Genomic DNA, 144,179 nt, shown 5'->3' on the forward strand with positions numbered 1-144,179 from the left:
CTTTCCTCTTTTGGAAAATGAAGGGATTGAACTAGATAACTGCTATCAGCTCTAGATAGATGATTCCACGACCTGGAACATCTCCCAAAGTGGTTGTTCCCATTCTGCACTTCCCTTCTGTCCCTTAAAGGAAGGGAACAAGCATTAATTAGGTGCCTATGTGCCAGACACTGTGCTGTTTTATAAATATTATCTCATTTGAGCCTCATAACAATCATGTGAGGTAGGTGCTATTCTTGTCCCCATTTGACAGCTGATGTACATAGATGTTAAGTGACTTGTTTAGGTTCAAACTGATGGAGGAGGCTAAAAGGGTTAACAGATAACTTATCAACTGTAGCTAAAAGGGGTTAACAGATAACCTAAGATTTGATCAATATTAGCTAAAAGGGTTAACAGAGAAACTAAGGTTTGTGTTCTTACAGTAACCAAGATCGTTCATCCCTATCAGCCGATACTATCAACAGAGACAGTAACCACGGACAATTAACCATTAATAGCCATTAATATTCCTAAATGACAGGACACCTAAAAACAAGATCTTAAAGTAAAGAGATATCATAAACCCAGAGACCCTCTGGTCTTTATGAACATGCACAGAAAACACCAAATGTATCCTTAGATTCACCTTATGACATTTAACCCCCCCAAAACATACCCTAATGAAAAAGGTACCCCACTTTGGAGGAGGTCTTAGGACCCCAGGAAGTACAAAATAGGATTTGAATCTCCCATGTACCTCCTTAAGGAGATTAAGAAAATGAGGAGATAACCTATTTTTTCTCACTATAAATAAAACCATTTCCCTCTCCCTATTTGAGACACTTTTCTCCTTGGTCATCACAGTCTGATAATAAAACTTGGGAAACTGAGTCACTGAGTCTTGTAATTCTTTGGGACACCTCATGATCAATTTGATCAATTAAATTCATCCCTGCTTCAAAACAGCTAGTAAGTATATGGTCAGATTTGAATTCAGGTCTTCCTGACTCGGAGTCAGCTATGCCTTGCAGCTGCCTTTTGGCTAAAGGGTCAATAAGCTCAATTACCAGGCTGTCCAGAACTGATCACCGAGCTCTCACCTCTGTCTTTCCCCTTTGTCACCCCCTCCCAACATTCCCCTACTCCCTGTCCCCTGATCCCTATTGTTCTCATTCTCCATCATGGACGGCAGGCAAGATACAATTATCATAAAGGAAGCTGTTCAACAGAATAGGCTTTTTATGAAGTTATGTTTGTTCGCCCAGGCACATTGGAATCTTTCAATTTTATCATCCTCCTGAGATTGTATCTATTTCCTTCCCATTTCGAGAGGCAGCTGTTGATCTCTGTTATAATGGCCTGGTGATTTCTAACAAGCTCCTCGCCCTTCCACTGATGGCCCCTCTCAATCACATACCTGAACAAGCAAGACTTGATTTTCCCTCTTTTTGATTATCATTATTTTCCCACTTAGTAAACAGAACCATCCCCCCTCTTTCCACGATCCAGGCTCTCTTTGACTTAACCCTTCTGAGGCCAACCAAGAAGACTGGTTAGAGTTTCCTGTGCCAGCTGCCTGGATTTATCAAGAATGGCAATAATGTGCACATACAGCATAGGCTCTATCACTTCTCTCAGGCTGGGTATGTGTATGGAACTCCAGCATTTCTAAGCTAGAAGTTTCATTTTGGCAAGACCAGATTGGGAAGGTTGATGTAGTCAATTGTTTGGAGGAACGGATTGGAAAAATCCAAATGCCAGTCACCTTGTTAAGTGGGCAGAGCTGCTTGTAGAGGAGCCCAACTGAGCTGCCCTCAGCAGAAGTCCAAGTCTGTCTCATCAGCTCAGCTATCTCCATCTACACAGTGATCAATATTCTCCCCAGACATTCATACACCCCTAAACTGAATTCATGAGCATGGATGAGGCTTCCCCAAAGTTCGCCTTTGCACTTCTAAAGGGTAAAATGGGTGTTGTAAAGCAAATTCCTAAATGCAAACCAGGTTTCAAGGGGAGTGCTTGACCTACTTAAGAGAAACTGTTTTCAAGGACTTGATAAGCCCTAAGCTAGGAAACAGGAGACCTGGGTTCTCATTCCAATTAACAAGTCTCCCTGGACCTCTGTTTCCTTAGTATGCTATCACACTGGCCCTCCCAACCTCACAGACTTGTTGTGGGGAATTACATATGATAATGGACATGAAGTAATCTTTCCCAAAGCACTTCTTGCCTAGTCTAATGACCAGATAAAAATGACTTGGATTTAGAATATCAAAGCTCCAACCTGGGCAATCCTGGCCTCGCGAGCAATTACATTATTTGTATTGAATTGCTTCCATGGTCAGGACTGCCCAGGTTGGTGCCTAGATATTCTAATTCCAAATCATTTTTATTTGGCCATTAGACTAAAGATACTCAGCTTTGTTCAAATTACTGTACATGCTTGCGTTCACTCAACAAGCACTCACCAAGTATCTGTTTTGTGCCAGGCACAGTGTGCTAGGTATCAGGGATTCAAAGATAAAAAAATATTGAGGCTCATTCTCTTGGCCCCCAGGTATTTGAGGTGGGAAGAGAAGTAGACAATGTATACTAAGTAACACTGTTTCTTATAAAATGTTAATGAAATGTGGACTTTTCCTAGTTTTCCTCCTTGCCCCATCTCCCATCCCCTAAGGCAATTAGTCCAAATAAAGAAAGCTTTCCTTCTGCCAACTCATATTGGCATTTTAGAGAATTGTCTGGGTCACTTGGATATTGAGTGATTTGTGTAAGGTCACACAGTCAGTGTTATCAAAGGGAAAACTTGAACCCAGGACTTTCCGACTCTGAGGTTGGCTCTCAATTTACTCTATCTACAACACAGCACAGTGCCTGGCACATAGTAGGTGCTTATGATTTTTTTGGATAGATTGGCACCCATACTGCCTTGGGCTATAGGTGAAAAATAATCTACTCCTAAGTCAGGTAGAATTGTTGGGGTCTCCAGAGAGTGGAAAGTTATCCAAGAGCTGGGGGAGCCTTTTATTAGAGTGTGGGGTCCCCATTTTGTTGTACAAACTCTATGAATCACAAATCAACTAATCAGCGTTGATTCCCCTACTATCCTCCCAGCCTTTTTCATTCTGTAGAAGACATGTTGGATTCTATTTCTTACAACACTTGATAGTGTTAAGGGCTAAAATTCTAGCTAGTCTGTCTAAAATATCTAATGAGTGATCGCCAATAAATTATAAGCTTTAGCAAGAATTAGACTTTTAAGCATTTATTAAGGAGAATAAGAATTTGGTAAAGAGAGAGAAAGGCCTAGATTCCTATCTATTAAAGGGAGAGCACATTTCTAGCTCCGCTCTCCACCAGAGTCCTCAGGAAAGAGAGCGAGAGCGAGCGCCAGTCTCCTCCTTCCTCCTCCCACTAGCTGGCATCACTTCCTGATGCCAAAGAAAAGACTCCTGGTCTTGCCCTCAAAGACCTTCACTTCATGGGCAGAACTCTTCTACAGTAAGTCTCCAGCAGGTGGCGTCATTCCAATCATTACAGTTCCCCCACTTTGTTTCCTCAAGAAACGGTACGTTTCCTTGATGAAACAATAGTGAAACAGTCTTATTGATTGGGGGAAATTTTCAAGTCTAAATTTTTACTTTAACAGTGCATGGATCAATAGTTTTCCTAAGTGGTTTCCTTGTTTTAGGTCTCTCCTCTCAAATTTATCCTCCACACTCCTGCCAAAGTGATTTTCCTTGAGCTCTGACCATGTCCTACCCATATTGAGGCAGCTGCTGGTGCAACAGATAGCGCTTACGGGCCTAAGAGTCAGGAAGAGCTGAGTTCAAACTCAACTTCAGATCCTTATTAGCTTTGTAACCCTGGGCAAGTCACTTAACCTCAGTTTACTCAACTGTAAAATGGGAGAGATAATAGCACCTACCTCATAGGCTTTCTGTGAATATTAAATGAGATCATATTTGTAATAAGCACTTAGCATAGTGCCTGACACTTAGGAGTTGCTATATAAATGCCTATTCTCTTCCTCTTATTCCTCCCTCCCCTACTCAATTAACTCTAGTGGCTCCCTATTACCTATGGGATAAAGAATAAACACCTCTGTTTAGCCTTTAGAGCCTTTCACAAGCTGGTCCCAAACCTATCTTTCCAGTTTTCTTGGTTATTAATCCCTGTCCTACACTCTGCAATCCAGCCAAACTGGCTTCTCTCTCTCTGTTTGTTCTTCACATATGATACTCCCTCTGCCATCTCCATGCCTCTGCATTGGCCATCCCCAATGCCTGGAATGTAGTCCTTTCTCATCTTTACCTCATAGAATCCCTCTCTTCCTTCAACATTTAGCTCAAGCCCCACCTTCTTCATGAAGCCTTTCCTGATCCTGCTCAACTACATATGCCTTCACCCAAACACCTTGTCTTTATATGCATTTATCCTCTTTATACTTAATCTGTATATATTTGTAGGTGTACTTGTCTCCCCGCCTTACACTATAAACCCCTCAAGAGAGAAGACTGTTTCGTTCTTTGTATTTGGATCCCTACCACCTAGCACAATACCTGGCACATAGTAGGCACTTAAAGAATATTTGTTGATTGAATGACTGATTGACCAGATAAACACTGAAGTCACTTGTTACAGCCCTCCCAGACAGCCTCGTGGTCAGACAGGACACTGGAATTGGGATGCTGTGATCAGGTTTAAGTCATTTGCTTTGACTCCACTTAACTGCCCTTTCTTCTGATCCTACCTCCATTTCTGCCCATGCCAGACTGTCAAGTGATACTTGGCAAGTACTTTTTTTCTAAACCTCCCACACTCCAGAGCCTCCTCACGTAGAGTTTGTCCTGAGGGGCATCACAATGCTACAGGCTCACATATAATCTTCTAGGAAATGTGATAAGAAAGAATTTCCCCCATGAAGGAAGACTTCTCACTCAGCATGGGCAATGAAACTGACAATACCTTCTCTATAATTCTAAAATCCCAGAACCTGGTGGAGTCAGAAAAGGAAACCTAGACTTTGGTCCTAGTCAGTCAGAGCTGTCCTTAGTGTCTGGTGAGTTAGGGCAAACTGCTTAAGGGACAGGACTTTGGGAAGGAAGGGCTCTTGTTTGTGGGCAGATACTCAAGGAAGCAGTTCTCAGAGAAGATAGCTCTACTTTTCCAGTAATGCTAAAACAAGCCTGAGGCTCAAGGAGAATCATCTCCAAAGCTGAACTATTCCCTCCAAGCCTTCTCTGCTTCCTAACTACCCTGCAACTGTCCAGGGAACCACCATCCTCCCAGGCACCCACCTAGGTGTCACCCTCTTTCACTCTTCATATTCAATCTCTTTGTCAAGTCTTACCATTTCTATCTTCATAACATCTCTCCTATAAGCCCCTTTCTCTCCTCTGATATTTCTACCACTGTGGTACAGGTCCATATCATCTCTCTTTTTTTTTTTTAGTGAGGCAATTGGGGTTAAGTGACTTGCCCAGGGTCACACAGCTAGTAAGTGTTAAGTGTCTGAAGCTGGATTTGAACTCAGGTACTCCTGATTCCAGGGCCAGTGCTCTATCCACCGCACCACCTAGCCGCCCCTCGTATCATCTCAATCTTAGACTATTTCAATAACCTGCCAGTTGGTCTTCCTATATCAAGCCCTCCCCATTTCTGGTCCATCCTACACTCAGATGTCAAAATGACCTTGCTAAAATGCTGGTCTGACAGTAGCTCCCTATCACTTCTTTTTTTTTTTTTAAGTGAGGCAATTGGGGTTAAGTGACTTGCCCAGGGTCACACAGCTAGTTAAGTATTAAGTGTCTGAGGCCGGATTTGAACTCAGGTACTCCTGACTCCAGGGACAGTGCTCTATCCACTGCACCATCTAGCTGCCCCTCCCTATCACTTCTAGGGCCAAAAATAAAATCCTCTGTTTGACTTTTAAATCCCTTCACAACATAGCTCCTTCTTCCTTTCCAATCTTCTTACAACATTCCTCCCTCCATGTATTTTTGGATCCAGTGACACCTGCCTTCTTGCTGCTCTTTCCATATAAACATTCCATCTCTGTAATTTGTGTCTTTTCACTGGATGTCCCTCATGCCTGTGTCTTCTCACTTGTCACTTCTGTTTACTGGCCTCTCTGGCTTCCTTCAAAACTCATTTCAAATCCTACCTTCTGTGTGAAGCTTTTCCTGGTCTCCTCTCCCCATTAGCCCCATTGCTAGTGTCTTTCTGTAGATTACATTCTCTCTACACTGTTTTTATCTTGTATGGACATAATCATTTACAAGTTGTCTGCCACATAAAAATGAACTCCTTGAGGACAGAGATTGTTGTGGCCTTTCGTTGGATTCTCAAGGCTTAGCACATTGCTTGGCACATAGTAAGTGCTTAATAAATGCTTGTTGACTGACCACATTTCTATGAATCTATGGCTTCAGAGTAATTTACCCTATCCAATGAGTCCAAAGCAATATTCTCAGCCTAGCCAAAGGGTGGCCAGGGTGACGATCATACTGTGCTTTGAATTTTAGCATTGAGGGAAACGGATCTGTTTTTCAAAGTTACTCTTATCTTTTAAGAGGAAGAAGTAAGGCTATGCATCAAGGGTATATGCATACATGCCCCCTCCCTGTCTTACCCCAAGTGAGCACTGTTGTGGCAGCCCATGCTTCTTTTTGCAAGGCAGGGTGAGAAATTGGACCAAGCCAAGCGGAGTAGCTCTGTTTGCTAGAGGGAGATTGATTTTGTCTCATTCCAGGCTGTTTCAGGCTGGGCAGGCAGAACGGGTTTAGAAATAGCTGACAGTCAGGGGCTCATAAATGTTATTGCTGGAAGGGGCCTTAGAGAACTTCTAGTCCCACCCACCCCCTTATTTTATAGAAGAGGAAATTATATTCTAGAGAGAGGAAATGACTTGCCCGAGGACACAAAATGTGTTAGTGAGAGGACTAGAACTCCAATCTCTTAATTCCCAGTTCAGTTCCCTCTCCATTGCACTGTGAGCCCACCCCTAGCCCCAGATTTTGTGGTCAATAAATGACCTTCCTTTAACCCCACCAACCACTGGTGGTCCATCAGGGATGACTTTTCTTCCCTATCCCTATCCCAACAATCAGCTCTCAAATACAACATCAAATTTACCTTCTCTCCCACCAGTTCTCTTGTGAAGTTACTTCCTCTCAACCATAAAATGGTCTTATCCCTTCTACTCTCAAGATGTCATGACAGGTCCATTATACCTGTCAGTCACTACCTAGAGCTAAAAACTCCCTTCCCACAACCATACTTCTCAGAGCCTTGCCTGCAATTGCAGCTCCTGTATCATCCCTCTGCCCTTCAGCCTAGTCAGATGTTGCCAGATTCCCTGCCACATTTAGAGAACTAGGTTATTCAAACTCCACTAGAGCCAAGAAGGGGTGACCAGGGTTTTGACCAGTATACCAAATTTAAAGGACACTGACAACTCTTGCATTTCTTTAGCAATTAGCATCAATCGAATTTAGCACCTAGTTAGCAAGAATAACTAGTGAACTAGGTGGGCCCAGGCTCATCTTTTGGCATACCCAAGGGCCCAGGGGCTCCCTTTATTTTTCCTTGTCTCCTAATTCTTTCACTGAGCTTGGAGTTTACTAAAACACCCATCCAATAAACTTGCCAGCCATGCCTCTCCCCACCTCAACTTGTGAATTTAAAAAAATGAATTAGTGAAAATGTTGACTAGGGTAAGCACTTCCCCAACCTGTCCTTCATGCTAGCCTACCCAGCAGCAGGCCTACAAGAGGGTCTCTGTCAGCCCTTCCAAAGGGTTATTGTCCTAAACCCCTCCTCAATTAAGTGTGCTTCAAGCCTTCTTGCAAGCCACCATTTACAATTCCCCTCCCCTTTTGCAGCATCCCTTTATGTGTTGTCTTCCTCCATTAGAATGTAAGATTTTTGAGGACAGGAAATCTCTTAGAATTTCTTGTAGTTCTATCCCTACTGCTTAGTACAGCACCTGTTATATACAGGAAGGACTAATAAATGATTTTTCATTTGTTCATTGGTCCATCCATTCATTCACAGTTGAATTTCTTTCATGATGTAAAGTCTTGCAGGATCCCAAGCACCCGTTGTCATCATGGTATGATACAGTAGGGAGATCACCAGATTGGGAGTAAGGAGGTCAAAGGGTCAGTTTCTGCCTTTGACACCCACTAGCCCTGTCACTTTGGGCAAGTTTCTTTAGCCTCTGTCTTCATCTGTAGAATGAGATTAAAAGACCTTACTACTTAACTCAAAGAATTGTTGGTAAGGAGAGTGTTTTCGCAAAGTGTGAAGCCCTGTATCAATGTAAGTTTTTATCCTTATTATCTGGGACCGCAAATGGAAACATCAAAGGTATAAAAGAGAAGGCTGTCTACTTGCTAAGCCCAGAACGTAACTCCAGATTCCTTGAGAGAGGGGGAGGAAAGGGAGGCTACTTACTACTGACAGGATCATAGACTAGAGCTGGGATATTAGTGATCATCTAGTCCAGCTCCTTCATTTCACAGGTAAGGAAACTGAGGCCCACAGAGGTTAAGTGACTTGCCCAAGGTCACATGGATACTATGAAAGTGAAGATCAGGTTCCCTCATTCCAAGTCCAGCATTCTTTCCAGCTTACCATGCATCCCTTAATGCGCATTCACTCCTTTACTATTTGCCTTCTCCCAAAGTGAAAGACAATATTGTGGTTGACAGAGGCTTTAAAAATCTTGAATTTTGCAAGTATCTGTATTGTGTTTTTTTCTAAAAACACAATTTCTGTTATTTATATGTGAATTTAAGAGGCAGTATGGCACTCTGGATAGAGGCCAAGTCTTAGGAGGGAGTATATGGGTTCAAGTCCTGCTGATGACACATAGTGACTAATGGGATCATGGGCAAAGTCACACTAGTCCTCGTTCTCAGTGTCCAAGGTAATTCTATTAAGTGAAAGTAAGTTACAGAGAGTTGGAGGAGGAATCTTTATACCCAGGAGTTTCCCACTCTGTTGAAACTCACAAATCCAGACTCAAATCAAACAAACAAAAATTGTCAATATAGACATAGGAAGGAAACGAAGACTGCATATATTAACTTGGCATAATATAGTAAGGAGTTTGCCTTATCCTCCCTGACATCCCTGAGGTCCCCAGAGGGTGGGAATTATTAAATCAATGTCATAAATAGGGAAATGAGGCAGCAGGAGATTCTCTCGGACAGGAGGCTAGGCTGTGTTTTATTCCTTGCCTGAGCTAAGGCTAGTTCCTAGCTTCCCTATAATGATACTTTCTTCCTGGGTACAGAGGTTCAAAACTAAAGTTAAATTGGCCAATTAAGTTTTAGATCTAACAAGATATTACAACATTGAGAATAAGAGTTTGCAGATAGCTTCATGCCCTAGGCCAGTAACAACTCCTAGTGTATAGGTAGCACCAAAAAAACACTGATCGTATGACTTCTCCTGCCCATGAAGCATAGGCACAGAATCTTGGGACAGACCTTGCCATACACAGAATTATGAAGCAAGCAAACTCAGTTTGAGAGAGAAAAATACTGAGGCTAGCATTAGATGATATGGGTAAATCTCTTTGCTCTGATGCTTATTAGCTATGTGACTAAATCATTTTACTATCTATGCCCCCATTTCCCCTTCTGTCAAATGAGCATAATTATAGTCTATCGTATCCCACTAACCTGTCCCACAGTGTTGTGAAGGAAGCAGTTTGCTGTTCATAAAGTAAAGGTTATTATGATCCCATACTCTCCATCTACCCTTTCCGTGACCTTTTCCTTTTCAGCAAATCATTGCCTGCTACTTATAGGCCCTGAACAGCCCCACCCTGCTATTGAGTTCTAGTATAATCCAAAATGATAAATTAATTCATAACAGGAGTGTTTCTGTTCTTCCTCCAAGACGTAGCTGAAATTCAACTATTTAGAAATTCATCCCTCTGGGTTTTTAACCACTGGCTCTCCAAGGGAAGGAGAGGAAGAAGTGTGCTCAAAACACAATTTTAAGTGTAAGCTGAATTACTAACACTTTCTTAAGTCTAGACAATCAACAAAACAATCAAGCTCTGATTTGTAGCTTTTGCCCATTTCCAAAGTGTAAATGCTCACACTGGAAAACTAACAAATGGCTCCTGATCAAGTTGGCCCCAATCTAGCCCTGGTTAAGGACCTGTGTCCTCTTTTAAAATGCAGTTATCACCATACCTGGGTAGGCAGATTATGAAAGATTTCTAGGCAGTGGCCTGAAAATCTCACAATGTAGGCAGCTGCCCAGTCTCCCCACATGGCAGACTAGCCCAGGTAGGCCAAGAGCAGGCTACCAAACATTCCTGATGACCCAGGAAACTCATTGCACATACCTATGCTTTCAGCACAGGTAAGTCGGGGATAAGTAATTGGGTCTTTCATCCTTGACTCCATGTGTAGCAGGAGCAGTGGTCTCAGGATACTGAGACCTGAACCAACACCCTTTCAGGTGATGGTTATAAAGGAACTTAATGATGATGCATTTGGGTAAGAGAGAAGGTGCAGCTGTTGAAAGCCCCAGGAATCACTCATGGTCAATTTGAAACCATCTGGTCTGGGTCCTCCCCAGTTGGAATGTTGATTCGCCATGCAGAGCCCTTTACACTTCCAACAACAGCCTTCTTAGCCCTCTTTAGGCAAGATATAATCAGACTTAATGATCCTGGTGCCATGGTGATGGCAGCTAGGGAAAGGAGGAGAAAAGAGAGAGCAAATGTTTTCTCTTTTTCCCCCCTTATTCACATCATCTTGGATGTCTACATTTCCTTCTCTCCTTGGGATGCAAGAAGCAGAAACAAGTGATGGATAAAGATCCCTACATTCTAGAAATATGTCACTGCATCATAGGTGATGGGGGCCACTCAACTCAATGAAAAATAGGAACACCATCCCACTGGGTCATTCAATTGGTCACTGGGTAAGACCCCCAAAAAAGGAATCAGAAAATAGCTAATTTCAGTTGTTCTATTCTTCTTTTCTAAAATTGACCATTCAGAAAGTGGTATCAAAGATAGCCCAGGCCATATGGGCTAGAAACAGAGAAATTCTCTCTCCCCAGTAAACTTCAAAATGGAACTCCACCCATCCATCCACCTACAGCAGACATGGATAGCCAAGTCAGGTTTGCCCAGGACTTCTAAGGATTGAAGGCAGAGAACCCAGAGGTGCTGAGCCCAGAAGAGAAAGCAGGAGCAGGCAGGGGACAGACGCCTAGAGTGAAGGTGAAAGCAAATTGCTTCCAGGTACATTTATTGGAACCATTGGTTAAGCGTGAATATTGGTCGCTTCCCCCACCCTTTTCCAGCCCTATTGGTGAGTCTGGACCAGGAATACAAGGGGGTTAAATTTCCTTTGTTTTTTTTTTTCCATTATAGACAACATTATTAAAAAAAATAAACTTTACAATAATACATTTCGTTCATCTTTTGGGAATTTTTTTGTTGTTTTGTTTCTTAAAAAAAGGAAAGAAGGGGAGAAACCACACAGTATATGTATATGGGATGTATATATACATATATGTCCATAAAGGAGAGTTCACTATATACATACAGTCTATGTATTTCTTAGGAGGGGCTGGGGAAGAAGAAAAGAGAGAGAGGGAGAGAGAGTGTTAAACATGTATAGACTTATAACTGTAGCCTCTCCTGCTGCTCTCTGCTCCTCTCCCTAAAGGGAAACCCACCAGATGAACCAACTAGAAACAGAATAAGTACTTGCTTCACTCTGCTTTTTGAAACTCTCACCATGAAGGTGGATGTAAGGGCCCCACCCCCTTCCTTGAGACCAAAGCTTGTTTTGGTCCCCACTGCAGAAGTGCTGAGGAGGGCTGAGCCTCTAAGCCTGGGCACAGACATCCTTCTGTGAGCAATCACCATGAAGGAGCCAGTCTCAGAAGGTCTTTTCCCACCACTTACCCCTCCCTCCTCTCTCTCTCTCTCTCTCTCTCTCTCTCTCTCTCTCTCTCTCTCTCTCTCTCTCTCTCTCTCTCTCTCACACACACACACACACACACACACACACACACACACACACACACACACACACACACACACACCCCTCCTTCACAGATATCTGAAGGTATGAGAGTTGGGGGGGGAAGAGAAAAGAGGGGGAAAGAAAAGACGGTTCTTGAAGGCGCCATGAGGAAATGCTAAAGGCTGCTGAGCTGGTTCCCCTGGCGGCCACCAGCCTCAGTGGCCACAAACACACTGATGCCAGGCTGCTGAATTTGGTCCCATGGGCAAGTTCCAAAAGTAGAAATGTACGAGGAGCACATCTCCCTCAAGCCTCTTCCGGCCACAGCTTCCGGTCCTTCCAGAGTCAAGTGCTTCACGGAATCACCTTTGTCTCTTGTTTCCACAAAGGGAGGAAGAAAGGAAATGCTGAGAAAAATGCAAAGGGCATTCTGAGAGCCAACTGCCCTCCCCCACTGCCGGGGGCATCCAGTGCCAGCTCTCAGGCCAATCACCAGCTTTGTCTGTTTGCTTTAGAAAAAAATTCTCCAGAGCAGAAAGCTGAGAGGAGATGAGTTCAGAGACAAGGTGAATTTATTTTTTTTTTTTTTGCAAGGAATGTGTGTGTTGATGTGTGTGTCTGTGTCTGTACATATGTCTGTTTCCATTTTGTCAGGCAGGTTCTTGTGTGTGTGTCTGTGTGTCTGTGTCTGCGTGTGTCTGTGTCTGCGTGTGTCTGTGTCTGTGTCTGTGTCTGTGTCTGTGTCTGTGTCTGTGTGTGTTGTGTTTTGTAACTTTTGGAAATCTTCAGCTGCGGTCCTCCTGGTTGCCTACAATGCCAGCGTCAGCAATAGGAAGGTGACTGCAGTCAGAGTGATCACAGGTCTGGGCTGGCCATCCACTGAGTCAGGAGATCCCACAAAATTGGATCCTGGGACGATGTTCGTGGTGAGCTGTATGCATGAGACAGGAGGAGCCCAATACAGACAAGAAAAAACAAAAGTTAGTATGACTGCAGAGTTGACATGGCTTTTTCTTTAGTGATTCTGCTGGGGACAGGAGGAGATTGACCCTGGAAAGAAATGTGGCTTGGGGGAGGAGTGCCTGGGAAAGGAAGGGAAACAAATCTCAAGAATCCTGCCTGATCAGACCCTCCAAGTTCAGGCCCACAATTTCTCTGGACCACTTCATTCTTTAGACTCTGAATCTAGGTACCAACCTTGCTATCCTTAAGGGTAGGCAGGCAAGAATGCCACCTCCTGGCTTCTGTGGCACAATGGCCGCAAGAGGGCTATGGTGGTCCCTTAGTACTCAGTAGGCTTCCCCCACCCCCACCCCCCCCACCCCAGCAACATTTGGGCCAGGCGAAAAAGCATCTCCCTGGTCCTAGGTTTGAGTAAGGATAGTGGAAACTGGAAGATTATATTAGCATCTCCCCTAGACATCTTGAGGGGAGATGCTAATGTAAACCTATCTCCTTGAGCCCCACTTCCTTGGGTTCTACAGAAATATCTTTTTAAGCTTCTCTACCTGCTCAAATTTTTCACAAAGCCTTTCCCGATCACCCTAGGCCTCAATGAACTCTGCCCTTCCTCCAGCTTCATCTAACACCTCTGGTTTGTACCTCTCATTTTACAATTAGCACAGGCTACCCTGTACCTTAGGTGTGTGTTCCTTATTTCCACTCCCCACCAGACAGTAAGCTTCTTGAGGTTAATAATGCCTCTATTGCCTTTGCCGACAATAGACACTCATTAATTTAATAGTAAATTAACAAGCATTCATTCAGTATCTATTATATGGCAGATGCTGTGGTTGCCAAAAGTGATAGTTTCTCTCCTCAGAGAGCTTACATTTTATCAGGAGAGGAAACATGTACATAGATAGGTACTTGCAAAATAAATTCAAGATAAAACACAGGCTCTGGAGTCAGGAGGACCTGAGTTCAAATCCAGCCTCAGACACTTGACACTAGTTGTATGACCCTGGGCAAGTCACTTAACCCTCATTGCCCTGCAAAAAATAGTAATGATAATAATAAATTCAAGATAATTTGGAGGGGTGAAACAATTGGGGTTAAGTGACTTGCTCGAGGTCACACAGCTAGTAAGTGTCAAGTGTCTAAGGCTGGATTTGAACTCAGGTCCTCCTGACTCCAGAGCTGGTATTCTATCCACTGTACCACCTAGCTGCCCCAATCCGAGATAATTTTGAAGAGAAAGGCACTAGCAGCTGGGGAAATCAGGAAAGGCTTCATATAGAAGGTGGTTCTCGAGTTGAAAGGAGAAAAGGACTGTTTCTGGAATGGTCTCTCCCCTGAAGGGATGGCTTCAGGCCCTTGTGACCCCTTTCCTACAGTAGGTTCATAGAATTTGAAGCTAGAAAGGACCTTAAAGATAATCTATTTCTGCTCCCGCATTTTACAGATGGAAGGAGAATTTGGGCAACAGACAGGAGTCAGTAGAGACAAAATTTGAGCCTAGGTTCTCTGGGGCCAAATCTCATGATGTTTCCATTATGCTATGATGACTATCCCCTCACCTCTAGAGGTGGGCATCTCTCAGTCTTCCAGAGCAAACCTTTTTCTCCATGATTTCACTGATGGATAGAATAAGTCCCCCCCCCCAACTTAGAGTTGAAACTTTAGCACAGGCATAGTAGGGTGTGAAGCAGCCTGGGTTAGGTTGCTCCTAGATCCCTGGACCAACCTGACCCCATCTTCAGGTCTACTTCCTGCCAGCTACTTGTGGTTCCCCAGCTATCCCCCTTTCATCTGGTTCCCCCACCTCAACTCTCCTGCCTCCTTACCTCTGTGAAGCACATGCTCAGCTCTTTGGACTTGTTGAATTTCAGTCCCTGATCCTGTGGAAGAAAAGATACCCTATAAGAACTGAGTCACTAGGACCAAGACTTGTTTTGGTTTGGTTTGGTTTTGGGATTTTTTGGTGGGGCAATGAGGGTTAAATGACTTGCCCAGGGTCACACAGTTAGTAAGTGTCAAGTGTCTGAGGCTGGATTTGAACTCAGGTATTCCTGAATCCAGGGCCGGTGCTTCCACTGCACTACCTAGCTGCCCCCAGGACCAGGATTTGAGCAAAGACAATATTGGTGGACCTTCTGCCTGAGAGCTTCAGGGCTGTCATCACTTTTCCTAACATTTGGCGGTTCACAAAGCACTTTCATAAATGTTCTCTCACTTGAACCTCACCTCAACTGGCCAGATCCTCTCACCTCCATTTTAGAGATGAGCAAAGAGATACAACTAGTGTTTGAATCCCTGTCTCCTAAGGGTAGTCTCATATTTAGGCAGTTATATAATTAACAGAGTGCTGCACTTTGGGTTAGGAGGCCTGAGACACTAGCAGCGTCACCATGAGCAACTCATTTACCTTCTCAAGGATTAACCACTGTAACGATTGGAATGACACAACCTGCTGGAGACTTACTGTAGGAGGGCTCCTCCATGAGGAGAAGGTGCCTGAGGGCAAGACACATGGCTTTCCTTTGGAGTCAGGAAGTGAAGTTTGCTTGGGGGAGGAAGACGGGAGAGGCTGATGCTCTTGCTCTCTTTCATCAGGACTCTGGTTGAGAGTGGAGCTAGGAATGCTCTCTCCCTTTAATAGATAGATGAATCTAGGCCTTTCTCTCTCTCTTTACCAAATTCTTATTCTCCTTAATAAATGCTTAAAAGTCTAACTCTTGGGGCAGCTAGGTGGCACAGTGGATAGAGCACCGGCCCTGGAGTCAGGAGTGCCTGAGTTCAAATCCAGCCTCAGACACTTAACACTTACTAGCTGTGTGATCCTGGGCAAGTCACTTAACCCCAATTGCCTCACTAAAAAAAAAAAAGTCTAACTCTTGTTAAAGCTTATAGTTTATTGTCGACCACTCATTAGATATTTTAGACAGACTAGCTAGAATTTTAGCCCCTTACACCACCCATGAGATTAATTAATTGGAGGATTTTATATAGTGCCTGGCACACAGTAAACATTTAATAAATGCTTATCAAGTGGATAGTTTTTTCATCTATGAAATGGGAATAATAATGCTTATACTGCCTACCCCACAGAGTTAAGAACCTTCTTAGAGAACTATGTAAATGTGAGTTATTATTGCTATTATTTCCACTGTACAACATTATATTTTTGCCTCTAAGGGTAAAATTCACCTCCCCAGACCCCTCTTTACTCTTCTTTCCATACATGTTTGAGCTTTCCCCACTGCCATATGGCTACCTTCTTCTTCAGCAAATCTATCATCCACACTCACCATTTCTAAGAGGACTTTACAGAATACCTAGCCCCTTTCAATGGCTACAAAGGCTGATTCTCTTCTCCCCACTCCCATCCCACCTGACCCTGCTCCCTTCCTCATATCTGCAGGTAGGGAGTTGTCTCATCCAATTGTTTGGATAGGACCATGTGTTTTTCTTGGTGCTTAATATTTCCTCCTTTTATTTATACTATAATAAAGCACTAGAATTCTGAGGTCAGGGTTCAAAGGTTTCATCCCTGGATAGGCTAGTTAGCTTCAAGCTGCTTTATGTCCACAGACAACTATATATGTCCACCTCTTTATCCCAGCCAAATGTCTTAAACATGAGTGATATTAGTCACAAAGTATAGTGGAGAGCAAAGTGGTATAAGGGCTAAAAAAACCACAGATGTCTTAGTACAACCTCTCCTCACTGCTGGTTGTAATAAATCAAAGCATCTACCCTATCAAAAGCATTCATTTTGTGTAAAGAAGGAAAACTGGCATTTGTGTAAAGTACTTTGCAAATATTGTCTCATTTAAAACTCAAAAACCTTTGAGAAAGGTACTACAGGTAGCCTCATCTTACAGATGAGGAAACTGAGGCTTAGAAAGGTTAAGTGGTTTTCCTAGGATTATACTACTAGTAAGTTGTCAGAGGCAACATTTGAACTCAGATCTTCCAAATCCAACACTTTATCCATTACCCCATAATGCTTCTTCATAAAGTATGACATGTTATGCATGGTGAGTAAGGTGAAACAGCAGAAGAGTGGAAGCAACTCTATTCTATTGCTATCAATACCAGAAATCATAGGGAAGACTGAGAAATCACACCCAGACCACTGACCTAGCCGGAAGCACAGACCATGGACATTACAGGCAGGCTATAGCACAGGGCATCTGGACAGCTAAATAAGGTTCCCACCTATCCCTGAGAGACCCATACCCACAATGCAATGAGTGATGATGGTGGTAATGATGGTTCCTCTTAGTACCATGGGAACACAAGGGCATCTATCGAAGGCAGTAATATATTGATGTCAAGGCAATACAAAGAATTATCAGGTCTGATAATCTGGTCCTAGCTTCCCTACTCAACTTTTTTCCCCACAGTTTGAAGAAGCAGTTTAGGATAGGAAAGAGCACTGAACTAGGAGTTAGAAGAAAGTGGCAGAACCAGCCAAATTAGAACCCATTCTGTTGTATGACCTTGAATAAGTCTCTTCACCTCCAAGTGATCTCAAACATCTGTTCCAACAAGAGCTCTCTGTGTCTTAAGGGGGACCCAGACATCAAGCCTATTTTGGAAGGTCTACTGTCAGGTAAATCAGATTGCAACTCAAGGTGAACCCATGGAGAGAAGAACCAATGGAAGCCTTGCCATTACCAGGTCATCCAGGCTAAAGTCTCTGCCATCTCTCAGGCAGCAACTGAGCTGAGTGTATGTAAATGAAGCTTGAATTCTAATGTTCTTTGAATGGAGCCAAGCATGGGATTGAATTATGTTGGCAGGACTTGTTAATATCCTTCAAAAAATAGGAAGTGGAGGAAGGGAGGAAAGAGAAAATATTAAGAGACAGGAAAGGTGGAGATGGAAGAAGATGAATAGGGAAAAGAAGGATGGGAAAAGGTTATAAAAGAAGAGGGAAGGATGAAAGGAAGTAAAAGAGGAGGAAAGAGGAGTGAGGGAAAAAGAGTAGGATCAACACAAGATAAAGAAGAGAAAATTTTAATTATCTGACCCACACTGTCATAAAAACATTGATAATCCATACTGGCTCAGGCACACCCAGCCTAGGACTCCACCTCTCAACAGGAGAAACAAAGGACAGGTTGTGGATCTAGGTAAGCTAGGACCAGGTAACCAAATGGTTACCTGCCAATTTTACCTCTAAAGGTTAAGGATGTTCTCCTTCCCCCTTACTAGCCTGCTACAGATTCAAAATTTATCTGAACCATACTTCAACTACTGATGTTTCTAGGAACGAATTGATGGATGAAAAGGCATTTATGAAATGCCTGCCGTATGCTAAGCACTGTGCCAAATGGTGAGAATACAAAAGAGAAAAGGTCCCTAATCTTAAGGATCTTACATTCTAATTAAAGAAAACAACACAAAAATGGAGAATTCAACTTTGGGGTGGATGGAAAGGTCCAAGGCCTCCTTTGAATTCCACTATTAGGTCAATGGCAAAGCCTATGAATCGTTGGATGGTATTGGGATGTCAAATGACAGTGCCTGGGAGTCTTAATAAGAGAAGTAGAGCAGATAGCATGGGCCAGACCAGGTTAGGATGCAATGGGAGGTCAGATAATAAGGCCTGGTGGTTGTCTATATCGCTAGAACACCTCATCCAAAGAGTATGAACATCCATGCTGATCTTCCCAATCAGTGATCCCATGGTGGTGAGGTGGCCCAGGGTTTAGGAAAGGGGCAAAAGGAAAGCAAGTAGGAAGGTCATCTTGGCAGATCTTCCTGGTGGAATGTCTTCCTATATCTAGGCTGTGTCTTGAGAGAAGCAACAAAAACAAAGCAAGGGGGTAGGAGAGGTGGGTGGAATCAGACAGAACTAGATTCAAATTATGCTCTTGACACTTACTAGCAATATGCCACTGTTTGTATGACCTAAACTCTCTGAGCCTATATTTTCTTGTCTGAAAAAATGTTGTTCAGCCATTTTCAGTTTTGTCTGACTTCTCATAATCCTATTTGGGGTTTTCTTGGCAAACATACTGGAGTGGTTGGCCATTTCCTTCTCTAAATCATTTTACAGATGAGTAAACAGAGGTAAACAGGGTTAAGTGACTTGCCCAGGGTCACACAGCTAGTAAGTGTTTGAGATCAGATTTGAACTCAGGAAGATAAGTCTTCCTGACTCCAGGCTCAGAGCTCTAGCCACTATGCCACCTAGTTGCCTGTCATCTGAAAAATGAAGATAATAATACCTACAGTACCTTCCTCATGGAGCTGTTGTGAGGTTCAAACTGATGCATATAAAGTGATTTGCAAACGCTCAAGCACAATGCACATGTCAATAATTATGACCATTTATCCAGCCAATCAGGAGTAACAAGTCGTGTGTGTGTGTGTGTGTGTGTGTATGTGTGTGTGTGTGTGTGTGTGTGTGTGTGTGTGTGTGAAGCACTATTTCCTTTTAACTGTCCTAAAATGATCTCATTCAAGCTTCAAAAGAAAATCTGCTGTTACAATATTCTTGGGTTGGGTTAGTAATTTCATGTCCAACCTACTGACATCTTCTGTGGTCAATCCTCCCACCACCTTCTACCTTCCTATTTCTAAACTGAAGGGTCCTAATTACTGGAGTCTTTTCCTATTGCAGCCACTTGACCATCTCAGGGGGACTTCTCTGAGCCTTTTTCAGCTCTGCTCCAAACAATAAACTCTTCCCCTTTGCTGCTAAGCTCCTACAGGGCAAGAGTAATCACAATCAAAGGCTCCATCAATTCTTTCTCTAGTGGATAGCATTTTTCATCATAAGTACTTTAGAATTATCTTGGATTATTGAATTTATCAGAATAGCTAAGTCATTCACAGTTGATTATCATACATATTGCTGTTACTATATACAATGTTCTCCTGGTTCTGCTCACTTCACTTTGCATCTGTTCATGTAAAACTTCACATTTTTCTGAAATTATTCTGCTCATCATTCCTTATAGCACAATCATATATTGTGGTATGATCTTTAAGATGAGGGAGTCGTCATTCTGCCCTGGCTAGATCTCATTTGAAATATTATGTTGAATTCCTTAATGTCTCATCGTAGGAAGGCCATGGATAACTTGGAGAGTGTAAAGTAACCAAGATAGTGAATGGGGTTCAATTTGTACTTTATGGAATTGCTTGAGGGGACTGGAAGGTTTAATCTGGAAAAGGGAATAGAGGAATGTAAGGATTGCCTTTGATTACTGTGAAGGCTGTCCTGTAGAAGGATTAGATACATTTGATTTGATACTAAAAAGACCAAGAGCAATAGTTGAAAGGTGCAAAGATGTAAATTACATCTTGATTTAAAAAAAACTTACAAGAAATTAAAGCTATTTGAAAGTGGAGTGGATTGCCTTAAAAAGTCATGGGCTTGGGGCAGCTAGGTGGCACAGTGGATAAAGCATCGGCCCTGGATTCAGGAGGACCTGAGTTCAAATCTGGCCTCAGACACTTGACACTTACTAGCTATGTGACCCTGGGCAAGTCACTTAACCCCAATTGCCTCACCAAAAAAAAAAAAAAAGGCATGGGTTCCCCATGACCATTTGTTGAGCATGTTGTAGAGGAAAATCTTCTTCAATCCGGTGACCAGGACCTCCTTTCTATTCTCCAAATAAGACACCCCATCTCCTAACTGGGCATTTTCACTGGCTTTCCCTCATGCCTAGAATGCTCTCCCTCCTATTCTCTGCCTCCTGACTTCCCTGGCTTCCTTCAAGTCCCAGATAAAATCCCACCTTCTGCAAGAAGCCTTTCTCAGCTCTCCTTAATGCTAGAGTCTTCCCTCTAAGATCATCTGATTTTTCCTGTATATACCTTATTTGTATGTAGTTGTTTACATATTGTCTCCCTCATTATACAGTAAGCTCCTTGAGGGCACGGATCATCTTTTACCTTTCCTTGTCTCCACAGAACTTAATACAGTAGGTATTTAATAAATGCTTATTTACTGACCAAATCCTGTTTAGGTAAGGGTCAAAGTAGATGGCCACAGAAGTCCCTTTCAACTCTGAAATTCTATGATTCTGTAGATATGGAAATAATGTCACACCCAAAGTGTACTGCAGTATTTGATCTGACAACACACATACACATGCATGTGCACGTACACACTCACACACACACACACACACACACACACACAAGCTTCTTGGAAATCTCTCTTCTTTTTATTTCCATGACATTCCACAACCCTGCTTCTCCTTCTGTCCCTTTGATCGTTGCTATTCCCAGTCTCTTCTTCCTCTCTTGGCCCCTTAATTAAAACATTTCCCAAAGGTCTGTTCTTGACTCTCTTCTCTCCTATGTTTTCCTCTTTAGCAATCTCATTTACTGCCATTAGTAGAATGGAGTTAGGGGTTGGGATAGGAAGCAAATTCATGAGTCTTAAGTATCTCAGGCTTCAACAGAAGTAATTTGCAGGTGTCTAGTACAGGGAGTGGTGAAGAAAAAGAAATGAAAGAAAGAAAATAGATGCAAAATCCAAGCTTTCAGTTCTCTACACTGCTGGGGCCCATTGGTCTTAAAATACCAGAAACATTCTAAACAGGCCATCAAGGAGTTAGAGGTACTGGTCCCAACAACATGTTCCCCTTCCCACATAACAAAGCCCAACTTGATCTAGCACAGAGCAAGAATAGGGCAAAGGGTTAATCAATACCCTAAATAAACCACCTCAATGAATGGAGGAGAATCCCCTGTCTCGGGCTGCCTCTAGCTGCAGCAGGTTACCTCACTAGATGGACAGGCTGAGGGGGGAATACAGCAACTCTGAATTCCATCCCTGCTACTAACTAATCTATGTGACCCTGAACAAAGAATTTGCTGACAAGTCATCTAACCTCCCATCTAGCTATAATTTTCTGTTTCTAAAAGACTAAATCCTTTATAGAGATCTCAGCAAGGAAGCCCTAACCCTAGACTAAGAAACTTTCATCCTTACTCTGCATTACCTGCCTCCTCTCCCTACCCATAGTCCTTCTTTCATGGAAAGATGGGAACTAATTGGCAAGGTGGGGAGGAGTGGAATAAGGAAATGGAATCTTTAGAACATCTGTATATTTAGAATTGAAAGAAGTCAATGTAGCAAGGTGAGCAGGGCCCCCTGATTTGCTAGATGGGGCATCTGCCATGGAACTAACTTGTGCTCAGGGGAGGCATTCCAGGTCTGATCTCAGATCTGAGAAAATCACCTTTCCCCAATCCAATGTGCTTATCTTATAAGTAGCCAGTGCTACTTGGGGTTAGAAAGGGGTACTTGGAAGATGAGAAGGGAAATCACCCTCCTCAAAGTCCAAAGTTAACAAAGTTTGCACAGAGAGAGAAATCTCAAAAGTAAAGGGAGGAGTCATTTCCATGGCTTTCCTTATGGACTACAGGAGGAGGTGGGGGGACGGGGGCTCTCTCAGGGAGAGGGTCCATTCTCTCTGATTTTCATTCACCAATTATCTTTGGTACAAACTTCTTCCCCAGTCACTAAAGACCAATCAGAGTAGTTCACTATGTTGTCTCAACAAAGGGCTAGAACAAATGTTCTGGAAGGAACCAGAGCACTTGTCCGAATCCATGGGAAGGGCCCCAGCCCAGAAAACCAGAGGTCCCCCATCATTGCTGTTGCACAAAGAAGCAACAAAAAGCAGAATTTGGGGAAGTTGACCCTGTGGGCAGCTTTGCCTATTTGGTGACTCCTTTGTCCCCCAAATCCTCCCCCATTCCGCATAACCCAAATTTCTTTACTTCACTTTTCCACACTGCCTGAAATTCCAAAAATTAAAGTGTTATTTGGGTTAATGAGCCTCTGCTTTTAAAAATATTAATACTCCATGGGAGGGCTCAGAGGCTAGAATCAGTTATTAACACCTTGAAAGGATTCACATTAACTGCTGACTAAGATCCCAGGGGAATTGGGGTTGGGAGTTTGGGTGGAAATAGAATGGGAAGGGAAAGGAGTCTGTTTTGTAATGTAGAACACTTTAGGGAATAAGACAGGCTTGGGTACAGTATAGGGGAGTCAAACTCATGGCTAAATGAACAACCTGAGTATCAAGGTCCCTGAAGGGAGAGAGAAGCACCACACAGATTCAGAAAGTTGGGGATGGAAGGATGCCAAAGTCAAACTTCACCTAATTTTAAAATGGAACTGGCTGTAGCCCTGAAGTCAGGAAAGACTGAATCATAAGCAAAGACTTGGAGCTTAAAGAGATCTCAGAGGGCATCCTATCCAACTCCTTCCTAAGCAGAAATTCCCTCTACCATATCTCCAACTAGTGATTTTTCAGGCTCTATTCTCAATGACTTCAAGGGATAGAGACCATTCCTTTGGAGGAATGGGGAGATATTCTTCATTCTGGGCCTCAGTTTCCTTATCTATTCTATTGGACAAGATGAGCCCTAATGTCCCTTATATCTCAATCAATCAATAAACATTTATTAAACACCTATTGTGTGCCAGATCCTGTGATAAGCACACAAATTGTTTGGTCTAAGACCACCTGGGCCCCTACTCTCAGAAGCCATATTCAGGTCCAGCACTATTAGCATCAAAGTTCGACTACCCTGTATGTTAAATAGGCCTTTGTGGGATAGCCTATGAACCTACACTAGAGATAACAGTGTATGGAAAAATGAACTATAACTTCCCAACAACTGACTTACAAACTTTTGAAACACACCCTGTTCAAAGCTGGAGGCCACCCATACTCATTTTCATGATATTCATTCTGCTTGCTTATTTGGTTCCCCTGTCCAAAATCTTCTAGTTAAATCATCTTGCTTAGCCAAGTTGGCTAATGCCTCTTGTTGAGATTTCCGGAGGAGTGTGTATCTGGTAACAGATTCATTACAACACTGGGGAACATCAGCAGTGCAGGAGGGGGCTAGCTGGCTGCAGTCTCTGATGATTGGGAAGGCTACCGCCCTACTGTCCAATCAACCTATTTATAATTCTGCCAGGGACTTATTTGGCAACACAAAGGGTAAGAGCAGAAATCGATTGGGGTTTGGATCCAAGAAAAACAAAAGTAGCATCTGGTCAGGGATTCTCCCAGATTTAGGGAAGTTTGGAAAGGGGAGCAAGAATTCAAAAGCTTTAACTCGATTCAGAATTTGAGGGGCCCCAGATACTTGCATCCAGAAAGGTGATTGATGCAGGAAAGTTGTAAAAATTCCACTCGAACAGGAAGTGGAGAAGGTAAGAATAAGATGTGGTATGGGTTCCACCAGTTACCAAGAAGACAAAATGCAAGTGTGCACAACAAGCCAACTGGGAAATTAATTAAGAAGTCTGTTGTTGCTTCAATCATGTCCAACTCTTCATGACCCCATTTGGGGTTTTGTTGGAAAGGATACTGAAATGCTTTGCCATTTCCTTCTCCAGTTCATTTTACAGATGAGGAAACTGAGGCAAACAGTATTAAATGATTGCCCAGGATCACACAGCTAGTTAAGTGTCTGAGGCTGAATTTGAACTCAGGACCAGTGTTCTATCCACTGTGCCACCCAGCTGACTACTCTCTTAATTAGGAAGTCTAACCCTGAACAAAGTTACATTGAAAACATGCTCTTAACCCCATCCTTTAACTCCTAATCAGGGATCTTCTTTGTTCTAGGTGAGATTACTTTATAAGGGAGTCAGTGTGACTGGAAATTCAAATCCCAACTCTCCCAACACCATCTGTATGACCTTGGGCAAAGCAATACATCTCTTTAGGCCTTACTTTCCTCATCTGTAAAAATGAAGGTGTTCACCTCTTTCATTTCTCAGGCTTAAGAACTATGTCTTCTATATATTTGCTGCAGTAACAAGCCACTCTTTCATAAGGATTTAAGGTGAACCGACTCCCACAGATTCCTGTTCTATAGTGAATTGTTTCTTTCTGCTTTGCATCTTCTGCCCAGCCTACTTTCCCATTCAGACAACAAGCTGCCTCTCCCAAGATAAGCTCATCACTTCTTTTTTTTTTTCTTTTTCTGGGGCAATGAGGGTTAAATGACTTGACCAGGGTCACACAGCTAGTAAGTGTCAAATGTCTGAGGCCAGATTTGAACTTAGGTCCTCCTGAATCCAGGGCCAGTGCTTTATCCATTGTGCCACCTACCTGCCCCAAGCTCATCACTTCTAAATCCACCACCAAGCTATGCTACTAACTCCTTCAGCCTCCTCTCCACCTTTTTTTGAAGGACTGTAGAATAGCAAACTCCTCCCTATGCCTTCCTTTATAGAGAGGGTGGAAATCGTACTCAGCTCACTCTACTTTGCATCTGCTGCTCTGCCTAATTTCATCTCCATGGAACAAGATGCCCCCACAATGGTTACCCCTCTGGCATTCCATCCCTCCTCTTACCCCACCCCGCCCGTTTTTCTGTCTCCTTTTATGCATTGTCTCCACTTTTAGATTGTAAGCTCCTTGAGAGCAGGGACTGTCTTTTTATTAGTTTTATCTCTAGTAATTAGCACCTGGCACATAGTAGGTGCTTAATATATTGGTTTAGATTATTTTGGAGTGGGATACCAGGGATTCTCCAAGAATATCAATAAATAGAGCCAGAAAATTCAAAAAGATCCAGAGAATGAAACAACAACAACAGCTGGCATTTATGTAGTTCTTAGGGATTAAAAAATGTACGCTATCTCTCTTGAACCTTATGACAACCCTATGAGACAGGCATTTCAGAAATTACCATTCTTCCTTTACATATGAGGCAAATAAGGCTCAAAGACGCTGACTAATTTATCCATTATCACATAGCCAGTGAGATTCCAACCCAGACCCCTACCCCCCACCCCAGCATGGGAACCACTGAAACTAAAGAACCGCCCCCACCCCGTCCCAGAATGGAGCTTGACCTGGAAGGAAGATTAGGAGAAAGAGCTGACAATGTGACAATGTAAGCAAGTTTTCAAATAAGTCAACCAACCATGTTTAAACAGGTCCCTGAGACCCCAGGGCTAACTGAAAAGCCCAGAGAAAAGTAAATCTGAAATCTCTCCAGCCTTGTTTCAAAGTATCATATCCCTATTGTTTTTTTGGGGGGGAGGGGTGAGGCAATTGGGGTTAAGTGACTTGCCCAGGGTCACACAGCTAGTAAGTGTTAAGTGTCTGAGGGTGGATTTGAACTCAGGCCCTCCTGACTCCAGGACCGGTGCTCTATCTACTACACCACCTAGCTGCCATTCATCCACTCCTACATCACCTGGCCCATGTGATAGAAACAAATTTACCCCATTCCTTAGTCCATCCCCAAGATCCCAAGGTTTCTGCCATTCAAAGACTAGATAAAGAAGGGATAGGAAAATGAAGAAGCTGTCCCATCACCCAAGTCAGAGTCACAGCCAGGGACATGGGGGAAGTTTTTCTCATTCTTTTCCAAGCTTGAAATACCAGGAATCTACATGGGACCCCACAAACCACAGCAGAGAAAGCATATCCCACCATTGTTTTTTTCTGGCAGGAAAGTAGTGGAACTTCTAGACTCAGCTGTCAAATAAGAAAAAGGAAGACGGATTCTGCTCCCCACATACCCAAAATTAAATTGTTTTCTGGTGTGATCCCGCAACCACCAGCCTCATTTCTGAGCCCCAATCCAGGTGCCAGACAAATGGATCTGGACAGAGACATTCAGAGCCAGAAGAACCAGACATCTGAGGGGGAGCAGAGATGCAGGGGATGAGATGAGGACTTGGGGTAGGCAGCTTGATAAAATTTTAGTATCAAACTTTGGACATGAGCCACAGAACCTCTTTCTACTGCCATAGGCTTTTTGTAGTTCCAAAATGGTCAAGCCAAGAGGCACAGGTGGGCATGAGCAAGGCACATTCAGAAGACAATGAGTCCATTGAAAACAGAAGCTCTCTTCCACAAAGCCTTTTATTCCTGCAGAAAAGAAACTCAAAGAGTTGATCTGAAAGGCATTAAACCCCACTGTTGAAAGCCTCTCTCTTCTTCTATCCTCTGAGGGTGTCTGGGAGTTCACAATTGCCTGTGATCTGTCTATTGCCCATAGCAAGGTCACCAGAGGTCTCAAAGCCACCTCCAAAGATGGTGTTGTACAGACTTAGCCCCTATAACCTCAAGAATTAAATTAGCCACGCAAATAAAGAAGCCCCACCAGACCCAGAGTCCAGGAAGAAATCAGACTGAGAGAAGTATAGCTTTGAAAAGTACAAGAAATCTGAAGGAAAATAAAATTTTTAATTTGATATTTTATATATTTAATGCTAATAACTCATACCAGCTCTACTTTTTCAGATGATTGATGATCTCCATAATCAGAAGCACCATTGCTTTGACATTGATAGAGTTACAAGAAAAAATTTCCAGGTAAGAAAAAGGGTTTATTATGGCCTGATTTTTTTTTAACTTGAGAGACTAATGTAAATGCATTTTGGTGGAAAATTGTTATGTTCAATGATTGCATTAATTTGGGTACACCACCTTTTGGCTACTTAAGAGAAGACTGTCTAGCAGACAACTGACCTGCTATCTGTCTGGTAGAGAGAGAAAAGGAGCAAAAATCTGAACTTACTCAAGCATACCTGATCTAATTAGAAGCTGTCCCTTTTACTCAGCCTTAATAGCTGTGCTAACAACGGCTGTGTTTCCCCAGTAATGCCCTCCCCCACCCACCAAAAGGCAGCAGAACAAGAAGTGGTATACTGCCTGGGTGCTGACCATAGTCAAAATTAATCTCACTTTAAAAAAGGAGAGGAAGGGGGTAGCTAGGTGGCACAGTGGATAGAGCACTGGCCCTGGATTCAGGAGGACCTGAGTTCAAATCCAGCATCAGACTCTTAATACTTACTAGCTGTGTGACCCTGGGAAAGTCACAACTCCATTGCCTCACCAAAAAAAAAAAAAAAAAGGAGAGGAAGGAGGAGGGCGAGGGACTTTTGTTGCAAGGAACAGGTAAAAGAGAAAGAAAAGCACCAGCATGTTATTTCCCTTGACAAATTGTGGCATTCAACGCCTTCCAAAATTTGCCCCAATCCTACCTATTGACACCTAATCTCCTACCTAACCCAACAGACCTCTCTGCTTCTGTCAAGTTGGCCTCCACACCAACTCCCAAATATGCTACATTCCGTGACCTCTCTACAGCTTTGCTTAGGCTGTTCTCCTTGCCTGGGGAGGCAGGTCCTTTCTCTCCAAATTCTAACTATCCTTTCAAGGCCCAGTTCAACGTCCACCTCCTTCATATACCTGTGCCTGCTTTACACCACCCTAAACCTCAAGACCCAAATTATCCAAGCAAATAAAGATAAGCCCACCTGACCTAGAAAGAAAATCAGCTGCAGAGAAGTATGGCTTTGAAAAAATGTGAAATCTGAGGAAAACTATTTTTTTAATTTGATATTTTATACATTTAATGCTAATAATTCTACTTCTCGCCACTCCAATGAAACACTCTTCAGCCTCAAATTTTACCTCTCCTTTCTAGTGACTTCTTCCTAGCTCTTGTTGGGATTAATTACATATATTGCTTTGGATATCTATTGTGATGTGTGTGTGTGTGTGTGTGTGTGTGTGTGTGTGTGTGTGTGTGTTGTCTTCCCAACTGGATTATAAACTCCAGAGGAAAGGGGAAAGGAAGGGGACTGGGTCTTATATTTCTCATTATATTATATCTCATATTCCCTAGTGTCTAACACAGTGCAGGGTACAGAGTAGATACTTGATGAACACTTCTTTAGTATATGAACAAATGAATGAGTGGATGTATGGATGAATGATTGAATGAATGAATGAATGAATAAGTGAGTGATGAGAAAGCCAACTATCAGTCAGCTCTTCAGTGTCTCCAGGAGTGATCCAACGAGAAGTAGCACCTTCTTCCCTAAATTCCCACCTAGTCTTCCATTCTAACCCCTTGATCCCAAGAGGCTTCTCTTGATTCCCTAGGCCACCCCCTCCATATCTTGTAATGCTTTCACATAGGCTGGGCCACATCTCACCTGGATAGATGTACAGGTAGTGATGACACTAGTCCCCAGGCTGGTGCTGTCATTGAGATCATCTGGCAAGGATGGGGTCTTCTCCATCCTAGGAGACTGAGTAGCATGGAACAGAGGATTCTTGGGGGACACATTCACATCCGTTCCATTACCAAAGGCCTGGATGGCATTTCCTAAGAAGGGATATGGAGAAAGGGAGACAAAAAGATTCCAAGATCACAGTAACTACTTTACACCACCTCTCCCTCCTACCCCCCTACCCTCCACCCTCATGTGACAGCTCCAAAACTGGGGGGAAATTCCTCTAATGTCAACATCCCAAGACCTTTCTGCAAAAGTATCACTATTGTTAGTGGTATTTTGCTCTCTGGAGAGGCAGTAAAAAGAAAGAGAAAAACAAGGAAGGAGGAAAAGGATGGAAAGAAAAATGTATGGTGAAGAAATGGAAAGAAAGATAGAAGAAAGAAAAAATGGAGGTAATAAGGATAATAGAAGACAGAAAGAAAGATCTATAAGGAGAATAAAGAGAAATGTGACTGGCAAGCTGCTAGAGAGAACTGAAGAGAAATGGCAAATGAAATGGTGGGAAGATTGAAACCAGGAGGGGACTGATATCCTCTGACATCGGGGTTCAGCCGCCTCTGCATCTGTAGCACCACCAGACAGGAGGTGCTACTTCTGTTGCTATCTAAGATGGGGTGTTGGATGACTTTCAAGGAACATAGCTCTGATTCCATGACATAATGGACACACTAAATGGAAAAAACTACTGTGGACAGTGGCTTAGTGGAAAGAGTATCCCCAGGGGCTAAGTTAACAAAGAAGACTTGACTAGAGCCATCAGGCCACCTGAATGAGCAGATAACACAGTTTTAGGCCCCCAGAACATAAACCTCAAAAGACCCAACCCCAAAGTCCAGACCTGAAGAATCTGCAAAGACCCAGTATCTTTGGTATGAGCCAGATGCCCCCGTAGAGATGACCCATGCCGTGCTGTCAAGAGGAGGAACAAGGGCAGCCAAGAGATGACCAGGACCCTCCAGGGCCACAAGAACTTACTGAGACATGGGTTCTCTGTGAAGTCTTTCAGGAACTTTTCACACTCTTCCTCCATGTTTCCACTCCCTCGGCAACTACACCAAGGGGATACCACAATGCTGGTAGGGTTGGAGTCCACATAGTTTGGTGTCATATCAAACCCTGAGGAAACAGGGGAAGGTGGGGAGGAGGGAAGAGGAAGGTGAAGATGACAGCATATTTTTTCCCTTCTTCCCTCTCTTCCTAGGACCTCAGAATACCACATACCCTTGGGTAGACACAAGCTCTCTACCAGCATCATGATATTAATCTAGATGTCACAGTTTCCATTACCACTGGGGGAAATTGAGACATAAAGAGTCACATGCCTCCTCACTAATTTAAGGCAGAAAAGGAAACCCCAGAGTCCTGCTTTCTGAACATCAGGAAGCTTGCTTTCCCCTTCATTAGTGTAGTCATGTGACCCAGCTGACAGAGAGTTGGGCCTGGAGTCAAAAAGATCTGAGTTCGAGCAGCTAGGTGGTGCAGCGGATAAAGCACCGGTCCTGGATTCAGGAGGACCTGAGTTCAAATCTGGATTTAGACACTTGACACTTACTAGCTGTGTGACCTTGGGCAAGTCACTTAACCCTCATTGCCCCACAAAAAAAAAAGAAAAGAAAAAGAAAAAGATCTGAGTTCAAATTCTGATCTCAGGCACCTACTGACGATGAAACCCTGGCAACTCACTTCAACTCTGTCTGCCTCAGATTCCTCAATTGTAAGATGGGGATAACAACAGCACCTAGTTCCCAAAATTGTTGTGAGGATAAAATGAGATATTTGTAAAAAATGGTTAGCACAATTCCTGGCACATAGTAAGTGCTTAATAAGTACTTGTTTTCATTCCCTCCCCTATTTTAAACATCCTTCCTTTCCATCCACCCTTTTTCATAGTTCAAGTCCTACCTGCTGACCCCCCAACTTCAGTACCTCTTTAAGACCTCTGGCTATCCCAAGGGCAGCCAACCTACTCTACCACATAGGGGATCTGGTTCCAAGAATGTCCTCTGATTCCCACAATTAGCTACCACTGTATGAGTCTTCAGCAAGTCAACACACACCCATTGAATAGCAAACTCAACCTACAAGCAATTCTAAACCCTGCAAAGACTAGGAAAAGCAAAAAGGTCACCTTTACTCCAAGGAACATCAGTAGAGAGGCTTACCAATCATGCCTGCATAGGAGCCCAGACATGCCTGGTAGTTGTCTGAAGGGCAGCTGGTCGTTGTCTGGTAAGAGACACGACAATTGGCATGGAAGTCTGCCAACCGGGACCTGATGAGATGAAAAACAGGAGTGTGATTAGGCTGATTTTTTTCCTCCTCTTTTTTTTCTTCATCTGGTCCAGTGGAAAAAGTTCTCTTCTCCATACCTTCCAAGCAATGCAGGGTTAGGAGGTAAGGAGAAAAAAATGAGGAAGTGAAAGGGAGAAATAAGAGAGAATAATTTTATGCTCTCATGTTGTTCAGTGCTGTTTCATGCAGGGGTGTAAGTCTTGTGTCCCTACTAGATTGTAAGTTCCTTGAAAGCAGGAATCCTGCATTTGTATTTGCCTACCTACCTCGGTCTGTCAATAAACATTAATTAAGTGTCTAATGTGTGCCGCACACCGTGCTAAATGATGGGGATGCAAAAAGAGCCAAAAGACAGTCCCTGTCCTTAAGGATCTTACAATGTCATGGAATTGTGAAGAAAGCCCTAAAGTACTATAGAATATGAACTAGAAGTAGTAATAACATTTATCATTATATCCCCCCACTTCCAGCCCAACACAGTGTGGAACACAGATAATGCATGCAATAAAGTAGCACATTTGTAGCATTTAAATATATAGCATTCATTACATTATGAATTGTGAATGTAGAGCTGGAAGGGACTTTAGAGGCCTTCTGATCAATCTAATTTCCTCCTGTTACTAATAGAGAAACTGAGTTTCTGTGAGGTATAAAGTTAACTTGCTCAAATTCAGTGTCCTTCAATTTCAAAAAATCCAGAGCTCTTTGCCTTAACAGCATGCCACTCGTAGGGGAAGGCACGGGGAAAATGAATGGAAAAAAAAATGGAGAAGAGAAGGGAATAGAAAAGGAGAAGGGAAAGGGAAAAGGGAATGGGAGAGGAAAAAGAGGTATTGAGAAAGGGAAGGAGGAAAAGATATGGGAAGGAGCATAGAAAGTATTTGTTTTCTATAGTTCCTTCACTCCAAAACAAACTAATGCCCCAATAGACAAAAGAAAGAAGGAAGGAAGGAAGGTAGGAAGAAGGAAGGAAGAAGGAAGGAAGGAAGGAAGGAAGGAATGGGAAGGAAGGAAGGAAGGAAGGAAGGAAGAAGGAAAGAAGGAAGGAAGGAAGGAGGGAGAGGGGGACAGAGGGAAGGGAGAAAGGAAGGATAGAAGGAAGGAAGGAAAAAGCATTTATTAAGTACATTCTATGTGCCAGGACTGGGATTTTATAATATTATCTCATTTGATCTTCACCATAACCCTGAGAGGTAGGTACTATTATTATCCACATTTTACAGTTGAGAAAACTGAGACAGATAGGTTAAGTGACTTGTCTAGGGTCACACAACTAGTAAGTGCCTGAAAATGGATTAAAACTTCCTGACTCTGGGTCCAGGGCTCCATCCCCTGCAGCACTTAACTTCAGAAACAGCTAGGAAAAATTATTTGGGCCTAGCCTCTTCTCTATTCACCAGAGGGAGCTTGGGCAGGCCACTTTGACCATCAATTTCCCTATTTCTAAAATAAGGATAATACTTCCAACCCCATCTACCTCACAGAGATGTGTGAGGATTATGTGAGATCACCCTTTAGAGAGAGACAAATATAAAATATTCTTATTATCTATCAGTCTCTCCTTGCTTCAAATCTGGGCAACAACAGAGTCTAACCTAAGTAGAAATTTCTTTTCCTGTTCTAGTTGCCCAGGCCCGAATCACCTCACCCTAACTTTCAAAGCAATATCGTTAGTTCTGAGTAGGGGATACCAGTTGTTGAAAGAACACTAGACTTATAAGTAGGACAACTGGATTCAAATCCTGACACCAACACCTATTATCTCTGTGATCTGGGATCAGTCCTACCTCCCCTTTCTCAATGTCAATTTTCTCATCTCTAAAACAAGAGGGTTGGACAAGATGGTGCCTAAGGTCCCTTCCAGTTCTATGACTGTAGGAAAAATTCAGCTCCCCATCATTTTTTTACCACTTAAAATTTTGGCTAAGGGGGGAGGGAGGGAACACAAACACAACTGGCTCTCTATGAAGATGCCAGTGGAGTTCAAGGGGAGAAGCAGAGGCAAGATCTGTGACTTTGGTCAGATGTAGTGGCTTCCTTTTCCCCTTTTACATTATGAAAGAAATGCCATTCAGGCTGGGCAGAAAGGACCTAATCACCCATCCTCCCACTTCCCACCCTCACCACCACCTAGCTCATGCACGAGTCAGTCTAAAAACTGTGTGAAAAATCTCAGGCCTCAGAGTCTGTAAAAATTCACAGGGAAAAACCTATCTGGTTTTTTCAGTGCTCGTTGTTCTCATAGTCTCAAGGGAGTGTCTCTGAGAGAAGCTCTGATTGAAGTTGAAACCCTTCCAGATACCAGAATCTCCCCTTGCTCACTCTCTCTTTTTCTGGCCCTGAGGACACCTTTGCTTGCCCTCCTGGCCCTTCAGTACCTGTGTGCATTCAGAATCATTGCTTCTCTATCTATTCACAGAGAATATTCAGTCTATGCCTTTCCACTGGTTCAAACATGGGGCCTATTTGCTGTGATCAATACCCAGGGGATCATGGTATCATAGAATTGGAAAATTGGGAGGTACCTCAGCAGTCACCTAATTTAATACACACACTAAAGGAATCCCCACTATAACATACACAATAAATGGTTGGCCAGTCTATGCCTGAAAGACTTCTAAAGACAGGGAAACTACTACCTCTTGAGGCAGCCGTTCCACTTTTGGACAGTGCAAATTGGTGGGTAGTTTTTCCTGACCTCAAGTCTAAATTTGTCTCTTTGAAACTTTCTCCCACTGATCTTGGTTGTGTGGTGTAGTAGATAAAGCACTGGGACTGTTTACAGGAAGACTTGAGTTCAAAACCAGTCTCAAACACAGGGTGACCTTTGTAAAAATCACTTATACTCTGCCTGCCTCAGTTAACACAATTGTTAAATCAGGATAATAACAACACCCACCTCTCATGGGTTTGTGAGAAAGGAGTATTTCTCTCTTCCATTTAATAACTACTTATTGTATTAGGACCAAGGTTTTACCCTTTCCTACGTCTACATCCAAAAAGCAACCAATATTGGTTGGTTTACCCAGTCCAAGATTTCACCAGACAGTAAAAGTAATTCTAAGTTTGGGCTAATGGGTGTATTCCTACTCATTGCTTTTGCTCCAGTAGGTCTGGGGAAATGTTGATTCTTCCTTTTGTGAAGACAGGTTATATAGAAGTTGATGTCTCTTTGACCAAGATTTGGGTGACCTAAGTCAAGCACCCCAAGACAACATACAAACTAGTTTGAATTTTATCTGATTATATTATCTCTCCATCTTTTCCACAAGAAACTTAAAGCTTTGCTAAAATCTAGGTAAACTATACTATTCTTTTTCAATATGGTACACTTATGCAGAACCAGGGTCCAGCCATGAGTTTCTTCCCAATTAGTTGTCTCAATGATACCTCTGAGGTCAAATTTGCTCCCTTGCATTAGGACCTATGGTTCTTCCCATGTGATGCCTATACTTTGAATGTTGGCATAGAGACCCTTGCAGCCATTGGTTTTGCTAGTAGTTCCTTTCTTGGATTTTGTTTCCAATATCTTTCTGGATGTCTCAGGGGCCATTTTTTTTTTTGCTATTCTCTATATAGTATTTAACCTTGGGGATAAATGCAGGCAGTCTTTTGATTTCCCTAACATTTTTAATTTAAAGTCTTTATATTATTATTATTATTATTATTATTATTATATTTGCAGGGCACCTGGCAAATACATTCTTGTTTTGTTTTTTTGTTTTTTTTTTCTGGCAAATATATTCTTGCCAGCCTTTGTTAGGCATTCTCCATCCCTCACCAAGAATCTGTCAGTCCTATATAATAAGCTATGATCCAGAGATCCAAATAGTACCACTCTCAGATACCATTTTATTATATTAGCTATTCACTTCCCAAATTAATTTTTCTCTTCTGCAATTCTTGCCTTTAATAGGAATCTGTTTTAGGTTCCATTTGTACCCATATGAATCATCAAAAAGCATCATCATCGTTTGTTTTGATAAGTCTCAGAAGGTTCTCTGTTATGTCTTGGATACATGGCCCAGAAAGACAACAGACTTCTCTACTGTTGTTTCAAGTCAACAAATAGCTACCTCAGTAGCCCTGAGTAGCCCTTACCAATGACCGCAACTCTACTCTTTTTCCTTTATACTTTGGCAAATGGATTACCACATGCTAGCTAGCATTTAGCTGGTTTATAAAGTCTTTTATCTAGTGCTCCATAAATATTATCTCATTTTTATTCTCACAACAACACTGGGAGGGCAGGTGTTATTATCTGCATTTTACAGATTAGGGAACTGAGGCAGGCAAATATTGTCTTCCCCAGGATCCCAGAGCTAGGAAATGTCTGAGGCCAGATTTGAACTCAAACTTGACTCCAGGTCCAGTGATCCACCTAGCCAAGTCTACTGAGTCACCTATCTGCCTATAATGATAGTTTGGGTAGTTTTACCAAATCATTGCTGGAAGGAAAAACAGCTTCCTCTTCCTTGGGGCATCTGCTATCTCTTCTTTGGCAAAAGCCTGAAATCTCTTTTTAAGCTCTAATTGTACAGGTACCCTTTTCCTTCGACTTTTCCTCTATATAACATTCTCCCATTCTCTCTCATCCAGACAAGAGTCAAGTATTCCATCCTCCACTTCAGGTTCCTTTTTCCCATTGAATCCTTGCATCTCTCTATTCCTTCAGAACCCTTCATTCTCCCTAACAACCTAGAATATGGAGAAGCATTCTTGAATTCCTTCAATCCTCTCTTCCAGGAGAGAGATCAGTCTACCCTTGGAACACAGATGATAATCACTTAGCTTCAGCAGAAATATATATATCACACACGAGATACCAGTCATTGCACAATATCCCCTACTGTCCATAGTAGTTAAGACTTCTAGGCTTGTTTCTTGAAACTACTTGTGGATATTTACACCCCTACCTTAAGTTAAAATTTCTTGCAGTCAATGATTACTCCTTAATAACTTACCAACTCTAAATTGCTTTGTTTTCTCAACAACTCCACAGTCCCAGACCTGGGAATCTACCCTTTATCCATGCACAAATCTTCTATTCCAACAGTTTGCCCCACCCACCTACTCACTCAATTAATTTGCTTACCCCACTAATCCTTTTACTTATCTTTTCTTAGCTTACCAAGTTGCCAACTTCTTGACTTGCCAACTACCTTCCCCTTAACCTTGTTGAATTTACCTCTTCTAAATTCCACTCCCCCTAGTTTTCTTCTTAATCCTACTTCTTTCTTTTATATCCTCCTTATTTGTCTTTTTCTTGCTTCTTTTACAACCAAGCAGTGGTATCTAGTGCAGAATCTGGCCCTGGAGATCATTTTTCAAATTTTTCTCAACTTCTTCCAAATTCTGCCAAATTCTTCCTTCATATATATATTTTTTTGTTTTTGTTTTTGGGGTTTTTTTTGCGGGGCAATGGGGGTTAAGTGACTTGCCCAGAGTCACACAGCTAATAAGTGTCAAGTGTATCAGGCCGGATTTGAACTCAGGTACTCCTGAATCCAGGGCTGGTGCTTTATCCATTGCACCATGTAGCTGCACCCCACATACTCTTACCTCTTCCACAAATGAGACACTCCATCTCTTGAATCCAGGGATTTTCTCTGGCTATTTCCCATGACTGGAACTCTCTTTCTCAATTCTACCTACTGACTTCCCGGAATTCCTCTAAGTCCCAAATAAAATTGCATCTCTGACAGGAATTCTTCCTCAACCCCTCCTAGTGCCTTCTCTTTGTTATTACTTCCTATTTACCTTGTATGTAGCTTGCTTTGTAAATATTTGTTTGCATGTTGTCTCCCCTTAGATTGTTAGTTCCTTCAGGGAAGGGAATATCTTTTGCCTCTTTTTGTATCTCCACTGCTTAGCACATTGCCTTGCACATAGTCAGCACTTAATAAATGTTTATTGATTGATCACAGACAATGGAAGTAGAATGCTCCTTCTAGCCATGGACAAACCAAACCCCTAAACCAGGCTGGTAACCTAGGGAGAGAATGGTGGGTATTGTGATGAACTCAGAGTCAGGGAAGCCTGGGAGGACCAACAACTCTGTGACCCTGTGTCACTGAATCTCTTATTTTCCTCAACTATAAAATGGAAATAGTAAAAGTGCCTACCTCGCAGAGGATCAAATGAGATAACATACACAAAGTGTTTTACAAAGTGCTTAAAGTGTTATATAAATGTCAGCTAGCAGTGATGGTAATAGCACAAGAAGATGCAGAACAGTAGACAAGGGCATATAGGTGGTTGAAGACAGCCTATTCTCCTTGCTGCAGAAGCAACTCCCAATCCATGACTGAGTGAAGGCATGTGAGTAACATACTCTTTACATATAACTAGCCCACATTACATTATTAATTTGCTTCCTTCCAGGAAGCCTGAGGAAAAAAGGCAGATGAAATAAATCCCATCTCCCACATCACTTTAAAAAGAAACACATTTGTTTCTGTCCCTTCCTCCTATGCCCAAATTATACATCCCATAATCAGACCCCAGAATGAAAGAAAAGTAGTATTTTAGATTGTTCCTTCACCTCTGCAGAACCTGGTGACCTTCTTTCCCAGACCAGGTTGGCTTTTGCCACAAAAGTGGAAAGAGAGAGATGTAATGTAGGCTAGATCAGAATCAGTCTAAACAGTGTTTATATGACTAGAATGAAGAATAGCTGTACACACAACCCTGACCTTTAGAAATCTGAATGGGGCTTATAGCCATAATAACCAAGAAGAGGCGGTTGGTATTTGGAGGCTTAGAAGAAGATAGGCAATGTTTTAGTCCTCATTCCACAAGATATTAGAGGAGATAGAGCAAGATCTCAGCCCTAAGGAAGTTCTAGGACATTGTGTTAGAAAAACCAACTGGGAGGCCAGGAGATCAAGGAGAAGACCAGGATAGGAATGAAGAGTTAAGAACAGAGCTGCCAAGGACAGGATCTGCAAAGAGCTAGCCAAATTCCATATCCTATAAAAGGGGGAAAAGGGTATTATTCCAATACTGTCAATTTGCCTCAATGATCCCTACAACATTCAGAATTCTTCACCCCTTCTTCTAACAGCACAAACTCAAGGCCTACCTCAAGTCCCACCACCTCCACAAAATCTTCCTTCATTTTTCCAGATGCCATTGATCCACTCAGGGTAGGGATAGTTCCTTACTTTGTATTAGTACCCCTAACATCCAGTATAGATCTTGGTACACAGAAGGTGCTTAATAAATGCTTGTTGACTGATTAGTCTCTCCCTCCTTTGGGAGCACACAGTACTTTGTAATCAAATGACACAATGAAGCAATAAATTCTGTCATGACTCACATTATTCTCTAATTGTTTCACCTATATGAGCCTCCTCCCCGTAATTTACAGGCAAACTCCTCCAAATAGGAGAAAACTGCTCCTTTCTTCTTTTTTTGCATACACTATAATCCTGGTGGAAACCCAGGTATAGAACAAACATTTTACACTTACTGGTAAACTGGCTGTTTGATAGGAATGAAATATGATACCTCACAAAAGGTTTCCACAAGGCCAATTAATCTGTGCTAATCAGAGGTGATAAAGCACAGTCTACTTTAATCTTCCCAGAAATAAGCATATTGTCCATCACATTTGGCTTCCATGCTCAGCTTCTGCAAGAGCTGGAAGCCTCCCAGATGCTTTAAATTTTAGCATGACATACTGGATATCTTCATAGTCATCTCTCTCTCGAACTGGATTGCCTCTCTGGCCTGCAGCCTCAACCCAAGGTTTTCCATCAATCTTGTCTCTCTTCTCTCTCTCCCTTGATTATCATTGGTCCCAGATATTGGTTATAAGAGTATTCAAGCACTTACTAGCTGTGTGACCCTGGGCAAGTCACTTAACCCTCATTGCCCTGCAAAAACAAACAAACAAAAAGAGTATTCAAGGGGTGCTTGTAAAAGTTGAGGAGAAGAAATTTTACTTATAAATGAAATCTTGAAGGAATGAAAAATGTTTTTCTAAGAATCCCAAAGGAATTAGGATAAGCCATCTGTAGGAAGAGAAAGTAAGTAAAAGAGAAGGTAAGAAAGGCTATGACCAGGCATTTTTGACATTGCAAAGGCCTTGGGGAATGAGTCAGAGTAGATCTCCAGTAGTGAGGAACAAGGCATTATGGTACAGTGGTATGCTCAAGCCCTCTCAAAAAGGCTTACGGATTGTTAAATTTTCTTTTCCTTTTTTTTTTTTTTTTTAGTGAGGCAATTGGGGTTAAGTGACTTGCCCAGGGTCACATAGCTAGTAAGTGTTAAGTGTCTGAGGCTGGATTTGAACTCAGGTACTCCTGACTCCAGGGCCGGTGCTCTACCCACCACGCCACCTAGCTGCCCCCAGATTGTTAAATTTTCAATGTGACACCTCAAAAATAAGCAAATCAGGGCTTGAGTTACTGTTTTTTTTGGTTGTCTAGGCTTAAGAAATGGAGACAATATTAACAGATTAAATTTAAGACTTTGTTGCATATACATTCTCCCCCTTGCATATATACTTTGCTGTTAGACAAACATTTATCAGCACACCCTTGAAAGGAAAGATTACTGGAGTAAGACTCAAGGCTATAATCTAATTCACAAAACAGACAGAGCAGTTTGTCTGAAAAAGATCTGGAGTTTACAGGGGACTACAAGCTCCACATAAGTCAATGGCATGATATGGCAACCCCAAAGAGGTAATGCAATCTTGTACTTCATGAAGAGAGCCAGAACTTCCTGGAAAAGGGGGGATGATCCAGAAACCTGCTGTACAAACATCTAGAATTCTATATTCCATCAGGAGGAAAGTTGATAAGCTGGAGAGCCACTAGAATGGTGAAGGGACTCAAGCCCATCATGTATGAAGAACTTTTGAGGAACTAGGGATGTTTAGCCTGGAGAAGAAAAAAAACTGGAGGTGGGGCAAGAGGAAGGTAGTTAGCTTAAAGTACTTGAAAAATCTGGAATGTGGAACAGTGACTGTAACATAGTGGGTGCTTTATAAATTCTCTTGGAGAGAGATGATTCAAAAACCACTGGACTCCCTGAAAGCCATAAACAAGCATCAACAACAACATCATATTCCAAGAAATTATAAAACTACCCAGCTATCTTAGAACCTGAATGTAGAAGAGAAATTGAAAGAATCCAACAGTTATCTCCTAAAAGAAACCCTAAAATATAAACACTCCTTGAACTGAACTGAGTTTAGCTGAATTGAATTCAATTGATGAAGGGCACTTATGTTGCTTAACCACAGAAAGTAAGACTAGAAGTTATGAGGAAAGGGACATATTTAGGATTGATGTTGGGAAAGACTTCCCTAACAATTGCAGCTATCTAAAAGTTGAATCAGCTTCCCCAGGAGTTAAAAGGCTCCCCCTCATTGAAAGTCTTCAAGCAAAGGCTGGATGAATACATATTGGTCATGTCATAATGGAGCTTATTTCTACCTTGGTAACATCTTTCCAGTATGCCCTCTTCTCTCCTCTGACACTGCCACCACTCTAGTTCAGTTCCTCATCACCTCATGCCTAGACTATCGTGATAGCCTGATGGTGGGTTGGTCTGCCTCAAGTCTCTCCATTCCATCCTCCACTCAACCATCAGACTGACCTTCCGAAAGCACAGGTCTGACCATGTTACTCCCCACTCCCTTCAATAAATTCCTGCAGTTCCCTATCACCTCCAGGATTGACACTGAAAAAAGCCCTTCATAATCTGACCAATCCCTTCCTAGTTCTCTAGTTTTCTCATACCTTACTCTACCCATGTATTCTTCAATCCAGTGACACTGGCCTCTTTGTTGTTTCTATGTCCTGATTTCAGGCATTTTCACTGGCTATCTCCAGTGGTCTGGAATCTCTCCCTTCTTATCTCTATCACCTGGTTTCCCTGACTTCCTTCACGTCCTGGCTAAAATCTCATCTTCTATGAGAAACTTTTCCTAGTACCCCTTAACTTCTCTCTGCCTTCTCTCTGCTAATTATACCCAATTTCTCAATTATATGTGTCTATACACACGGGGATGGACACACACGTGTATGTATGCCGGTATACGAATGAGAGGGAAAGGGAGAGGGAGAAGGAGAGGGAGAGAGAGAGAGAGAGAGAGAGAGAGAGAGAGAGAGAGAGATGCTGTTTATACATAGCTGTTGGTACATTATCTCCTCCATTAGACTGAGTTCCTTAAGAGCAATGATTGTCTTTTGCCTTTCTTTGTATCCTCAACACTTAGCATAGTCCCTAGAATATAGCAGGTGCTTAATAAATGTTTATTGACCAATCAACTAGATGATTTCTCAAAATCCTTTCAATTCTGACATTGTTACTCTTCAGTGACTTCTGGCTCCAGCTCTAGGGTTCCTCATATGTGAAGCTATAATGCTGCTCACTTATAAGCTCCTTTAGGGCAGGGGTGCATCTGGTTTTATCTTTATATTCCTAACACTTACCACAGAGCCTTGAATATAATAAGTGCCTCATAAACATTGAATAGAATACCTGCCCTTAGCTCCCTCCTAGAGTCTCCATTAGAATCAAGTGAAATCATAGAAATGAGAATTTTTTTTGAAAATAATAAAGAGGGTTATGCAAATGTGAAACAATATTATTTTTATAACCCTGCTTGATGATAACATTGAAATGGGAGGGGGGCTACTGTCTACCACAAGCAAGTAAAAGTAGAGGAATAGTTTCTCTTGGGATCGGCTCTGGAGGTGAAAGGAACCTCTGCCCCCTTGAAGATATGAGGTCTGTCATCTCAGAGGAGTGAGAATATATGAGAGAAACGTCTCCTGTTTCCTCATCACCTGGCCAGGATCAAAGAGTCTGATGGCACAATGCCATGAACCCAGAAGATCCATATCCCACCATCAAAAGCCCTCTTCGTGCCACCCTTGAGGGTTAAGCAGAGAAGAACCCACAAGTAGCATGCTCTTGAGCTCGCAGAGGATCCTGCACCAGCTACACAGCAAGACCTCCCCTTCCAAACGACTCCCTTCTTCCTCCCATTGCTGTTTTCCCCCTATCACAGAAGGATCTTATCAGTCCTCCAAAGAGGACATCCTATTCAATGAAAATAGAGGAGAAATTAGACCTGAGAAGAGCAGAGAGCAGAAAGGTTGGGCATGGTGAAAAGAAATGATGAAGCTTCTGTTCATTCATTCTCACTACCCTTGGATCCAAGGCAAGCTGGAAAGATAAATGATGGCATTTAGAAAAACACCAGGTTCATATCACCACGGGTCACTGGGTTGCGAGGATTTCTCTCTACACCTCCCCCTCACACATGATAAAGTCCACCATATTGGATGCCTTCTGTCAGTATCAGAGACTGAGGGATATCTGTTTCCTCTGAGGTACATGAAAAGTTCCAGGCCCAACTAGGATGCCAGGCTGCTGTGCAAACACTCATGGCCTCAGTCTTGGTAGACAGCATTCTCCAAGGTAAATGTTATTCTTTCCATAATACATGACATGCCAGCTGGTAATCTCTGCACAATCTCTGAGCCAGATGTCACTCTTCACCACAATACACCATGAGTTAGTCGGTTTCTTGGATGTAGTTCTAGCTGCCAAGAATAGACCTTTCCTGGAACAGCCCCATGGTTTCTCAGATTTCTGCCTTTTAGTGCCTCCACAAAAGATAGAGCAATGGAGCGCGTGTACGTGCATGCACATACACACATGCACACACACACACAGAGTCCTTTTCGGCAGCAGAGTGAGAAGAATGAGCCAACCAGCTGCTCCCAGCTCAAGGAAGCAGGTACACACGTCCAGAAAACTAACCTTCTCTTTGGGTTAGCTTCCTCACTGGCTGTGACCATTTCTGCCAAAGAAAGAGGACACTGACAGGAGAGGTAATAAAGAAAACTACACCCCTGAATTATTTCTATATAGGAAATATACACAGAGGGAGTGAAGGGGAAAAGGAAGAAAGGGTTAGATTTTCAGAAAACTAATCCTTCAGCCCTACCTGTCTCCCCCCTTTTCCTCTCTGTCTCCTCCCTCTCCCAAATTCACCCAGATTGTGTGTTTTCCCTCCTGTAAGAAGCACCTCAAGCAGGCACAGAACAGGTTTCAAAGCTCCGCTATGATCACCTTTTCGATTCATTCTCTCTCTCTCTCTCTCTCTCTCTCTCTCTCTCTCTCTCTCTCTCTCTCTCTCACACACACACACACACACACACACACACACACACACACACACACACACACACACACACACCTCTCCCCTCCCCTCACAACAGGCATGAAGGCCAAGATGACAGCCCAACATATTTGGGGACAGCAATTAGCCTTCCTCCTAGGAAGCCAGAGATTTAAACAGGGTGATGAAAACCACAGAATCTCAGACCTAGAAAGGCCCTCTGAAGCCAACCTGTACCATGTCTTCTGTGACACCATCAACCAGCCCCAACTAGAAGAAGAAGGAGGAGAGGGGGTGGCTAGGTGGCGTAGTGGATAAAGCACGGGCCCTGGATTCAGGAGTACCTGAGTTCAAATCTGGCCTCAGACACTTGATACTTACTAGCTGTGTGACCCTGGGCAAGTCACTTAACCCCCATTGCCCCACAAAAGAAGGAGGAGGAGGAGGAGGAGAACTCTTCATCTAGGGCAGCCCAATCCACTCAAGGATGCCTCTAATGACTGGGAAGCTTCTCCTTACACCAAGCAGAAATCTTCCTCTCTGCTATTTCTGCCCATTGCTCCTGAATGAAGAGTGGGAATCACAAGAAGATGTCTAACCACTAAATCCAGAATGATGAGGAATTTCCTGTACTACTTTTAGGCCCCAGAACCTAGACTGAGAAAAGGGTGCTGACTGATAACAAATGAGAACCCACCTCAATGAGGTCTCATTGATAAGCATCTCCTCCATGCAAGATTCTTTTCAAAAGGATTCCAGTCTAGAAAAATTCAGAGGTTTAAAGTGAAATTCCCCCCAACAGAGCCCTGTCAGCTGAAATTGGAAATATCTCCAGAACAGCTTTGTGGCTTGAAAGCCTTGGGTACCTGTGGACTCAAGAATCCTCAGATCTAGTCTCCAGATTTCCACCTATCCCTCTCAAGAGGGAAGGCGATGATACAAGGGAAATTTCCTGAGTCCCTGACTCAGAATCCAAACCTGATTTGACCTAAATACACTCATTCACATTCCTACACAGAGTTCTGGGAGCAGGTGGAGCCCTGGGCCCACCCTGGGCCCTCTTTTCCCTAAGAGAGACTCAGAATTTAGTAGAAAAGGATCAAATTGAGTTTTCTCATCACGAGCCTCAACACTGATATCCCTGTGTTGAGGGCCCTGGTCAGAGGTCTCTTGCTTCTGGGTTCAGCACAAGTAGAGCCAGATTTTCCACTTGTCTTAGTATTCCTGCTCCTGCCTGCACACAAAGACACCCCTGGGGCTCTGAGATCTCAAGCAGTGCACCAGTCTCACACACCAAACTGACTCACATTCACACCACACACTAGTCCCTGCTTCTGTTCAGTTTCAATCACTCCAGCCACAAGGCCAACTGTCCTTCTGAATTCTCAGGGGCCAGTTTTTCCCAGCCATGCTTCTCAAACACCAGCATCAAAGGAATTTTGATGCTCCCTTAAAGAGCCAGGTCATACATAATCAACTATTGCCGGCAGCTGTGTCCTCCTCTAGTCTGGAGTGCATGAGCAAGCCTCTGCTTTGCCTAGGCCCCCTGACTCTGGCATTGTTACCCTTAGGACAAGCCTGCAGGCTCCCAGATGGGAATGGAGGGAAGGTCCATCTGTACAGGAGATGATTACCCAAGACCATATTTCAGCCAGGGCTTCCCATTTTTCCCCTCTTTTCTTTCTGTAGTCTATCTGACCTAGAACTATGTTCTTCCTGCTCTTTAGTCTAACACTTCTAAAGAAAAGAATCCAGGATAGCTGAGAGACAAACTGCCACTAACCCCAACACCCCCAAAAAGCAGCTTCAGCTAGCCAGGAGGCTGCCTCGTTGGGCAATAAGAAGGAGCCAGAGCAACAAGCTCCAGAGGTCATCCCCAGCAGCAGCCCAAACTGCTGCCTGGTGCAAACAAGCAGAGTATGCAAATGGTGTGTACCCAGGAAAAAAGATCTCTCAAGAAGCCCAGATTATTCCATATGGGCTTCACAGATAATTTACAACAATGCAGGAGGGGGGGGAATAACTTTAATAGAAGTGCCTTGGAATGGCTTTCTGATGATTCCCTCAAGGAGCACAGGGCATACCTGAGCAGAATCAATGTTCCATGGCACAAGGAATGGGGAAAGTGAAATCCATTGATGGGGCAGCTGCCTTGCTTGCCTTCCCAGGCACTCCATTCACTTCTATGCCACCAGACTCACCTCTTCAGACTGCTCATTGTGTCCAACACAATGAGGAGTCTGGCTTTCAGTGGAATACCTGCCTTTTGACCAGACCTGTAAATGGAATTTCTATGCCCTGGGTCAAGTACCACAAACTGTAGCCAGGGTAAATAGCACAAAGTGAATGGGGAAGGCACTGTGGAACACAAACACTTCTAAGACATGGGCATGAAGCTGCTGCTGGGTAGGCTTCCCTGAAGAGGAGACAGAGTAGGATGGGGTACCCACTGCAGGATACCCCCTGCTACTTGGCTATTTTAATTAATTATTCCTGCTAATTAAATGCTCAGCTTTGGGGTTCCCCCCTCCATTGCTGAAGGACTGCAAGTACTATTAGCACTTTCTAAATTCAATGCCCCCTAAATTCATCACCATGGATCAAATCGCCAGTTGCCTTGCCCTAGGTATATCTCTGCTTCTGATACTGATTTCTCTAGTTGGGAAGTGCCACTGAGCCTGTCCTCTCTATGGTTTTCACTCATGAGTGAAACTTTCAGTCCAAATTCACAGAAGCCAGAATATCATAAATATAAAAAGACCTAGGCAAAAATCAAATCAAATCAACATAACTAGTATTTAGCACAGTTCCTGGCACATAGAAAGTGCTAAATAAACATTGGACTGAGGTTGACACATGCATCCCTAGCATCACTGACATTTTCTTTAGTTCAGAGATTAAGAATGCTTCAGGAATAAAAGCTTCATACAGGGACTGTCATGAAATCTGGAGAGGGGGGTGCATCTTGGCCTTTGATAATCTAAGGATTCAAGGACAAGCCTGCCCCTAAAAGAAACTGTTCTTCATGAGCTTTTCCCAAAGTACCAGCCATACTAATCCACTAGGATAAGAAACCAAAGCCCCCACTGTGTCCTGCCTCCTTGTCTTTACTGTTTTAATATCACCAAGGTGGATTGTGGTAGATTATTTCAACCAGTTTGAGCAGGAGGGAACTGCCTCTCTGCTAAGGAAACACCAAGACATAAACAATATCTCCAGGCTACTAGTCTTTAATTCCTACCCTTCATATGAAGCAAAATGGGCCTCCTGAGTAAACATCTTTCTCTGGCACCACCTAACAAAATCACAGTCCCCTTAGTCCACTATCCCCCTATTTCTCCATTTTCTCCTGTGCCTGTACAGGCCCTCCTTGCCACTCAGTGAGCATCACTGATTTTTGTGGGAATCAAAGAGTAAGGAGCCTTGGCTTCCAAGGCTAAAGACAATGATCCCAGTTGACCAGAATGGGTCTTAGCATGAACAGACACACAAGGTGAAACTCCATCAGGACACACAGAAAGCAATAAAGCTAGATAAGATGAAAGCCATCCTAAATCCTCACGGCTCTAACAGTTCTCTACTCCCATATCTGCACACATGTGGATATACACATCCCCAGACCGTGCATCCATGTATTCACAATCCAACCACCAGCTCTTAAACACAGGAATAGGGGTTTCCTTACTCAGGGCACTGACCTGGAACATGATACCATATGGCCTCTCCAAAAACAGACAGACATGCAGATACGGTTGCCTCCATTCCCCCCACCATCCCTTCACCTGTGTTCCAAACCTATTATTACCCTGTAAGAGGAGAAAAGAATTAAACGTATGCATCATTTGATTTTTAATTGAAGGACTGTTTCTATTTCATTGAACTGCTAAGTAAGCTGAACAAGAGATTGTGTTTACATAAGCAAACCCCGAGTCACTATAGACCTTGCTGTCACATTAAGTCAATACTTATGAAGGCTCTCTATAATTATTCAGTGAGGATTGACTTATTATTGTGTTAAGAGTGTGGGTTAGCCCTGAGCGAGGTAGCCAGCCAGCTGAAAGATTTCTTTCAACTTTCTCTGAATGCTGATATGGTCCCTGCCAGTGGTTCGCGGTTGCTTTTCTTCTCAGTCTCAGAGAAATGTTTTTCAGGTCTGATACCCTGGGTGGGGGGGTGGCAGGTACTTGTGCAGGCAACAGAAGCAGGTGGGCAGGGATAAAGAAACTAAGCAGGTCAAATTCCACCAGCATCAGTGGGTTCCTGAAATATTCCAGCCTCACCTGCCAGCTGTCCCCACCATCACAGGTGGACCATGTGGTGAAGGTCCATTTTCCTGGGTTTTTCTTGGTCTTGGCAGTTTTCAAGCCTTTTTTTTTCTTATAGCATAGATACTCTTCCAATCAACAGTCCTACCTCCATTTCCTATCCCTTCCTGTCCCAGAAAAGTTTCTTTGTCTTCCTAATCTAGCCAGACTCCATGATAGCATGGCCAATTACTACATGAATGCAGATATATGTTGGTCAGTGGCACAGAGAGGAGGCAAGGGTCAAATTGAAAGGATCTGATGTCTGCTCAATTCCTGAGAAGGATAAGGAAGAGGTAAGATATAACAAGAACTCAGGACTAGAATTTAAGAATACCTTGTGGGACAGCTAGGTGGCACAGTGGTTAAAGAACGGGTTCTGGATTCAGGAGAACCTGAGTTCAAATCCGACCTCAGACACTTGACACTTACTAGCTGTGTGACCCTGGGCAAGTAACTTAACCCTCATTGCCCTACCCCCCCACAAAAAAAATACCTTGAAGAACAAAGCTGAGTTAACCAATGCAGTACATTTTTATCCATAAGGTACAAAAATAGAGGATAAAGACATTTTTATTTCAAAATAAAATTATAGGGGGCAGCTGGGGTGGTGCAGTAGATAAAGAATGCCCTGGATTCAGGAGGACCCTGAGTTCAAATCTGGCTTCAGACACTTGACACTTAGTAGCTGTGTGACCCCTGGGCAATTCACTTAACCCCACAATAATACTATATTGAGTACTTAAAAATAAAATTATAATAAAATGTTTGCCTGATCCCTCTAGTACTAAAAGTTAGGATTTTACCATGACCTCATAGGCAATGACTGGCCGCAGTCACTGCTTACATTAGTGATTTGGTGGAATCTATTAAATGCCCCTGATCCGAAAACAAGAAATAACCAGAGTTAAGGTAAGAAGGCCTAGCTCAAGAGCCCTCCAGAAAAGAGCTCACACTGTGCAGCAAACAGGCACAACAGCAACAACAACAACAAGGCATCTCACCACAGCAGTTACGGTAAGAGTGTCATACAATTAAGGATCTCAGTATCAGCAATTAGGGAAGGCAAGGAGACTATTGAAGTAACCTGAGAAAAAACGGCACCATTTGGTTTCTGCCAGTGCAAGGCAATAGCTCCATGAGCACAGTAGCCTAGGTTGGTCTCCCTGGGAGAAGAATTTGATAAGGGAGCTAAAGGAAATGCTTCTTGAAGTTTCTGATTATGAGGAAGAAGCATTCCTTTAAAGAATGGAAGACGCACTAAAAAGGAAAAAACAATGAGGAAAGAGAATACAAAGGAGCAAAGGAGAATCCCAACCTGTGTCAAGAGGCTAGACCTTCTATGAAAGAAGTAGCTTCTTCTTCTACCTATGAGGCAGGTACGTACAATGGACAGCTCCCCATCACTAGGCATCTGTAGGAGGCTAAATTGCTATAGATCTTATAGAGGAAATCCCTACCTAAGAAAAGGTCAGAATACAAACCTTCTAAAATTCAGTCCATCACTACACTTTCAGGTTCAATCATTTCCTTTTAAATCCCAACACAGGAAAAGACCGGGAGACAGATCCATGTTGGTGACCTCCTTCAACAACAAGGGCCCTGCTGTATTTAGGGCCTACTCTATATGCTTCTAACCTTACCCCCACTCTCCACACTTACCTACTGTCCCTGACTTTTCTTCCTAAAGTAGAGGCCCCACACGTTCTCTTTTTTTTTAAGTGTTGGCTCCTCAAGTGTCTCATTTAGGGAAATAAAATTTGGGTCAAGACCTCAAGCACACTGCCTAGTAAGTTGAGGAGACATGGCATTGACTTGGGGACTTCAATTCCAATGCCCATAAACATGCCCTAGGAGGTCCCACCCACTCCACTGATCAAAGTGATGCCGGGTGATTCACCACAGAGCTTGGAGAAGACTTTCATTATTTCCTAGAAGTTGAAATGTGCCAGATGAGGCCCCATTGGCTCGAAATAATTACTAGGCCTCCTTAAGCATTACTAAACTCTAACAAGTACTTCTGGGATAAAATGGGAAAGAGAGTCTAAAGGGTCAGATGGACGAAGGGCAAGTGTCCACTTACACAATCTCAGTTGAAGGAACCTCAGAGCTTATCCAAACCCTCATCAGGAAGAACCCACTACTCCCCCAAGGCAGTGAGTTGGACTTTTAGAAGACCCTAATTCAGGATTTTTAATTTGAGGTTCATAAATTAGTTTTTTTTAAATATTTTGATAGCTGTATTTCATAAGATTTGTGGTCCTCTGCAATCTTCTGTATTTTATGTTATACATTTAAAAACATTATTTTTAGAAGGGGTCCATGGCCTTCATCAGTCAGTCAAGGGGTTCACAACACAAGAAAGGTTAAGAACCCCAGATATAATTGCTAGGAAGCTTTTCTTTACACAAGGAGACAGCCCCATTCTCTCTTCTGCTCAAACTCCCCTGTTTGACTTAGTCAGTAGATAAACCCTCAAAGAAGGGAAGCCAAGATCATCCCTCTGGAACATAGCAATAAAACCCAGGCTAAGGAGGGCAGTAGAGATAACATCTTGCCAGCTACAAAGGAAAAACAGGGTTTTGAACCTTCATCTGATTCTATAAGAACCACAGAGGACCTCTAACTCAAAGTCCCAGTGGGCCTTAGGCCATCACCCCCAAGCCCAGAGAGCCCAGGCTCGCTATTATTAGCACACTGTGTAGGCACCTTTTTTTTTATTACCAGGCAAATATCTGGGCAGCTTTGCCACTGCTCAGAGCCTCTCTCATTATATAGACTAATGAGAATGCTGTACTCCTCAGGAACAATTTATCAAGGCAGCATCCATTATGAATGACATTTTTCCTGAACTAACAAAGGATGTGAGGCTGGGGAAACTGGTTAAAAGGAAATGTTTAGCTGATTCCAGAAACTGTTCAGAAATTAATTACCCACCCCCTTCCTGGCCCAATGCTGTTCCTCCTCCCCTCCCCTCTACTCTGACTCTGTGCCCTGTCAAACAGGCTTCTCCTCCAGCCCAGGCAGCCAGCTCGGGTAGCAGGGAGACGATGAAAAATTAAGTTTCCCCTCGTCCCTGGCTCCTGTGAATATACTGCCTTTGGAGGATAGGAAATTCTTAAGCGGCAGCATCAGTGAAGCATATAAGACCAGATTATTTGTGGGTCCCAACTTGCTGAGTGCAAGATGAAAAATACAGCAAACTGCAGCTGCTGAAGTCAGCTTTTTCTGCTTTTTCTTCTTTCTTTCCCCTTAGCTGTGCTAGAGTTTGCAAAAGAGATACATAATCCATACATGCATATAAATATATACTCGTATGTATATGTGTCATATATATACACATCATACATATTTGTTATATATAAACATATGCATATCCACAACATATATTATCTATAAATATCTATATACCATATTATTTATAGATAATATAGATTGTGTATTAGGAGATATAATAGTTAGACTATATATAGTTAGTATATGTACATATATAGTTTTTCATATATCATATAGGGTATGTATATACATATATTTTCTATAGATAGATTAGGCATAGATATAGGTATAGAGAAAGAAAGAGAGAGAGGGAAATATAGATATAGATAGAAAGTTAGACCCTGTGAAGTAAGTTCAAGCACAGAGAACATAGTTTCTGAATAGGCTGTTGCTCATTGCTGGTGGCCTTTCAATCCAAGCCATGTCCCCACACTCTCCCCTGCTAAGATCTCCATGACCAGGGCATCTTCCCAATGTCCCTCTCACACATACCTGGGTACATATGAGTGGAGGTTCAGTCAACACACTCCCACAGAGCCACATGTCCCATTCCTATGTATATACCCACATCGATCAATCTATCTATCCATCACATAGAACTGCCCGGCTTTAATGTCATCCAGAAGCCATGTCTCACTGCCTCCAAATTCTGCCATAGGTATTTCTACCAGACAATGAATCAGGCTTCCCCAACTTCTCCCCTCCACTTCCAAGGCCAGCTACCTTTGCCACCACATTCCTATCTCTCCCTAGGTTTACTAGGAGAATGGAATGAAATAATGAATAGGAAGAACTTTGTAACACCAAAGCTCTATGTAAATGTGAATCAGTCTTAACATTAATAATACCATAACTGACATTTTTAGAGTACTTTAAGGTTTACAGAGCACTTTACCTGCATTCTCTCTTAAGTGATCCTCACAATAACCCAATGAGAACAGTAAGATATCATTATCCCCATTTTACAGATGAGGAAACAGCAGTTGAAAAGTTAAATGACTTGACCAGGGTTACACTGTTCTTAACATCCTGTCCCCTTCCTACCTTCCCAGTTTTCTTCTAATTTTCTCCTCCCATTTTCTCCTGCTCCCATTCTCTACAGATTCATCAAGCATGACCTTCCTGCCATTCTTCATACATGAGACTTCAGCTCCCAACTCCAGGCCTTTACACTGGCTGTGCCCCATGCCTGGAATGCTTCCTCCCTCCTCACCTCTACCTTCTGGCTTCCCAGGCTCACATCCCACCTTCTGCAAGAAACCTTTCCCTAGTGCTCCTCCACCACCCACCCAGTTGCTTGTACCTTTCCTCTGAGATTACCTGCCCTTTTACCCAGTCTGTATCTCAAATGGATGTGGTTATTTGCATGTTGTTTCCTTCATTTGAATGTGAGCTCCTTGAAGGCAAGAACGTTGATTGTTGCTGACTTTTTAATCTTTCTTCATCTCTTCATCACTTAGCTATGTGCCTGGCATATAGTACGGGGCTTATAAATGCTCATAGACTTGGCTTGATACCAAGCAAGTGTCTGGCAGGACTTTAACCTAAACTTCTTATTCAAGTTCTGGCTCCAAGTACAGCTGCCATTGGCCACTGGAGTTCTAAGATTCTATCCTGCCTGAGTCCTATAATTGCCCCATATTTAGGTTTTTACTTGTGCTATTCTTTGTGCTACCTACTCATCACAGAATCTCATAACTGGAAGCAACTTTAAAATGTCATCGTTGTTGTTGTGTCATGTGTGAGTCTCCAATTGGGGTTTTCTTTGCAAAGATACTGGAGTGGTTTGCCATTTCCTTCTCCGGTTCATTTTACAGATGAAGAAACTGAGGCAAACAGGACTAAGTGACTTGCCCACGGTCACACAGCTAAGTGTCTGAGGCTGGATTTGAACTCAGGAAGATGAGTCTTTCTGACTGCAGATCTAGCACTCTGTGCACCATGGTGCCACCAGCTGCTTGAGTGTAGAAGATATCAAAATGGTGCTGGAGATGTCAGGGAAAGAGTAGTGATCCAAGGACAGCCAAGAGGAGTAAGACCAACAATATGTCAGATTCCAGTCCTTCAACAGGCTTTTCCTGAGAAAGTCTGAGCCAGGAGTTGTCTATTCCCTTAGGCCATCTCAGCTCCAGTAATCTGGGCCTTTCCCATCCAAGCCTTCCCTGGAGACAAGCAGAATTATGGGGAACAGAACAGGGGGAAAATGAATAAGGAAGCATAGAGACATCCCACCTGCAATCAGTGGGGCCCAGACAGCTCCTGATGAAAGGCTCAGGTCAGAAAATCCACGGCAGCTGCCTTTCATTAAACAATAAATATTTATTAAGCACTGATTATGCGGCTAGGTAGAGTAGAGCACCTCACCTGGAGTCAGGAAGACCTGAGTTCAAATCCAACCTCAGACACTTACTAGGTGTGTGATCCTGGGCTAGTCACTTAACGCCAATTGCCTCAGTTTTCTCATCTGTAAAATGGGTTGGAGAAGGACTGGCAAGCCACTCCAGTGTCTTTGCCAGTGAAAACCCCAAATGGGGTCATGGAGAGTTGGACACAGCTGAAAACAACACAAAAATGTGCCAGACACTGCTAACAATATTCCTTAGAACAAGTCCTGCTATGTCACTCTTCTTCTTCAAGAAGCTTAAATGTCTCCTTATTGTCTTGAACCTGAGAAACAAACTCCTCCTATTTTCCCATTTAAAACCCATTCCAGGGGGCAGATAGGTGGTGCAGTGGATAGAGCACTGGCCCTGGAGTCAGGAGGACCTGAGTTCAAATACCTCCTCAGACACTTAACATGTACTAGCTGTGTGACCTTGGGCAAGTCACTTAACCCCCATTGCCCCACACAAAAAAAAAAATAACCAAAAAAAAAAAAAAAAACCCATTCCAGTCTTGGCTCTCATCTACTTTGCAGGCTTATTTCAAATCATTTCCCTTCACAGAGATGACGGCCCAGTCAAACCAGACTGCTTCCTATTCTCTAAATTCCATACTCCGTGTCTTTGTCCAAACTCTCTCCCTACCTGAAATGTTCTCCCACTTCACTTCTTCCTCTCAGAATCCTTGGCAACCTTGAAGATTCTGTTCCCCTACTCCCTCTTATGCAAAGACTCCTAATCGCTCTAGTTGACACCAAGTTTCTCCTTCAAATTATCATGTCTATACTTAACTGTCTACCTGCTGTATCCTTCCATTAGAATGTAAGCTTCTTACCCACAAGTACAAAAATATTTAAAGCAGCTCTCTTTGTGGTGGCCCAGAATTGGAAATAGAGGGAACGCCCATCAATTGGGGAATAGCTGAACAAGTTGTGGTATATGAATGTAATAGAATACTATTGTGCTATAAGAAATGAGGAGCAGATGGATTTCAGAAAAACCTGGAAAGACTTAAGTGGACTGATGCTGAGTGAAGTGAGCAGAACCATTGTAACAGCAACATTGGGTGATGATCAACTGTGATAGACTTGGCTCTTCTCAGCAGTACAATGATCTAAGACAATTCCAAAGAACTCATGATAGAAAATGTTCTCCACATCCAGAAAAAAAGAACTGTGGATTCTGAATGCAGATTGACCCATACTGTTTCTTTCTTTTTTCTTTTTTGAGATTTTCCCCTTGTGTTCTGATTCTTCTTTCACAATATGACTAATGCAGAAATATGTTTAATGTGATTGTACATATATGACCTATATCAGAATGCTTTCTGTTTGGGGGAGGGGTGAGGGAAGAGAGGGAGGGAGAAAAATGTGGAGCTAAAAATCTTTTGAAAACAAATGTTAAAAACTATCTTTACATTAACTAGAAAATAATAAAATACTTTTATGATTAAAAAAAAAGAATGTAAGCTCCTTGAGGGAGGGAGGGAGAGAAAGGACTGTTTTGTCTTTGAATCCCTAGCACCTAGTAAAACAGTGCCTTATCCAGAGAATGCACTTTGGAAATTCTTGTTGCTTTGCATTACAGTGAAATCTACTAAAGGAACCCCAGAGGTAAGCTCCAAATTCCTGATGGCCCAGCCTGCTGGTGGGTATGCCTAACTCAAGTCTCTCCCCATGCCAACCCATCCTCCATTCAGCCACTAAAGTGATTTTCCTAAATTGTAGGTCTGATTATGTCACACACACACACACACACACACACACACACACACACACACACACAGAGTCAATAAACTCTAGTGACTCCCTATTGTTTCCAAGATTAAATACAAAATGCTATGCCATTCAAAGCCCTTCATTACCTTGCCTCCTCCTACCTTTCCAGGATACTTACACCTTACTACCCACCAGTACTCTTTGATCCAGTGACACTGGCCTCCTGGCTGTTCTATGAACAAGGCCCTCCATCTCTAGACATCTTCTCTGGCTGTCCCCCATGCCTGGAATGTTCTCCCACCTCCACTTCAACTACTGACCTCCCTAGCTTCCTTTGAGTCCCAACTAAAATCCCATCTTTTACTGGAAGCCTTTCCTAACCCCTCTAAATCTGAGTGCCTTCCCTCCCTTAATTATTTCCTATGTTTCCTGAATACAACTTGCTTGATATGTATCTGTTTACTTGTTGTTTCCCCCCCATTAGACTGTGAACTATTTGAAGGAAAGAACTGTCTTTTGCCTTTTCTTTTTCTTGTATCCCCAGTGTTTAATACAGTGTCTGGGGGGCAGCTAGGTGGCGCAGTGGATAGAGCACCGGCCCTGGAGTCAGGAGGACCTGAGTTCAAACCCGGCCTCAGACAGTTAACACTTACTAGCTGTGTGACCCTGGGCAAGTCACTTAACCCCAATTGCCTCACTTAAAAAAAAAGAAAAGAAAAAAAAAATACAGTGTCTGGTGCATAGTAAGTGCTTAATAAATGTTTATTGATTGATTGGATCCTCTCAGTGTTCCCTCCCCAAAATAACGTCTGTACTACCTTTCCTGCCTCTTGCCCCAAATGCCAAAAATCCTTGTTACAGCTGATTCCCATTATACTATGTTTCTCTTCCCTCACACACTCTCATATGTGTGTGTGTGTGACTCAAACATACACACTGAATATGCAACTGCCAACCTCCCCAAGAGGATCTAATTACATCAGCCAGAATTTACATGTAAAATCACTCCCCCTTTTAAGGCTTCATCTTCTGTTACTATTCTTCCTTTACACAGAAAACACACACACATACACATACACACACACTTTGAAACTGTGCTCTCTCTTTGGATAACTTCATTCCCACCCACCCACCCCTAACATGCCTTCCCCTCTCCCCCCACCCTTTTCATCTCCCTTTTATTTGTTGTTTTCTCCCATCAGAATATAATCTTCTTGAAGACAAGGACTGTCCTTCTTTTTGCTAGTCTTTGTATTCCCAGCACTTAGTACAGTGCCTGACACACAGTAAACATTTAGTAAAAAAATTGTTTCCTTCCTTTCCTCTCTAACCTTGAGCATATTTCCCCTATAGACCCTGTGTGTAACTGTGAGAGAGAAGTGTGCCTCAGACTTTTGCAAGGATTGGGTTTGTATTTACTGATCTTATTATAACACCTTAGTAAATATCCCTTTCTGAAAACTAATTAATCCTGGCTGGCTAATTAATAATCAATGAAGAACACATCAGATGGGGGCTCATTAGCAACAGTATCAAAAGCCACAATCCTTCAATGTTACCCCTAGAATCTTGAAGGGAGGAATAGTCAACTACCCTGTGGGGACCCACCCCACCAATGCAAGTAGGAGTTAAGGAGTTAAGTAGAAGGGGCTGCTATAATTTTTTCAAGATTCCCAACTGGAGCCTCCCACCCTAATAAAATTGCAGGTCCAAAACAACAATAAAATAAAATCACTATTAATAAGGATTTATGCCGTATGGTATAGTGGATTGAGAGCTAGCCTCAGAATCCAGATTCAAACAGTCCTGAGTTCAAGTCTTGTCTCTGATACATACTAGCTCCAATGAATGACCTGAAAGAGCCATTTAATCTCTTGCTGCCCCTAGGCTACAATTGATGGCTATAGGTGACAGAACAGGTTCAGATCATAGGTTTAGAACTGAAAGCAGTCTTAAAAGACATCCAGTACAACACTTTCATTTTATGGTTGAGGAAACAAGGTCACAGAAGCAGTAGGTAGCAAAGGTCCTATGACTCCAAATCCAGACAGCTTTTCCACCTGCTGAGGTAGTACTATGTTGCCCTCCTAGGCATTTTTTTTTTTTGCAGGGCAATAAGGGTTAAGTGACTTGCCCAGGGTCACACAGCTTGTAGGTGTCAAGTGTCTGAAACAAGATTTGAACTCAGGTCTTCCTGAATCCAGGGCTGGTGCTTTATCCACTGTACCACCTAGCTGCCCCCCAGCCCAGTCATTTTTTTTTTTTGGTGAGGCAATTGGGGTTAAATGACTTACCCAGGGTCACACAGCTAGTAAGTGTCAAGGGTCTGAAGCTGGATTTGAACTCAGGTTCTCCTGAATCCAGGGCCAGTACTCTATCCACTGCGCCACCTGGCTGTCCCCTCCCCCCCCCCAGTCATTTTTAATGTCAGCACTTACTAACAGGGCTTTAGCACCACCTCAGAGGTGTAGTTTAAAAAAGGTTTAGTGACTGCATAATTATAATCCCCGTCTCTTTGTCTGATGGCATATCACAATAATGTCCTTATTCAACCTCCCTTTTTTAAGTCATAAATCCAGCTGTTTCTCAAATTAAAAAAAAAAAAAAAACTTGGCCCTGGAAGCAAAAAACTACTTTGAAAATAGGGTTCCATAAGCAGGGATGTGCTGAAGCTAGCTCCAAACCAGCTGGCCAAATGTTCAATTTTCAATGTCACCTTGAAAATCAGTAAATGCTACAAATTAGGACTTGGGTTAATATTTTGTCGATTGTCTCAACATAAAGTGATGGAGTAAATGCTAATCATTCCCATTAAATTTAAAGTTATACACAATGTACCTTTTTTTTTTTTTTGGAGAACTAGTTGTTAAACATTTACCAGAATGCCCCTAAGAATAACTATAGTGTAAACCAAATGAAATATAACAAAATACCAATGGTAACTAAGCCAAACTTCTACTGAGTTTACTATATTAACAACAGAGTTTGTTTCATATTCCATATCTTGCTAAATCTCTTCCTCCACTTAGCACTGACTCCTCCAGCAGTGGATCCGCTATTTAGTTCAAGTCCTTATCAATCAGTCAACAAGTATTTGTTAAGGCTTACCTTCTGCAAAACACTGAGCTAAGTGGTGGGGATATGAATGAAAAATCAAAAACAGTCCCTACCCTCAAGGAGCTTACATTCTAATTGAAGGGACGGCATGAACGTAAATAGGCACATACAAGATATACACATGGTACACAAGATAAACTTAGCAAAGAAAGCACAGGTATTTGGACAGACCAGAAAAGGCTTCCTGCAAAAGATGCCATTTGAGCTAAGTCTTGAAGGAAACCAGAGATTCTAAGAGATGGAGGTGGGGAGGAAAAGCATTCTATTCTGGACATGAGGGATACAGCCAATGCAAGACAGAGTTAGAAGAGAGAATGTTGTGTGAGGAAGAGCAAATAAGACTTACAACTGGACCATGGAGAGGAGTAAAGTATAAAGGGTTCTGCTTGATCCAAGAGGTAACAGGGAGCCAACGAAGTTTACTGGACCTCCTGCATTTGATAAGCATCTCCAGGACTGCGTTGGCAAGTGAGTTAAATTTCTTGCAATAACCACAATTTCCCTTTCATACCCCAACTAGTTTTCCTTACTCTCTGGCATTTTTAAGAATTGAAGGCCATCCTTCAAACCTAAAATCAATTTTATAATCATTTAATGAACATGTTGGGAGATGACCAAGTGAAGTGGATTGAAGATCTGCCCCTGACAGATACTGGCTATGTGACCCTGGCCAAATTATTTAACTTCTCAGTGCCTCCCAAGCAACTCTGTATGTACAGTGCAGAGCAAATTCTAATCTGCCTTAAAAGAAGAATCTTCTTGATTGGTAACAGAATATCAGGGAGCAGCTAGGTGGTGCAGTGGATAAAGCACCAGCCCTGGATTCAGGAGGACCTGAGTTCAAATCCAGCCTCAGACACTTGACACTTACTAGCTGTGTGACCCTGGACAAGTCACTTAACCTTCATTGCCCCACCAAAAAAAAAAAAAAGAAAGAAAAAAAGAATACCAGGGTAAGCAAACTAAGTCCTGGGGGGTCACATCCGGCCTTCGGTTTTTTCAGACTTCTTTAAGCCAAGAAGGCTTTTTACCTTATTTTGGCTAGTAGACTCTACCACTTAAATCACAGATCTGGTATGGGGAAAAAAACAAAAAACAAAACAAACAACAACAACAACAAAAAAAAAAACCCAGGTGTGGAGAATGATTAAGCACCCTTGGTTTGGTTTCAATATTGGTGAAAAAATCCTGCTGGCCCACACTAACTTAAAGATTCAAGGGAAACTGCCAAATTTTAACTTCATAGTTTTTAATTATGCTTTAAGAGGAAAAATAAATTTAGATTTGACTGATTTGAATATTAATCTGAGGGCAGATTTTAACTCAGGTCTTCCTGACTCCAGGTCCAGCACTTTATCCACTATGCCACCTACATGTTATATAATAATTCAGTCACACTGGCCTTCTCCAGTGCTGTACCTCACACATGACAAATCATCTCACAATTACATGCCTTTTCAGTGGTTGTTCATTGCCTTCCCTCCTTATCTTCATGTCCTGGTTTCCCAGGTTTCTTTCAAAACTCAGTTCAAATCCCACTTTCTGCAGGAGGCCTTTCTGGATCTCCACCCCTTCTATAGCCCCTCCCATTTACATTGTCTATATCTTGTTTACATGTTGTCTCCCCCATTCGAATGTGAGCTCCCTAAGGGCAGGATCCTGTTTTTGCCTTTCTTTGAATAACCAGCACTTAGCAAAATACCTGGCACATGGTAAGTGCTTAAAAAATGCTGATTGGCTGACCCTGCTCCACTACCTTTCCTCATCAAATCCTATCCCCATCATTTTACAGAGGCTGAAATGGAGACCCAGAGAGAGAAGCATCCTGCCCAAGGTCACATAAGTAGAGCAGCCATGCCTGGAACCTTGGTCTTAGCTTCTAAATACACTGTTCCTTGAGGATAGGAGCTGTCTTTTGCCACTATTTGTCCTAGAGCTTAGCCCAGCACATAGTAGGCAGTTAATAAATGTTTATTGACCCACTGACTTGACTATGTTCTTTCCTCAATGTAATACTGCCTTTCTTTGGAGCAAATAACAAAGACTTCCAAACAGCCAAATTAGATGTCTTGAAATCCAGGCACTAAAGCTTTCACACATCACTCACAGTAGAACATAGCCCCTGTGGCCCTTATTCACAGCTTCCTGACTCTTATTTTATAAACTGTTTTAACAAGTCTGATTATCCAGTTTCCCAGCTAAAAGATTAGAAAAAAATAGAGGGATGGAACTATTTAAAAACCTTAAAAGGAAGAGACAGAAACATTATTCAAAGCAGACACCAGAACTTTTTTTTTTTTAAGGCAATCTAGGGCCATTTAGCACAAGGACAAAAAATTCTACACACTTCAATAGCCCTTGAGGACGTGGCTGTATTACAACATGAGTACAATGCCTGGTATGTGAAACAATGAACCTGAATCATCAAGACAAGCTTAAATTATGTTCAGCATTGTCTGCTTAAGAAGGCAGGGAAGTGTGTAATATGTTTTATAAAGATTTTCACTTAAAACAGTTATTTTTTTAACATGAGTGCATAAAATAAGCTTCAGTTTTCTGGAAAATTTGCTTCTGTGAAACAGCTCATTCCTCAATGATACTGAATTAACAATAATAATGATAATAATAGCATTTATATAGTACTTTATAGATTGAAAATTACTTTGAATGGGTTAACTTCTTTAATCCTAACAACGACCATGTGATGTTGGCACTATTATCCCAATTTTAGATAAGGATACTGAGACTGAAAGAGTTGAGGTCACTTGTCCACCTAGTAAGAGTCTGAGGCAGGATTCAAACTCAGATCTTCTAGACTCCAAGGTTAGCACTCTACCACCTAGTGTTGTTCATTTGTTCAGTTGTTTCAGACTCTTTGTGACCCCATGAACCATGGCAAGGATACTGGAGTGATTTGCCATTTCTTTCTCCAGTGAATTAAGGCAAGCAGTAGTTAAGTGACTTACTAAGGTCACACAGAAGTAAATGTCTGAGGCCACATTTGAACTCAGGTCTTCCCAACTCCAGGCCCAGGGCTCTATCCACTGAACTATCTAGCTGCCCCTACGGTATCACCCAGCTACTTCTAAATGAGGCATTATAATTAAGCATTACCATATTCAACAAAGGCTACAGATAGAAAGTACTCCTGAAAAGTCAAGCCCTATGGTTTATAAAATGTTTTGGCCCTCTAGGCAGGGCAGGACCTTGGCTAGAGAGAAGAGAATTCTATTTTCCTAGGACCCTCAAAGTATTTATTAGATTATAAATTCCCTGAGGGCAGGGACTGGCGTTTTGCCTCTTTTTAGCACAGTGCCTGGCCCATAGTAGGTGCTTTAAAAATGTTTGTTGATTAATTGATTAAAACTATCAAACAATCCAATCTCCTCCCGGAAGTGGTAGAGGCAAAGGCTCTTGCCCTATCAGCCCTTGCACCAGAATTCAGGGGATGTGGGTCAGCACATTGGCAGGATTCAACAACAATCAGAAGTAAACCTCTCACGGGACAACCAGATCCTATCTTATCAAACCTTTCAACCCCTCTTCCATTGCTTTTGCTCATACCACTCTCCACCCCTGGAAAGTGGTGTGATGGATGGTAAATATTTAACAATCAGCTCTGAGAGAGGGGTATACAGGACACATGTTTATATTTAATCTGCATTATTAACATTTTCTTGATCACTTTCTCAGGTCAGCAACCAACAGAACAATAAATCAAGCCCCCATTTGTAGCCTTTGCCCATTTCCCAGGAGTAAAGGATGGCTCTGAAAATTTAACAATCCCCTCTCAAGAACCTGTTTGAACTGACTCCAGCACACCCCTGAATGTCTTTGCTCATCTTTCCACCTTTTCCCTCTGAAACAAAGTATGGTATAGTCAAAAGAAAAATGGTCTAGGAGCCAAGCAAGCCTGGATCAGAATTCTACCTATCAAATGGACTCACTGTATGACCATGGACAAGTCACATAACCTCCCCAAGTTTCAGTTTCTTCTATAAAATGGGAACAATGATAACCTGTGCTACTTGCCTTTACATTGTTGTTGTGAGATACAAATTAGCTTTTATACATATATACATGCATACATGTATCTGTATATACATACATATATGTACACACACACATATATAAAGCACTTTGCAGCTTTTAAAGCACTATAGAAATATCAGGCATTATTGTTGACCATCTGACATCCCTAAAGACCTATTTCAAACCTTGCCTCCTCCAAGAAGCCTACCTTGATTTCCCTAACTCACAAGGATCTCTTCCCTCCCCTAACTACAACTCTCACTGTCTATATCAGCCCCTGAGGCTTTTCTTTTCCTTGTATTCTTTGTTAGCTTTCATTTTTGTCCACCTTGTCTCCCTAACTAGACTCTGTTCCTGAGGCCATCTGGATCCTCTTTGTATCCCTGAAGTCTCCATACACTGATAACATGTGGTGGGTATTCAATAAACACATGTAAATTGATTGATTCATTGATTCATTGATTGATGTGGCTGTTTGGAACCAGAAGGTCCCAAAGGCTGGGGGAGGGTTCTCCAAGTGAATGACAATGAAGAAATATTGGAGAGTAGTTACACAGTCAACATACTACTTTAGAGTTTACAGTCGGCCTAATAATATATGTATACATATATGTGTGTGCATATGGTGGGCCAAAAGTCATGACTATTTAATAACTCCTTTATTTTTCATTTTTAATTTACAGTAACATAATATCATATACAGTATATATAGGAAATGAATTTATATTACATGTGAAAAATCAAATCTCATAAATGGTGAAAAATAAAGAAAAAATAATTTTCAAAAAGTTTTTAAAACATCAGACTGCTTTGTGACTTTTGACCCACCCTGTATATGTAATTTATAGAGAGAGAAAAAGACATACATAGACAGAGGGGAGAGACAGAGAAAAAAAGAGAGGAGAAAAGAGGAGAGAGAAGGAGAAAGAGAGAGAGAGAGAGAGAGAGAGAGAGAGAGAGAGAAAGAGAGAATCTTCTCTCTGCCCTAAAGCCAGAGATTTTGGATCACAAGACTACAAAGTAACCATAAATAAATAAATTTCCCCCACTGCTGACCTTAGGCATATCACTTCTAGTCTCTGGGCCTCAGTGTTCTTATCTGTATAATGAAAAGGAAAGGTAGAACTATATCATTAGTCACCATTCATCCCCACTGAGGTCTCCTTTTTGAAAAAAAAAATTAATGTCATAAACTCCCATGATAGTAATTGTACTCTTAGAGGCAGCTACGTGGTACAGTAGATAGAACATTAAATATGGAACCCAAGTTCAAATCTCTTTTTTTTTCTTTTTTTTTTTGCAGGGCAATGAGGGTTAAGTGACCTTACCTAGGGTCACACAGCTAGTAAGTGTCAAATGTCTGAGGCCGGATTTGAGCTCAGGTCCTCCTGAATTCAGGACCAGTGCTTTATCCACTGTGCCACCTAGCTGCCACCCCCCCCCCCAAATTCCAATCTTGCCTCAAATACTCACTAGCCATGTGACCCTGGTCAAGTCACTTAATCTTTGTCTGTCTCATCTATAAAATGGGGATAATAATAATACCTACCTTTCAGGGTTATTATGAAGAAAAAAATTAAGTGATATTTGTAAAGTACTTTGTAAATCTTAAAGAAATATATAAATGCTAGAAATAATTAGTATTATTATCCATCGATACTATATAATTTGATATGGAGCCCTTCAGGAGGGTGCTCCCTCACCTTTCCCCCCAGGAGCCCACAGTGCATAGGTTGGCAACCACTGAATTAGATAACCTCTAAGGTCCCTTCTAGCTCTGAAATTCTATGATGTCATTCTGAAAGACCCTGGGGAAAGAGAAGGGGGAGAGAAAGTGATGGCTCATTTTGATGGGCCCCTCCCCTCTTAACCACCTGGCGGTTTATCCCAGGCAAAGCTGGGCCCTGGCTGAGCTGGGGACTGCTGGAAGCCCTGCGCTAGTTAAAATACATCTATCTGCAGCATTCAGAAAATAGCTATCTACAGTATTGCTTTCAGCTATAATGGAAAACTGATGGCTTTTATCTCCCCAAGTTTATGACTATTGATGGGATGGAAGCTGGGGTTTGATGACCATTTAATAGCCGACCCTGCGCAGTTAGAGGAGCAGCAGAAAGCAATGAAAGCACCGAGATGATTGTCTGGCAGAGAATTCTCCGCTGACGTCCAGGAAGCAAAACAACCTCCCTCCCCGGGCTGGGACAGAAAAAAAAAAATCAAAGTCATCATCATTTCTGTTTTTCCTCTCCTTTCTGCCACTGACCTCTAGGAGGTTGATGGAAGGGTGGAGGAGAGGATGCCTGCCTGATCCCTTATGGATGGAGAAGAGGCAAGAGAAGGCAGGAGGAAAAGGAGCTGAAGTCAACAACCCAAATAGACACACACCTCTTCCCCCTCCCTACCCCAGCCCACCTACAGAATTCTGGGCCTCCAGGGTGCCAGGTTCCCCCAGGTGCCAACATTTCTTGGTGGTAAGGTATGTCTGGGCTCTACCAGACATGGGAGAAATCCAATAATAATCCAAAGAGTCCGGAGAGCTTGCAAGGCCAGTGGTAGCAAAAGGGGAACTGGGAGCTTTGTACTTCCCTAGTTTGGGGTCCTATCCTGGGTCCTCTTATACTGTTCTGAGAACCACAAGGTCCCAATAGCCTTGGGCCACTTGAACACTGATTGAGTCAAAAGTCTCTGCAGTTATGGGTTCTACAAGTCATCAAGGTCTTCCCCTGCCACCTTTATACCTTCTTTCCTGTGGTCCAAGTGCACCCTAAACTGACGTCCCAAACCAAAATCATTTATTTTTTCAGTAGCTCTCCCAGAATCCTCTGAAAACTTCAATGATAAGCTAGTATCAGAAGGTATACTCATGGGTCCCATGAACTCTTTTCTTACTGGGTTAGCAAGAAGTAACAGAAAGAACACCAAGGTAGGATGAAGAAGATCTGGGTTCGAGTTCCTTCCCTGCTTCCTTCACACCTCAGTATCCAAAATCAGCTTGAAAAGGAAGAAACTGTTTTCTTCCTTCTGAAGATATTTTTCAAGCAAGAGACTTGGAGGTGTAGAAGCAGGATTAGGCAGGCAGACTTTCCCTGACCCTTCTATCCACCTCCTAGAGATCAGTTACACAAAAGGGTGGAACATAAATGATGATGAGTACACCAAGAGGGCAGCAAGGACCCTTACCAGGAATAAGAACTGGATAGCCTGAGAACTTAGAAAAATCGAACCTGAGCCCAACCAACCAGCTCCATTAGTTAAAAGCAGTCAAGCACCATTCCCAAGGAATAGAGGGCAGGTAGACCTCAAGTGCCATAGCATAGCAGATCTCTTTAAGAGCCACCAATTTTTAATGGGCATCCTCACTCTAGGAAGCTTTTCAGAGCTTCCAATGGCGCCCCCTCTCCCCACCCCTCCACCCCCCACCCCCGCCATTATACCCAAAGTTCTCCTCCAAGGTTAATAATAACTTCTTGACTACTAAATCTGATGGCTTTTTTTCAGTCCTCATATTCTTTTTGTTTTCTCTGAGGCTTTTGATCCTGTTAATTATTCTTTCCTTCTTTGATTTCTATACCACCCCTCTCTCCTGGGTCTCTTCCTATGCATCTGTCTCCTTTGTTGGATCACCATCCATCTCTTCTACCCTTAACCTCTGTTCCTCAGGGCTCCATCCTGGGCTCTCTTCTCTCTTTATACACACTCTCTTAGAAATCTCATCAGCTCCCATAAAGTTCAACTGTCACCTCTGTGTGGATGACTCCCAAATCCATATATTCAGCCCCAATCACTCTCCCAAATGTGAATCATGCAGCATCATTTGCCTGCTGAATAGATCTCCTCATGGATGTCCTACATGTATTTCAAATTCAAAACATTTAAAATAGAATTCTCTTTCTTCTTAAAACTATCCCCTTACAAATTTTCCTACTTTTGATAAGAGCACTGCTATCCTCCCAGTCACCCAGGTTCATAGCCTCAAAATCATCCTTAATTTTCCCCCCAGTGTCCAAGTGGTTATCAAATTTTGGCAAGCTTTCATTGCTGCTAGACTGAACTTGAACTTGAAATGGCATCTCCCATTTCCATGTCATTGCATAAAAAGAGTCTCCCCCTTGCCTGCAATGCACCCCCTTAGCACTTCTACCTCTCCTCCCTGAAGCTTCAGTTCAGGTGCCACCTCCTATGTAAAGTCTTTCTGATCCCCCCAGGCAATTTCACCTTCCTGAAATTACTTTGTATTATCTTATCTGTATGTATGTTGTAGTGAATCATAAAGCTTCTTGGGAAAAGGAAGTGTTATGTCCTTGTATTTGTATCCCTAGAACTTCGGACAATTCCTCTCCAATGACAGGTGCTTTATATATGTATTGAAATGAATTGAATCCTATCTACATAACATCTCTTACATATGTCCCGTTTTTTCCAACCATACAACTACACCGCCCCCCAATTCAGGCCAACATCTCTGATCAGGTGAATGACTATAATATCCTGCTAATTGTTCTACTTCCAGCTTCTCTTCTTCTTGAGACCAACGTCCCTTAGTCATGAAAAGAATCCTCCTAAAGCACAAATCTGCTTTGTCATTCTTCTGCTCAAAAGCCTTCGGTAGCTCCCTATTTCCTAAAGGATAAATACAGACTAATTAGCCTGGCATTTGAGGATCTCCACAAACTAACTGGTGCTCCCCCCTTCCTCCATTTCATACTACTTCCCTTCATGAGCTCTCCATGCCAGTCAAACTGGACCTCCTGATTTCAACACCATCTCCCACTTCCCTGCATTCACACAAGCCATTTGGTAGCTTGGATTCATATTTGTCATGTGTGGAAGACTCATCCTGCATATCTCCACCTGTCTGAATCCTTCTCTTCCTTCAAGCTTCAGCCTTTCCTTAGCCTTCTAGTTGTTAGTATTCTCTTCTTTCTCTTATTTCTGTATGTGGCATATTGTCTGAGTCAAATGTAAACTCCTTGAGGGCAGAAACTATTTATTTTTTCAATTCACTTTACCACACATTTGTGTCTACTATGAGCCAGGATTCTTCTAAGTGCTGGGGATACAAGAACTAAAATGTAATGCCCTGCCTTATGGAGTTTACATTCCACTGGGGCTGGATCACTCCAATTGCCAGCCGCCTTCACTCCTATTCCCCAATGGGTGTATGAAACTAGAAAATCACAAAGCTGTGCTGACTGGGTCCACTACAGATTTGTGTTACATCATCTTACCTCGGCTCTCACTGTAGCAAAACAATCCCTTATTGACTCAGTAGCCCACTCACCACAGCAACTATTCTAAATCTTTTCATCTCATCCCAAACCTCTCTTTGCTTTCCACTCCCCACTGTGTCTCTTCAGCTGAGAGCATTGTCTCAAATTTCACTGAAAAAAAAAGAAAACTGAGACCATTTGCTGAGAGCTCCCCTCTTCTCCCCTCCTCATCATTTCATATCACTCAGATGCCTTCCACTACAATCTCTTCCTTCACCCCTGCCTCACATGAAAAGGTAGCCCTTTTGGGGGCAGGTAGGTGGCGCAGTGGATAAAGCACCAGCCCTGGATTCAGGAAGACCTGAGTTCAAATACAGTCTCAGACACTTGAGACTTACTAGCTGTGTGACCCTGGGCAAGTCACTTAACCCTTATTGCCCCACAAAAACAAAAACAAAAGGTAGCCCTTCTCACCAAAGCAAACCCCTCTATATGAATAAGTGATCCCATGCCATTCTGTCTTCTCAAGTAGATTTCTCCCTCTATCATCCCCACTTTGTCACTAATCTTCAATCTCTTCCTATCTACTGGCTGCTTCCCTGCAGCCAACAAGCATACCCATGCCTCCCCAAACCTCAAAAAATCATCATTTGATCCAACTATCCTCACTAGCTTTCATTCTATAGCTCTTTCCTTTTGTGGCTAAACCATTTGAGAAAGCCATCTACAATAGATGTCTCCACTTCTTTCCTCTCATTCTATTCTTAACTCTGCAATCTGGCTGCCAACCTCATCATTCAATTGAAATTGCTCTTGATAAAGTTACCAATGATCTCTTAATTTCCATATGCAATGGCTTTTTCTCAATGCTAATCCTTCTTATCATCTTTCCTAACTTTGACACTGTTGATCACCCTCTTCTCCTTGATATTTTTCTCCTGACACTTCTCTCTCTTGGTTCTTCTCCTCTCTGACTGACTGTTCCTTCCCAGTCTCCTTTTGGGATCTTCATCCAAGTCATACCCACTATGGGTATCCCCAAAGGCTCTGTACTAGGACACTATCTCTTCTCCTTCTATATTGTTTCACTTGGTAATCCCATCAGATCCCATGAATTCAATTATCATCTCTATGCAGATGTTTCTCAGATATATTTGTCCAGCCCTAGCCCCTCTCCTGTCTCACATCTCCAACTGCCTGTCAGAAATCTTGAACTGGATGTCCCATAGATATCTTAAACTTAACATGTCCAACATTAAACTCATTTTCTTTCCCCCATACCCTCCTCTCTTCCCAAATGCTCTATTACTGTCAAAGGTACCACTATCATCCCAGTCAGCGGGCAACCTAAGTTGCCACTCTCTATCTACTCCCGATCTCCAATCATTTTTCAAGTCCTGTCATTTCTACTTTCATAACATCTCTCCAATAAACAGCCATTATCCTGGGACAGGCCCTCATTACTTCATGCCTGAACTATTGCAATGGTCTGGTCTTCCTGATTCAAGTCTCTCCCCACTCCAATCCATCCTCCACTCCACTGTCAAAGTGGTCTTCCTACAGAACAGGCCTGACCAGGTCACAATCAATTTCAATGACTCACTAATATCTCCAGGATCAAATAGAAAATCTGCAGTTTGGCTTTTAAGCTCCATCATAACCTGGCCCCTTTCCTACCTTTCCAGTCTTCTTAGTCATTATTCAGCCAACAAACTCTGTAGAGACAGATGAAAGTAGTAGCCAGAATCCTCTTCTCACTGTGTTTTTGTCCAAGAACCTCCACTCCTGTCTGAGAAAAAGTTAGCCTGGTTCCTTAAGGGTTAACCCACACTATCTACTCAAGCGTTCTCCCCTCCTAGCCCAAGTATTAGAAGATAAAGGTCCACATCTTCTCCAACAGCTTCCCATTAGAGAGGAAAAGTCAGAGGCTTGATTCCCCCCCCCCCCCCCCCCCCCCCCCCCCCCCCCCCCCCCCCCGTTATCTTCACCGCTGATCCCCATTCCCAGTCTAAATGTGCACTGGTTACCATTCGGAAATCATCACTACCAGATTTCTTGGGGAATTTCAAATCAGCCTTCCTGGAACCAGGGGAAAATTATTGTTGTTCAGTCATTTCAGTCATATCTGACTCTTTGTGACCCCATTTGGGGTTTTCTTGGCTAAGATACTGGAGTGTTTTGCCATTTCCTTTTCCAGCTCATTTACAGATGAGGAAACTGAGACAAACGTGGTTAAGTGGTTTACCCACGGTCACACAGCTTGTAAGCATCTGAGGCTGAATTTGAACTCAGGTTCTCTTGACTCCAGGGCTGGCTTTCTATCCACTGCACCACCTAGCTGCCCAAGGGAAAGACTAGCAAGTATCAATCAATAATCCTTCTTTAGTATATGTAAAGCTCCCTAAGAGAAACAAAATAGTTAGAAAACAGAATGAAGGGATCCAGAAACAAGGAACAGTGCAAGAGCTAAATCCCTAAAACTGCTTCTGTTTTCTTGGTTTTCAGGGATTGTATTCATAGCCATAGATAGGGAGAGCATACACTCTACTTAGTTTTCTCTGACAGGCCTGATGGTCCCTCCTTGGAACCCCTCTCACTGATAATATTGTAATCCTAAATTCATTTTTTAAACATTGCCCAATACTTATCGCTCTACTGTGTTTTGTATTTTATTTTCCTTGGAGTCTTGGAAAATTGCTAAAGAGAATGTGGTATGTTCAGTGACTATTATTACCCCCAAAGTGGGTTTTTTCCATAAGAAGCTACTAGGCCACATTCTCCCTAAAGACCAGTGGTTAATGCTTTCATTGTCTTCCTTTCTTAAGAGACCCACCCAAAGCAACAAATAGATAGCACACTCAAACAAACACAATAACAATAAAGTGCATTTACATAGACTTTAAAATTTACAAAATGCTTTACTCACTTTATCTTTATCATAGCACCTGTGAAGCCAGTAGTGTAAGAATCATTATTCCCATTATACACATAAAGAAACTGTGGTACAGAAAGGTTAAGATTTACATGGCTAGTAAGGGAGCCAGTTTTTGAACGTAGGTCTTTTTATCCCAGATCTAATATTTTGTTCGCTATATAGGCATCTTAAACTCAACATATCCAAAATGGAACTTATTGTGTTCCCCCACCCTGAAGCCCCACCCTTCTTCCTACTTCCCCTACTTCCATTCAGCTGTTCACAACTTCAGTCATCCTCCACTCTTACCTCTCCAGATCTAATCAGCTGCCAAGTCTTGTGGACTCTACCTCTGCAGATTCTCTTGCATCTCTCCTTTCTCTCCATTATTACCACAACTGTCCTCATTCAGGCCCTTATCACCTCTCACCTGACAATTGGACTCCCTACCTCAAATCTCTCTCTTCCCTAAATCTATCTACCACACAGTTGCCAAACTGATCATTATAAAGCCCAGGTCAGACCATAATATTAGCCTACTCAAAACTCTCTAGTGCTTTCCTATTTTCTCTAGGATGTGATACAAACTCCTTTTTGACCTTTAAAGTCCATCACAATCTGATTCCAATCTGTCTTTCCAGGCTGATTTCATAATGCCCCCTTCATGCATTGGACAGTTTAGCCAAATGGTCTGTCTTGTTATTCCTGTTCCCTATACAGCATCATACCTATACATGAGTTTTCCCCTATGCCTAGAACACAGTCCCTCCTTACATCTATCCCTGGTAACCCCAGATCCCTTCAAGATTCAGTTTTAATAGAATCTGCTATAGAAGCCTTTTCAGATACTCCTCCCCTGCTCCATCCTCAGTTATTAATGGTATCTCCCACCCAAAATTACTTTGTATTTACATTTCAATATTTGCATTTAGTTATCTTGGTTCTTATTGTTTTCCTCTCCCAACAAAATACAAAGTCCTCCAGGGAAAATACTCTTCTGTTTTAGTCTTTTTATGCCCAGTTCACAGGGGGCTCCCCTTTTGGACTTGTTCTCCCCCATTTGAATTCACGGGTTGTGTCCCCTGAGGAAATCACTAACCCATGTTCAAGATACTCTGTGGGTCTGTACTCCTAACACCATAACTCAGAGGCCCCCACAGATGTGTTTACCTTTCAATCACCAGTCAGACAGAGGACACAATTAGCCCTAAGCAAAGACATTTACTGAAATGGCAAAGTAAGAAAAGAAACAACAAAACATCTCCTCAGAAACCTAGGATGCAGTTTCCCTCAAATATAGCCAACATCAGCAGGATTAGGGGACACAAATAGAGGTCATGAGCAAAAAGACACACATTTGGGGAGCATGAGTGTGTTCAAGAAGCATACAGGGACAGAATAGGTGCTTAGTGGAAGCTTGTTGTACAGCCAACCTGTTGGCAAAAACAAAACCAAAAAATGCCCTTTACTATTTGCTGTACCATCCACAATAGAAACTCTGCTTCTTCCCCCCCCACCCTTCCTAATTTCCTTTCCTTCCCTTTCAGTGTCTCCTGAACTAGTGGCACAAGAGTCTTTCCTTCACATCATGTGGCTTCAGTATCTCTTGCCCTCCATCAACCTGGGTTGTAGGTTGTTTTCCAAGCCTTGGATGAGTGACCTCAATTGGTTTAAGGCACACTATGATATAGGAGGCTTCCTGTTAGAAGCAACAAAATAAAGTAGGAAGCACTGTAGGCTTAGAATAAGGAGACCTGGGGTTTTATTCCAGGTTTGACCAATTACTAGCTATGTGACTATAGGCAAATCACTTCAACCTTGCTGAGCCTTGGTTTTCTCATCTGTGAAATGGAAATAAGAATATTTATACTATCTTCCCCATTGTCATGGTGATCAAATGAGATGTGTATATAAAGGATTTTACAGCCATTGGGGGGGTATATAAACATAAATATTCTGTATCTATCTTTATATGGGTCTTCTGATGGCCCAAAGAAGGACAGAGAGATGAGAAAAAAGAGAACAGAAACAGAATGTCCCAGTTTTTAAAGTGAAAGGGTGAGGGGAGTCTATATAGGTTTTCTCCCCACCCCCGGCTCTGCCCCAAGATTCTGTCTTAAAAAGCATAGATTGAAAAAAAAAAAAAAGCATAGATTGAGTGCAGCTAGGTGGCGCAGTGGATAAAGCACCGGCCCTGTATTCAGGAGTACCTGAGTTCAGACACTTGACACTTACTAGCTGTGTGACCCTGGGCAAGTCACTTAACCCCCATAGCCCTGCCAAAAAAAAAAAAGCATAGATTGAGACAGAGAGAGTCCATGTGACTTGCTCTCCAGGGTCACACAGCTTATTAATATCTGAAGTAGGATTTGAATACAGGTCTTCTTGACTTCCAGTCCAGGGGCCTCTCCATCATGTCATGCTGACCCTCAGATGTAACTTCATCTCTCATACAGAGTACACCTTTCTCTTCCAGGAAGGGGAGCATCCTCCCTCTCTCATTAATATCCTAAACTCATTCCTTCCACAGTGTCCTCATGTATGTTGTTCCATCTGTTTGGAATGACTTCGTCTCTCTCAATCCCCAAATCACACACACTTCACAGCCTATCTCAAGTATCACCCCCTCAACGAACCCTCTCAACTACTCTCAAGCTCAATGATCTCCTCTTCTCTGAACTTCTTCCCAACACATTTAAAGTCTGGGTCGTGTAATTTAGCACTTAATCATCAAAGTATCCAGCAGGGCTTCTTACTTCTAGATGCTGACCTACAACAGCCAAGCTATTCTGCAAGAAGGCAAGAGGGGCAGCCTCCAAGTACTGCCCAGCAGAGTATGAGTCAAATATACAAATCCTCAGACCATCTCACAGTTGCCTAGCAGCCCTGATCCCACTACTGGGGACACTAATCCCTGCGCTTACTTCCTTCTTGTCCTGCAGAAGGGCTTGAGGGACTCAAGGCTTGGAGTCCTATTTATATTCATCTATGGTGGCCCACATTTTTTTAAAATGGCATGCCAGGAAGTGGTGTTTGGGCCAGCACTGAGTTGTTCATAAATCTTGCACCCTTGGCCCACCAAGAAAAACACGTCATTTATTTCCAAAGGCCTATCCTAAATAGGATCTTAAGAAGCACTGTTTATGGAAAATGTACCACCTCCTCACTGCCCACCAGTCTATATGAACATAAGCTCCTTAAGGGAAGGGGTTGTTTTTCAACTCAATTTTCAAAGTGTATCCCCAGTATCTAACACAGTGCCTTGCACATAGCAGATTTTTAATAATTGTTCATTGGATTGAGGTGAAATGAAAATAAAGGTCACCCTTTACGTGGTCTTGCATGGATAGAACCAGAGGTTGGCAGAGCTTATGGGCCAAAGGAGGCCACTCTGGGGTTCCATCACATTCCAAATCCAAACAGTACCCTGAATTTCCAAAATTCCAGATTGTAAACCCTTTCAAGAAAAAGGAGTCTTGGCATTTTCTAGAATCCACCACTGATTTAACATGAATCTAGAACCCCAAGGTCATGTGGACATACAAGCTAGCTAAAATTTGATTGGGGGAAACCAAACCTTAAAACCAGTTAGAATTAAAGATAACCAACCACCTCACAGTCTTGCCCCTTCTCCTCACACTCCATGTGTAGTCAGTGAGCATGGAGTTCATTGAAGAGATGGGTAACCCATTCCATTTAATTCAATAAATATGCATTAAAAACCTACTATGTGTAAGGCACTGTGCTAGATACTGGGGGGACAGGGGGAAGAGGGAGGGAGGAGTGGAAGGAAAATAAGCCAAGATACAACATATCCACAAATAATCAAATACAATTATAAATACAAGTACATCCAATATAAGATAAAATAATTTCCAGAGGGAGAGGATGCTGATCACAGGGAAGAATAAGAAAAGGACCTTATCTGTACTTTCTAGCTTGGACTTCCCATCCCACCCCCAAGCTCCAACAAGGAACTGTCGATGTTTAATCAGAGGCTTCTTCGGATGCCTTGATCTTAGGAGAGGCTTAGACACTTTATCGTTAGTGACATTTAATAAGATGGCATGGCAGAGTCCGCTAAATATCACCCCTGTGATGTATTAGACCTGTCAAAGGTGTTCCTTGCAGCGAATCAATGAACTAACTCTAATTTGGGGCCGGTCCCTGTGAGTGCTGGCAAAGCCTCCTTCTCAAGATTCCATGTCTAAGCTTTAAATGATACCTAGGCAAGGTCAGGTGGGCTTCCTGCATTGAAGGGGAGATGGGAAATGGTATTCCTGAGAAAGTCAGTCATGAGTAGCTAAAGCATTGGGCATGTGTTGGAAAGATATTGATGGAAGCTTCACTTCTAAATGGCCAGATCTTGAGAGGCAGGTTTGTTATTCAACAGTACTGGCTTCAGCTCATCAGCTCCAGAGGGGACCCATTCATGCCATGACCACCCACATCCACCATCACCACCACCGTTGTCACTGCCATAGTCCTCCCTTTCTGCCATGTGAATCAACAAAGTTTCCCTCAAGGAAGAATCATGCTACTTAACTCATAGGCAAGACTGGAAAGAGAATGAGGTGCCCAAGCCTCCCCAGTAATGGAAGTGAGAGAACTGGGACAACAATTGTGGGAACTGAGTGAACCACACTTGACTCCATCTTGTGATTCAATCCTGGAGTTAGCTAAATTCCTTTTCTATTCAATTATGAGTCTACTGCAACTTCTGTTTAAGAAAACTTGATTTATTAATTTGATGATTATGTAAACTTTAGGAAATAATGGAGGAAATGGGGTTTTTTAAGTGTTTTTTTTTCAGAGCCAGTCATTAAACATTTACCAGCATCCTACCACCTAAGTTTGAGAACTGATGGAAGAAGAGAGGAAAGCAAAACTTTTCATCCTTTCCCTCAGCCCTTACCCTGTGGGTATGTGGAAAGCCCTTTAGATACATCCTCCTGCCTTGTCAGATTTAGTGAATCTTATTTTTAACCAGTCAGAGGGGTTATAGCAGAGTCACTTCCTCAAGAGCATATCAGAACTGGAGGATGAAATCAACTAGTAACACCATAAAATCATAGAATTTCAGATCTGCAAGAGTCCTAGAGAGATAGGCTATTGTGTATGATGATCTCTACTCATAGAATCTGGAACATATTATTGCTTGTTGATTGCTTGATCTATTCCAACACTTTCCTTCTAAATACAGGCAATCTGAGACCATTGGTAGAGAAGCTATTTTCCAGTGGTCCCTTAGTGACAGAGTCTGGATTAGAATCCAGATCTCCTAAGTCTCAGCCCAGTTCTACTGCTATTACACAATAGCTCAGTTGTTTCTAACTCTTCATGTTCCAATTTGAGGTTTTCTTGACAGAAATACTGGACTGGTTTGCCATTTCCTTCATTTTACAGATGAAGAAACTGAGGCAAACAGGATTAAGTGACTTGCCACGGTTCACCCAGCTAGTGTCTGAGGCCAGATTTGAACTCAAGTCTTCCTGATTCCAGGTCCATTGGTCTATCTACTGCACCACCAAGCTGCCCACCATTACATGGTAATGCCTCTATTTGCTATCAGTCTTCTATCTCTTGCCTGCTACTCCCATCTCAAACCTGGACATTACTATAGCTAAATTTAACTTCAAAAGGAAAATGATCTCAAATGAACATAACATAAGAGCAATTCTTGAATTGCTTTTTTTTCCCTTCATGGAAGCCTTTGGGCCCCTCCTCAGAATTTTTAAATGCATAAAATAAAATATGTCAGAAATTAATAGAAACCCATTGTGTTGAAATAAAGACATAACTTTTACCATCCAAGTTCACAGAGCCCCTGAAACCTATCCACAGATCCTCTGTGGGGTAGATGAGAGGTTCTTGACCTGAAATGTATGATGGATCCCAGATTGTGAATGCTTTTTCTACAACTTTATGATTTCCCCAGTCCCTAGCCAGCCAAGATTCTAAAAGGCAATTCCATTCCTGCCTTTCCCCCCGCTACCTCAGTAGTCATATATGAATAACAGATAGCTTGGTGGGAGTAAATGGTTCTGTCTAAGAGGTAAGGCTTATCTGGCCGCTGCTACAAGCAAATTAAATAGCCCACTCATTGCCCTCATCTCAGACTATTCCTCTTCTATGGGACAGAACCTCTTGAGACTTTAGAAAAATGTTTAAACCACAAAAATGGCAGCACCTCTTCTATTACCCAACAATGAACAAAGAATGCATTAGCTAAAACTTACCCTGGTGAACAAGCTTGGTATATCTGGTTTAGTGCCTCTATTTGACTGTCAACTCTGAGTCCCTTGATTTCCTTGACCATTAATGTTCCCTGCCCTTTGGTCTTTTGAAACACTCCCTTCTGTTTTATGCCTATTTTCCTCATTGATAGCTATTTAATTCTTTAAATTATTCCTCTCCATGGCCTAACACCTACTCTGGGCATAGAATCATAGACCCATTGAAAGGTCACACCATCCCTTAGCAGCCAAATCACAACTAGAACCCCAGTATCCTTAATCCATGATTATTTCTACCACTCAGAACAACCTTGATTCTGCCTACTCTTCTTTCTATATGCTTTCTGATCTCACAGCCTATGCTGGTGACTCTCAAATCAATATACCCAGCCCTCACCTCTCTCCTGAACAATAGTCCTTAATCCTCAACAGCCTGCCTGACACCTCCACCTAGATGTACCACAGGAATTTCAAACCCAACAAAATGGAATTCATTATCTTTCCCCCTAAGTCTCCTCCTCCTCCTACTTTCCCTATTTCTGTCAAGGGCACCATAATTCCTCCAGTTATCCAAGTTTGTTAACTAGGGAATTTTTCCTGATTCTTCGTTCTTCCAGTATAGAATCTTGCCAAGTTCTGTTCATTCTAGACTTCAGGCTCCTTGAAAGCGGGGACTGTCTTTTGCCTTTCTTTTTATACAAATATTCCAAAAGCTTGTATTCCACAGTGCCTGGTAAACAGTAGATGCTTAATAAATGCTAGGTAACTGACATTTGTCAGATCTATCCCCATCTCTCTACTTACCCCCACAACTCCCTAGTTTAGACCATCCCCTCTCCAATCCACCATACAGTGATATTCCTAATGCACAGGTATGCCATGCCGCATCTTTAGGTGTTTTGTATAAAATGTAAGCTTCTCAGACATTTGAAGCCCTTCATAATCTTGCTCTAATCTAACGTCCTAAACTGAGCACTTGCTCTCCCACACTCTATGCTCCAGAGAAACCAACCTCCTTGCTATTATTCCCTTTACAACATTCTATCTGCAGGGCTTTATATAGGCATGATCTCCTTCAAAAGTCCTTTCCTGATTCCCCTAGTTACTAGTACCTCCACCCCACCTTTACACTGTGAATATGTTGTATCCCTCTAGGAGAATGTAAAGTCTTTGAGGGCCAGGATTTTCTGATTTTTTTCTTTATATCCCCAGCACCTAGCCTACTACTTGGCACATAGTAAACACTGAATAAGCCTGATTCATCCATGTTACTTCTTTCATGAAGAAGTGTGGCACCTTCCTTTTCATCCATCTCCTCTAGGTAGAAGAGTGTCCAGCTGTCTACATTTAGGTCCAATCTCTCTCCTGAGTTCTAGATCCATATCTCCAACTTCCTAATGGACTTCTTTATCTAAAAGCCCTACCTGCACCACAAATTTAACATGTCTAGAATCAAACTCACCATCTTTGCTACCAAAACAGTTCCTTCTGATTTTTTGTGTGTCACATTGTTGTTCAGTCTTGTCCAACTCTTCATGACCCCATGGACTACACTGTCCATGTGGTTTTCTCAAGAAAGATATTGGAGTGGTTTGCCATTTCCTTCTCCAGTGGAATAAGGCAAGCAGAGGTTAAATGACCCACCTAGGGTCATACAAGAAGTAAGTATCTGAGGCCAGATCTGAACTCAGGTCTTTCTGATTCCAGACCTAGCACTCTCTCCACTGAGTCACCTAGCTGCTTCCTCTCTCCTATCATTTTCTGTTAATGAAAGGACTCTTAACCTAGAGTCTGCAAATTTTTTTAAAAATATTTTGAGACATGTATTTCCATATAATTGGTTTCCTTTGTCATGTACTTTATTTTTGCATCTAAAAACATTATTCTGAAAAGGAATACATAGGCTTAATCAGACTTCCAAAAGGGTCCATGTCACAATGCAATAATCATTTTTCTAGTCATCTCAATGCTTCCTCCTCCACCTACCCACCCATATCCAATCAATCATAAAAGCATTTCACAAAATCACAAAGTTAGGAGGTATCCCCAGAAGTCATTTAGTCTAAGCCCAAATAGAAATCATTAATCTCATCTTTAATGTCTCCAAGAAGGGGTTACCCAGACGCCATCATTATCCATGCATTTGGGAATGTAAGCTGTTGCTTATATTGAGCTGGAATCTACTTCCCTGTTAATTCTCCTCCTATCTTCTAGGGTCAAACAGAATAAATTTAATCTATTTTCTACATGACAACCCTTCAAAGACTTGAATGCAGAAATTATATTTTCCCTAAGTCTTTTCTTTTTCAGGTTATATTCGCCCAGTTTGTTCAACTACTCCCTATTTTAATTATTTCAAATCACTTTACCATCTAGACCACCCTCACTCTGACACACTCCAGCTTGTCAAATATCCCTTCCTCAAATGTGGTGCCCACAATAAACAGATATACTGACCAGGGCAAAGTAACACAGGATAAGAATCTGCCTCATTCTGAACACAAAGTCCCACTATTATGACCTAAGATCATAGATGCTTTTGAAGTTACTATCCCATAATATTGACTCACATTGAGTTTATCATCTCTTTCATACGAAACACTCACTATCTAACAAAACTCTCTCTTCCTATACTCATGTGGCTCATTTTTTGGACCCATGTGTAGGACTTTACATTTATTCCCAATTACATTTATTTTATTAGATTTAGGACATTGTTCTATCCTGTCAAAATCTTTCTTGATACCCTTTCTTTCATCCCAACCCAATAGCTATCCCTTTCAGCTTTGCTTTACCCTCACACTTAATAAGCATACCACCTATGCTTTCAGCCAAGAGCATCCCACTAGACACTTTCCTCCATAGTTACATCCTCCATTAATCACCACTTGGGGGGGGGGGTGGTCGCAAATCATTCATTCAGTTCAGAATCCATCAAAAGGAATTCTATCCAAATCCCTCTTAAATACTGCAACCATACAACTCCTTTTCTTACTATCTGCCACCTTCATTACTTCTCATAGAGATGATTAAAACAGTCTCCTAACTGGGCTTACCTCTTGTCTAGCTCCATCTGCATCTCATTCATCCTATTTACCACTGCCAGAGTAATCTTTCCAATGCACAGATCTAATCATGTCACTATTCAGTTCAAAAACCTTCAGCAGTTCCCCATTACCTATTTGGACTTCTATGGACTTCTCCACTGAGCCTTCCTTCCCCAAGCATCTCATCATTAGACGATCTCAATATGCTACAAAACTGAATCAGCCTTGGTATTCACTCACTTCTCAACACTATTGTCTGCCCCTCTGATTGGCTGCTCTGTCTGGGGGGTAGGCTCCTATTTAAGGAGGGGGCTCAGCATTTTCTCCCCATTTCCCACCAACTACATTGCTTTTGGACTTCTCCGATATGACTCTATATTAAGTACCTCTTCCCCTTCCCCTTCAGCTCCCTTCTATATGTTGTCTTCCTAACACCACCACCATTAGTTTGCAATCTCCTTGAATGTAGGGATTCCCTTTTTTAAACTTACATTTATATCACCAGCACATAGTACAGTGGCTGACACACAGTAGGTTCTTAATAAATGTTTACTGACTGACCGATTACAGAACAAAGTTCAACCTCCTCGGCCTGGTATTCAAGAGTCACCATAATTTGATTTTCTTATTTTTTCCCCTCTACTCAGTGATGTGCTGGTAAATGTTTAGCAACTGTCTCTCCACAAAGAATTGTAAATGTACCCATGACTTATTTTTTATTTTAATCTGCATTATTACATCTTCTTCATCACTTTCTTAAATCTAGACTATCTATAAAACAATAAAGCAAGCCCTGATGAGTAGCAGTTGTCAATTTCCAAGGTGTAGATGCTCACACTGAAAATTCACCAATCAGCTTTTCTGAGCCATTTTGAACTGGTTCCAACACAACGATGCCTCTTCAGTAAATGTCAACTCCAAATAGAAGTTCTCTCTCCCTCTTCTTTCCCCACTCCCTCACCACCACCACCTCCATTGTAGTTTGTTAGGAGTGCTCTGCTGAACTTTCACTTTGTTTTTTCTTGCACTAAGCATGATACAGAAGAAAGAACATTGAACTTGGAGTCAGAGTTCCCATTCTAAACATATGAGCTATATGACCACAGATAAGTCATTTAACGCTTTTTAGAGCCCTGGTTTATCTGTAAAAATGGTGGGTAATCATTTTTCCATAACCTACCTCAAAGGGCTGTTGGGAAGAAAACACTTTGGAAATCTTAAAGCCCTAGATAAATGTGAATTATCTTCTGAGCTATGCATGCACATCTCAGCACAAAGGAACATGAAGCAGGATCATTTAAAGTATTTAAAGAGCTTTCAGGACCTCATTTGGACCCGTTCATATTGAATTCAAGTATTATTGTAGCAGGGGTTGGATTGGAACATGCATGACTGGGCAGCTCAGTGTAGGGGCCATGGAATGGCCTCTGCAAACCCAACCCCAGGAAGATTCCACACACTCCAAGCCAACCTGACTATGTTATAATTATGAGTATCCCAAGAAACTCTCTCTGCCCCCTTCCCTCCCTCCCTCCTTTTGCCTCTCTCTGTCTCTCTTGGTCTCTGCCTCTGTCTCTCCTTCGTTCTCTCCCACTATCTCTTCTCTTTTCTTCTCTCTCTCTATCTCTGTCTGTCTCTCTCTCCCTTTCCCTCTCTCTTTTCTCTCCTCCATTTCTTTCTCTCTCTTCTCTCTCTTTTTTCTGTCTCTCTCTTACTCTCTCCTCTTTCTCCCTCCTCTCTCCTCTTTCTCTTTCTCTATCCCCTCTCTTCTCTCTCTTTCCTCTTTGTCTATTACCCTCTCCTTTCTCTTTCTTTCCCTCTCTCACTGTGTCTCTCTCCTCTCTCTTTTCTTTCCTCTCTCTCTCCATTTCTCTGTTTCTTTCTCCCTCTCTCTCACTTCTCTCTCCTGTCTCTTTCTCTTTCTGTTTCTCTCTGTATGTCTGTATGTCTCTATCTCTCTCTTTCTCTCTTCTTCACTGTCTGTCTTTCTGTCTCTGTCTCTCTGTGTGTCTCTATTTGTCTCCATCTCTACCTGAATCTCTTTGTTGTCGCTCTCTGTCACACACACACACACACACACACACACACACACACACACACACCCTGCCCAATACTCTCTAGGAACAGGGGGCCACTGAGCTGCCCTGCTCCTCCCTTGGCAGCAGCAAGTGCCAGGGGCATCCTCACCGGCACAGGTGGTCCGTCCGGCACAGGTTCCTCAAGTCCAAGCAGTTGGGCTTCTCCTTGTCCTCATAGGAGCAGCTGGGGAGGATGGTCTGCCGGCGGCGCTCCGCACAGGCCTGGTCCCGGCAGGAGCAGAAGAGCATGCGGTAGGTGTACTCACTGGGCACCCTGTCGAAGAACTGGCGCAGGGCCTTGTGGCACTTGCGGCGGTTGCAGCGTTCAAAGTTTGAGACCTCGCGATTGCAGGTGGAGATGTAGGCTGAGCGCAGCCTCTTGCAGTTCTCGTTCAGGTTGCAGGCCTTGGCAGCATCTAGACAGTGGTTACTCTTTGCGCTCATGGCCGGGTCTGCCCCTGTCCCTGAGGAGGAGGAAGGGGTCAAAGGTCATCAGGAGCACGGAGCTAAGGCAGAAACATCAATAATAATGAGCTCTTGTAGTTGCATAGCACATATCCATCAACCAGTATTTCGTGGTGATTCCCACCATAGTCTATATGATTGTCAAGGCAAGTGTCATTTGTTGTTTTTTTGGTTTTTTGCAGGGCAATGAGGGTTAAGTGACTTGCCCAGGGTCACACAGCTAGTAAGTGTCAAGTGTCTGAGGCCGGATTTGAACTCAGGTACTCCTGAATCCAGGGCTGGTGCTTTACCACTGTGCCACCTAGCTGCCCCAAGGCAAGTGTCATTTGACAGATAAGAAAGCTAAGTTCAAAAACACTAAATAATTTCCCATCAGAGAGCTTGGATTTAAACCTTAGTTTTGATCTCTTGACCTATGGGACCTTGGCCAAATTATTTCACTTCTACAGGCCTCAATTTCCCCATCTTGATGATCTCTAAAATCCCTTCTAGCTCTAAGTAAATGATCCTCATTATTTAAACTACAACCCAGATCTGCTGATTACTTTTACCATTATTATTAATAATTATTATTATAGCTGACATTTACTATAGTCTTTAACATTTGCAAGCACTGCACATACATTATCTCATACAATCCTCATAGAAGTTCTATGAAATAGCACAGGTGTCCCATCATCCCCATTTGAGAGATGAAGAAACTGATGGTCAGAGAGGTGAGTGAGCCAAGACCACAGGATCACAGACTGAGAGCTGGAAAGGACCTCTCTCAGAAGACATCCAGTCCAATTGAATCATATTACAGATGAGGAAACTGAGACCCCTGAACATTAATTGACTTGCCCAAGGTCACATAACTGGTAACTGTCAGAGGCTGAATAGGAGTCCCAGGTCCTGTGGCTCTAGGTCCGGTGCTCCATCCAGGGCTCCATCCAACACAAGACTGGCCAGGGCAGGATAGTTATGACTGATAGGTTCATAGATAGATGTGGAGCTGAAAGAATCTTAGAAGTTACTGAGTCCAAGCCCATTTTATAGATGAGGAAACTGAGGCTCATAAAAACACGAGCAATGAATGTCAGAAACATGAATCGAATCCCAGATCCCCTATAGCCCACTGCCTAGCTTGGAGCAAGAGCATCACACAAATGAGCTGAAAGCCAAAGCAAGAGATGGAACTGAAATGTCACTGGACAAAATGAGGTGTTAGATCTTGTTATTACTGCCCCACCCCTATCCTGGGGAGTCCACCTGACTGAGCCCAAGGAGGATGTATTAAGAACACCACCATTACACCAGTGAATGAGGATAAAGAGACAAAAATTAAATTCCCAGCAATCAAATTCACATTCCATCATGGGGAATAACATGTATCTAGATGACTATACACAAAATAAATGGAAGGTAATTGGGGGCTTGGGGGGGAGCACCTGGAAGCCCTAGCACCTGGAAGATATCAGAAAAAAAACTTGGTATATGAGATGGATATTTGAATTCTTTTTAAAGAAACCTGAGGTTCTAATAGGTAGAGGTGATAAGGGAGTTCATTCCAAGCATGGGAGCCAGACAGTACAAAGATGGGGGATGGTAAGTGGAGTTTCGTGTAGGACAGCAGAAAGAATGCCAATCTGAATGGACCAAAGAGTGCATGAAGGAAAGAGATGTACAATATATTAGGCTGAAAAGGTACTTTGGTGCCAATTTTTTTTTTTTTAGGCAATGGGGGTTAAGTGACTTGCCCACGGTCACACAGCTAGTAAGTGTCAAGTGTCTGAGGCTGGATTTGAACTCAGGTACTCCTGAATCCAGGGCCAGTGCTTTAACCACTGCACCATCTAGCTGCCCCCTGGTGCCAAATTTTTGAAACCCAGCATTTATATTTGATTCTAGAGACAATAGGGAGCCAGTGAAGTTTACTGAAAAGGAGAGTGACAGTCAAATATGTGCTTTAGGACCATCATTTATGTGACCTTGGGCAAGTCACTTAAATTCTCTGGGCCTTGGGGCAGCTAGGTGGCACAGTGGATAGAGCAGCAACCCTGGAGTCAGGAGTACCTGAGTTCAAATCCGGCCTCAGATACTTGACATTTACTGGCTGTGTGACCCTGGGCAAGTCACTTAACCCCAAGTGCCTCACCAAAAAAAAAAAAAAATTATCTGGGCCTTTGTTTCCTCATCTGTTCAGTGACAGTGTTGAAATAGATGGTACCCCTGTAATTCCATCTCTTTCTTCTCAGCTGCCATTTCCCCATTGGCAAATAGCTTAGGTTCAAGCAGGTGATGGATAATGACTTGGATCTATTTGGTATGTGCCAGGTAGAATGTGATTTAGAGGAACAAGCACTTAATAAATATTTATTGACTGACTAACTAATTGACTCTGTGTGACTTTGAACAAATTTGTTGTTGTTGTTCAGTCATTTTCTGGTCCGACTCTTCATGATTCGTTTGGAGTTTTCTTCGCAGAGGTACTGGATCAGTTATTTCCTCCTCCAGTCCATTTTACAGATGAGGAAACTGAGGCAAACAGGGTTGAGTGACTTGCCCCCAGGGTCATGCAGCTATTAAGTGTCTGAGGCCAGATTTGAACTCACAAAGATGAGTCTTCCTGACTCCAAGCACTCCATCCACTGCACTACCTAGCTGCCCTTGAACAAGTTACATCCCTACTATGGGCCTCAATGTCTTCATTTGCAAAATGATGAAGCTGAACTAGGCTCCCTCTAACATCCCCCATTGCTCTGACGGTCTGATCTATGATTTCTCAGGTCCTTTCCATATCTAAGTACAGGACCCTCTGATTGTGTGTTCTCTGAGCCTTTGAGAGCCTTTGAGATTAACAGGAGGTTGTACACTGGTGCTCTCTCTCCCCTCTCGCAATTGGAGTGGATGAGAATCTGGAAAAGCAGTTCATCATGTATTTAGTGAACAGTATCCACTGAGCCCTATGTATCAGCCTTCCTTCTATCCCTTTGTCCACAGTTAATTCTTAAAAGTCAAGAAGAGCTTGATTCAAATTCTGTCTCTGACAAATACCGATTGTGTAGCTGACCAGCAACTAACTTCTCCGTGCTCCTAGGCAATCCTTTAAGGCCATAAGTCACAAATAAGTTGCAGACCCTGTATTCATTTTGTATGTATGCATGTGTGCATGCATGTAAGTGTGTGTATAAAGAAATATACATACATATATGTATATTTATGTGTGTATTCTGTATATGTATATACATATGTGTGTATATGTATGTGTATGCATGTGTGTATGTGTATAAAACAAATCAAATATAAGCTCCTTAAAGGCAGAGACTATTTCATTTTTTTCTTTGTGTTTCTATTGTCGTTTGATTATTTCAGTCGTGTCTGACTCTTCATGGCCCCATTTGGGGTTTTCTAGGCAGAGATACTGAAGTGGTTTGCCATTTGCTTCTCCAGATCATCTGACAGATGGGGAAACTGAGGCAAACAGGATGAAGTGACTTGTCCAGGGTCACATAGGTAGGAAGTATATGAGGCCAGATTTGAACTCATGAAGATAAGTTTTCCTGACTCCAAGGCCAGAGCTCTATCTACCTGCCACCTAGCTACCCCTTTGTATTTCTAGTACCTAGCAAGAAAGAACTTAATAATTGCCTGCATATTGGTTGATGTGTATGGCAAAAGGGAAGTTCCTCACACAAGTACACAGACAAAAAAAAAAAAAAGGAAATCATAGGTCTACCCACTAGAGTGTGGGGATAAAAAGATTACTAAGTCCTCTCTCTCTAAGGACTTATGGTATATTTAAGGAAACAATACCAATCAATCAACAAGCATTTATTAAGCACCTACTAGGGAAGGGAAAGTGAAGGAAATAAGCATTTATTACACACCCACTATGTACCAAGTACTGTGGTAAGTGCTTTTAACAAATATTATCTCATTTGATCCTCAACAATTCAAGGAGGTAAATACTCTTATTATCTCCATTCTACAGGTGAGGAGACTGAGGAGGCAAAGAGAGGTTAAGTAATTTGCCCAGGGTCACACAGCTAGTAAGTTTCTGAGGCTGAATTTGAATTCAGGTCTTCCTGACTCCAGGCCCAGAGCTCTATTCATTCCAGGCACTGTGCTAGGCTGCGAAGGTTCAAGTGCAAAGAATGACAGCACAAAACCATAGAGGGCATGTCCTAAAGTGCTAAAGGCAATTCAGGGATGGGGATGAGTGTGTGGGGGTGCTGTACCCAGCTATATGACTGTCCCCACAACAACCCCAGATAGGCAGAAAGCAGCTGCTCAGATGCCCTCCCCTTTGAGCACTGGAGAAGGATGCAGAAAGGAAGCAGAGATAGCATGGGTGCTATGATAGGAACAGAAGCAGGGCATCCATTCCCCCAGCTCCCAAGCCACCCATTGTCTTGCCAAGCCTCCACCACCAGTCCAGGATGTGGAAAGGGGAAGGAAACAGGCCTCACCAGGGAAGGGACAGCTCAGAGGGTGCATGCCACAGTATGGGGGGAGGGGCCTGCCAAAGAGCAGGGAGTTTTCTCTTTCAAACCCCATCAGGCCTTTTGAGTGACTTCCAGGCAAGGACGAGGCAATGGCCCAGAGCTAAGGTGAAGAAGACAGACTGAAGAAGTTGGGGCTTGGGGAGAGACAATTGCAAACAGGAACGGCAGCTAATTTAGGCCTGTGGCTGCTTTTAGGTTTCCCAGGTGCTCTGTTCCCTCTCCTCTCAGCATGTTCCTGTGCTAATGCCCGTGTAATTATAGCCTCAGTTGCTTCCATTTGGAGCTTGAATAGAGAAAGCATTTGCTATGGGGGGAAAAATGGAAACCCCTGGGCCAAAACTTGGTAAATTTCCTAGAAACAAACAAACAAAAAAAAAAAAGGCAGGAAATGAAGCAGTAGAAATAAGCAATTGCTTCATTACCGGGAAATAGGCCCCCTCCCTCTTGCAGGATGGGAAACAGGAGAGCAAGAGACCTAGGATCCCTTCTATGCCAGCATATAGTTGGCACTTAACATGTTTATTGATTGATTGATTGAAGAAGAGAGATCCACTTCAGAGCTCATCAGGACAATTGCCTTCTCTCCAGGCCCCTTCTCCAAGCAAGACCCTTGCTATTAAAACAAGTGGCATGCATTCATAGGTTTCAAAGCTAGGAATCAGATTGCTTGAAGTCTGTCTGGCCCAGCCTCCTCCTTTAACAGACCAGGAAACAGAACCAGAAATTGGCTTGTAGCAGCCAAGAGTCAAACCCCAGCATTATAGCATTATAGATCTGAAATTGGAAGGGACTTGAGCACTCTGGTCCAATCCTCTCCTTTTTAAAGATGAGAAAACTGAGGCTCAGAGAAGTTAAATAATCAACGGGTCAAAGATCAAGAACTAGAAAGAAACTAAGAGATCATCTAATACAGTTCCTTTATTTTACAGATGAGGACACTGAGCCTGAAGTAAGATGACTTGCCAAAGACCACAGGGCTGGCACTTTGTTCCAAGTGGAATTCCAACAGGGATCCAGTGGGGTCAGAATCTCACAAGTACCTGCCTCCCATAAGAAGACATCAAGATCCAAACCCAGGTCTTCCAAACATGGTACTCTTTCCAATACAGTGGGGACAATGGGGAGATGTCCTCACCTACTTCACATTAGGAGAAAGGCCCAGCTGAGCCTTCCTACCAGCAAAGAAAGAGGCAGGGATGCATACCCCAAGGAGAATCCTCCCCCAATCTCTGGCCCCATCAAATTCCTTTCAACAAAGTGATAATGTAAACCTTGACCTCTCCCCTGCCACACATTCTCTTTTCCAAGCTCTTGCTACCTTTCCTTCTAACAACTAAGTGTTGAAGTTGATAGAGTCCTGGGTGTAGAGTAAGGGAAACCTGAGTTCAAATCTGATCTTTCCTAGCTGTATGACCCTGGGCAATTCACTTAATCTCTGCCTCAGTTTCCTCAACTATAATAATAATAATAATAATAATAATAATAATAATAATAATAATAATAGTTCCTACCCCCTCAGGGTCATTATGAGGATCAAATGAGATAATATTTGTAAAGTGCTTTAGTACATAGCAGACACTATATAAATGCTTATTGCCTTCCCTTCCCCTCATTAGAATTTCATTCCTTTGTGTCTTGAAGCCTTTTCCTTCTTCAAGGAGTCTCTTTCAAAAAGGAAATGATGCCAGCAGGAATCCCACTATGATATCAACTAACATTTAAATTACTAGTTGATCCCTTAACAGGGATTAGTTAACAATTTAGGAAAGCAAGAATGGGACAAAGGATTGGGGGCAGAGCTGCAGTATTAGGTGGAAGGGAAAGGTACTCAGTGAGAAAGGTGAGGAGGTGGGGGGGGGGGTCTGTCCTAGCTCTGTCCCTCAAAATCATCCCTGTCACCAGCTGCCAACCTGTTTGCCAAATTCAGAAAGGTCTAGCTGGAGCTAACTCATACAAGTTGAAGAAAGCCCATTGTTAAATTTTCAGTGTGAGCATTTACATGTCAGAAATCAGCAAAAGCAACACACATTTAAGGCCAGATTTCTTGTCTAGACTTAAGAAAGCAATACAGAAAATGTTAATTTTACAGATTAAACTTTTAAAAAATGTATTATACATACTTTTTTTTGAAAGCCGGGAATTAAATATTTCCCCCATGTCTGAGGTCTCTAAGTGCAGGAGAATAACAGAACTGAGAAATGAAGTTACAGGAGAGCCACCCAGAACAAAGATCACACAAGACATAAGGAGGAATTCTAGACTCAAATGTCCCAGGTCAAGAAGAACCAGAAACACAAGGTCATATCCAGGGTGCTTCTCAGGCAAAGCCTCGCAGGCCTGCCAAAAAAGCTGGTGAGGAAGGAGGGAGAGGGTGAGCTTAGGGCATAGGTGGCAGATGAAAAAGTTGGCAAGCAGCTGCCTGGGTGAAAGTCTACGCTTTAATGACATTTGGCACTTTCCAAAACATTAACAAATTAATCCTCCCAGCCTCTGGGGATACAGTTCAGATTCATTATCCTCATTCACTCTTTTCCACTGAGGAGAAACAGGTCTGGAGAAGAGGGAGGCACAAAGGCCCAGAGATTGGTAGGGCCCCTTACATACGACCACAATACTTTCTCTCTCGGCCCTCTTGGCTCCCCCACCCCCAAACACACACCCATCTTCTTTCTCTTCTGGTATTGTTATTGGAAATCATGCTGTAATCTTTTCTGGGGGTCCACAAGTCACTTACTAGACACATAGGGATATTCATTCCCACTCCACCCCAAACAAACTGCCCGATCTCATCATACTCCCAGAACAGCTGCCCTTTCTCAGTCAACAAGCATTGATTAAACACTTATGTTCCGGGCACCCATGCCAAGCACCCGTCATAGAAAGAAAGGCAAAAACATGCTCCCTGTCTTCAAGGACCTCACATTCCAATATGGGAGAGACAGCGTGTGTGTGTGTGTACAAGATATATCCTGTCTAAAAGGGAGATAATGTTAGTGGGAAGGAGCCAGCAAAAAGGGGCCCCTGGGATGGCTGTCTCTACAAGGTAGGATTTGAGCCGAGTCTTGAAGGAAGTGAGGACAAAAAGGGGGATGCATGGGGGACAAGCTAGTGCAAAGGCCCAGAGTCTGGAGATGGAAAGTGGGGAACAACATGGTCAGTGGAGCTGGATTATAGATTTAGAGAAGAGCAAAGTATAAGATTGGAGAGATAGGAATGGGCCAGATTGTGAAGGGCTTGAAATGCCAAACAGGGTTTTATAGGGGATCCTGGAGCTAATAGGGAACGACTGGAGTTTGTTGAGTTGGGAGGAAAGATAACATGGTCAGAAGTGCACTTGAAAAAGATCATTTTGGTAATGGTTGGAGGTTTGATTGAAAGGGGATGAGACAGACCAATGAGAAGAGGGTTACAAAAGTCCAGGTCCCCAGAGTCCTAGAACCAATCAGAATCCTACCATGGGCTACCCCTACATAAGAATAAACACAGGGACCCCTCTGACCTCCTATAGATCATTGGGGAAAGCTTTTAAAAGGCAAAGAAAAATTATCCTTCTATCTAAATCTATGGTCCTTATAGCAGAATTTGTCTTTGGACACCCCCTCTATTCCTTTAGTCCTCTCCCCTCCCGAAGCCTCTTCTTGCTCCCTTCAAGGTACTAACCTGAAATCAATCTACAGTGGCTTAAGGAATTCTACCTTGTGGTTTCACTGGCGAGTTCTTGAAAACCAAAAAGCTTTCAAAATCCAAAGGACTCTATTCCTAATAGTGAAAAGTCAGACCAGTAAGGGGAGGAAGAAAGGGTGTGCAGAAAGGCCTGTCCTCACATTACAGGCCTCTCTTACTGGCCTCTTCCTGAGACCAGCCCTGACTAATCACCCCTAAATGACAGAACACAACCTCTTTACAATCCCAAGGGAAAGGCAAACAACAAGAGGTCACCTAGTCCTTAGGCCAACCCTCCTTCTCTGTGCAAAACAATATGCTAATCACCCCCTCAAAAATAGGATTCTATCCTGGGAGAAACCTCCAGACACCTCCACACAGACAAATATACATACATGCAAAGCATGTGTGTGCATGTGTGTGTACTGACACACAGGCTTACAAATAAAACCATCTGATATTCTTTGCTGTATGGGATGGCTCTCTGGGAGGGGAAAAGAGAAGAGATAATGGAAGAAATTTAGGCACTATAAAAACCAAAGATATGGCAATAAAAATTATTTTAAAAAAACAAACAAATCCATCCCTGACATCTTTTTATCTACCAAACCTGCAAACTGAAGGGAGGGGACATATTTGATGACCTCTGAGGTATATTTTCGAAGCTCCAACATTTTATGCTTCTGTGATCTCATGGGCCCCACCATCAAGAGCGTGTGATGAGGGCAGCCATCGCTGAACAAGGTTACCAGAACAAAGAGGAGCATAGTAAACACATTCCAAACTGGGATGGAAAACAGCTGTCCCTGAGGTTGCTTCCCCCCAGTCCTAGCCTGTGCTGAGCAGCCTCCACCAGCCCCACCCCACAGAGAAAAGGAGGGAGGGGGAGGAAGCTTATGGCAATGATGAATCCCTTAGTTTGTCCTTGGTCCCTTCATCTTCTCCCCTTTGTTCCCCCCTGACATCCTACCCCGCCCCATGCCCATCCTGCTCTCACCTGGTTCTCTCATCCCTGCTAAGGGATAAACCACAAGCCACTGATGAATGACCTTTTAATATAGAATCATATACGCAGAGATGGGAGGGAACTTAAAGAACAATTAGTCCAGTTATTTCAGTGTATAAATGAGGAAACCTGGGAGGAAGGGGAAAGGGGGTAAGAGTGAAATTACCTGCCTGAGGTCACACAGGTGGTTAGGATACAAACTCAGGACCCCTAACTATAGAGTCAGTGTTTTTTCCACTGTGCCATGCTGCTAACCTCCACACACAAAGTCTGCCCTCCATACTTACCCATGTCCCTTCTAGACCCTACCTCCCCCAACACACACACACACACACACACACACACACACACACACACCTGCCCTTTAGAATTTATCCCTCTAAATTCACCAAATGATATTCAAGGAGCAGGCTGGGAAATAGGTCCATGTAGAAATTCCCAACTTTGTCCTTTACTTAGATCTTATTCTTCAGAGGGGGTAAATAGCCCCAAAGAAGGAAAGTTACAACCTCTGGGAAAAACATAGCTCAGTGGTCAAACCATGTACAGGAAACTGACTCTCAAACAGAATCTAGGTGCCTTGTAAAGGTGTGATCAGACTAGATTTAGGAACTGGGAAAGGAAGTGTAGTTCTTGGTCTTTGAACTAGAAGACAAGAGTCATACCATGTACAGGCTGCCAACAATGCTGATTTTACACGTTGGTGGTGGAGTAGGTGGCTCTCTATATGATGTAATTTAAGGGAATTTAAAAGTACCTCTCAATCTCTCCGTCCAAAAATATCTCTCCCACTTGGTGTTTTTCAGTCGTTTTAGTCATGTCCAACTCTTCGTGACACCATTTAGGGTTTTCTTTGGCAAAGATACTGGAGTGGTTTGCTATTTCCTCCTCTAGCTCATTTTACAGATGAGGAAACTGAGGCAAGTAGGGTTAAATGACTTGCCCAGGGTCACATAGCTGGTATCTGAGGCCAGATTTGATCTCCAGGCCCAGAATTCTACCCACTGCACTACCCATCTGCCTGTCTTCCCCACTACTGGGCCTGAAATTCTACTAGTTGAGATTAATTCCTTTGACTAAAGTAATGCCAATTTCTTAGGGTCCTTAATGCAAATTCTCTAGCAGTGGAGGAGAAGAGTCGAAAGAAGGGAGGAGGCTCAGGGTTGAACCTTAAGAGTATCAGAGCTCTAGAGGTGAAAGGGCTTTCAGGGTCAACTAGTCCAAACGTCTCCTTTCCCAGATGAGGAAACTGAGGGCAGCATCATATTTAAGGGAAAGGCTTGCCATCCTTCTGGCCAATGAGACCACTGGAACCACCCATGAGTACTCACTAGGTACCTGGAGGCAAGGGAGGGTACAGAAGGGACAGAAAAGAATCTGCCAAAGACCAGTTTCACAAGCAAGACAGCCCCTGGTACAAAGACAGAAGGCTCCCTCTCCAGACAGGCCCAAAGGTTTCTCTCAGGGGGACACAGCAGGTCAGTGAAAGCCCAGCACCATCTGGTTTCCACACCACCACCCCTCCCCACCCCCCAGGACTCTCACAGCCCAACCAGTGGGAAAGGAGGAAGACTGGGCAGATCTCATCATAGTCGCATCCCTTGTCTCTCTCGACCCATGCCACCACCTTCTGCCCTCCCCCAAATGATTTCCCCCTGGAGGGAGAGGTATAAGAGGTGACAGAGCTTTGCTAAAGCCCAATTTTTCTTGACACTCAGAGAATCTGACAGCTGTTGGAAAAGGAATGTGATTTAGAAATTTAAATAACACACTTCGGCATTCGGCTGGGGAGACAACCTGAGGATAAGCAGTTTATCTCCCCAGTCACGGGGAAAGGTGGGCAGGGAGCAGGGCTAATGATTTCCTCGATTCTCCCTCCTCCCCTCCCCATTAAATAGAACCACACCAAGACTGACCTACCCCCACTCACAGTGCCCTGGGCCACACCACCCACACTGCACAGCCGTCCCCGCTCCATGTATCTGCAGAATAGCCCAGGGAGGAAACAATAGCAGGGAATCTTCACTTTTGGAGGCATGGAACCAGAAAGGATCTTGGTCCAGAAAACTGAGGGGCAGAATGAAAAGCAAACCCTACTAGCAGCACCACAGACCCAGTGAAGATTGAGCCTGAGGAACTGAAGCTATGACTGCTGTCTGCAATCTCTTGCCTCTGGAATAAGTACTTCTCTTGCAGAAGGTTAATACACACTCCCACCCCACCCCCTCACCCCCGTGTCAAACCCCACCCACCCTGACAGACCAATACTGAGAGCCAGGTAAGAATACTGGGAGAGGAGCAACTAGGTTGCACAGTGGATAAAGCACTGGTCCTGGATTCAGAAGAACCTGAATCCAAATCTGACCTCAGACACTTAACGCTTACTAGCTGTGTGACCCTGGGCAAGTCACTTAACCCTCATTGCCCCACAAAAATTTTTTTTTTAAAAAGATCAAACAAAGTAATGTATAAGAATACTGGGAGACATACCAGCTCTGGAGTCAGGAGTAGCTGGGTTCAAATCCAGCCTCAGACACTTAACACTTACTAGCTGTGTGACCCTGGGCAAGTCACTTAACCCCAATTGCCTCACTAATAAATAAATAAATAAATGAATGAATGAATGAATGAATGAATGAATGAATAAATAAATAAATAAATAAATAAATAAATAAATAAATAAATGAATAAATAAATAAATAAATAAATAAATAAATAAATAAATAAATAAATAAATAAATAAATAAAAGAATACTGGGAGACAAGGGAAGAAACAATAGCCCAGAGCTTGCTGGGAGATGCTTGATCCCAACACCTCCTTGGTTTCCACTCTGTCTCTGTACTCCTCAACCCCTCCACCCCTACTGTATCCATCACATCTCTATTCCTTAAACACACCATACATATCCCCACCTCTTCACTCTGACCCCCATGTTTCTGAAGCCTACCCATCCTTCAAACCTGTGAGATTTAAAATTGGATAGAAGTTTTTACCACAAACCCCAGCTCAAATCCCTCTCCCTCCATGACGCTTCTCCAATTCACAGAGCCCTTCACTTGCTTTCAATCCCATCACATGCATTGCCTTTGCCATTTCCATGACCCCTGTCATCTAGAAATCTGTTTTTAGTTATCTTTTTTGTATATTCTGCTTCCCCTAACAAGACTTCAAGTTCTTAGAGGGCAAGAACCTAGTCCTAGGATGAGATCATTAGTCTTTGTGTTTGCCCCCCCCAAAGAAGAGCTTAACACAGTGCTGGACACACAGCCAGTTCTCAGTTCATGAGATGGTTAATTAATGACCATGACCAACCAGTCTTGGGGCCCTCTTATAGCATAGAGCTCATAGTCCCTCTTCCCCCACAGGATCCCCAAGGGGATCATAATTCCAGAGCCATGCAGTGTGAACCGAGAGAAAAACATTGGACTGGGATTTATGAAGCCATTGGAGTTCAGTCAGAATCTTGCTAGGTAAACGTGGGCAAATCATCTCACTCAGTAGCTCTTAACTCATTGTATGTCACGGACCTCTCTGGCAGGCCTGGACCCCCCCTGGACCTCCTTCTCTGAATGTTTTTAGATGCATCAAATAAAATTCATAGAACGACACAGGAAACCAATCATATTTAAACCAGGATGGCATTTTTTTCCCTTCCAAATTCACACACACTGTGCAATATGCTCACAGACCTGTAGAACCCTAGTTAAGACCCCCTTCTCTAGGCCCCAGTAGCATCCTCATCTATAAAATAAGGAGGTGGGGTCAGACCAAAGGTATCAAACACTCAGCCTGCCAGCAACATTCCCAAGGGTGTCCTGAACTGGACCCAAATGTAATTGAAAAATATTTAACAAAAGAAATAAAAAGAACAATAGAACATAGATAATGTTAATAGTTGGTTTTCTAAGACAATACCTGGGCTGCAGGACCCCATTTCTATATTAGTTTGTTGACACTACTGGGACAGACTCTCCCTAAGGCTGCCTTCCAGCCCTAAAAACATCCAATGAGTTTGACTATTAGCCAGGGCCTGACCTGAATCCTCCAGTTTTGCCTCTGGTGGGGGAAAAGGAGGGTGTGGAGGAAGGGGACCTATGACTACATCCCCTCCCTCCAGGAGAATTCACTGGCAACTCCCATTGACAAGCAAGGCCATCTGCCTGTCTCCTCTCTCCTGTCATAAAGCCGTGTGTCCCAGTTGCTGAGAAGAATTCCTTTCATCCTAGCTTTGATCTCTGGCTGGGCTCCTCCAGCTCTGTGTATCTACCTCATGCCTGCCTGATCCCAGGCAGATATCCTCCCTCTCCCTCCTTTATTCCCTTTCCCACCCCTCCTCCCTCCCTCCCTCCCTCCCTCCCTCCCTTCTTCCCCTTTCTCTCTGTCTATATCTCTCCCTCTATCTCCCCTTCTCTCTCCCTCTCCCTCTCTCTCTCTCTCTCTCTCTCTCTCTCTCTCTCTCTCTCTCTCTCTCTCTTTCTCACACACACACACACACACACACACACACACACACACACACACACACACACACACACACACTCAAGCATGCATCCCTGCTGGTTCCCCATCACCTGCCTCCTCCCCCAGCACCACAGTTCCCTGTGCTGCCCCTGCTTTAAAAAGCCTTTTCTCCTGATATACCTTCCTCTTGGCTGTGCCTTGCTTTCACACCCAGCCTACCCTCTCTTTCCCAGCTTTAAGCACTCTGACTTGGAAGGGGAAACTCAAATTTGAATGCCAGCTCTGATAATTACTAGCCTTCCAACCTTAGACAAATTGCTCTGAATTATCTATGCCTCAGTTTCCTTATCTGGAAAATGGGTGTGGTTGTTATAAGAATCAAGTTGTGAGATTCTTAAGTTGCTACCAAAAAAGGGGGTGGTTACTGTTATTATTATTATTATTTTAGATGTAATGAGAGAGTTTAGAATAATAATTATTATGCTGGGTCACTACACATGACTTTCCCCAATGACCTAGGGGATGACTTGCTTCACAAGCCTTGGAAGTTCTTGTCCACAAGAACAGAGCAGCCAGTCAAGGGATCTCAGGTCCCATGACTGAATCCAAAGTCTGGTTAGTTGAGAACAAGAAGAGAAAGGAATAGAAAAATAAATCACCCACCCCAACCTACTTTAGGACAGAATTCTGAGGGGAGGAGAGGGGAGGGGGGGAGAAAGAGGGAGAGGGAGGAGGAAGGGGGGAGGTGCTTAAAGTAACAATAATACCCATCATTTATAGCAAGCTTTGCCAAATGTTTTGCATACAGTATCCCATGTGTGCCTCAGAGTCACTCTGAGGTACTAATATATCCCCATTTTATAAATAAAGAGATGGTTTTAAAAGGGGTTAAGTGACTTGCCCAGGGTCACACAGCTTCTAAATGTCTCAGGTGTGATTTGAACCTAGGTCCATCCTAACTCCAGGTTCAGAATTCTCTCCATTATACCGTACTTCCTGACAAAAGGGTACAAGTGTCCAACTCAAGGTCCCCAGGATCCAGGTAAAATGCAAAATAATGAGATGAATCAATACAAAGTTCTTGAGGAATAGGCATCAGAAGGAAGAGAGCAACTGACCCAAACACACAGGATACTGCCCTTCCCCAAATCCCTGGTATCCCAGGCTTGAAGAATAACACTGGTCATGGTGTGGCTGTACTCCACACACATTTATAAACTCATAAAGCACACATATCCAGAGGATAAATGAACACCCAAGAGTAGCACTAGATGGGAAAGAAAGACAACAAGCCGCCTCACCCTTGCATGGAGAGAGGAAGGAGAAGAAGCTGCACCTAATTCCATCACATCACAAAATGGAAGCACCCCCAGGAACCTTGGAGATAGTCTAGTCCAAGCCCCTTGATTTCAGACTTGGAATAGAGGTCCAGAGGGGAAGTAACTTGCCCAGAATTAGTCAGCAATTAGAGCCAGAAAGGCTCCTAGCCCCATGTCTCCTAGTTCCCAGTCCTATGTTCATTCCACTACTCTGTGTTGTTAACTTCCACCTGATGCTCTTATCTCTCCACTGCCCTACTTAGGATAAGCTTCATCCTAGTGGTAATTAACACCAGCAGTAGAATCACCCCCTTTTCCTCCTTCCTTCTCCCTGCTTCTACTACTCTTTAGATTTATCACTCACATAAGACTACCAATTCACCATATCCAAGGGGTGGCTCTTGGAGGTGAGCTGGTAGAGGTGATCAAAGACCCCCTGAGGGCCTGGCCTCTATACCAATAAGAGGTGACATTTATCTTGCCCTTCAAGTCTTCCAAAGAACTCTACCTGCACCATTTGATTTGAACCTCAAAACTACTCTGTGAAGAAGGGACTATTGGTGTTATTATCCTCATCACACAGAAAAGTAAATTGAGACTCCAGAGAAGCTGTGATTTGTCCATGATCAACAGCTAGTAAATATTGTGGGGAGGCTTTAAATTGAGATCTCTCCTTAATATAACAGCAGGAGGCCCTGAATTCAAATCTGGCCTCAGACACTTACTAGCTATGTGACCCTGGGCAAGTCACTTAACCCCAATTGCCTCCAAAATGAATAAATGAATGAATGAACAAAGGAACAAATAAGTGACTGAATGAATGAGTAAATAAATAAATGAATAAATAAATGAGTAAATAAATAAATAAATGCAGCTGCAGCATTACTTCCTCATATGCTCTCCCTGGAGGGGAGGTCCCAGCATTTACTCATAGAATCATAGACCTGGAGTCGTAAGCTATTTTTAGGGGCGATCCATTCTGGCCTCTTGGTTTTACAGATGAGGAAATGAACAGCAATGTGACAGTAAATGTCTAAATGTCAACTCCCAAAATGTATACACACACACATGCCCACATTTTAAAGTTTCATTTGTATTATTAATATTTTCTCCATCACTTTCTTAAGTCTAGACAATAAATCAAGCCCCAACTCATAGTGTTTGCTAACTTCTGAGGTGCAAATGCTCATGCTGAAAATCTAACTATGAGTTCCCACAAGAGGTTAAGAGCTGGTTCCATCAAACTCTTAAAACTGAGGCCCAGAAACATTAAATTGCTTGCTCAGGGGTCACATAGTAAATGTCAGAGGCAGGATTTGATCCCAAGTCTTCCTGGCTCCCAGTTTAATGCTGCATCCATGATGCAAAACTGCTTCTCATTGCCTAAAAGTGTTGTTCTATATGTTATGGGGAGGTGGGCAGGAGGATGAAGAAAAGTGGCTCAGGAGGGACGGGAGGGGGAGAGAAGGGGAAAATGCATGGTCTGAGCCAGCTGCCTGTAGGCAGCAGATAATAGGGAGCTGATACTGTGGGTTAGAGACCCAGTAATTTGCTCATTTGTCTTGTTGACATCCTCGTCTAGCAGAATGTCAAGTCCATTAAGTAAAGATTTTCTACTAAGAGGACACTTGGGCTTAAGTTCAGAGTCATCTGATGTATGGGCTGGGATAGGAGCCCAAACTGTTCCATAGTCAAGGAGGCACACTGATGCCCACTGGAGGGTGGACCACCAGGTACCACCTCATTTTGCCTGGAATTCCTCCAAAGTCCCTCCTAGTTCTGCCATTCTGTGGTTCACCTCCCTTCTGCTGCCCATTCTTATGGCTTCAAGATGTCTTTCTTTCTCCCTTAGAGGTTTCCCTTGATATTCATTTTGATGTGATTTCACCTATAAGCCTCATCTGGCACCTTCAGGTTCCAGAGAGGACAGGGAGGGCAGAAAGGACATATTTGGTGTAGCCAGGGTAAAAGCAGCCTGAGCGTCCACAGACATAAGAAGGAGGACCGCTGCTGCACATGACTTTCATCTCACCAAAACACCTCTTTTTCTCAGGGGAAGGGAGTGGCCCAAGGGCAAGGTCTTAGTCCAATCCATTCAAAGAATGCAAGAAATCACATCTGGGAAAGGCTTTAATAATTATCCAGTTAGATGATGAGTGAGATGAGCAGAACCAGAAGAACATTATACACAGTATTATCAACACTATGTGTTGACCAACTGTGATAGATTAGATTCTTCTCACCAATCCAACGGAACAAGAATGTTCCAAAGGACTCATGCGGGAAAAGGCTCTCCAAATCCAGGAGAAAAAAAAAAAGAAACTGAGGGATATGGATGCTGATTGGACAATACTATTTCTTTTGTTTTAGATGCTGTTGGTTTTCTGATTTCAGGTTTTTCCTTTGTGCTCTGATCCTTCTCATATAGCATGACTAATGCAGAAATATGTTTGATGTTATTGTGTATATTTAACCTATATCAGATTGCCTGCTGTCTAGGGGAGGGGGGGAGGGAAGGGAGGAAGGGAGAAAAATTTGAAATTTGAAATCTTATATAAGTAAATCTTGAAAACTATTTCTACATGTAACTGGAAAATAATAAAATACTTTTATTTAAATAAAAAAAACCATAAATAATAATTATTATCCAGTTCAACCACCTTATGAATGAGGAAAATGAAGCCCTTGAAGAGGAAAGGACTTGGTCAACGTCACACAAGTGGCAGAGCCAATACAACAATCTAGGTCTCCTAATTCCCTTTATAGGGCTCTTTTCCCTATACCACAATACATGTAAGGGTACGGTACGGGGGAGAGAAAGGAGGACTCAATTTAGATGCCAATCCATTTTTACAGTCTCCAGATGTATTCCCAATAGGGGTCCAGAAAGAGAGATCCTTAATTGGCTAATTTAAACTGCTGCAACCCTCTGCTTGTGGGTCCAGAATTATTCAGAGAGAGAGAGAAGGCACATTTGTCATCTACCCCTCTAGAGAAAACTTCATTCGTAAAGTTTCTAGATCATTCTAGGAAAACAATGCTTACAAAGCCAAAATACCCTCAAGCCATAGAAAATCACAAAGTTATCCTTGGATAGACTAACAGCTCTGGGTCCTGAGTTTCACACCAAGAACACTGTGAGGAAAGTACAACCCTTTTGCTCCCAAAGGCCTTCTTTCCTTATGAAGAATTCCATTGAGAGACTTCTCACAACTAAGAGAATGACCCAACACCCACAGACTCATCTCCCAATCAGAGTTCCTACCCCCCTCCAGCCACAGCAAGACTTTCACATCTTTTATCCCCTAGTTCCCAGGGACAGGAAGAGAATAAGTTGAAAGAACCAAAATATATCTAGTCCAGGTCCAATAACAGACAGCCACCAATGAAGAAGTCAGGACTAAGTATCCCTTCCTCCTCATTCCCTATAGCAGAAGTAAGAAAAAGCACGAGGCCCAAAGACTCCACCTTCTAGTGTATCCCTGTGGGTAGTAACAGGTTCAGGAGAAAGGAAAGAATGAGTTGGAGACAAAGACACTGGAAGTGGAGACCAAGGGCAGGATGGCAAGGGACAAGGATGCCTGGAGGTATGGATGATGAGATAGCCACAAAGGTGTGATGATATAGAGCGCATATGGTTGGTGAGAGAGGGAAGGAAAGCTCTGGTATTCAGGCCCAAAACAGGGCTTTCCAAGGAGTCCACTTACCTGAGAAGATTGAAGCAAGCCTGAAGATGTCTGAGAGGCGGGAGGTGATAGGCTCATAGGGTGAGGCTTCATAAAATTCCTCTCCTAAAAGAGGAAGAAGAAAATTGGTAGTCTTGTTGAGATGAGAGGATGGAGCTTAGAAAAGTGAGCTCTTAGAAAATCAAGCTCTCCTTCCATTCTTCTGCTGTGATCCAGGCCTGGGTTCAAATCATGCCTCTGTCACTTCCAAATGTGAGACCTTGGACAAGTTACTTAGCCTCTCTGGGCTTCAGTGTCCTCATCTGTGAAATTAGGGGGCTAGACTAAATGGCTTTCTAAGATCCCTCCCGAATATAAATCTATGGCCTTGTAGAAAAGGGGTTCTTACCCCTACTTATGTGTCATGGACCCCTCTGACAGTCAGTCTGGTGAAACCCATGGACCCCTTTTCAGTATATTTTTAATGTATAAAAATAATAGTATTACAAAGGAAATCAATATTTTAAAAGAGAGTTATCAAGATGTTTTTAAAATAAAAACAAAACAACAAATTCATGGACTCCAGGTTAAGAACCCCTGCTTCAGGGAAAGGGCAGAAGCATTGGCCAAGTAGGAATCCAGGCTCTCTCTGACCTCCATACACATACAACACTTCATTCCAGGCCATCCTTCCAAGAACCTCAGACCCCTCTCTTCTCAAATCTCACTTATCCTTTCTTCCTCCTGTTTTTCTCTATAACTTCATCTGTCAACTACCTCTGAATGCCTTCCCTCCCATACTGTCACACTCCCCAGCTTCAGGGCCCTGTCATGGAAGGAGAAAAAGAGAAGGGAAAAGAAAGGATGGAGAGACGAGTGGCAGATTGTAGCCTCCAGCAACCTAGCCTAGGAGCATCTCTCCCTCCATGATTTGCTGGGAATCTCTCTTTTCCCCTCCCACCCCCCAACTCCAAGTCCTCATTTGGAAAGAACCTCTTTAGATAGCACTGAGAAGAGAAATCAATGGATTCAGAGTCAGAGGGGGAGAAGAGGAGAGGATGACTCACAGCCTCACACACACATTTCTAATCTGCCCCTAGCTCCTGGTATACTGGAGGCTAAGATTGGCCTTTGGTGATCTACCTCTTCCAAAAAGCCTACCCTGACTACAGGCAGCCCATGAAGAGACTTCCTTGCTCTCAATTCCTAGGACCCTTATTATCTCTGACACTTGTTGGGCATTGAGCTTGTACTGCTTGATGATATCTCTTGTCTTGATATTTAAATATCATATCGTTAATTTGCAAGATTCAAAGGAAGCAACATGGGAACCAGCCTTCAAAAGCACAAAGGTGCTATGAGCAAAGCATCAGACTGAAAAGAATACAAATTATTTTTATGCATGACACTGTTATTTAATGTATGCTCTGCTCCTCAACTAGACTTTAAGCACCTAGAAGGCAAGAACTGAGTCTTATTCATCTATGCTCCATGGCACCCTGCACTCTGTGGGTGCTCAATAATTGAAAGCAGGTTAAACGAAAGAAAGATGCCCTTTAATGGGTCATTCTAAAATGGGAAATTCCATTGTTTACTAAATGCAAAGGGGTTTCTCTGCTGATGGTTGATACCCCATAAGGCTTGAAGAGGGAGAGGGAAACATATACATACCCAGAAAACTAAGGGAAGCAGAAAGACCCAGGAACCCTGGATTCATAGGGAACCCATGAATCTAGAATTGGAATCCAAAGTTGGAAGGGTTAACTAGTCTAACCCTCTCATTTTACACGTAAGGAAACTGCTAAGGTTCAGAGCTAAGTCATTTGTCCAAAGGTCACACAGGCAGGAAAAAGCAGAGTTAATTTGAACCCAGGCTCCCAATCCAGTACTCGACTCCCATGCCTGGGTTGTGGCAGGATACTGATACAGGAAATACCTGGCTGAGAACTTTGTGAGAAAAACCTACAGTTTCCAAATTTGTATTGGCACTCATGTATAACCAACCCCTAGTTACAAAAGCATCTTTTTCTAATATGGAGGGAGCTGAGTGAAATATACAGATGCTGGCAGCCTGGACTATAGAGATAATAGCAATAGGAAGGATAATGATTAAGAAGGAACATGAGATCGCTAAAGAAACAAACACCATTGGAAGGGGACCAGGTAGCCAGGTGTTAGTAGTAGCTCTGCCACTAACTGGGTTACCTTGGGCATGTCCCTTCCCTTCCATGAACCTTAGTTTTCCTACATGTAAAGGGAGGTCTTTTTGGCTCTCTGGTTCTCAGATTCTATGATTATCACAAGCTGAACAGTAACACCACCAAAGGGAGTTTTGATTTCATATTCATATCATGCTGCATTTCCCTACCACCTCCTGTCATCTCCCTAGCTCCAAGGGCCTCAGATTCCAAACTTAACTTTATCTCTGCTAAAGGCAATAAGATTTAATAAAGCCCCACATCTAACCTTGCCCATCAGAAGACACCAAGGCAAGGGCAGGGGAGAGATGGAGAAGAAGCCAAATCCCAGCAAGCTCTTCTCCCATCTACAGTTCTTCCCCATCCCTCTGCCCCAAGCCCTGGCAAGGTTTTTTAAGGAAGTCTATTAAGGGGCACTGTGCCCTCCCCTCAGGAGACTGTTCAACTTAGTCCATGAATAATTAACTCCCAGATGGACCTTGCCACTCACAGAAAAATTACCTTCCATTCAAAGGCTCCCAGCTTTCCATGGCCAGCTTTGACTGTGTGAATGATCCCTGGCCCAGGGCCCAGGAGAGGACCCTCTTGGAGCTCTAAGAAAAGAGCTCTGTTCCAAGGAGGAAGGAGGAAAAAACTGAGATATAAACAAGAGGAGGCAAGGATAGACCTGTCCTTCCTAGAAGAATGATGGAGAAAGAAACTCATGGCAAATAACTTTTGAAGAACCAGTAGTGTGCTGTAGAATTTTTAACAAATGCAAGCTTTAGGAGGCTACTGGGGAATGGTCACGTAGTGGAAAGAACATTGGAAGTGGGGTCAGAAGACCCAGATTTGAACCCCAACTTTACCCATAACTGTGGGATCTTGAGCAAACCACTTCCCTACTCTAAGCTTCAATTTCTTTTTTTCTATAAAATTAGGGAGTTAGACTCCTTTGCATAAAGATAGCAACAACAGCTAGCATTTACATAGCACTTGAAGGGTTAGGAAGTGCTTTACAAAAATGATTTCATTTGGTTTTTTAGTCAACTTTGGGAGGCAGGCACCATTATTATCCCCATTTTGCAGATGAGGAAATTGAAGCAGGCAAAGGTTAAGTGACTTGTCCAAGATCACACAGCTACTAAATGTTTGCAACTGTATTTTTAAAATCAGGTCTTCCTGACTCCAGGTCCCCACATTGTACCCACTGCACCACCTGGCAACCTTATAGTCTATGACAATAACGGAAGTAAAAAAATGTATTTCTAGGCCTATCCAGAAATGAAATATTGCCAATCAGAAGCTCCAGAGATGATGGATGGAAAAACACTTTCAAAAGCATTGAGTTCTATATTGTATAAATGTAGGACAACGTTTGGCTGTACAGCTTATTAGAATCAAAGACTTTCAGAGTATGATAGGACCTTAATGACTCTCTGGTCCGACCCATAGCTGAAAAAGAATTCTATCTGTCACATAATCCAGCTTGTGGTTATTCTTCCTCTGCTTAAAGATGGGGGTGGCGGGGACCTCACTATTTCCCAGAGTGCCCATTCTGCTACAAGATACCTCTAATTGTTGGGAAGTTTTTCCTCTTATACAAGGCTAAATCTATCTCTGCAACTTCTACCAAAGGCTGGTGGACAAGTCTAATCCCTCTTCCACAGGATAATCAGCCCTTCAAATATTTGATGCCAGATAACCCTGTTTCTCCCCTCACTCCCACCCTCCATACAAGTCTTCTAAAAGTCCTCAGTCCCTTCAGCTGCCCCATGACTATCTCATGTGGCAGTAGATAGATGTCCTCAGGACTAAGGAGATATGTGAAGCTGGTGGGGACCCCTTAGGGACACTGAGAGCAGACTGCTGACCTTTTATTTCTAACCCAGTAATTTTCTGTCTCTCTTAGAGATTGTTGTTGTATGCCACTGTGACCCCTTTGGGGGATTTTCTTGCCAAAGATACTGAAGTAGTTTGACATTTCCTTCTCAGATCATTTTACAAATAAGGAAACTGAGGCAAACAGGGTGAAGTGACTTGCCCAGGGTCATACAGCTAGTATTTGTCTAAGGCTGGATTTTAACTCGTGGAAAATGAATCTTCCTGATTCCAAGCCCAATGCTCTATCCACTGAACCACCCAACTGCCCCTCTATAAGTTAGCTGCCACTAGTTACTGGAGAGACTACTTGAAGCAGACCTTCTCTGTTCTCTCTCTCCTGCAGTTCTCAATCTCACTCCATTCCCCCTCTGCTTTCAGTACAACTTAAGACAGAGGTAGAAGTTGCCAGGAGAAACCAGATAAACTAAGCTTATTAAACCAGTAATGTTGATTTTACATGGAGCACTAAGTCAATGTCTTTGGTCTAAGGGTGGTTCCACCTTCGCTGTGGAATAAGATGCAAAATGTCTATGGTAGTTCTCTCTCCCTTTTCTCTCACTACTACCTAGAGCTGTCTTCCAGATTGCTGAGGATGATGGAGTGGAAGGCACCTCCGAGATCATCTCATCCAGGCAGCCAAGGGAAGCTGAAGAGTTGAGTTCAAATGCCACCTCAGACACTTATTAGTTGTTAGTGACCCCAGATGGATATGTCACTTAACATATGATCCTCAGTAAACCAAAAGGAAGTTGCACTTGGGGGCCTCTAAGGTCTCCTTCCACGAATTCTAAATAAAGAGCTCTTGGGAAGAAGAAGCCAGCATTTCCCAAAGGTGGCCCTCTCCTTTTCTGGATAGCTGACATGGTTCATTTCCCCTTTCCTCTAACCCATTCTCTTCATCTCCCACCCACTGCTCAGTCCTGCCCTCTGGGGCCCAGCAGAACCAGTCCAATCTCTTCCCAACAAAAGCCCCTGTAAGTCTTCTCTTCTCACCCCTAGGTTAAACATCTCTATTTCCTGAAAATGATCCTCATACAGCATAACCTAGAGTCCATTATAAAACAAAGCTGGGGCAGCTAGGTGGCACAGTGAATAAAGCACTGGCCCTGGATTCAGAAGGTCCTGAGTTCAAATCCGGCCTAAGACACTTCACACTTACTAGCTGTGTGGCCCTGGACAAGTCATTTAACCCTCATTGCCCTGCAAAAAAAACCAAAAAAAATTAAAAAATAAAACAAGGCTACTCCATTTTGTGGTGTTACTCTATCATTTTTGAATATACACCCCAATTTCTTTTTCATGGCAGATTCAACCTACATTCCTCAAGCCTGTCCTAGATGATCAGTTTGACCTGAGTGGGACTTCGGATGAATCCCCCTGGGAATCTGAGCCTTCCCCTCCCCCAGCCTCCAAAAGGAGACTCAGCATGGGGAAAGACCACAGACTGACCTACCTGGTTTTAGAAGTCAACCTAACATTGTGGAAGGGGACAAATCAAGGAGGGCATCCAGGACAAGGAGGGCATCCAGGACTGGCTTACCCAAGCCAGGTTATAGCTCCTACTGATAGTGCAACACTCAAGTCAAAAATTCAATGACCGGGGCAGCTGGGTGGCGCAGTGGATAAAGCATTGGCCCTGGATTCAGGAGCACCTGAGTTCAAATCCAGCCTCAGACCCTTGACACTTACTAGCTGTGTGACCCTGGGCAAGTCACTTAACCCTCATTGCCCCACCAAAATTAAAAAAAAAAAAATTCAATGACCTGGATCTGCCACCAAACCTGTATAGCTTTAAAGCCAGAATAATAACTAAAAAGGAAGAACTGCCCAAAGAAGAGACCTACTGAGAGCAGGAGGATTTCCCATTGACAATGATGTGTTTGGGTCACCATTTTTATCTCTCTTCCTCCTGTGTCCTTCAGCTGGATAGGTGAGCTTCCACACTATAGTCAGGCCATTTCTCCCTTTCCCAGTTTCCCTTTATGTTTTGTCTTCCCCCATTAGAATGTAAGCTCCTTGACTTGCATTTATTCTATCCCCAGAAATTAGTATAATTCTTGGCACATGGTAAGAGATGGAAAGATAAATGCTTTATCTCTCCACCCATCCATCCATAAGTCTATCTATCTACCCATCTATCCATCCATTCATCTATCCAGTTATCTATCCATCCACCAATCCATCCATCCATCCATCTATATATCTATCGATTGATCTATCACCAATAGCAGATTTCCTGATTGGATCATCCAGAGAAATGAGTTTCTGTTATTTATAACTGTGTTTCTTTAGAGTGTCAATATGAAGACCACCTGCTGATTCTATCTGTGGCAAAGACATTCAGTCTCCCTCCCACCAGTTCTCACATAACCTTCCCAACACCCTCCATCTTTTCTGTGTATGGGAGATAGATGTCTTTGTGCATATAGCTTTTCTGACTTTTCTTCATCTTCTTGCTCTTCTTCCCCCTCTCTTTGACCCTCTCCTCTCCCCAACATCCTTGGCTTCTCTCCATCTCCTGCGTTTGAGTTCCCCTGCTAGTTTGCTATACATCAGCCCTTCACCCAATTCTCTGCTAGCACTGAAGCCCAGGAGTCAGGCATGGGCTGCCCATCTGCATTCAAGCTGCTGGTCCCTCTGAATTGTAAGTGAAGTGTAGTGGGAAGATCTCTGATCTAAGAATCAGAAGACTCAGGTTCAAATCCAGAAAGCTGGATCATTATTTATTTATTTGTTTAGTGTTGATTTTATTTATTTATTATTAGCAGCTGGCTAGGTGTCCTTGGGTGGTTCGATAAACCTCCCCCAGCCTCAATTTCCTACCCATACAATGGGGACAACAACAAGTACACTTCCCACCTTTCAGGGCTATATCAAGGTGATGAGATTATTACTAAGCACCAGCCTCTCTAATCCATTGGCCCATTCTCTACACACACACCCAAGGCCCTCTTCACTCCTCTAGGCCAAGGCTTCTTAAACTTTTGCCACTCCCGACCCCTTTTCACCCAAGAAATTTTTACACAAGCCCGGGTATATAGATCAGTATATAAAATAGGTATTCATTACCTTTTGCTGTTGCCAAATTTTTCAGGACCCCCACATTCAGTTGCACGACCCCATATGGGGTCTCAACCCACAGTTTAAGAAGCTAGGCTCCAGGCTACGTCAGCCATTCTGCTGGCCCTCTACCACCCACCTCCAGCCTGGCCCTTTCACTTACCCTCTGTAAGCCCCAAGTGGATGCTCCAATAGATCTGTAAACACTGCAGCTCCTTCTTCATGCCCCTCTTGCACCGACAATCATACAAGGGACTTTCCTGCAGCACTTCGAGGGCTGCCTGGCACTCCTTGTTGGCAAGCATGGTGTTCCGGTCCCGGCCAGCCAGGCACTGCCGCAGGGTGCGGTACCTGGAGCTACAGTTGGACTCAGCTGCACACAGCTCATTTGCCCGGACACAGTCTACAGGGGGCCGCCAGCCGTGGAGCTCTGAGCCCTGCAGGGAGGAGGGGCTGGCCAGGGAGCGCAGGGACTCGTCTGGGAAGTAGGGTGGGGGTGGAAGGGAGGGGAGGGAAGAGAGGTATGAATGACAGCAGCCAAGACCACCGACTAAGGGGACAGGTCTAGGGAGGTGGTCTGGGGCCCTACCAGGAACTTCACACCCATTTCACAGGAAGGAAAGGTGAGGCGCACTGAGACTTTCTTTGCTCTGCCTCACCTTAGTATCAACAGAGAAGACTAGGGAAAAAAAAAACCTCAGAGATTCTGCCCAGAGTGAAGTAGGCACAATCATTCTCTAAAGCTGAAGAAGATTTAGGAGTCATAAATTCACCAGCCTAGCTCTCACCCAAAATCCAAAGAGAAATCCAAGAATATCTCTCAGACTAGTTGAACTAGAGCATGGTACTTGGCCCCTTTTTTTCACTTGCTTATCATCACAAACATTTATTAAACAACTACTGTGTGTAAAGAACTCTATCAGACACTGGAAGAGATATAAGGCTTAATATATAAGATATTATATATAATATATATAATATAAAAGACAAGGGCTCCTGCCTCATGGAGCTCACATGGGAGATGGGGAGGCTGAAAACAAGCCTTACTTGGATAGGGTCAAAGCAGTTTACTCAAAACAACCCTGTAACAGTGCAATTATTTTTCCCCATTTTACAGACAAGAAAACTGACTCTAAGAGAAATGAAATGCAAATCCGGCCTCAGATACTTGACACTTACTAGCTGTGTGACCCTGGGCAAGTCACTTAACCCTCATTGCCCCGAAAAAAAAAAAGAGAGAGAGAGAAATGAAATGGCTTGCCAATGGACGAAGCAACAAATGAGGTGACACTTGAACCCAGGTCTTCGGATATCACACTATACTAAAACAGCAGCCACATCAAGGTGTCATTTTAGTACAAGATAATTTAAAAGATGTAAGAGAGAAGGTCTCTCCCTGGGTCCTGAGTTCTAAGCATATAACAAGTCCTTTATGGAAATCCAGAGAGCTCATTCCTTAATAGAAAAATTGGACACTATAGGACTTCCCTGGCCCTAGAAGAGGAAGGTTTTGACCACTGTGCCCCAGTGAATCTCCAATCCAGCTAATAGCCAGTAGTGGCACTCAACCACCAGGATATGATATAATCCTGGGGGGTCCAAAGCTACAAAGGTAGATGGATAGAAGTCCCAGGATCTGGGGGCTGCCATGATGCAAGAAATCTCAGATCCTATCTCCCTAGCTCCTCTTACTTAGACCTAGAAATAAGTGATTTTCCTAATCCTGCCATGATCCCTTCCATGGGGCCTTCCCAAGGTACCCTCTTCATCCATTTTCTGCCTCACTTCTGTGCTCTACTATGAAGGTAGCACCCCCTCCCCCACATTCTCCCTCTTGTTTAGCTTTTCTCCATTCTTTCCATGCTTCTTTTTCTTTCTGATGGTGATGGATAACAAACCTGCTGGCAAACAATTTCCCTTTTACTGCTCCTCTTCTCACTTTCCCTCCTCTTTCTCTTCTCTTTCAACTCTCTCTCTCTCTCTCTCTCTCTCTCTCTCTCTCTCTCTCTTTTTCTCTTTCTCCTTTCTCCTCTTTTCTCTCTCCTTTCTCTCTCTTCTCTTTCTCTTTCCTTTCTCTCTCCTTCTTCCTCTCCCTCTCTTCCCTTCTCTATCTCCACCTCCTTGCCCTCTCCCCCTCTCTCTAAATGGCCTTAAGTCAATTATAAATCAAGTTTTAAAAGACTCAGATTCCTTTAAATCAGAAGCCGGAAAGAAGGGAAGGGACTTCTTTTTGGATTCTGATCATCAAAGGGACTGAACTACCCTCCTTTGGGTTACAAGACTCCCAAGCCTCACCAGTACTGGAAAGAAGACCACATAGGAATTGTCACGCACATGCACGCGCGCGTGCACACACACACACACACACACACACACACACCCTTTAAATGGCAAACTCTGGTCCTTTTCTCTCTGCTCAGACCTATTCTCTCATCTTCTCTAACTCTGCAGAATTACTCACTCCAGCTTTTGTCTGATCCCCACAGCCCACCCCTGCTCTAAGGCCATGCTTCAAAAGCCAGAGAAAAATTCTAAAGGAAAATCCTTTAAGGTGCATTTGAATTTCCCATCAAAACCCACTAGAAGTAAAACTGATTTTCCCAGTGAATTCCACCTTCCCCACCCAGACCAGTTCTTTCTTCTCGCTGCAGCCCGCGTTGGGGGGGGCACTTCAGCAGGGAGACAGCGACACCTAGAGGCAAGGAGTTTGGATTGCCTGGCCTTCGGGACCCACTCCCTCCTCCCCACCAAAAATAATCCAGCTCCCAATACAGATGACTATGGACCAGGGTCTGGGTGGAAGAGAAGAGAGAAGTGGGGCTTCTGGATAGAATGAGCAGATGGAAATATGGCAGACCAAAAGGGGTTTCCCTCACATTCACTGAGCACTCCTCTCTCCAAGATAAATCCCCAAACAAGGATGGAGGAAAGAAAAGCATCAGAAGGCTCCAACCTAGGCTTTTGGGGGGAAATGGAATCATGGATGCCCTATGAAGCTGGGGAGGGAGTATCAAGGCTGGCAGTTTGTCCATTAGCTCCAAGCAGAAGCATTATTTCAGGTTCTAGAACATTACTAGGACTGTACCCATGAAACTGATTCAGTCTTGGGCACCTAGGAGCAGCTGAGCTGACATAGCCCTACTAAGTCCATCCGGCTGACCAGCTGGCCTGCAGAGGCTTCAGCTCCTGGACTCTTCTGGCCCACACACTGGTCCAATTCTCATGTCTCCTTTTGGTGGGGCAAGAAGACCCAATGCTGGAACCCTAGCTATAATCTGAAGCTGCTTTGCTAGCATGGGATCTAAATGAGATATTCCAGAATCTTTGGAGGCTCAGTGCTCAGAAAACCTTTCTCTTAAGGCCCAGAGAAGTATCTGCAGAGAAGGGAACACAAAGTGATTCTAATTCTGCCAAAGTAGCTAGAACCCAAAGAGGCAATTCTTGCCCAACTTCTGGGCCTCAGTGTCTATAGCAAAGGTCTAGATTGTCCTTTAGGTGTCCAGTTTAATAGTCACAGATCATTGGTGTAATGATCCTCTCTGAAAGATGCCAGTTCTTCCTTCATTCACCCACCTTCTGCCTGCCCCCTGCTTCTTCACCTTCTGATTACTTTGGTAAACCCTATTAACACCCAAGAGGATGACAACTTCTAAATGCAGATGCGATTGATTCTTGGAGTCACCAAGCAAAGACGTGTGGCTCTGGGTAGAGGTGGTTCCACAGATAGCTCCAAACACTAGAACAAAAAGTTCACATCCTCCAAGGAAAGAAACATATAGTCCACTAAACAGGAGCTGACCAAGAAGGAAGGAGATGATGCCATGAAGAAGTGACGTGCCTAACCCCTAAAGCCAAATACCAGCCCAGAATGGGACCTGTGATCAGCCTAGCCCAGCTGGCTTTCTTTCCTATCTCACAGTCACTCTGAGCATTCATCACTGAGGGTCCATGTGGCCAACACCACATAAATGCCACCAGTTAATGGCACTAGAACCTTTGTTGAGGCACCAGTCAAAACTAAAGCTATTTAAAACCCACATCACCAAGCCCTCTACATTCTCATGTTAGAATATTCTTCATCTGACTCCTAAAAAAGGGTCAGAATGGGATTCCCTTCTCTTCAAGCTCAAGGGAAGCCTTAACTCAAGGAGAAATCATCTAATAGTGGTCCTGGATCAAAGTTGCCTTTGAATTAATCTAATCTCTTATGAAATTAACTTGATCTGTAACCCTTGTCACTCCTAGAACTTGTAATACTGTCCTACAATGCAGCTGTGAATTGCCTCTTCCCTACCCCAAATCCTACTTTAGTAAAGGAAGAGGTTTCAGAAAGGGAAGAGAAATGAAAGGCAGATATCAGAAGGGAATGCCAGACTCTGGTTCGATATCCCTTTCTCCCCATCTCTCCCTTACTCCTTCCCATCACCCAGCACGCAAAGATCCATCCAACATTCAAAATTCCTTTCATCTTCATCCCTAAGGAGCGGCAAAGGATGGGGAAATCTCGCACCTCTCCCCAACACATCCATTGACTCAAAGCTCTACCTCAGTACCTCCTTCTGGGACATAGAGAAATTTACCCCATGTTGGTTCAGAAAAACTACAATATTGGCAATAAAGTCAAATCTTGTTCCCTTAGGTGCCCTGGAGGTCGCTGAAGAGACCCAGCCAGCTTTCCCACATCTGAAAGGCACAAATGCCTAGAAATATTGCTTATGATGAATGTGCTTCAGCCATAGGGCCCCCCACCTAAATTTCCTGAAATCCAATTCTTCCTTCGCCCTATTCCTAGAGCCTTCCAGGCCACAAAAGACTAAGACTTACAAACCACTAAAAGGAGAGAATGTCAAGTTTGTAAAAAGCCCCCTCAGGGAAAGAAGCTACATCCAGTGGTTTCATATTCAGCCCTGGGGTCTATAGAGAAAACCTGTGAGGCTGGCAAAGGGGCAAAGAGGCACAGGAACACCCTTGCCCAACTCTCTTCTCCCACACCCCACACCCCTCAACGCCAAAGGAATGAGTAATAGTGGATGGGTGATCTAAATCTACGTCCTGGGGCAGAGAGTAAGTGAAAAGACCAAATCAAACCAAGGCAAATCTCCAATTGCTGCCAAACCCTGTAACCCCATAAACACAAACTTCTTAAAGCAGCTAGCTGCCTCTAGGGTGGGGTAGGGTGGGGCAGGGTGGGGTTGGGAGGGGTCAAAGAGGGGAGGCAGTAGACTGGCCATATACTAGAGTAGGGCCACAGCAACCAATGAGAGTCGAGCTTCCTCTGGACAAAAGCTTACCTAGATTCCTGAGGCCCCAGCCTCCCTACTCAGGTGGGAGAGCTCTGGCCCTTTTTGTATCTGTCCTAAGCCGCTATCTCAGGTGGTCACCCCTGACAACATCCATCTCCACATCTTTGTTGTTCAAGTCTCTCTCTGGGTGAAGGGGAGCCACAATCAAAGAGAACTAAGGGTGCCTCAGATACTGGGGCATGCTATTCTCTCTCAGACACCCCCAACACAAGGGGGCACCTTGGCATAAACACTGGGACCTTATATGGGCTAGGTTGCTTTTGCTCACTTTTTTTTCTTTTCCCAATACCAGTGTGATAAAAATCTATAGGATCAGAGCTAGATATATGTGTGTGTTTAATTTCTCTCTATATAGAAAACTCCCACTAGGCAAAAAATACTCCTATCTGGTCATTTCACACAGAAGGCCTTGCAAGCATGCATTTCTTCCCCTCCCCCCCCCATCTTCTCCACCCTAGGCACTCTTACCTCCCTCTTTTCTGTTACCTTTTTCTGTAGGCTTCCCTAGAACCAGTAGGAGTGGGCTACAAACCCAAAAGTCGTTTCTGTCACTATCCAACATCAATTTGCCCTTACCACTTCCATCACTGCCCCCTGCTCCTAGCTCCTTGGGGCCCTCCTTGCCCAAGGAACTAAACTTTACACACCCACTTCTGCTACCACCAGGCAAGCGACCAGGCCCCCAAGCTCAACTCAAATTCATGGAGGAGCCTGGAAGGGACATTTCCAACTCCAGTTTATTCCTCACTGACCCACCTAAAACGGACCCCTCCCTAGCAGTCATAATCCTGGAGGCAAAGATCCAAAAAAGAGTCAAAAGGTTAGGGGGTGAGGGATGTCAAGGGTAGTCGGTCAGGATGTAGATTGGAAAGTCTTAAAAAGCATTCCGTAGGGAAGGGATTGGAGCAGAAAGAGACTGATTATTTTCTAAAGGTTGATTGGCAGGTCCCAAGATCTGTAGCAGGAGGCTTTCCCAATGGTAGGCAACCAAGCCGCTTTGAAAAAAGCTTCGGAATCCATGCCCTCCCGCATCTATATTCGGGTTTGATTCTGCGCTACGTTCCATTCCCCCGTCCTTAGCCTAGCCTCCCGTTCTGACAAAGCATTTAAAAAAGAAAAAAAGAAAAAAAAAGTTGTCCCAATTAAAAGCCATTGTTTGGGGATAAATTGGTCTCGTGATTGTAATGATAACGTTTAAAGGGAGGAGCACGGGTCCTTTTAAAAAAATTGTTTTTTAATTTCTTCCCTCTACGAGCTCTCCGCTGACTCGGGTCCAAATTCCTAGGTTCCTTCTATTCCCTTAGTTCTGTTCTCCTTGCCCCAGTTCTGCTCGGACCCCGGGCCCGTGGCGCGCGTCCCTCCGCCTAGCTCTGGCTCTTCGCCCGTGTGTACCCGGCCCCGCTCGCTACTCGCTCTTGCTCTCCGTCTCTCCCGCGCTCCCCAAGCTTGCTTCTCCCTACCTTCCCCCCACCCCCACCTTGGTCCCTCTGGCTCAAGCTGGCCAGGAACCTAGCTCACCCAGCCCGAGATTACTCACCCAAAAAGAAGAGGATGCAAAAGGTGTTTGCTAAGATCATGTTAAATAAATCCAACAGTTTTTGCCCTTTCCCTCCTGGGCTTAAAAAAACAAAAAACAAAAAATCACTCAACCAATAACAATAATAGTCAAACAGCAATAATCAGTCCCAAATCCAATGCGGTGATCCTAGATATTCCACCAGATGACGATCTTGTGTCCCTGCTATTCTCTCCACTGGCAGAAAAGGGGTGTTGGGGGGGGGAGTAAAGGCAGTGCTGCTGGGGTGTCTCTCGTTGGCCCCTTCCCCAAAAAGAAATAAAATAAATAGAGGGGGGAGAAAAACGATACCCCGGTCCTTCGGTTAGACGTCTCTTTAGCCCTTCTCCGGGGATGCGCGAATCACAGCCAGTACTATTCCAGAGCCCTTCCAAATGAGAGGAACGGGGTTAGAGAATGCAAGGGGGCGAGAGAATAGAGGATTGGAGAAAGAGGGTTGGAACTGGCTAGGGGGTCGCAATAAAATGCAAAAACCGAAAGAAATCCCAAAACGGGTGGTTAAGCCAAGAAACGATCCAATAGGAGCTTCGGTCAGAAGAGAGTGGAGTCGCTTCTTTCTCACCAAGATGAAGAAAGGATTAGAAAAATCTTCACCCGCTAAGCCCTGCTCGCCTCACTTTTTTTTTCTGATGGAATTCCAGTGACCGTATGTGTCTCTGCGCCTCTCTCTCTCTCTCTCTCTCTCTCTCTCTCTCTCTCTCTCTCTCTCTCTCTCTCTCTCTCTCTCTCTCTCTCTCTCTCTCTCTCTCTCCTCTCTCCTCTCTCCTCTCTCGCTCCCTCTCCCTCCCTCCCTCCCCCCACACACAATCTCTCACTCAAATCTCTCTCACACACACTCCCCTCTGTTCCTCTTCTGCTCTCTCCTCTCTCTCTTCTACCCTCTCGCTCTCTTCTACAGGGCTAGATACTCTGGCAACCCACTCGGCGCGAGAGAAAAAGCAAGAGACGCTGGGGAAAAGCGAAGGGGAGTCGAGGAGAGCGCTGAGCAGCGACAGCTCTCCAGCTGCAGCAGGAGCTGGAGCCCGCGAGGCAAAGGTGAGTTCTGTAGCCGATTCCGTCTGCCTTCTAGTGAGCAGCTTTCCCCACACCTCGTGAAACTGACCAGCTCCTTAGCCGGAAATTGACCAGCGATCCAGACCTCTCAAACTGCCTCGAGCTTCAGCCTGGTAGCTCTCCTTCCTTCAACTGAACCGCTCCCTCCAGCGGATTTTTCTCTCAAAGCCCCCGCTGCCTGCACTCTCGGCCCCCACACCCATCCCTTGGTCCCCCCTCCCCCGCCCAAGAATGCCTGAGCTAGAGGTTGAAAGACCCGGAGGCTGAGTCCCGAGTGACCTAGCCACCCACCTTCCGCAACATTAAGGGGCCGGTGAGGGTGGGGGGCAATGAAAAGGGCTGTTCTTGGCTGCGCAACCTGAATGACTGGTTTAACCCAAAGCACATTTATTTAACCCTCTTCTCTCAGGCCAGGGGCCCTAGTCTTAGGGTCCGAACGGTGATCCAGAGGGAGTATATGGAAAGAGCCAAAGGGAGTAACCCCTGGGCACACACGCGCGCGCGCGCGCATACACACACTCACACATACACCAGCCCCCATCCTGTACACGCGCACGCACGCACACACATATACACACACGTGCGCCCTCCACGCGGAACATGGGAACTTTCCCCCCAGCGATGGTGGCTCTGGCCAGCAGCCCTCATCCTCGAGCTTCTGGGGGTCAGGCAGTGAGTGACTGACCGATTTCTCCCCTTGCCCTATGTGCCTCCCCTCCCCCATTCTGCCCGGAGAGGCTGGAAGACGGGAGGTGGCTGCAGTTCTTCAGGAGCCTGACCAAGAGGCTTCGCTGAGGCGACGGGAACAGGATTGGGAATGGGTTAAACTGCTGGAGATGTGAAAGGCTCGAGATGGAAACGCACGCGCGCACACACACGCACAAACGCACACAAACACACACCTGGGGACCTTTCCCCCGGACCTGGAGCGGGGGGATGGCAGTCCAGGTAAAGTGCTCCATTTGTTCTCCGTTGGTGGCCTCGCCTCCTACTGACAGCAGGAGCTACAAGGAGAAAGGACCAGACGAGGGTCCGGAAACAACTGCCTACTCTGCTCTCCCTTAGCGGGGACGGGGATGGGGACGAGTCCTCCACCAGTGGGCCCCCTTTCCAATCATTGCTTGTGCATTTTATTTATAGATGTGTAAATCATCATCATCGCCCCCAAAGAAATGGCTTACAGAATGGGACTAAGGAGGCCCACTGAGGGCTAACGCTAGGGGAGAAGAGGGTGGGGAGGGAGGGGTCAGTCCTATTCCAAACCTAGTGGACGCAGAGAAGCATTTGATTTAGGAACACACCTCCGCTTGCGCGGACGCACACATTTGCACACTCAGCCTCTCAGTTCCGTTGCCCCCATTCCCTTACAGTCGTCTGCACAGAGGAGCCGTTTTACTCGGGTTTCTATCGAACGCAAATTCTTGCGTCCTTTTCCCCAGCACGATCTTCCACTTTCTTACACACACACACACACACACACACACACACACACTGCATGAGTGCAGGTATTTATAGGGTGTCTCCCAAACTTTCCAAGCTGCCCTGACCCCCACCAAAAGGTCTGGAGTTGGCTCTTCAGTATATTTGACGGTGCTTTTTGAAATTATCTTTTTAACAACCAAGATGCAGGAAAGAAAGGTAAAGCCAGAAATAAGCTGATCAGAAAAGAGGTAGTTAGCCTTGGCCTTGTAGACTTAGACAATCAGTTGGGTGCTTTCTGGACCAGGAATTCTCCCCACTATGGGAAAACCATCAGGAACCTGCGTGCCTTTGGGATGGTAGATACCCTCCCTCTGCTCTCACATGGTTGCTGGTCATTGCATTAGGACCTCCTCATCCCTACCTTTTCCTCTCCTGCACCTCTCAGGTGGTGGGGTGTGAAACTTCCTCCAACTAGTAATACTGTCACCTCGGCCCTGTCCAGCCTCTGACAGAGGCAAAGATTGAAAAAGGAAGATAATTCAATTTGAGGAAAGTCATTCTACCCTACCTTCCGCCACCCCTCTTTGGTTTTTTTCCTTTTCCTTGGTCCTTCCCAATTCCAGTAAATTACTTCATATCATGTCAAACAGGGTCTCCTGGCTTCTTTCAAAAACATAATTAAGACCAGGATTTGCTAAGGAAGGAGAAGCAAAGATAGATACAAGAGATGGACAAGTGATCAGAGTTGGCCTAGCTGAAGAAACTATAAGAAGACCAATGGGGATAGGGAGCACAGAAATAAATACATAAATACAGGATCAGCTGCCTGCAGTAGTACTTTTTTATTTTTTATTTTTTGCTAGTACGTATATTTATTATAGAATTTGCTTCAAAAAGGAACTCTAAATGTACATGGTTAGTAGTTCCACCAAACCTGAGACAATGTTTGTGATATGTATTTTTTTCTGTTCTGAGTCTCTAGAAAAAAAGATTAGTTAGAGATGAGCTTATATTTCCTTTCAAGGATTCATTTTGGCCTTTGGTAAAACAAAGTAAATATCATTAGTTACAACATCTCATCTCATTTAAGATAAGTATAAATCCAGTGGTACTTTTATCTTTGACTAAGGCCAGCCCCGAGCAAAGTTACTGAGTAGTTTGTCTTTGGGACCCTCTCAATTCCCTTTCTGAGCACTCTCCACCCCTGGAGAAGGGGTGTGCTGGTCAGTGTCCTGGTCTTGGTGGTATAGTGCAAAGAATGCTGTATTTGTAATTAGCAAACCTGGATTTAAATCCCAGCTCTGTTACTGTTTAACCTTTGTCAAGTCACTTTACTTGTCTGGCCCTCAGTTTCCTCATCTGTAAAATAAAGAGTTGGACTCTCCTGATGAATACTCTCTCCTCTCTGGGTTTTTATGACTATGTTCTCTCCTGGTTCTCCTCCTAGCTATCTGACTGCTCCTTCTCAGTCTCTTTTGCTGACATCATCGATATCATACCCCCTAGCTATAGATGTATCCTAAAGCTCTGTCCTAGGCATTTTCTATTCTCTCTACACTCTCTCAGTGATTTCATCAGCACCCACTGGTTCAAATACTATCACTATGCTGATGATTCCCAACCCTAGCATCCAATCCCACATTCCTCTTTGGAGCTTCATTATTAGTATAAAAGGTACCACCAATCCCCCCAGATTCCCAACCTCCATCTCATCCTAGACTCCTCAATTTCACAGAACCCGCATATCAGATTTTTTTACAAATTCTACATTATTTTTTATATTTCTTGCATATATGTCCTCATTTTCACTCACTTCACCACCACCCTAGTTCAAAACTGCCATCACCTTTCACTTGAAGTTACAATAGCCTCCCTGCCTCAAGATTCTTCCCTCTCCAATTCATCCACCATACAGTTACTGAAATAAATTCCCTAAAGCAAACATCTCATCCTATCCCACCCACTTCACCCTGCCCTCCACTCAACAAACTACAGTAGCTCCCTATTGCTTCCAGGATAAAACATAATTTTCTCTATGTTGAAAGCTCTTTATAAGCTGGTTGCTTCCTACCTTTCCAATTTTTTTACAAATTACTCTCCTCTTTGAACTCTGATCTAGCCACATTGGTCGGGTGCTTGCTGTTCTGCACACACACATGCATGAATGCCCGCACATGCACACATGCACGCACAACCCATTATATCCTGTCTCTGACTTTTTTTGGGTTCTCCCCCAAGCCTAGAATGCACTCCCTCCTCACTTTCCTGGTGGTGATTCTCTTAGAATCCCAGGTTTCCTTTGAAACTCAGCTGAAGCTTTTCCTGATCTCCCCACTGAAAGCTCTCTCCTTCCCGTTGCTCCCTTGTAGTCACTGTGTATAAATCATGTACACACTTAGAAGCATACATGTTTTCTCCCTCATCAGAAGGTAAGGTCCTTAAAAGACTGTGACTATTTCCCATTCATCTTTTTATACCCAACTGCATGTTGATGTACGGATGGAAGGATGAAATTTTGTCAAAGGCCACTTATTACTCTGAATCTTATTATCCCATGAATAAGCAATCCCTCTCCCTCCTACTTTGTTGGCCATGAAGAAGAAGGCTATGGTTATAGTACAGTAATCTTTGGGTGATACATATGTAAAGGTGAGTGGTTACCTGAATGCTGGGTGGGGAGAAGTGCCAAAGTCACATCCGATATCAGAAACCACTCCCTATGAGCCCTGGGCATGTGGAACATTTTGATACATACCAGTAAACAAATCCCAAGGAACCAAGAGGTAGACAGACAATCACTAGGGAGGGCCTGGGAAGGAGAACCACCAGTGGACTTTTGGGACTTCATCAAAGCTTAGAAGGTACAACAAAATGGAAAGGGGGAGAACTTTCAGGTATAGAAGAAAGACTCCACAATTTTAAAAGTATCTGAGACTTGGATAGTTCAAATCCATGTGAAAAGGCCAGCTGAGGCAATACCCTTAAGTCACAGTGCCCCTATACCTTTGTCCCAGGACACTCATTTTCATAAGACTCAAAAGAAATCTGAGAAATGTAATTCGGATGGTTACCCTAAGAAAAGAACCCTGACCTGAGCCAGAATTATTGTTGAACCTGAGAGATCCTACTTCCTGTCTTGGAGGTGACAAAACTCAGACTGAGAAGTCCCTGAGGGAGTTAAAGAAAAAAGGCTTCTCCTAATCCTAGAATAAAAGCCATTGCCCTTGCTGAAAACAAGAAGTAATATCCAGTCAATTCAAAGCCTGGAAATAGTGAAGACTGCAGCTTCCCATCAAAGAGTGAGCCCAGGGATTCCAGTGGATCAATCCATCCAGCAGAGACACTACTCTCTGAAGAATCCAGTAGTCAGTTGACTTAGCCCAGCAGCATATTAACATATATACAGCAGAGTCTATGGATTCTATGTGTATTTGTGGGAGAGTACACTTCAGGTTTAGGGGGAGGGGGAGGGGGGATGTTTTTTAACTACTGTGCTTGCAATGTCATTTGAATAAATGCTTTTTCTAAAAAGTTAATTCAATCTCCTGGTTGATCAGTAAAGGGAAGCACGTAGATTAGAATTCATGAGCTACAGTATTAGGAATATAGATACAGGGTTAGCCAAAGAACCCAAGTAGTAGCTGCCCAACCTACTGTTATGGGGTTTGGGACTATTAAAGTTTAAACTGGCCAGCTAAATTAAAGGACAAACACACCTTGAGAAGCAAGAGAGATAAGTCCATTGGGCATAACTGCTGCCTTTGTGTGCAAGAGAGTATAATTCTTTAAAGAGGAAAACCCAAGGACCCCCCCACACTCATCAATTTCCCTGTGATATAATTTTGGCAACCAACGTGAGGCATGAGAAATTCCTCCTTCCTCTTGCCACACAAATCCAATTAGAATAAAATAATCTTTTATTTAAGTGCTAGAGAAAGGAGACCTAGAAAGAACAGGAGAAAGGCAAAAGCTTTTATAAATGGTAGATGGGGGTGATCACCTGAGGATAGAATGTTCCTTACTGGCAGTGGGTTGGGAGAAGTCAGGTGAGGGGCGGCTGGAGCTGCCTCTGTCCCCCTGACACCATTCAGGCAGCAGCCACACCTAATAGGCTTGTCTCTCCTCCTTCTCAAGGTGTGTTTTTCCTTTGGTTTAGCTGGCCAGTTTTAACTTTAATAGTCCCAAACCCCATAACACTACCAATACAGTGAGAGTTGGGGGAGCAAGCCCAGAGAGAGTACCCAAAGGTAATAGAAGAAAAGTAGGGTCATAGGATGGGAGCCAAGAAAGGTTTGGGTGGAGTTTCTAGCTTAAAACTAGCATAGATTTAGTAAATTTAGAATCATCCCACCAGGCACTGAGCACACTATTTTGTTAACATTCTGAGTATGTTTATTCCTTATATAAATAAGTTGTAATGACTCTTCTCTTATAAGTAAATAAATAAAATCTTGCCAAAACTCACTTTGGTCATAAGGAGAAATTTGGGGGCCTGGAAATAGGGAAGTCAATGCCAGAATAAAGGCATCTGAAAAGGATGGCAGAGCTAAAAGAGGAGTAAATAATAAACATTAGGGTATGGCAGAACAATGAACTTCAAACTGGCTGGGGCTTAAGGCAATTGAGGGACCCATTTGCCCTTCTGGAAATTTACTTTTGATCTGTGATCCTTGATCTGTGACCCATAAGCCATTAATGCAGTTGGAGCCTGGGAAAGTATCCTTAAAGTATCCTCATTCAATTCAACAAACAACCTCCCCCAAGCAGCTTCCTTGCCCTCTTACCCCTCTTCAAAACTCCTATTAATAGAATCATGAAATGACCAAAACCAAAAACAGATCTTTTTTTTTTTTTGGTAGATCAATGAGGGTTAAGTGATTTGCCCAGGGTCACACAGCTAGTGTCAAGTGTCTGAGGTCGGATTTGAACTCAGGTCCTCCTGAATCCAGAGCTGGTGCTCTATCCACTGTGCCACCTAGCTGCCCCACTCCAACTAAGTTTTAAGAAGAAAGATCCCAAATTCACAATGATCTATAATGACTGGTGAACCCTTCAAGTTTAACACAAATAGTTTCTAGAGATCAAATACCAGGACTAAGTGGTAAACTTATTTTAGGGCTAGTATTGTAGATGGATAATTAACTGGTCCCATATTGAGTAGAAGAATTGAGACTAGATCATATTTAGGAAATTATGAAGTGCTTTCAAGGATCCCAAACTGTTAGCCCAAAACCCCATCTCTAATAATAACATTGTCTTGAAGGTGAGTATGGCTATGAATCACGGTGCACCACTAGCTCAGAAGATTCACAAAGACAAGCAATGGGAAGAAGCTTGTGGGTGTGAGTGGGCTACAACATACTATAAATGATGACTTGCACACAAGAAATGGTGTGAAAAGTGTCATCAAGGACATGTGTGACTGGGAAAGGAGATGGGTTGATTGTTTGGTAAGAATGAGAGACTAGATAACAGCCTGAGTACTACACTGGTAGCCCTGGGATTCTGAAAGAACTAAAGGATAACCTCCAGTGCCCTGCACAATCATTTATAAAGGATTTATGGAAAGCCATGAATAAGAATCATCTGAGCTAGAAGCTATGGAAGGGTTATAATTTACATTAGTGAAAGACATTCTTGTAATGATGCAAACATAGATATGTTAAAGTCCAGTGCATCATGGATCCATCATCTAGTACCTCCTCTGTTAGTTGGCTCAAATCTCATCCTGCTCTGTAACTTTTTTTTAAATTAAATTTTGTTTTATTTTCAAAGATCAAACTTCTCTCCCTCTCTCTTCCCCCTCTCCTCCAATTTGAAAAAGCAAGAAAAACAAAAGCCTTGTTACAACACGTATAGTCAAACAAAACAAAATTTGTCATTGACCATGTCTAAAATATATGGATGTATACACGTCTGTGTATATATGTATATGTGTCTGTGTATATATACATGTATGTATACGTGCATGTATATATTATATCTATATGTCTTGATCTGTGCTCTTGGTCCCACATCTCTTTGTTAGGAGGTGGGCAACACATATCATCATGATTGATCATTGGGTTGATCAGAGTTCCTATCTATCTATGTACATATATGTGCATACATGCACACACATATCAATTTTGATCATCCAAGATCTGCCTTCACACCCTCCCATCCCAACCTCTCCAGAGAACACACACACACACATACACACATACACAAACACAAAACAAATTACATATATATATAGACAATCAAAAAAAAAATTCCACATTAACCGTGTCCTAAAAAGTATTCGTGTCATTCTGTATTCTGAGTCCTTCACCTCACTATCGGAAGGTGAATAGCAAGTTTTATCAATAGTCCTCTGGAATCCTGGATGGACTAGGAATCCTGGATGGATGAACACTGATAAGAAGTCAGCACAGTGGTATTTCATCACATTTATATACCATAACTTGTTCATCCATTTTCCAATTTATGGGCACTGCCTCAGATTCCCATTCTTTGTCAACTCAAAAAGAGCTATAAATTTTTTTTGTACATCCTTATAAGTGGTTTTGCTTAGGGCTAATCCCTCCCTTAATATACTCTTCCTCTAATTTCCCCTCTGCTTTCCTTTTTCTCCTATTTCACTGTTGAGTGAAATGTATTTCTGTATCTAACTATGTGTCTATTCTTCCTTCTTTTAACTAGCTCAGATGAGAGAGGTTCAAATGTCAGATGCTTTCCCAATTCCTCCTTGTTTTTATAGATGTCTCCTTGTGCACCCTAACTATGTGAAATAATTTTCTCTAACCTTTTCCCTCCCCCATCCCCCCTCTTCCCTTCTTCATTCTTTTCTTAAGATCATCAGGATATAACAGAATCACTCCCAGGTCCCTGATAATGACAAGGATCAGGGTGGACATATGTATCATCATTTTTGTGGGGAAATGGTGGTTAAGTGACTTGTTCAGGGTCTCCTCAAATGTTAATGTTAAGCAATTTATCTTTATTAAACCTTTATCATTGTTCATTCATCTTGATATTTTTATGTTTCTCTTCACTCCCATGTTTGTAATTCAAAGTTTCTTCACCACTCTGATCTTTTCATCAGGAATGCTTGGAAGTCTTTTATTTCATTAAAAAATCCACTTTCCTCTTGCAGGATTATATTCAATTTTACTAGGTAAGTCATACTTGTCTATAACCCTTATCCTCTGCCTTCTGAAATATAATATTCCAAGTTCTCTGCTCCTTTATAGTGGTGGCTGCTAAATTGTGTGTGACTCTTACTATGACTCCTTGTTTACTTGAATTCTGACTGCTTGCAGCATTTTTTCTTTGACCTGGAAGCTCTGCATTTTGGCTATGATGTTCTGGAGAGTTTTTATTTAAGGGTTTCTTTCAGGAGATAACCAGCAGATTATTTCTATTTCCACTTTGCCTTCTAGTTCTAAGATATCTGGACAGTTTTCTTTTAAGATTTTTAAAAATTGAATGACTAAGGTCCTTTCTGGGGTGGGGTATTCAAATAGTCCAGTGATTCTTAGTTTTTTTCTCCTCAATCTATTTTCCAGGGGTTTTTTTTGTTATAAGATACCTTACATGTTCAATTTTTTAGCCTTTTGACTTTGTTTTAATATCTCTTGTTGCCTTGTGAAATCATTGGCTTCAAATTAATCTATTCTAATTTTTAGGGAGTTTGTTGCTTGGGCAAAGTTTTGTACCTCTTGGCCAAGTTGTTAATTCCCTTTCCAATTCTTTCTTCCCATAGATCTCATTTCTTTTCCAATTTGCATTTTCATTCCATTTATAAAAACATTTTTAATTCTTGCTTTATGTCTTCCAAAAATTCTAGTTGAGTTTGTGCCCAAGCTTTGTTTTCCTCTGAGGAATGTTTTGGAATCATTCTCTTCTACATTTGTGTCTTGGGTGTTTCTGCCACTATAATAACTCATTATGGTGGGGTTCTTTTTTGATTTGCTCATTCTTTCAGCCTATTTCCTGACTTTGGATTTTATGTTAGGGTTGGGATCTGACATATTTCTGGGGACAGGGGGAATGTCTGGGTTGGTCCTATTGTTGCTTTCTTGAGACATTGAGTGTCATGTTATTCTAGGATCTTGGGGACAGTCTGCAGACCTACAGACTTTAAGATCTGCTAGAATTGTCTGATCCAGAGCAAGGTCTGATTGCTGCCCTCTTATTCTAAGCTCTGCAAGTTCCTGACATGGTTTTGGGTCTGACTAAGAGTAGATGCTCATTGAACTCCATACCTTTCAGTCAATTGGAAACCTCTGTTACCTCAGAGTGGCAGAATTGTAGGTCTCCCTTTGGTCTGGGATTCCTACTCTGGTTATTCCTATGCAGGCTGGGCTAGACATGAGAAATGAGACTCTGCTTTGTGCCTAAGGTCTGCTATGCTGCTAGTGCTGCTGCTGACTTCTGAACTTACTCCTTTCTCCATATACCACCCAGGTATACTCACTCTGCTTTAAATCTGGGTATTGTTGTTGTTCAGTCATTTTTCAGTTATGTCCAACTCTTTGTAAGCCCATTTGGGATTTTCTTGGCAAAGATACTGGAGTGGTTTGCCATTTCCTTCTCCAGGTTATCCTACAGGTAAGGAAACTGAAGCAAATAGAGTTAAAGTGACTTGCTTAGGATCACACAACTAGTAAGTATCTGAGGGCCAGATTTGAACTCCTGTCTTCCTGACTCCAGACCCAGAGCTCTATCTACAGCACCTCCTAGCTGCCAGGAGGGATGACAAAACCACCAGTCAATAAATAATAAACATTTATTAAGCACCTACTATGTGCCAGACACTGTGCTCAATGCTGGGGATACAAAGAAAAATATAAAATGATTCCTGACCTCAGGGAACTCACAGTTTAATGTGGGAGATGACACATAAAAAAGGAGAGAATAAGGGAAGGCAAGAAGAGGAAGGTTACTCTGTGGGGGTATGATGAAGTCAATATAGCTCGGGTAGGAAACTGTCTGAGGAGATGTGAGTTTCTGAAGTGATTTCATCTTACAGAATTCGTTTCTGGAGATGATTAAGTCCGGGAAAATAGTTGGGTAGGAAATAATGTCCCAGTGGTAGTGCCCCATTGTGTGTCTGGGAAATCTCCGGTATGGGTCTGAAACCTCATCTTACCCTGGTGTACAGCCTCTTCCTGGATGCTGGAGAGCTCTTCATGCAACATGCTTCTGGTGCAACCCATCTCCAGGGGCTGCAGAACTCCCTTTCTCCCTCTGCCAAACTGGGCATGCCAAGGACTCCCTGTGACTTTTTCTGGATTTCCTCATCAGGATTTGGTCTAGGATCAAACCTGGAGCTGACCCTCTCATCAGATGACAGCTTCTTATTTCACTAAAACTGAGGCCATCCAAAGGGAGCTTGCTTGGCTCCCCTCCTCTGGTTCTCTCTGCAATATCTCTTGCATCTCTCTCTTCCTACTTTAACAACCATTCATTAAAAGTCTTTATTATTTCCTGCCTGAGCTGTTTTAATAGACTATTAACAGGTTTTCTTCCCCCTTCAGTCTCTTTCTCCTGAAATCCATCCTTCAAAGCATTGTCAAATTCATCTTTCTTATGCAAAGATATTATCATCATATTCCTCTGCTCAAAAATGTTCAATGGCTGTCTATTACCTATGTGTAGAATATGCATCTCCTACTAAAAAGAGAACATATCTATGCCACTTATTAAGAGCAAATGACAGGCATCACAGGAGAAAATGCATCTCTGGAGAAAAGACTATGGGACAACTATGGCTACCATGCTATATCAGAAAGAACGGTGGTTTGGGTATCAGAAGACCTAGGTTTAAATCCTAATTAAGTCACTTCCAAGCTGTGTAATATTAGGTAAATCACTTAATTTCTCTTGACCTTGAATTTCCTGCCTTTTTCTGTTTAAAAATTTAACATGAGGGGCAGCTAGTTGGCGCAGTGGATAAAGCACCGGCCCTGGATTCAGGAGTACCTGAGTTCAAATCCAGCCTCAGACACTTGACACTTACTAGCTGTGTGACCCTGGGCAAGTCACTTAATCTTCATTGCCCTGCAAAAAAACAAAAAACAAAAGACAAAAACCAAAAAAAAAAAATTTAACATGAATCTAAGTTCAAGAATAGGTCTGATTGTGGTGAGCTTTCCCAATCTTATTTGCATTTAAAATGAAGAAATTCAGTTCTAATTATAGAATTTGTTGGTCCGCTTCTTAATGACAGAGGTATAATTTTAGTCAAAGATATGTATGTATCTGTGTGGAGAGGGAGAGAGACAGACAGACAGACAGAGACAGAGAAAGAAAGAAGAGGAGAGATATACATATGTTTATGTATGTGTGTGTATATATATACATGTATGTGTATATTATAAATGTAATTAGTATGTTATATTAGGAATTCTGTTTTAGTTATGAGTTGGATTAGATGACCACTGAGTTCCCTTCCAGTTCTAAAATTCCACAATTCTATGAACTCATCATCAAACTCAATTCTGCTTTTCTAGTCAAGGATAGCCCAGAATAATGTCTCTAAGGTTAAAATGTTGATCCACAGAAAACATAAAAGAGCTAGAGATCACCCAGCTGGTTACCCAGCATTCAACAGGAAATACAATAATGTAGAATCCCCTTGGCTAATTATGTAAAAATAAATAAATAAGGACTTCTGCAGACCAGTGGGGCAGAAGGCTAATGGAAGCAGTTTATTGTGTAACATTGAACAGAAAGACACTGGGTGGATCAGATTGCAAGGATGATGGACCATCCAACTTAGAGACCACAAACCAAGAGACCAAGAACCCAGAGAAATTACAAGTGAGCCAGATATTCAAACAGAAATATGAACAGTAAGCCACAAGATCATAGATACTTAAGATTCGGGGAACCTTTCTTGTCACTGTATCTGGCAAGTGAAGTGAAATGATGTCTTAGTTCAGACTTTCATCATCATCTCTCATAAGGATGATTGCAATAGCCTCCTAATTGGTCTTCCTGCTTCCAGTTTCTCCCATCTCTGATCTAGCCTCTAGATGGCTTCCAGATCAATAAAATACAGATCTGAGGATGCCCCTTCTCTGCTCAGATATCTTTAATGGCTTCCTATTGACTCTAGCATCAAATGCAAACTCCTCAAGCTGGCATTTAAAGCCCTCTGAGAACTGGTTCCCACCTACTATTCCAACCTTTTTTCTTCTTACACACTCTCTCCATTCAGGTGAAACCAGCCTGCTAGCCATTTCATATTGCAAACTATTTCAGCTCTTATCTCTATATAATTACACAGATGGGGTTCCCCTCCCCATGTCCATAAGGCACTCCCTCCCCAACTCTGCAAAGCTCAAGGACAAGTTCTACCCAAGTATTTCCTATTTCTCACCCCCATGAACCTCTCTCTCTCTCTTGAAACTACTTAGTGGAACTTTGTATGTGCTTTGTATTTATTTGTCTGTTTCCATTTTGTTGCCTCTCTAGTAGAATCGAAGTTCCTTATGGGTAGGGAATGTTCCTTTTCATATCCACAGTGCTTTGCATAGCCAGTAGTGGACACTGAATAAAGGTTTGTTGAATTGAATCAAATTAAATAAACCCCATGATAAATCAGTGGAACAAGTTCGACAAATGTAAATTAAGCTCTACTGTTAAAGTCCTTCTCTGATGCTTCTTTGTCAAGTAAAAGTGACCCTGGGTTTCCAAAGGTTTTACCATCAGAGTGTAATGTCCAGCAGGATCTGTTAAGTAGAAAGGCTTTGAGTATAGGTCTCTTATCCAAGGACCAGACTAGCTAAGTCTGGAGAGGTTGGCTGCAAGCTGATGAATATTTTGGCAACAGTCATTTTTTTTAAAGACTGTATCTCCCCATATCTTCCAAGTTGGAAGCTCCTGGGGATATTCACTGCCCAATTTCACTACTGAACACAGGAATTTTTACCTGTTCCTGCTCCGACTTGAGTTAGTTCAGCCCTCCAGGGGTGAATCCCCACGCCCGGGGGCTCATCACATTGATGATAAACTTGGATGTGGACATCTGATCAAAAGAGCCACTGCAGCTCAGAACTCTAGAGCTCAAGAAATCTTTCATCCTCAGCCTCCCAAGTAACTTGGGGGTTATAAGTGTGCACCCGCAGTCCAGGCAGCAGAAGTAATTCCCAAAGACTATGCTACCAAGCTGTGATCTGCTATCAGCAGGTTGGACCCGTACCAACAAAATCAGGATCCTCCATGCACTAGACCATGGGAAAGATATGAAGATAAATTAGAGAAACAATCACTAAAAAAAAAATGTGCCTGGAAAAGAACCACAAACATCACCCAAGGTATGCAATGTGAAGTGAACCTTTAGGTGAAGCAGGACATGGGACACTGCCCTATAGTGGGCTGGGATACAGGTTTGTGGTCACTGCTGGAAAGACTTGCACACTATGGAGTGAGACAGGAGGGACCCAGACCCAACATGTCCTTCCTTAACTAATTGCATTTATGAGCTAGAAGTTAAGGTTTATTGTTTCTAATATTACTGAAAAACAATAAGTGCTATACATATATCCTCTAAATCTGGTACCCCAGCACAAAGCCCTCATCACCCCACCCTTGTTATAGCTCTATGAATAAGACAGGATCCTCCAGAATTTAGCAGGGGAGCCGAGCACCACATGTAAACAAATAAATATAATACAAAAAAGAACATAGTAGGTAAAAGAAGTACAGACTGTTATTTCAGGGACAATAAGGGGAAAAAGCATTTCCAGCTAGAAAGATCCTTAAATTAGGAGCTTGTTCTTGTAGTGTTTTAATCTGCCTTTAAGTGAACAAGAGGGAGCTGTGGAGGGAAAAATTCCTCAAAAATTGTACAGTTTCCAACCCTGAGACTGGGGAGCAGGGGTGGGGAGCAAGGGAATAAACATTCATATTGCACCTACTATGTGCCAGGCACAATGCTAGGCACTTTGACAAATATTATCTCACTTGATTAGCACTTTTCCCCTTTCCTCCTTGCTCCCAACTCCCACCCCTAGCCCCTGCCTATGCACCTATGTTTTACTTAGCTTCTAGCTGATGCTGTAATAGCTGTAACCTGGTCCATGCAGCCACATCTCATGCCACTCCACCCCCACCCACTCTCCATCCCCTAGAGCCCAAGCATAAATAGACTCCTGGGGGGTCACCAGCAGGATTGGAGATGGGAGGGGATGCGATTGCTTCTGCCAATGCATGGGGAACCAGATCCTGCTATTCATTACCAATAGGAGAGCTCTCAGCCCTAGCATCTCCCTGCTGGGGCTCTGTCTTTTTTTAGCCATGACTGGCAGTACTGGGCAGAGTATCACTGTCCCAGGCGGGCTTTTATCAGAATGCCACTGGCAGGCCCTGAACTAAGTCTCCAGCCTGACTAGAAAGCAGTTCATCCTATCACTTAGACCCCAAAGACAGAACAGAGCATCTCCATCTAAAAGACAGTGCCTGCCCTCAGGCTCAAGGCCCACCACCAGCAAGACTGTGAAGACATCGAAGTTGTTCTTAGTAAATGAAATCACAGTTTTGGAAACTTTGAAAATTATGGAATACTATGCAAGTGCAAAAATGGTTATTACTTCACTGGTAATGGTCTCAGTGATACCAAGGAGCTGCACGAGGAATGCTGGCAACCATCCCAGCACATCTGCTTAGAGAAGCCAGTGGTTCATGCCCAATATGACCTATGGGAGGTGGGCTACATCATTCTCATGCTGCAATAAAAATTTCAACTCCTTTAGTGTTTTAGAGGAGATGAGGAAATTGAAGCAAATGGCAGGAAGGCAATTTACTAAAGTTGCCCAACAGGCCCAGGATAGAGACTAAAATAACAAGCAACAACTAGGTAAAGGCACACCTTGGAGATGGTGCAGGTTTGGTTCCAGACCACCTCAGTAAATCCAATATCACAGTAAAGAAAGTCACATGATTTTTTTTGTTTCCCAGTGCATATCAAAGTTACGTTTACATTATCCTGTAGTCTAGTAAGTGTGTAATAGTATTATGTTTAAAAAACAATGAACATACCTTAATTTTTAAATCACTTTATTTCTAAAAAAAATGAATACTATCATCTGCATGTTCAGCGAGTCATAATCTTTTTGCTGGGAAAGGGTCTTTGCCTCAATGTTTATGGCTACTGACTTTGGAGTGATCATCACTGAAGGTTGGGACGGCTGTGGCAATTTCTTAAAATAAGACAACAATGAAGTTTGCCATCCCTTTCACTTGAACACTTAGAGACCATTGTGGAGTTATTAATTGACCTAATTTCAACATTGTTGTGTCTCAAGGATTAGAGAAACCTGAATGGAGGGAAAGAGATAAGGGCATAGTTGGTGGAGCAGTCAGACCACACACAACATTTTTAGGCTAAGTTTGCTGTCTTAAATGGCTGTGGTTTGTGACACCCCAAAACAATAACAATAGGAACATCAAAGATCACTGATCACAAATCACAATAGCAGATATAATAATAATGAAAAAGCTTGAAATATTTCAAAAATTGCCAAAATGTGACACAAACCACATGAGCACATAATATTGGAAAAATGGTCCAATAGATTTGCTTGATGCAGGGTTGCCACAAATCTTCATTTTGTCAAATAAAGCAATATCTATGAAGCCAATAAAATAAGATATGCCTCTAGTACTGGAGGCTTACAAAGGGTTTTACCTAATTTTACTCATTTTGAGCCACTATGAAGTGGGCACTACAAGTATTATTATTCCCATTTTATAGGTGATGAAACCAAGACTCAGACAAGTTAAGTGACTTGATAATTAATGGTAAGGGCAAGATTTGAAGTGACGTCTTCCTGATTTCAGGTGTCAGGAAATATATTCACTAAACCATGTTGCATCTTTCAAACCCAGGAATCTTAGCTCCCACTCCAACTTTCTAACTACTGGACTTAATTCATTACAGTCTAAGAGATGGTAAATGCTTCTACTTCCCCTTTTCTCTTTCCTCCCCTCCTTTTCTCCCCATTTCAGCTTTCCTTGGGAGGAGCTGCTAAATCTGACCAAAGGAGTTTTTTCCCATTTAAGTCCCTTTAATAAAAACTAGATTGGCTTATGCTCCTAGCTTTAAAGTCAAATTCTATAAAGACTTAATGCATTAGCCAGAGTCAAGCTCATTAGAATTCCCTATTAGCACAGTGAATGACCTTGTACTTACTCGTTAGTTGGATAATCCCTCCACAATGACCAAAATAAGAGCCTGTGGCAAAGAAGACCCCTTTTCCTTCCCTTGGCCCTGGGACTGGCCCTAACCCAGGTCTTGCCTTCATATGAATGATGAAGGAGCGGTCCTCAGATGACTCAAATTTATAATCAAAAATCTCCTGGAAGAGGTCACATTGAGTGTCAACATGGGCTAGACATTGTACCTGTCACAAAAGAATATATATCTTCACACAAAGCACTTACACTCCAGATAAGACAGACTAGTCTCCTAGCACTAGAAAATAGAAGAGAGTCATGGATTCTGAGCAGAACCATCCCTCCTTAAAAGCAGGAAATTCGCTGGCTTCCTCAGTCACACACACACACACACACACACAGCGCCCACTGCCTGTTGGTTGCTGATATGGGGCTTGGGACATATGGAGGAATTAAGGGACTATTAAAGTTTAAACTGGGCAACTAGTTATCAGGATGTTTGCACCTAAGAACTAGGGAGAGATTGAATTCTATAGCAGGGAAGTGAGTTGGGCATGGCTACTCCCTGAACTAGGAGACTGAGATAACTGCAGAGGTCAAGGCTATCATTCCTAAAGAAACTTCCCACCCCTCATTCAAACTTTCCTCACCCCCAAAGGGAACTTTCCATTGTCAGGTGGTCACCCCAACCATCCTCTGTAAAAGCTTTGGCCTCCCTTCCTGTCCAGAAGAAAGGTATCTCTAAGCCACCTTCTCCCCTCAAGGCGAAATCTTTGACTTCCCTCTTGGTCACTTTCACTAGCACCCAAATAAAAGACTTTTATTCTAATTGGAGTGTGAGTTAGAGTTGTAATTCTTTACAGAGGAATACCTAAGGACCCCCACCACCTATTTCCCTGTGACAGTTGCCATACATGCATACACACATCATCATCATCATCCATACTCAGGCCTACTCACATCATTCCACAGGGTCCACAGCCTACTCTGTCCACAGGGAAGGTCAAGGCCTACCTCTCAAGGTCTAGGCAGAATGAAGGGCATTACAAAAGATTTTAGCTTTAAAGAAAGACTGCTGGGGCAGCTAGGTAGTGCAGTGGATAGAGCACCAGCACTGGAGTCAAAAAGACCTGAGTTCAAATCCAGCCTCACACACTTACTAGCTGTGTGACACTGGGCAAGTCGCTTAACCCCAATTGCCTCGAAAGAAAGAAAGAAAGAAAGAAAGAAAGAAAGAAAGAAAGAAAGAAAGAAAGAAAGAAAGAAAGAAAGAAAGAAAGAAAGAAAGAAGGAAAGAAAGAAAGAAAGAAAGAAAGATTGCTAGGAAGAGAAGGGGGTTTTCTTGAGACCTGTTGTCTCAAGAAAAAAAAACAAGGATAATCAGGGCTTATGAACTAACTGGCATCCCAGGACTTGTAATTCAGAGAGAGAATCATGCCCTCTAAGCCTTGAGAGTGATTGGGACTATTGAGCTTTGAGCTGGAAAGTCATGCCCCAAGTACCTATGGCTGAAATATACATCACCCTGAAGTCAACTGAAGATGAACTACTCCAAAATTACAGAGGCTTGTTCTCAGACAACAGACATATAGAACTGTCCAGTATCAGTCCCAGTCTTCATATCTTTCCACTGAGGCCAGACCTACCAAAGCTTGTGCTCTGCTGGCACATCCTCCAAGAGGCCCCAAGGCCTCCACTATGCCATAATGAAACAGCAGAGGAGGGCTTTAGTAGAGGTCTTACAATAATTGCATAGCATTAGTTCTGTTTTATTATAAGACAAACTAAGGCACAGTGAGGTTAAGTGATTTGACAGAAACCAGGCAGCCAGTATAAGGTCCTAGGATATCTATCCTAGCCCAGTGTTCTAACCACTATGCAACATTTGCCATTCTAAGACCTTATTATTAATAGCTATTTCATTCCCCAGACGGTGAGCTCAAGATGCCTTGCCAGGTTAATAATTTGTTCATTAGGCACCTAATGAATTACATGTTAATTGCAGACTTGATGAACAGCCAACAATCTGCACCTGCCCTGAAAAATGCAAATAATTGAAGGACTGGTCAAGACTCAATGGCAAAAAATGACACATTTGGGACCCAATGGAGGTACCTCCCTGTAGCAAGAAGCTTTCTGCCAGAGGCAGGGAAGGGATGGAGGTAGCATTTACCTATTGCAGGAAACAACTTACATCTTTCATATCTGACTCCTTTCCTCTACTTACACAGCTACCACTTTAGTTCATGGGCCTCATCACCTCTCAGCTTTTTACTTGGTCTCCCCACTTCAGCTCATCCTTTACAATGTTGCCAAAGTGATCTTTTATTAAGTAAAGATCTGATCATGCTGGAATAAGTATGCTATATCAGAATGAGGGACTCCATTTTGTTTTAAACTTCCATTTTGTGACTAAATAGTTTTAATGTAAGCTATTTCCTGGGGGTAGCTAGGTGGCACAGTGGATAAGGCATAGGCCCCAAATTTGGGAGGACCTGAGTTCAAATCCAGCCTAAGATGCTTGACACTTACTAGCTGTGTGACCCTGAGAAAGTCATTTAACCCTCTTTGTTGCACCAAAAAAAAAAAAAGATGTTTCCTTCAATAGGTAAATGCTTGTGTATAGTTTAGAAACTATACATGTGTCCCCTAAATCTGATAACAGCTGAAAATGGCATGTGTGTAGTCCCCAAATCTGGCTAACAATTTACAAATACTTGTCAACAACTTCAGGAAACCAAAGCTTCCTTTCATTAAAAGTTTATCACGGGGGGCAGCTAGGTGGCGCAGTGGATAGAGCACCGGCCCTGGAGTCAGGAGTACCTGAGTTCAAATCCAGCCTCAGACACTTAATACTTACTAGCTGTGTTACCCTGGGCAAGTCACTTAACCCCAATTGCCTCACTAAAAAAACAAAAACAAAAAGTTTATCACCCATCAGAACCTAGATATAACTTTTAAATAGCCTTAGAACCATAAAAACCCACTGGAGATCCCAGCCATCCATCTCCTGGTGGGCAGCCACCAGAACTGATCCCTGCATTCCCTTCTCTTGGCAATTTAAACATCCTGTGTTCACTGTGCTGAATGGTGGAGACTTCTCAGAATGCCATCTCAGGGGCAAGATAAGGCCTCCGGTTAGGCAGAGGGGTAACTTGGTCATGAGGTATGGGTTTGAGACACACTTAGAAGGCCCTTAACGAATAAGGTTGGTAGTTTGCTCCTAGAGGGGCTGATGTTTGTATCATTAAAGAGTTAATAAACTTCCATTGCAGGTTTTGATGATTTTAAGTCTTATTAATTTACAATCAGCCCTAATAAGCATACATAACAGTAAATTGATTTGGTGCATACTTTTAGTGACAAGGATGGGTTTCTGGTAAAAGCATCCTGTTAGGGTAGAGAGAGAAAAAAAGAGGTCAGGTCAAAGCCTGACTTTTGATATTTCCATTTAGACCCAAAGTAATTGATGAGGACTGGGATTAGGCTTCTTGTCAGGCAAACCTCTGAAGACAGGACAAGGTCAACAGCTTTGCTGGCACCTCTAGGCCTCTCTAGAGAGCAAGGGCAGAGTTACTGAACCCCAGGTCCCAGCAATACGGAACCTTCTTTTTAACTGGAGCCAATACAGCATCTATACCTCTCCAACCTTGAAATAGAATCCTTTTAAAGGGATACCCCCCCAAAAAAAGAAATTAATCCTTTTCCCTTCTTTTAGCTCAAAACAGAATTGTTGAATTTTGAGAGAAGTTTCTTGAAAGGAAGTTTTTTTTTAATTTACTTTCCCTTTTAAATCTTTCTTTAAAGATAAAACTTCATCTTTCCAGCACCATAAAGATGAAGGGAGAAAACAAACTCATATTTATCACTACAAGTAGAATTGTCTAAGCTTACCTAGACTTAAAGAGAAAGTATCCTCTCAAACCCACCTCCCCAGGTAAAATAGAGATAAGGTAGGACCTTATAAGCAGCTGCAGCAATAGAATACAGATCTGAACAGTGCTCCATAAAGCACCAGTGATAAAAAAAAAAAATAAGTACACTGGTTAGTGGTAAGAAGCCTTATGACTTTCATAGTCAAAACTGCTAGAACAATTTTTTAAATCATAAAAGTATTTTATTATTTTCTAGTTACATGTAGAGATAGTTTTCAACATTTGTTCTTATGAGATTTCTAGTTCCAAATTTTTCTCCCTCTTCCCCCCCCCCTCCACAAGACAGCAAGCAATCTGATATAGGTTATAAACATATTTCTGCATTAGTTATGCTGTGAAAGAAGAATTAGAAGAAAAGGGAAAAACTTCAAAAAGGAAAAACAAAAAAGTAAAAACAGTATGGTTCAATCTGCATCTAGATTCCACAGCTCTTTTTTTCTGGATTTGGAAAGCATTTTCCATCATGAGCCCTTTGGAAGTATCTTAGACCATTGTATTGCTGAGAAGAGTCAAGTCTATCACAGTCGATCAAAACACAATGTTGTTGATACTGTGTACAATGTTCTCTTGGTTCTGCTCATCTCACTCAGCATCAGTAGAACAAAAATTTTCAAATAACCCCTTCTCAAGATGTTGAGAATTTCCTACTTAAGAAGTTGAGAGAAAAAAAATAATAAACCTGGTTTTACAATTTTTTTAAAAAGTATATCTCTCCTTATGGAAATAGAAAATAAGCAAATAATTTTAATAAAAGCAGTGAACAATATCTATATGTATATGTATAGAGATATATAGATATAACCTATATCAGATTACCTGCTGTCTAGGGGAGGGGGGAGGGAGGGGTGGGAGGGAGAAAAATATGAAAATGTAAAGCATGTATAAACAAAAGTTGAGAACTATCTTTACATGTAATGGAAAAAATAAAATACCTCATACATTAAAAAAAAATTAAATAAATAAATAAATAAATAAATAAAAGCAGTGAACAGACAGACGCTTTGAGTTCTATCAGAGGCATTATGTCATGTAGCCTTCAGACATAGGGAAGCCAAAGGCAAAGATGGCAAAGAATAGTGATCTATTTGATAATGGATCAAGTGATCCTTTTGATGATGGATCAAGTGATCCACTGCCAGGGGGATAAAAGAGTATGACTCCTTGATGGATCTCCTGTCCTTTATCAACCTATAAAATGTTTAAGGATGGAAAGAAAATAGCCACTAGTTCAGAAACTCAGCCTATAATAGAAACAAACTGGGTTAATTTTATTAAGACTATTTAAAAATGTAAAGAGACAGATGCTGCCTGGTTATTTAGAGTGTCTCAATTAGGTGGTGAATCCATTAGGTTAGACTATGGTGAGTTTTAAAGTTTGGGGATAATTAGCAAGGATGAAAGGCTGGTCTGAACTATTAAAACCATACCATAGAAGAGTGGTAGAAGATATTCTCCTGCATTTGACTTTCCATGCATGAAGGAGGTGATGGCCCATATCTCATGCTAATGAAAACACAGTCAAACCTTGGAAAACAATAGCAGCAATACAGCTATTATTTAAAATGACCAAGGTAGAATAGGTGTATCTGGACTTGACCCAGGACATAAAGAGATGGGGACTAATAATAGAGTGTACTGAAAATATGAAGCTATTATTGATTAGATCAGGTCCAAACAATAATAAAACTGTTCTACTTTCCCCTCTTGGGAGGAACAAAAACTGTAGAAGAGCCGTGACAGCTTTAAGACTAAGTGAGGATGTTCACTTAGAAACTAAATGTGCAGTGCCTCCACAGGACGGGAAACCTAAGCAGGATAATAATGCCTTTAGGGGATGAAACTATAGGAACCAAGGCAATCCTAGGAAATATAGCCAGGGACAGGATAGATCACAAAATGAGCAAGGACCTATTAGGGGAGAACACTGATCCAAATGAATGCAGAGAAGAACCTTTCGAATCTGTTCATGACAAATCATTGTCAGAATTAAAAGATACTGAGATAGAAACCCACCTCCTCCCACAAAGAGTGTAGAGTGTTGTATGTGAGAAACAGCAAGGAAGCAGGTGTCACTGAATTGCAGAGTATATGGAAGGGACAAAAGTATGAGATGATTGGAAGGGGAACCAGGCTATGAATGTCTCTAAAAGCCAATGGAAAGAGAGGACCACTGAGGGCATCAGAAAGGGCAGCTGAGACAGCTATGAAAAGAATGTGGGAAATGGCCAATCACTGGTGAACTTTCCCCTTGCTGAGAATCTAGGCAGCTAATGAAGTCTCTTTCCCCCTTCCCCAATCCCTTTCTTTCCAAGAGGATAGATGTATAATTCAGTTTTCTGGTCTTTGAAGTTATTTATTTGCTTTTTAAAGTGGTGCTTCTAAAAGCCATCACACTCTAGCTAAAATCTGACCTATTTTAACTGGATTTTATTTGTTTATTTCCTTAATTGCAAACAGGGGCTGCAGGAGGGAAGAATAATGCTTGGATATATAGAGATACAAAAAGGATCAAGGTTTAAACTCTGATCCAAATGTACCAGGCTTTATCCTGGCTGGAGGGGAAACTAAATTGGAAAAGAATCTTATGATTTTTATTAATTTTGGATGAACTTCCCAAAAATTGGATCCAGGATTTCCTTTTACCCCTCAGGCTAAAATGAGACAGAGCACTATTTTGCATTCAGGGACAAAAATGAGCTGTCAGGTCATGTAGCCTCACTCACTTGTTCTCTCTTCTTTCTTCCATGTATGCTTGGGGAAAAAAAAGAAAGAAAGAAAGAAAAGCTCTCTGCAGGAGTGGAATCCAGCGTAGTGACTGGGGAACAAGGACTGCCTGATAGGAGGAGAAAAAGTGTGACTGGTCCTGGATAGCAACACCTGCCTTCTAAGGTGGGGGAGGGGGGAAGCAGAGGAGGGAGTCGTTTTTAATTTTTGGCTTCACCTTCAACCTCATACCCAGAGAATTACGAATGTTACACTATGAGTGGTACAAAGAAGTTATAGGACATACATAATCCCTGCTCCAGATGAACTCACATCTAGTTGAAGGGGTTAAGAAAATGAATATGAAAAGACAACCACCAATACAAGGCAGGAAGCAGCCAGTACCATGTAATTTCAGCTGCAGTTCAGCAGCAGCAAGTAAATACCATGAACTGAGCTGCTCATGGAAGGTTTCTTGGGGAAGATGGGGTTTGAACTAAACCAAAAGAAGGGTAGGAATTAGACAAGGAAGAAGGATGGGGAAGAGTATTTTAAGCAGAGTGAATGAGTCAACAAAGAAGTGAGAAAAGACAAGATGAGTCTAATATTCTACAGAATAGACTAATTTGGCTGAAGAAGAAGATTCTTTGTAGGATAGTCATGGAGTGTAATGGTGGAGAAATATATTGAAACCAGATTGTGGAGGGCCTTGAATGTTAGTCTAAAGTGTGAACTCTTAGCCTGAGGTCCAGGGATTTAAAATATATATTTTAATGATTTTTTTTTCAATACAATTGGTTTCTTTCATAATTCTATGCAATTTTAGTATATTTAAAAATCTTACTCTGGGGAGTACATAGTCTTCACTAGACTGTTAAAAGGGTTTATGACATGCCCAAAAAATGAAGAACTCCAGATCCAAAAAGTTTGGATAAATCTTCTAAGGAAAATAAGTGTACAATTATATGATGATATGACAGAGAGAAATATGGAAAAAAGAAAACAGAAAGTGACCATCCAATACTGCCCAGAGGCCCATAAAAGAGAAATAATTTGTCCATGCACACAGAGCTAGTTAGACTCAGAGCCAAAACTAGAATCTGGGTCTTCTGACTTCTAATTAAGGGCTTTTTTCCACTTTTTTATCCTATCTCTCTAAATACAAATAATTAGATATATAGTATTATATTTCATACTAGGAAAAAGTATTACTACCTCTCAGAAAAAAAGGACAAGGGCATAAGCACTTATATAATGCCTACCATGTGCCAGACAGCGTACTAAGTACTTTTACAGATATTGTTTCATTTTATCCTTGCAACAATTCTGGGAGGTAGGTGCTATTATTATCATCCAAATTTTACATTTGAGGAAACTGAGGCAAACAGAGGTTAAATGACTTGCCCAAGGTCATACATCTAGTAAGTGTTTGAGGCCAAGTTTGAACTCAGGTCTTCTTGACTCCAGGCCCAGTTCTCAGTCCATTGTACCACCAGCCGCCTCTGAAGGAAGAATCACTTCTGACTGTGCAGCTTACAGAAGGGTTCATAAAGGAAACAGCATTTAAGATGGGTTTTGAAAGACGGTATGAATTTGGACAAGTAGAAATATAGAAAAGAACATTCTAATGGAAAGAAGCAACACTAACCAAGGCATGTTGTCATTGTTCAGTCACTTACAGTCATGTCTGACTCTTCATGGCCTCATTTGGGGTTTTCTTGGCAAAGACATTGAAGTGGTTTGCCATTTCCTCTTCCAGCTCATTTTACAGATGAGGAAACTGAGGCAAACAAGGTTATATAACTTGTCCAGGGTCACACAGCTAGCAAGTATCTGAGGCTAAATTTGAACTCGGGTCTTTCTGACTCCAGGCCCAGCACTCTTTCCACTGCACCACCTGGCTACCCCAACAAAGGCATATATATATACATGGGAAAGAAGATACGGATGAGGAATGACAAGCAGTCCAGTCTTATCAAAGACTAGGCTGTTAAACCCACTGCAACCTTCAAAAGGAAGCAGGAAGCCTGGAACAAGTATAACCCCATATGTCCCTTAACCCCTATGTCTGATGGAGAAGAAGCTCTTCAGACTGGAAGCTGGAGAGAGGGGTGAGTTTAAGGAGATTTAAGGACACACAAAATAACAGTAGAGGGTAGTGATGGATTCTTCCCTTCTGGGGCTGGGAATGGTCATGCTATTCTAGGCACCTAAGTGTACTACTCCAAAAGGTCCCTAGAAAGGTATTAGCTCTCTTTGGTATATAAATGTGTTATATATATATGAATGTTTTGTTAGGATTTTATTAGCTAAAATTTCTCATGCAAAGATGTTATCTGTTAGATTGGCATATTTATTGTTGAAATAAAATCTCTAGAGAGTAATCAGCATATATTTTAATTGCATCTATTTGATAAATGCGTGCTATTGTTTCCTAGGAGAGATCTGTATGACTGTGAAATTGGTAAGATACAATCTGCTAAGACACACTGTTGTCAAGTTCAAAAGACCCAAAATTGCAGCATTCTGGAAGGGCAGACTAGCTCTAGTGAATAACTCTCCAATTACAGAACCCTGTGGTATACAACTAGAGACTTCCCTTCAGATTGACATCAATCCATTAATAATCATTCTTTGGATGTAATCATTTAACTAGCTGTAAACCACCCAATCTGGTGGTTCTCAAAGTGGGGTCAGTGGTCCCCAAACCCTTTCAAGGGGCCCCCAAATTCAAAACTATTCTCATAATAATATGAAGACATTATTTGCTGATTAAAATACTCCTCCCTTTCCAAACTACGTATCTGTGCAAGGCTGGATTTTCTTTATATACTTGAACCAAAACAACACTTCACAACAGATTGAATGCAGAAGCAGATATGAAAATCCAGCTGTCTTCTATTAAGCCAGACATTAAAGAGATTTGCAAAAATATGCAAAACAATGCCACTCTTCTCACTGGATTTTTTTTTTTTTGGAAAATATAGTTGTTTTTCATCCCCAAAAATGTAACTTATGTTAACATGTAATGGATTTGTTATTGTTATTTTTAAATGAATTAATAAATACATTTTTTAATTTGGCCAGTTTTAATTTCTAATATATTAAATATCAGTAGATATAACTTGCATAAACAATAGCTTTTGGGGATCCTCAATGATTTTTAAGTGTGTAAAAGGCTTTGAAACTGAAAGGTTGAAATCCTTTGTACAAAACTATACTATCATGAGGCCCCAATTTTTCTATCAAGTCCACAGAGACATCGTGAAAGACTCTGTGAAGTGACTTTGTAAAATCCAGAAATGCACAATGCTTCTGTCATTCCCCTGATCTTTCCTCCATAATCTTCCATCTCTTCCTGCCTATTGGCTTCTTCCCGACTATCTACAAGCATACCAAAGTCTTCTCATCCTTTAAAAAAAAAAACCCAACAAACTTCATTTGATCCTACCATTCAAGTTACTGTCCTATATTTCTCTTCCCTTTCTCAAAGTCATAGAAAACACTGTTTAAAAGCATTGCCTCCACTTTCTCTCTCGCTGCTTCCTTTCCACCCCCTTGTAATCTGACTTCTGACCTTATCATTCAATTGAACCTGCTTTCTCCAAGGCTACCAGTGATCTCCAAACTGCTAAATCTGGCTGCCCTTTCTCAGTCCTCAAGCCTTTTACCCTCTCTGAAGCATTTGACATGATTGGCCACTACCTTCCTCCTGGATAAAACCTCCTGGGTTGTTTGTTTTTGTTTTTGTTTTTGTTTTTTTGAGGAGAACACTGTTGTCTTCTGGTCTTCCTCCTACCAGATAGTCACCCCAGTATCTTTTTTTTTTTTTTTAGTGAGGCAATTGGGGTTAAGTGACTTGCCCAGGGTCACACAGCTAGTAAGTGTTAAGTGTCTGAGGCCGGATTTGAACTCAGGTATTCCTGACTCCAGGGCCGGTGCTCTATCCACTGTGCCACCTAGCTGCCCCACTCCAGTATCTTTTACTGAATCATCATCTACGTTCTGCCTTGTGTATTTCAGAGCTCTGTCCTGCGACCTCTTCTCTCAAAATTCTCTGTCTCTTGGGGCAACTAAGTGGCGCAGTGGATAGAGTACCAGCCCTGGATTCAGGAGGACCTGAGTTCAAATCCAGCCTCAGACACTTGACACTTACTAGCTGTGTGACCCTGGGCAAGTCACTTAACCCCAATTGCTTCTCTCTCTCTCTCTCTCTCTCTCTCTCTCTCTCTCTCTCACACACACACACACACACACACACACACACACACACAATTCTCTGTCTCTAGATGACCTCATCAGCTCCCATTGGTTCAACTATTAGCTCTATGAAGATGATTCCCAGATCTATATATCCAGCCCTGCTTCTCTCCTGACCTCTAGTCCTGTTTCAATGACTGCCTACTGAACATGTCTAACTGGATATCCTATAGGCATTTAACATGTCCAGAAGAGAACTCATCTTCTTCTTAAAACCCTCTCCTCTTTGTAATCTTTTTCCAGTCAGCCAAGTCTGAGATCTCAAAGTCAATTCATCTCCATCCTCGTCTTCACCTACCCAATCAGCTGCCCAGGCTCGTGGATCCTACCTCTAAAATGTCTCCTGATTCAGTTTCATTATCTCCACTCACATAGCCACCACCTCACTTCTGGCTCTTAGCCCCTGGACTGCAATTAGGTATAATTTCATAGAATCATAGAAACTCAGAGATGGAAGGAACTTCAGAAGCTATTTAACCCAGCTTGCCTTTGACCAGGGATTCCTTCCTCCAAAACAGAGGTTCTTAACCTGAGTTCCACAAACTTGTTTTTTTTTTTAATATTTTGATAAATACATTTAAATATATTTGGTTTCCTTTGTAACCCTATGTATTTTATTTTATGCATTTAAAAACCTTATTCTGAGGAGCCTATAGGCTTTTGAGCAGACTACCCAAGGGGTCTATGATATAAACAAAGTGAAGACCCCTGCTCCACATCATACTCAACAAAGAGTCTTCTAGTCCTTACTGGAATATTTCCAATTAGGAGAAAGCTCTTCCCTCCTGAGTCAGTCCATTCCACTTTGGGAGTAATT

General features: G+C 42.8%; 1 protein-coding gene across 1 annotated transcript; it reads right to left on the minus strand.

Annotated features, from left to right (window-relative positions):
* Positions 1 to 12,028: 12,028 nt before the first annotated feature.
* GFRA2 (GDNF family receptor alpha 2) lies at positions 12,029 to 115,536 on the minus strand. The gene is made up of 9 exons (XM_043990030.1): positions 114,783 to 115,536; positions 108,106 to 108,420; positions 100,864 to 100,947; positions 81,864 to 82,218; positions 31,161 to 31,270; positions 29,974 to 30,114; positions 28,915 to 29,087; positions 14,783 to 14,836; positions 12,029 to 12,927 (listed from the first exon to the last, which is right to left on the minus strand). The coding sequence occupies exons 1-9, from the start codon at positions 114,820 to 114,822 to the stop codon at positions 12,805 to 12,807; spliced, it is 1,395 nt and encodes a 464-aa protein (XP_043845965.1). The 5' UTR covers positions 114,823 to 115,536; the 3' UTR covers positions 12,029 to 12,804.
* Between the last annotated feature and the right edge of the window lie 28,643 nt (positions 115,537 to 144,179).

Source organism: Dromiciops gliroides, chromosome 2 (genome assembly GCF_019393635.1).
Source record: "Dromiciops gliroides isolate mDroGli1 chromosome 2, mDroGli1.pri, whole genome shotgun sequence".
Classification (NCBI taxonomy): domain Eukaryota; kingdom Metazoa; phylum Chordata; class Mammalia; order Microbiotheria; family Microbiotheriidae; genus Dromiciops; species Dromiciops gliroides.

Excerpts from the sequence above, each read along its gene's own strand:
- GFRA2 (XM_043990030.1), bottom strand. The coding sequence starts at position 114,822 with ATGATCTTAGCAAACACCTTTTGCATCCTCTTCTTTTTGG. Across the intron at positions 31,271-81,863 it reads CGGACGGACCACCTGTGCCG|GTCCCGGTTGGCAGACTTCC; the intron begins GTGAGGATGCCC and ends TCATCTCATCAG. Across the intron at positions 30,115-31,160 it reads CTCCTATGCAGGCATGATTG|GGTTTGATATGACACCAAAC; the intron begins GTAAGCCTCTCT and ends CTGTTTCCTCAG.